We start from the raw sequence: 110,202 nt of genomic DNA, 5'->3' as shown, positions 1-110,202 counted from the left end.
CCTTCCTTCCTCCCTTCCTCCCTTCCTCCCTTCCTCCCTTCCTCCCTTCCTCCCTTCCTCCCTTCTTTCACAAGCTGGGAGCAATAAGACATCTTGCACCCACCTTTCAGCTCATTCATTTTAATCAGGAAAGCTAAATTTACTAGAGGGAACACAATTCCTGTAACACTTCTTCACTTAAAAAACAAACAAACAAACAAACAAACAAACAAACAAAAAAACTGCCCTCATCCATGAGATCCATGAGTACAGAGATGAAAGTGTGCATTTTTGTCCATGTGTACACATTAGCTGTTCTTTCAGAGTAAAAATCTAACTTTTATTCTGTCTTAGTTTTCCATTATTATTGCTTCCCCTCCCAAAGAGTCTCAAAGGTTAATAGAGCTTCTTCAAAATGATGACATTGTTCCCTCTTCCTAAATATCAGGAAAAAAACGATACAGTAATGATTTATTTGAAAAATCTTTCCACTCATCTACAGCTATGAATAATACTTAAACATACTGTAAGATCATCAATCTGGACATCTGAGGCCAAGTTCTTCTTTCTGCAGTATTTTTGGAGGCAGCTGGAGCTGATGGGGTTTAACAAAGACATTTATACAGAGTGAACACTGCCAGAGAAGAGTGTAGCAGCACTCCAGGTGCAAAAAGTCTCTCACCTGGGCACTCTCTCAGAAGATGAACCTGGATGGCTCTGGGGACAGACATGGTCATGAATCGGGATCTCTCACATCCTGAAGACTGGGAAAAAGTGGGTGTTCGTTGCCTTCCTCTCCAGTGTTTTGTTTTCTGCTGCTTGTTTCCTTTGCTTATCTTCTAAGTGCCTGAAATGAAACATTTAATCTGGAGTCAGAAAGAATGCTTCCTGAGTGGTTCTTCTTCACTGAAAGAGAAGTGAAACCTCCTTCTTTTTACTTTTTTTAATTCAATCCAAAGCCAACCATTTTTTTCCCCTCACCTAGCTGTTTAAATAAGAAGACTTGACATAGCCATATGAAGAACCACAAGAAGCACAGCCAGCCAGTGGCAGCTGGTGCCCACTTGACAAGAGTGGACTCGGTTTGTTCTGGTGCCCATACCTATGTCAGGTGCTGTTCCAAATGCTCCTTGTCTTGAACTAGATGGGATTCTCATCTTTACTTCAAGGACAAAAGTTTGCATGGTGTCAGCCATTTTAAGGGCACCTGGGATGAGACAATGAGGAGAAAACAGATCTGGAGGAACAACTTGCAAGACAGTCTCTTTCCAGATGTGCCACAGATCAGGACAGAACTGATCTGCTAAAATAAAGAGGATCTTGCTAGTAGTTGTTAAGTTTCTTACATCTCAATAGATGTCCTGCATCTAAAATTTATACATCTCAGAGCCTGGCATTTAACCTCATCAACAGACTCCTTTTCCTCATACAGTTGAAAGATAGCGATCGCTAACTAAAAGGATGTTTGCTGGATGCAGTGGTGAGGGAAGGGTCTACATCTCACAGAAACACATAGCACTGTTATTCAGTCGTATGTGTCCCAAGCTCCTCATGATCTCCTGTGCTGTATCCATCTGGGACCAGTTTTCATTAAATAAGCTGAATAAACAAGCTGTGCAAAAACCAACCAACAAAACAAAAGCCCCACAACCAACCAACAAACAAACAACTGACCAACCCAGCAATCAAATAACTAAATTAATAATCCTGGATGTTACAAGCTGAACAAGACAGTGCCATAGCACCCAAAGGAAATTAAAAGAAAAAAGGAAGGCCAATTTGGAATTTAAGCCACTGAAACTGGAATTCCCATTACCTCTTCTGGACTGCTTTCAAGCATATCTGGGCTGGGTGGAAGTATTTCTCAGCTGGTTAGATTACAGGTACGGGGACATTTAGAGATGCCAAGATGAATGATCTGTCTCTACTGTTCTGGTCTTCAAGGACTGGTTCGAGGCTGGTGGGCCTTGGCTATTGGCTGCTATAGGTTCCCCAAAACACGACTGAGCCTCAGAAAAAAACATGGTCATAAAATAGAAGTGCAGAATGTGGGGGTGAGGCCGCTGAGAGCAGCTTCTCCTGCCGGCCTGGACTGGCTGCCTGGCAGATTTTGGGTGCTGTTCAGGGCATCGGATGAGATCTACCAAGTTTTGCACTAAAGTTACTACAAAGACCTCCTGGGTAACTGTGTCATCTTTGCAATCAGCAGCATTACTGAGGAAAAGCTCCTACCTCTTGGTTTGTGGGTCTCTGGACAGAGGAAAAACCTGTCTATACTTATATTTGTATATTTGGAAAGAGGCTGGGGTAGTGGGTTCATTTCTTTCTTCTTGGCTTGTTCCAGACTGCTTGCTCAGGAAAACTGCTTTTCTAATGGCCAGCAACCCTTCAGACTGCCTATCTGATGGTTGTAAATGCTTTTTTCTTCCTTCTGAGCCTAGTCTTGTCCCCTTTGCAGGTCCCCCTAAACAAGCCTTTGCCACCATGCTCTGAGGATGTGAGTATTGGATACTAGCATGAGGAAATACCATTCCCTGAACTAACTAGCTTTATTCAGGCAGTGGTGCCTAGAGCTGTTTAACATTTAACATTAATGGCCATTGTTCTGCAGTTCAAGCCATAATGTCTCTTCCAGCTTTACCTCCCACCAACCTAGAAGACTGCTTTCAATTTCTGGAGGGAATTTCTAGGTGGTAATTCAATTAATACGCTGGCGGGTCAAATTTTGGTACGAGGTAAAACCTCATGTTAAATCCTGTAAAGCAATAAGAGTTTGCTGGTGGTGCTCTAAGATGTCCATCTGAAAAATAGTGTGGCACGAGGCTGCTAGGAATATCCCTTTTCAAGTGATGTGTCCCCCTGTGCACTCCCCACACAGCACCATCCTGCCTGGGGACCCAGCCATCAGCCTTGCCACGTGGTGGCTGGTGGGAAGCCACAGAAAATGACCAGCACCTGCCCACAGCCCTCAAGAGGAACATCACATACGTGTGACTGGCATGGGGTGTGCCACTGGAAACCTTTATCATAGACCAAAACTGTGGCCGTGTGCTTTTAGAGCATGTGCTTTTGGGGCAGATACCTTTTGTTATACAGGAATTATATACATATATAAAAATACATATAAACAGAACCATATACATGTGTATATAGACAACATCTCTCTATATGGCAAATCCATCAGTGAGCAGTCCTTATTCTTAAAGCACTTGCTGCCTCCCATGGGATGCTGTTTAAGGATGAGCATGCAAAGACTTTGTCTCGGATCACATTATCTATAAAGACGTTGAACGTTGTTTTTCCAGCCTGTAGGTTGAGGTGACTGGCTGGGTTTCCCTCCTTCAGTGGAAGAATACTGAACTATCCAGAGGTCCCACATGCAGTATAAATATGCCAATTCCATTAACTTCCTTAGTCATTACCATAGCTTCAGCCTGAAAACACATTTGTCTAGAGGTGAATTTTTCCCTAATGGAATAAACAGAAATATCTGTAAGAGGTGTCGTGCCTCTACCTCCTCCTGTGGAAGGGCTGCTTGGAGAGCCCAGCAAGGGCAGGAGTTTGATGTGTCCTCAAAGGAGCCCAAGTGACAAGCACAAGACCAGCCAAAAGCTGATAGCTGTTTTGGTTTACTTTCAGCGAGCACAAACCTGCCAGAGGTAAAAATGGAGAAACATTTTGGAAGCCATCACTTGGAGTTCATGTTTTCCCTTCGCCATGGTCTGGGCTCCTCTGTGTCACACTAATAGAGCTTTTGCCTCTTCCCACAAGCTGCCATGTGCTCAGTGGATATTAGATGACAGCCAACTCTTTGAATTCTACAACCGGCAGAGACTTCCAGCCGTGGTCCCGAATGCCCCGACTGCCGTGCAGTGACCTCAGTTTTTCTGATTAAGTTATCCATTCCCTGCAGCTAACCAACCAGCAGAATGCTTTCTGTCCTCTTGTGCTTTCTCTGCAAGCCAGGGAAGAGGTTGTTGTTGGTAACAGTGAAACATAACAAACTCACAATCTGTCTTAGGTAATTGGTGAAGGTACAGACCAGTTCATCAGCAATGGTTTTAACCTGTTCCATACTTATGTTCCCAATCTTCAGACACCACCCTCTTAAAAGGTGGGAACAAAACTCCGTCTAGAAAACATTTATCAATGTGGCATCTGCAGATGCTGGATGGAGACACAAAAACGCCCTGGTGGTCACTGCAGCACAAATCTTTAAGCAACTAAGGAGGTAGAGGAAACAAGTTGAAAAAACTTGCTGGGAACCAATGAACACCCTGTGAGATTTTACCAGAAAGGGCCTTACAAAGCACTAGTAGGCATGGCCATAAATACAGAGAAATATAGAGAACATGCTTTAGAGGCAGCAGATGTACAATAAAGGCACGTGTTGAATACAGTAAAATTGCAGGGTGGGCAGTGGTTGAAAAGCCTACACTTTGAAGAGCCACATGGGCACTTTTTTCTGAGGGGAGGCAGGTGGAACAGGCTCATAACAGGGCCTCAGAATTTCTGTGTCAGGATTTCTTGGTGTTCGTGCTGCTTTTGAATTCCCACTTCAGCCACTGAGGTTAGGTATAAGTCAAAAAATATGTCTCATCCCAACATTTTGGCACAAAGTTATAAAAAAGTTTGTTGTGCAACTGACATACATTTGTTTTCAAATCTTTTATTTACTTTTTTTTTTTCTTTTTTTCCTCAAACCAGGATTGAAGTGTAACCACTTTTAAAGATCTGTAATAAAATCTTTTCTTAATTCATAAGTCCAAGTGCCTGCCTGAACCTTTAGCCAGGCTTCTGACAACCCTATAAAAAAGTTGCTGGCCAAATGTTAATGATGAATCACATTCTGTTAATAGACAATGTTTTAGACAAAGCAGGACCTGTTCACTGCATTGCAATGAGAAAGCCCTAGAAGCTGCTTGTTGAAGTGTTCATATCCCCACACCACCATGTCTCTGGAGAGAATATCATCTGTTCAGAAGTGCCACGTTTTCAGCATTAGAGCTAAGAAACCACTTAGGCTTTTTTAAGGCTCTTATGTTTTTAAGTAACAGAAATAATTTTTTTTGGCAAGCATTCTCTCCAAAATGTGCAGATAGTTCCTATACAGTAAAAATGAACCATAAAATTGCACTGTACCAAGAGGAAAAGTAATAAAACAGATTTTGCTAAGAAGAGCCAAGCTAAACGTGTCTAGTACTCTTCGGGAACCTGCCCTGCTCCAGCTCCTGGTGTCCAAACCACAGGGCGGTGCTGGACTCAGCAAAACCCTAATGCTTACACGGACAGCCTGGTGATCCCAAGGGCTGCGTCCCTTCAGAAGCTCTTGGTAGCCAGCACCACTGCCTTTTCTGCGATGGGGACAGCCCCACTGCACAGCTATGTCTGCAGAACTCCACATCTACAGTCTAATATCCATTGTTTCTGAAATTGCTAATGTACATTCTCTGGCCAGTTTCTTCCCTTGTCTATTGTCTTTCTGCATCTTCATAACCCTTCAAACAAAAAATGTATCCTCAAGCTTAGCGTCTTCCCAACCCCTCCAGTGAGCCTGCACCTTCCCTCCTGGCTTCCTTCACAGAGCCCCCGTCTGCTCTCCTGGTGGCTGGATGATCTCAGACATCTGCCCTGGTCTCAGATGCTGCACTGAAATACTCCTTTGTGTATGTCCCAGCCCTTGTCGGGCCTCTGGCAAGCTTATGTCTTCCTGCTCTCTCTACAGGGTGGCGAATGTCAAAGCTGCCGAGATGCATCTGCTGCCACGAGCCAAGTCAAACTGCAAGTTTCTCTTCTCTTTCTCCTGCATCCAGAGCCAGGTTCTCTTGCAGACAGGCTTGAGTTTATCTTAAGGGATCAAAGCAGAGCTTATTGTAGAACTTAACACGGAAGGTGAAGAGTGTGAGGTCTGACCTCCCCTTTCCAGATGTTTCCACGGTTGTAAAGAGGATGGAGGGCCCAGGGCTTGCTGCACAGCTGCAGCTCTGCTGAGGCCTGACCCACCTGCTGCTGCACTTCGCCTTGCAGCTGTTGCCAAGTTAATCTGAACCATGTGGCTGCTGCCATCTCCTAACAGACACACATTTTCTGCATATTTTCTTGTCATTGCCAGTGCTTGGTTCCGGTGTCTTTGAGAAAACATCTGCCCTGAGGATTCCCCCTTCTATAACCTCTTTAAAATATGTCACCATCTGCTCCTTCTTAAAACCTCTTTCTTGATCCCATCACCACTGCCTGGCCCCCCAGTGACCTCTCCTTTCTTAGCAAGGAGCTCGAGGAGGGATGTTTGTTCCTTTGCTTCTCATAACACAGTATTGCGTATCATGTTTTGATCCAGTGGTTTATTCAGTCCATAGCAGAGAAACACCTCTGCTTTTGCAGAGAAATGCCTCTTCCCTGGGATGCTGAAGGGACTCTGCTTCTTGGCATTTGTACAGTGTCCAAAAGCAGACCTCCACCCCATCTCTCCCTGCACTAGCCCATCTCCATGCTTATGGTCTTTAAGTTCTTGCATCCTAACAAACCCTTTTCTCCTCTGCCCCAAAGCCTGCCTGCACCAAACACCCAGAAATAACCCCTCTTGGACCTTCACTGGTCGCTCCTCCCTTTTGTTACCTTTCTTTAACTCCTTTTCCATGGGGTATATGCCACACTATTTTGCTGATCCTCTTGAGTGACACCTCCCCATGTGCTGTCTCCATTTATTTTGCCTCTTTTCAGCATCATTTGGCTCAGTCAGTCCAAGCCAAAAGTACCTCTTTTCTGCAGGAGCAGGATCTACAAGAAGCTCCTCTTTCTCTACTGCATTTTCCAGTTAGACACCTAATGCACCTTTGTTCTCTAAAACCTTCGTGAGATTCTTGTATGGAGATTTCTTTCTCCTTCTGTGTGACACATTTACAGATAAAATTTGTATTTTGTCAGATCCACTTGACTGGACGGCAGAACTGAAACAGTTGTAAATGGAGGTCATCTGTGGTACATGGCATAGTGGTCATGTTTAAAGCCAGTGTGTGGATGATGTAGTATATGCCTCCAGAGTCACTTTGAAATGGATTTTACTTCTTTGCTTTCCTCCAGGCTAAGCAGCTTTCTCCCGATTGCCAAGCATGGCTTTGAACATACTGAGAATCTCTGACATGGATCAGTAGGACCTTGGTAGGCGCCCACTCTGGAGACTGTGCTCTCCTCTAGCTGTGCTTAGCATCAGTCTGGCCCAAAGAGATTGCTTATCCTCAAATGCCTTTCTAACAGCCTCCTTCCTAGTTATGGATGCACTGCTATGCAAGCACGTAGCATCTGGTTGTGCGGCTCTCACCTGTAGCAGATTTTGTGCTGCCTGAGCTTTTGGGGCAGGCAGCATCAGTTTGACTTTGCATAAAGCACAGAACTGCTTTGTGATTGCGCTGGGAGTTTGGCTAATTCAACAGACACAAGACCACATACGTGCACTGCATGACAATCTGCCTGGTACTACTGTTGGTTCTGACAGCTCACAGCAGCTCACAGCAGCAACGACAGTGTAACCGCAGCCTCCCCCCCACCAGAAGATATGTCTGTACCCACCTCTGCTGGGGGATCCTTGAGAGAAGCCAGCTTATGAGCGCTATCTTTCTAGCCTGACCTTAATACAAGTTTCAGCCTCTGGGATCTTCAGCTGATAGCTGAACAAAGCAGGCACAGTCTGTGCAAGTACTTTAACCATCAAAGGTAAGCACAGGAGATACTCAGTTTGTTTCTAGCACTTCACACTCTCAGGGAGCTTTGCAGGTGGTGACCCAGCATCCCTGAACTGCCATGTCCATCAGACCCCCTGCATATGCCACTATGTTAATATTCTGGCTGCAGGCTGCTATTGTATAGAAATACAACCTCTTTTCCAAAGGTCTGTGAGGAAGCTGGACCTGCCATGGCAGAGCATCTCTCCCAGGCCCTCCTCTAGCTCCCTGCAGCCAGCCCTTCCACCCGGATCCCCCCAGCCCCAGAGCCATGGCTGTCATCCCCCCCAGCCCCTGCCTTCGAGCAGCTTTTTGGCTTTGAATTAGAAACAGGGTGCCTTGCCTCCCTTCACCAGCCTCAGAAGGAGGCTGTGGGCTGGGCAGCGCTCAGACGGTGCAGAGGAGATGCTGTTTGAATGCAGCATCAGAGGGCATTACCTGTGGGGCTGTAGGGGCTGAAAATGGAATGTGTGTGATAAAACAAAGAAATTTGATTTTTTTTCCTTCATTTTTCCCCCTTCCCATTTGTCTTTAATTTATTAAAACCATTGTGAATCCTCCTGGAGATTCACCAGGAATAACTCCAGAGGGACTAATACTCATCATTTTTCTGGATCCAATTAAATATAGCACCACTGCCCTCATCACTAACATATGTTAAACAGAGCTAAATATATCATCTTATTGTAAATTGCATACAATTTGGCTTTTGTTTTTCTTCTGTGGGCACTGATATCTGTTTTCTGCTCTGAATTTGTCATTAGTAAAATAGAACTCACCCAGAGAGAGCTGTTAAGTGCTTGTATAAAATAATCCGTCAGAAAACGTTACCAAAGGATGTCAGCAGGTGGGTCCCATGGATATTACAGGGAGTTACAACCATTTCTAAAATGGGGAAAATTTTGCAATTGTTGCCACTGTTCACTGTACAATCTGGCTTCTAAAAATGCTGGCAAACAGAAATTTAGCGCTGCCAACTTTTGCAATTGTATCATGAGTTGCTGATAGTAAAGTTTTTAATGAAGTCCCCACTCCTGAAAGCATCTGGATTAGATGAAAATCTCAACTTTCATTTCATATAAAAGCCTTGTGATTCTAACCCACGTGGTTATAAAAGCCTGGCAAGGCACGGGTGCCATTTCATCCAGTTTTACTGCCTGTAATTTAGACATCTAGTTGAAGCAGGTCACCTGGCCCAGCAGTGGGGAGAATGACAAATCCAGGTGGCCATGTGGCCCGACCAGCACCCCAGCATTACCTCTCTGACCACCAGGTGATCCTGGGTGCTGGCCTAAACCACAGAAAGCATCAGCAGAAATCTGAGAGCTAGGAAGAAGTATGGAGCTATGAAGATGGTGATGCTGATCCCAGACAACAACTGCACACGGTGACTTGGGCGATTTCACTTAATGTTAGCACTGCATTAAGAGTGGGGCTGGAATAGGTGACCTGCAAAGGTCCCCTCCAACCTGGGTGTTGGACAACACCCTCACCAGCAGTGGATTCTCAGTGGATGGTTCTGTCTGCCCTACCCAGAGGGGACTTATGGCATGCTCCTGGAGTGATGATGGGAGTCAGGAGAGAGCCTCCCTTTTGAGAGGCATCAGTTGTGCCCCATGTGCTGGCACATGCTCCATTTTGGCCTTTAATGCTCTATTTTTGTTTGCACATTTTTATACCTGCTGTGAAATTAGTCATAATTCTTCAAAAGCTCCCTTCAAAAACTGGTGGTGGCTTTTTTATTTCCAAGATTCTTAAGTCCAACAACATCCTCCAGCTTGTCTCTCTTTCCTTCATCTCATTATGAGCATCTTCATTGTTTTTGCATCTCCTCTCCTCTCCTAAGCAGAGTCCAGTCATATCCTCAATTTATAACAGAATGATTTTTATTGCAAACAAAAGACTTAATGGGTCACAAGACCTGTCTCCCTGTATTTCAGCTTCCTTCCCTTCTGCTTCATGTTGTTCTTTCTCTTTTGGGGAGCTGGGGTGTAGGTTTTTGTCCTTTTTTTCCCCCACAGGGACTGCTACCTCACTGCTCCACTGCACAAGGCTAGAGGGAAAAGGCAGGCCAGCAAGAAGCAATGACTCACGGTGTCATATGCATTTAATTGTCCTTAATTTATCACTTGTGCATTTAATTGTCCTTAATTTATGAGCTGTAGGCAGACAGTGGCAGCAGCTAGCTGAAGTCTACTTACAAAAGAAGACAAAGTTTTTTGGCCTCCAGTGCCTGGACACTTCCCATTCTGAGTAACAGCATGACAGCACGGCCCAGCATCGCTGCTGGCGTGGCACCTGCCCCACAAGTGGTGAGTGATGGGTCCTGCCCTTCCTCGGGGTTTTTGCTGCCTGAAGGCAGCTGAGGACATGTACTGGAGCCCTGGTGAAATCAGAAAAGCTGATGACAGTGATTGCTTGCTCTGAAGGTGTGCACTCCCTCTCACGCTGTGCAACACCATCTCTGTGTCCATTCATCTTCCCTGAAGTGGTGAGAAACCTCAAAGGAAAAAGAACAAAGCAAAAAGAAAAAGGATCTTGGAAGAGAGGAGCTGCTGCTGTGAATAAAGGAGGCCAGATGGGAAAATCACCACACAGAAACATGCTGTGAATCACTACAACAGGAATTATGGCTCTTTGGGTATACTGGGACCTTAGGAGGCAGACATAGCTGCAGACACTGTGCATCAGAGGCCTGGCATATATTTTATCTACAATTACTAAATATTTCATCTCAGGTCATTTGGAACATCTGGTTATAAAAAATCTCTGCAAGAAGAATGAATAGTTCTGGGGGTCTCACTGCTGACGATGGTAAAAAGGCAGATAAAACCTTTAATTCTGCTCATGTCATGAGGAATCCAGCATTAGCATCTCTACACCCCAAATACGCTTGGCACAATATGCTGCAGGTGTAAAACTCTACTTGGGTTTGAGGGACAACTCTACACCTTTCTGAACCAGAAACACATCAAGAGCTAATAAATACAGAGGTGCTCCTGGCCCAGACAGAGTTGCCGGAGGATGGGGAAGCGTCCCTTCACATTTGCCCCCGTCTTGCACCATTCCCCAGCTTCCAGTATCAGCAAAGGCAGGGCACAGGTAGCTGGGCTGGGTGAACCTCTCTCCTGACCCACTCAGTGGCTTTTATATTCCTGTAAGTGCATTTTGTAGCAAGTTCAGCCAACGTAGCTATTTGTTGTTGGTATCCTCTCACCATTCACTGCCTTTTCTGTTTTTTTCTGTCTTTTTCAAAATGCAGCAGCACTCACCCAAAGGAAAACACACCAACCATGCTAACAGGGAGTTCAGGCTGCACAAAGCCACCCCACCATCTGAAAGGAGAGAGAAGGGAGGAGCGACAACCACACAGGCTGCCTCCAGCCCACCAGGACTTCCCAGCACCCTGCCCCCTTGTTCAGCATCAGCAGCCATCGGTGTTAAAAAAAAGTGGAGCCAGCTGGAGTTTTTGCACAAAACCCAGTATTGTCATACTTTATTTTAGCTTTGCTTAAACCATTTTTTCGTTTCAACAGATTTTAAAAAATCAGCGCTCAACCCACAGCCTAGACCTGCACTATCCAGTTACACCAGCTAAAACACAGGGTGTTAGTGCAGCTCCTTGGAGACGTTTTACTTGTCACTGTGAAATTACTGCTGCTGTGGACAGCAATTGCAATTACTTCTTGAGAGAATATATGCAAGTGGTGTATTGCTAGACCCTATGTGCCACTGGGGTGACAGCAAGCCCCTCTCTTGTCTTTGGGGGCAAAATACTGCGGCACTGACACTCAGCACCAATGCCTCAGATCCACGCTTTCGAGAGCTCTTTCGAGAGTCAGCTCTTCCCTGGAAAGCCTGCTGGAGTAACACGAATCCTTCGAGGCATCCGGGCCCAGTGTGGGATGACCACTTTGTTCCACTGCACTGAGAAGAGCAAGCTTCATCTTGGATTTTGGACTGTTTTGGGATACGAGTATAAATAGGAATTGTAACCAGCACATACTTTGCACCTTGCAGTGACAGAATGTGCTTGAAATTGTTCTTTCCATTTGTCTGTCCCTGCTTCCAGCATAATGATTCAACCTTGCACACAACTCAGAGCTTCTACCTTGCAGGGTTTATTTTACATCCACATGCTTGCAGAGATGAGAAAGCCTTTTGGCCATAAGGCCACAGTCAAGATTTAAAACAAAATCATATGGAAAATATATTGCAAAGAACATACTGGGAATTTCAAACCTTCAAAACACATTATTAGAGCAGCTGGCTTCTATTAAAGGAGAGTGCAGAAGTTGGTAAAGACCGATGGTATCCCAAATGGAGCTGCAAACTGAAGACAATCCTGTCCATTGTTTGATGTTCAGAAGCCTCCTGACCCTACGAGCAGTACATACCCCGAGGGCAAGGCCACCCCCCTTGTCCTCAAGAAAGGAGAGCACTAAAAGCCTTCTGGGCAGATCCCAAAGAACAAGGCCGTGCCAGTCCACATCGTTAAGGACGGGGCAGTGGAACAGCAGCAGGGTTTTTGTTGGCACAGCTTTGCCTAACTCATCCCTTGGTATTCGCTGCGCTGGGGCAGCTGCGGGGAGCAGTCACATCAGCCGTACCAAAGCCACCAGCCAGGGCACTGCTGTCACCCTCCACACGTGTCCTTGTCACCTGTGGGTGGGAGAGCTTCACCCACCCTGGACCCCCAGTGCTGTGGGTCAGGAGCTGGCAGAGCTGCAAGGGTCTCGGCCACAGCCAGAGCCCTCCCGGGCTGTGAATCCTGCTCTCCTCCTGCCCCACGGGCAGGGCTTTTGGGACCAGCGTGACCCGCTCCGTCAGCCCCCGCCAGCACCGATGTTTTCTCTCCGGGCTCCTCTTGGCTTCCTCCTCTGCAGCTGCGCTCTCCACATCAGAAGGGGCTTTTCAGGGAAAAGTGAAATTAGTAAAAGCTAAGATAATTGAACACATTTTGTTTTACCAGAGAGGCTGTTTGTGGTTTGCAAATAGACACGAGACGTTATAAAATATTTTATAACAGTACCCTATAGAGATGACTTGTCTGTAAAACATGAAATGCAACTGGCAGGAAACCACCACATTGACTCAATAAAATGTAACATAAACTGACAACAAAAAACAATCTTGTTAAGCAGCAGAAAACTTTATAACCTCAGTTATTTGAAAAATACAGAGGTAGCTCAGCTATTAAACTGGAAGGGATCGTTAGGGTAATTTGCACTACTTCCTTCACTGTTATTAGACACGATGCCATGAATCCATCGGGTTGGAATTTCTTTGACTCTGTTATTCTCCTGACTCTTCCTGCTCAAAAAATAGTAAGAGGCCAATGACCACTTTAAAAATCATACAGTGTTGTGCAACACTCATTTAGAAATATTTCTAGGGGAGCCAATCAAGGCTTCAGAGCTTATGGAGCATGCATCTCCTCAGTGCATAACGGTACACACATTCTTGGCATACTCCATGGATAAAATCGATCAAATCAATGTAACTAAAGATATTGCCTGGGTCTAACCTAGGCTTTGGAAACAGGTCAACATCTGTCCCATTAATCTTCTGTCTTTTAACTGGGATGTTGCAAGAACATCTGTGCACAGAAAAGCACGGCTTCTAGTATTGTGGAAGTAACACTTAAGAGGCTTAAGTAGAAGATGATATTTACTTGTTCATGCCCATATTTTTGTTCTGAGGTGGTGTGCCTTGATAATGAGCCAGGACACCAGCCTGGCTGGCACTACACAGATATGGGACAAATGCAGAGCCTGGAAACCATCCCCTTGGCATGCTGCACTGAGCACCTCCTTCAGGGGTACGACAAAGAAAGGAAAAACAGCTGAAGATGTTCTTCGTCATTTCTTAACCATTGTGTCCCTCTGAGCAATAGCTCTGGAGAGGCAATCCTAAAGCACCTCTCAACACAAACACCAAGAAGTCCACTCCCACCTGAGTCCTGGCTTAACCCTTTGCGCCATGGGCCCAGGGGAGCAATGTGGTCTCTGCAGTTCTGCACATCTTGAGCAGAAGATGGGAAGAGCATCCGCTCCCCCAAGAGAGTCGGTAACTTCCCACTCCCTTTCTAAAGACAAGTACAGCACATGTCTGGGTGCCGTGGATGCTTCCAGCCACCTCTTTGCCAGGCAGACACAACACCTGAAAGGCACCTCGTGTGCTGCAACATGTACAGCTGCGGCAAACATTTTTCCCAGTACCCAGATGGCCACAGAAAGAAAGCAAGATGTATTTCTTTGATGGTGGTATGTGTTTAAGACTGTCTAATACTGTGGACCATGGCAAGTGACTAAGGTTTCTGAGTGGTAAAATACTATGGGGAAAATAATTAATAGAACAAAGTAATTACACAGAGTAAATGTATAGGAGCAACTGATTCAGCCACCCCCTTATATTCTAAAATGGTGTGTCATTGTTCTGCAAAGACACAGAATGCCAACATGCGAAGACATAGTATGTTTTTTTCCCTTAGTTTAAACTAAATAAAAATTGGCTGCACTTTCCTAAAGTTAACAGCAAACAGGTTTATTTATCGTCTTGCCGCTTAAGCTCAAGAACTAGCAATTTAGCCATTCCTAAATGGGCTGGCTTGGCCCTCCTGAAACCGCAGATGGCAGGTTATATGCAAGCTTATCTGCTGAAAGTGACTGATATTAGCACAACATGGCACTGCAGCCCTGGCATTCTGGAAAGCTGGTGAGATCCTCGCCCCAAATTCAGCTTAAATGCTGCTGGTAGTTTCATCTGCGTCTATGTTATTACTGTGATTTATGGATATAGGTACCAGATAAGTTACCCACCAAGGCAAAAATAATCAACAGATTCTCTGCTAGCCTTCTGAGTTGTTTTTTCCCTTCCCTGGATCAAAATTTCTTTAGAAAAAGATGATTATTTTCTCTCCACTGCTATAAATTCTTCAGCCAGCTCCTCTGTTACCATGCAGTCTGCTGGGCACATTCCAGAATTATTTCTGAAGTTTCCTCAGACTTCCATATAAGTCCAAAAATTCCATAGTCCTGCTCCGTGGCAGCATGACAGCCGGCCCCTACTTCTTGGTAAAGAGTTTTGAAACACCCAGCTCCACTGATGCCGAGCAGTCTGTTGCACTGATCGGTAAATTAAGGACACAAAACCCGCATAGGGCTTTGGGCAAGTGCTGCCACAATCATCACACCATCTCTCCAGTAGCCACAGCGCTTCGTAGCAGCCCAGAAATAATGGGAACAGGAAACATCAAGCCATCCCCACAAGGTCTAGAGTTAATCATCTCCAGAGAAAGTGGTGTTGCGGGGCAGCTGCAAAAAAAAAAGACCTTATCTGTGCAAAAAAATACATGAATGGTATCAAACCAAATAACACTCCTCCACTGGAGGCAAAGAAGTTGAGTCCCAGGCTCCAAGTCAAGCATGACTGGAGGTGCCTTGAGAGAACAGGTGCGGTGTCCTCCACGTGGTGGTGTTCCTCCTGGCACCTGGTGTCACGGACGTGGGGTGAGAGCTGGAGGTGCAAGGCCAGTGTCTGCTCACGGCCGCTGTGTCTGTGCTCCCTGTGCAATGAGAGAAGGGGAATTAGCCAACAATAACAGTGTTTGTTTTGTTGCCATCTCAGTAGACATCCTAATAATGCTAATAGGAAAAAGAAAGCTCACCAGAGAAGGGAAAGGTCAGAAGGCTAATAAAATAAATGCAGCTATTGTGCGTTCACTTGGCAATTCGGATGGGAGTGTGATTTTATTTCCTTTTCATTTTGGATTCGTCAGTTGACTTTCTTGCTACTATAAAAAAAAAAAAAAAAAAAAAAAAAAAAAGAATTTCAGCTCTTCACACAATGCTTGTTACTGAAAACCATGCCATTGCAGAGATTTAGGTTTATACTTGCTAGCTTGCTACCTTTACACTTTATTTCTTTGATTTTTGCTTTTTTTTCCTGTTTATTGAAGAAAATCTGTGTAGTCCCTGAGAAAATGTTGGCCAAAAAGATAATTTAACAATGAGTATTATCCTTAAAGGACATAGTTGGCCAGGTCTATCCTGATTTAATGATTACCAAGTCAACAGAAGATGGGGGAGAAAGTAGCCTGAAAGGCTACAAAATGGATGGCACAGCCACACGTAAGAGGGCAAATTTACTCCCAGGGACCAGTGAGAAAAGTCACCTGCTACAAGGACTCCCTCCCAGGTCTGCAGATGTCTCTCAGGATGGAGCCCACCTTGCACGAGAGCAGGACTCTTCTCTTCCACGGACTTCTATGCAATCACCAGCTGGAACAGCAGAGCCTCTGACTTCCCTATAGGCCCAAAGAAAAGGCTTGGCTTAAAATCTGTACAGCACATGACAAGAGCTCCGCCCTGCCTCCTTGCAGAGCCGGCTCCATGCTCTGCAGTGAAAGGGGGGGCATGTTTTCATGGGATACACTTCCTCTCCGAGTAGAAATGCACTCAACTCACATGGAGAAGAAAAAACATGCCGCCCGTCCCTCTGCTGCTACGGGGCTTTTTCGTTGGCATTATGTCTGTAGTTTCAAAGGGTCCGCCTTTCACTTCATTCTTCTTATTGCAGCCTTTTCTGAAGTTATGCCATGATCACTTCTGTGCTCTCCCCATTCTTAATGTCCTTTCTCCAGAAAACAACCTGAGATTCTCTGGAGAGCTGATGGGATGCTATGGCAGGTAAACAGGGAAGTATGAAGCAATGCTAGTGGATGCTTTCACCCTCCACACGCAGTACTGGGGAAGGCAGGACAAGGAGAGCCCAAAGTACCGGGCTAAAAACCACAAAGACACGTCAGAGAACTGGAGCATGTTCATAGATCAGCATCAAGAAAAATCTCATCTTTAGTTGGTGTTCATGACCATGCAATGTGTAAGAGACCATACAGGACATGCCTTTGGCAGCTCAGTTAAATAAAGCAAAACATGGGAACATGAAACTGGCTCATGAAACATCTTAATTATTTTTTTTCCCAGAAAAATTCACTGCTCACAAAATATACAGCATCTTCTTGGCAACCTGAATCCCCTGCCCACATCACACCACAGCTCTTTTGTTTTCCCATGAGAGTTTCATATCCAAATGCCTTATTCAACTGGAAAATATATATATTACATCAGTGTGATTTAAGTGGGGATTCGTTTTTGCTGTTTTGAGAACAGAGCTTGAGTCTACTCTTTGAGGAGCTCGTGTATCTTATGGGATTAGTCGATCTTGCAATATCCAGTTGTTCCATCCACCTCGGCACAGAGGCTCCAACAAGCCACAGGCATCCTACTGCTCTGCGGGATTACACAAATTAGTAAAAGGGAGGCAAGGACTGGATCAAAGCCCTCAGCTTCAGAAGGGAGAGAGAACTCAAATTCTCATAAGGGAAAAAAGACAAGAAGCGTAAAGCCAATGAAGTGGGAATTGAGAAAGGAAATGAAAATATATGAAATTTACTGGTTTTAAAACACAAAGAGACACTGTGATCATCCATTTCATATTCATTGCTGCATAAACCTGGCCATGGCACGACTGATTACATCCAAACACGGTTAGCTTTTCTACAGCTGTAATTACAGATATCTTCAGAATAAGAGTATTTACTTGCATGCGATGTAGCAGTGTTTTGCCAGCATCACCCATTCACCTCTTGGGAATATATTCATATACAACTTTCTAGGCACTGGATCTGAATTTTTGTCCATATGTGCAAAAATATCTCAGACATAGCCAGTATGTTAGCTAGGCAATCTCAAAAGAGTAAGATGCACAAGATCTCATTAACAGAGAACTCAGTGCTATTCAAACCTCTTCTGCAGCAACATCCCTCAGAGCAAGAACTGAGATTTTTCTGTGAGCTCTCATTACTACAGTGGTATTTATGGATGTGCCTTAGGGAAAGCGAGCAAACAGACTTGTCTGTCCTATGCAAAGCCAAAGGTCTCTGGGTCCTGCTTAAACAGAGTCTTATTTTGATATAAATTTCATCTTAGGTCAAGGGTTCTGGCAGTGACCTTTTAGACACCACCATAGCCCCAGTGGTAATTGTTTAAGCAGTTTTTTTCTTTTTCCAAATTAACTTTCTTAATGTTAATCTGTTAAATTCTAGTGAAAGAAGAGCACACAGCCCATCTGCTCATAGCTGTTCTAATCCAGCATTATCCATCAGACATTCACAGACTGGAGTCGTGCTGGATGGGGCCCCCAAGGTCTCTTTCAGTTCCCAATGCAAAAATACAAAACATTTTGCAAGATGTTTATGCTTTCTCCAACTATATACAAATCAGACATGTTATTCAAAAGCGCTCATTCAGAATTTAGATCTCTACAAACTGATATCCCAAATTCACTTGTTTCCTGAACGTGTTTTATCAAAAATTCCTCTAGCTTGAGGAAATTTTCTTGGCCACCTTAACGTTGAATTGCAAGCAAACAAAACTAGCAATGTGTTGCTTGGATTAGTTCAAAACCAAACAAAGTTTATTGATTGTTCATTATAAATGGGATCCACACAAAGCTTGAAACTCAAAACCAAGTTCAGACAACAAAGATGACATGACAAATTTTAATAGAAAAATCATGTGGCCCTCAGCAAACCAAAACATTTTACAAAGACAAGACAATACATGAAGCAATGGTTTCATACAGCAGAATATACATTTTAGGGAAATCTTCTCATTGTTTCCTACATCACACTATTTTTTCATCTGTACCATGTGATTATTTGCCACCTGTATCAGGCACTACTTCCATTCTGTACCGTGTTGGAATACTTGCAGTGACAAACCTTGTCCTGCTGACAAGAACACTTTTACAGACAACTTTGTCTCTATTTTTGGCCACCTTGAATGATGGATGAAGCATGGTAATGTGAAATCACAGAGTGGCTGAGGTTGGCAGGAACCTCTGGAGGTCATCCGGTCCAACCCCCTGCTCAAGCAGGAACACCTGGAGCAGGCTGCCCTGGACCACATCCCGACGGCTTCTGAAGATCTCCAAGGGCTATACAACATTTCTGGGCAACCCTAAGCTTGACAGCACTTTTTTTTTTTTCCATGTATTTGAGTTGACAGCACACCATGAACAATAATAATGATTTCCTGGGGAAAAAGATGAAAAAAAAACTGCAAAACTTGATTTTTGAACTTGCACAGCATCATCCACACAGTTCTAGAGAGTGCAAGAAGCAGCCAGGGATTACCACTGTCTATTCCCTTCTCTATTCTGCCACATGGCAAAGAAAGTGACATAAAAAGGATGATTTTGTTATGGAAATAAATACTATCTCCTGCTGCAAGTGCTCCTCCCTATGTAGATAATTTATTTATAGCCACTGGCTTAGTAGATTCATCCAGCTGTGTTGCTCCACCTGATTCATGGTGATGTGAGATGCAAAACAGCTGTGAGACTGGAAAGGTGGCTGTTTGCATCTGGACTGCCGTATGTCAGACAACACAACCAACCAGACACCGAAATCCTGTACACCTTCAAGGAGGCTGCGATATGTAAATGGCAATCTGGACACCATTTATATTCAGAGGGAACATGCTAAAATTTCTACTTTAATTCCTGCACCCTTCCTATGGGAAGGCATTGGTTTGGGCATTGGTGTCATTTTTTATTTGCTGTGTCTTTCTTGGAGATTAATGCTAGTAAGGCTGAGGCGTTCTGGATAATTCTTGACCGTAAGCTGAAAACTTGACAGACACGGTGTCAAGGGGATGGTTGGTGGTGGAGGTGGATGGGTTGTTTTGGGTGGATGATGGTGATACTAGCTTCTGTGAGCAGCTTTGAATCTACTGCCAAATACTCTTAGTAATAGATGACCAAACAATTGCCTTTCTATGATTATTGTTATTTTCTTTTGTAGTTTCCCAGTAATATCATTTTTATCTGATTTCTTATATCATTGTTGTTGTTTTTTTTTCAGTAAATTTCTACAAGTTTCTCACCGCTGTCAAGAATAACATGCTAATTAGTATAAAAAACAAAACAGAGGATCTCTCTTTTCTCTGCCTCTTTCATTGCATTTGCTTTCCTGGTCAAGGTGAAGGACAAACCCCAGTCATTTCTCCAAGAGAAGATGAGGTTATTACTTTAAAAACAAACAAACAAACAAAAACTTATTTCATTTTTGGCCTGTAGTCTCTGTTTTTCCCTGCAAAAAAATTAACACCAAATATGGATGCTGTGACTTTCCAAGAGTTCTTTCTTTTTTGATCTGCAGTGTTACAGGGAGTTTCTTCTCCTTTTTCCTTTTTTTTTTCCACACTGCTGATTCCTACTCAGCGCTATATATAACTTTGCGCTCAAGTTAGCATAAACCTAATGGCGCTGCCAACTGCCACCAAGATAGCCATTCTGACATGAGATGAACTAATTCATTGTAAATTATTTGGGGGGGAGAGAAGAAAAAAAATCCACTCTGCAGCCTAAATATCTGTAGATGATGAAGCCTAAATTTGATCATGATGAAAATCAGTAAACCAGAGGTCTTGTTTAGCGGCTGCTAAACATCCTCTGACTGAGTCAACAAATGAACTTGATTCCTGCTCCTCTTTCAAGCCAATAGAAAATAGTTTCATGGAGCTGGAAAATGCTCTGGGCATGACCTGGGGAAGCAAACAACTTATTTACTGAATACAGGGTGCTGACTGATTTAAAACGTCTTACCAATTCATCCAGTGTCACCAAGCAATTGGAGATAGAAAGGACATATGGAGCTAAATTATTGGAATAAAACCATGGTGCATGTGGGCAGGTGGATCCCCTCAGGCAGTCAGGATACTGCCCATGCTATTTTTTGGAAATCCAGAGCCTCCTTTTTAGGTCAGTAGCTCAGGCATGGGCTGGAGAAGGTCATATCTCTGTGACTGCCTCTGCTAATGGACATTGCAGTAATTTTGTCTGCAGAAACTAAGAATTCATCACCTTCAGAATGCTCTTGGAATGGCCAGGCAGGGCACTCTGGTGGGAGATGGACGTTCCAGCCCACTTCAGCAGAGGAAGAATTCAGTGCTGCTCTCCTACGTTTTTGAGGACCATCCTAACAGCCTACCCAGAGAGCAGAGATGGAGCTGCAGCACCCACCTCCTCCCTTCTTGCATGAATGGTGCTGTCATCTCACCCTTCTTCATTCATCCCAAAATAACTCATGGGGAGAAGGCACAAAGTCTCGTTTCACTGAGGGAAGAGGAAAACAAAAACGCGTTTTTTAAAAAATTATTTTTCCTGAGATCAGTTCAGTGGCTAACAGGAAAACTATTTATAACCAGAGTCCCAGCTGAAAATGCCTCAAGTCAAGGGTGGAGATCTTGTCCTGCCCTGTAATATACCCACTGGCCTTCATTTTTTGTGACATTGATAGTGAGGGCCCATCAGTTCCCCTCTACTACACACATGGGTAATTTTCAGAGCAGTTCCAGCCCAAGCAATAGCTTCCTAAGGCCAAGGCTTTAGCGATGAAGCAATACAAGAACTGTACACACACACTGCCATTTGGATTAATCTGGCAGCACTTACATGTAAACGAGGTCCAGTGGTGGACACCTCCTGTCCTCCCAACACGCTGCCAGCTCGCACTCTGCCACAAGGGGTGAGATCCTCTCCAGCGCTCGGTCACAGCGGGGAACCAAAGCATGGAAAGCACACGAGCAGGGATTGCACAGCCTCCTGAGGCTGGCAGCCAGATGTTGGATTCCCTGACTGAGTGTAATCAGCAGATATTCCTGCCATTTTTTTCCCCAAACACCCAGAAGAGGTTAACATAACAGCACACACGGAGATAAGCTCATGATCACATTTGCATATTTAGGCACAAACACACGTCAGCCCCTTCAAACCTGTAATCCCCAAGGATCCATAATTGGATGGGATTTTTGGATGCTGGGTCCAGATCAGAGCCTGCAAGAAGTTCCAGGCAAGCAGCAGCCAGACAAGCACTTCTCTGCAGCGTTGCCTTCACACTGGGACCTGCCCTGGGATCCAGCCCACAGCATCTTCCTGCAGCTGGCTCCAAGAATTCGGGGTCAGATTCCCAGCTGGCCAAGGAGAGCTTTGTTCTCAAAACCTACAGTGAGCCCTGCATGGTTTGGAATAACACATACAGCAGGGAGTGCACTGCACTGTTGTGACGCTCCAGCTGCTGATGCAAAGGGCTCAGGCAAAGGAAAGAGGGCTATGGTGGGATGCTCCCACATCCCAACACAAGGTAGCTCCTGGGATACCTCACCACAGCCACGGAAGCACACTTCTTTCTAACACGGCTGACATCAGAGCTCACTGGAGAAAAATCCAGCTCACTGGGGCAAGCCAGCCCCAGGACCAGTAGAAGCAGATGTTACTTTCATGGACCAGATTCAGGACTGAAGCCTCATCACCAGCCCACGCCTCTATCTGTCCCACAGCACCTATGCCAGACAACCACATTCGGAACAAAAGCATTTAATTCCAATTAATAACCTATACTTTGCCCCATGAAAAGCATGGCTTCGCCAGCCACACACGCTGTACATCGCCTCACAACAGCTGGAGAGAATGCAGTGGACCAGCAAGGAGTACCAGCAGATGGACAACAACAGTCACGTAACTGCTGCAACTTACACTGAAGATAAAATCCAGGAAGAACTCCAATTCCCAGCTAGCTAATACAGAAAAGCAGCAGTTCTGGCTTTGAGCTGCTTTCAACTGACCTGGATCCCATGAAGGCAAGGGAAAAACTCCTGCTGGAGCTTTTTACACTCAGACAGGCTAATTCCAGTTTACTGTTCCTATCTCATTTAGTTATGCAAACAGACACCAAGCCACACTTAGATCTCAAAAATAATACTCCTCCATCCCCCCAGAAACCAAGGTGAGAGTTTCAGTTTTGTGAATCTTTATTCTTTTGTCAGAAAAGTAAATAGGCATAAATTCATGAACATTTCTTCCTCAAAAACACCAATATGGCTTACTGCAGTCAAACCCAAGGTCTTCTGAAATAGCCTGAAATCCAGAAGTAGAGGTGGGGGAACCCAGATGGAAGAAGAGCACACCATTTCTGACACATCTCAAGTTTCTGTTAGCAGCTTGGGAAATGAACTAAAACACTCAAAAGACCAAGGCATCAAGATCTGCTTAACCAGAGGGGCAGGCTGGCCATCTGTGTGCATCTCTTATGGGAGGATGAAGTCCAGCGAGGCACCCTTTGAAAGGCTGCATTTGCCCTCCTCCCCACGCCTCTTACTCGACAGAATTCTGCATGAGGGCTGAGCGTGGCTGGAAATACCCCAGTGAAGCATTTAGTCAAATGCAAATGCACAGAGATACGGTGGGAGAGGGAGAGCTTTCCTAGTCGCTGCCTTGGTGAGCCCCAAACGCTTTGTTCTGTTTGGATGACCCTTGGAGAAGGCTGAGGCTCGAAGCCCACGACAGCTGCTGCGACAGGCAGGAACGGCAGCCTTCCCCTGCAGCTGCGGGGCCTGGGGAGCTCCTGGGTTCCTGGAAACACTGACAACTTTCTGGTTCTGGCCAGTACTGACCACAGCCAAATCTCAAAATTCCTGCAGACTGGAAGCCCTTACTTTTCCCTGCCTCAGGTCAGAATTTCTGGAGGCGTAACAGAGGTTGCAATCTTACCCATTCCCGCCAAGGCCAAGTACTGGAATGGGACAAATTAACCTTTCTCAGAATTACAGTACTACCTTCAAAACCACGACACTGAAATTAACAGATGGTTCTTCTCCATACCTTCTGGTTTCCAGACCTCTGACACGTCTGCGTTCCACAGTTCCAATGACAAGCTTTGCAATAATCATGTGAAAACTTTTAACTTTCTCTAAAAACAAACAAACCAGCCAAACATGCAAACAAAAAACTGGAATTCCAGTGCAATACTGTCCTCCACTATTGCCAGTGTTGCAAACTTACTGATAAAAGTAACTGGCCAGATTGGATGAGCAACCTGCTCTAGCAGGAGGTGTCCCTGCCCATGGCAGGGGGGTTGGGATTCGATGGTCTTTAAGGTCCCTTCCAACCCAAGCCATTCTGTGATTCCAGGATCCCATGAATCCTATGATTTCTGTGAAATCCTCATGAATCCTGTGAACTCAGTTACCATGCTACTTGCTTCTAGCTCAGACTTTTATAGTTAAGCTCTGTTTCCAGTAGCCTAAGGGACAAGCCTTTAACACACAGGTGCTATGGAGCAGCAGGTGGGAACGAGCACAGCTACAAGGCACTGAAGCATGGCAGAGCTCACCCTAAAGGAGGCAGTGAGAAGCCAGGGAGGTAGAGGCTTGGCTCCTCCCCAGAAGAAAAAAAAAAAAAAAATGGGAAAAAAATAAAGAAATTGTAGTTCGACTGGGGCAGGCCTGGGCTTTTCAGTGTCCACTTTCTCTAATTCGCCCAGAGGAAATCAGTTCCTGGAAGCCTCCAACTTGTCTGCAAATACCTAGTGCAATAACCAGCAGTTTTTGCTCATTTCCCCAGAGTTTTGGAGAAATTAATGCCTTCCGATCCAACTTGAGAAAGCTGTCATTTCTTCTGGAAGTTTACATGCAAGAGGAGCCCACAACTAAGGGCCTGCCAGTCGTTCCACATGGCCCCTGTGACAAGACTTCCCAGGTGCTGTGCTGCAGGGAGCTCTGCCTGGCAGGGACTTGCCGTCAGTCCAGAGGGATGCTCGAAAATGCTGCAGCAGGACAGGTCTGTCTGAGCCCTGCTCCAGTGCTACTGCTACAGCCTTGCCTTAATTATAGCAATGTAACAGGCTTTGTCCCCTGCTGCTAAATGTCTGGGTTTGTAAAACTATTCAGGATGCCACGGACAATGCATGTCCCTACACAGACATAGCTAGAGCCTGATGAGGCTGCCAGAACATCTTTATTGTAACTAGGAGTACCCTCCGCTAGCCTCTGCACGCCTTAGTTACAGCAAGACACTTATTTGGCTATATTTATGAAAATAAATTGTCTTCTCTACAGCAGCATTGTCTCTTCCCACATAGTGCTTACTGCCAGGTAGCTTCAGTGACAGAGGTTACCCAATTATTTAGAAAGTGGAAGTAACAGCCCAGTTACCTTCTGTGCAGCCTGAGCGCACAAACTGCTTCTTCACCTGCCTCTTGGTAAGTCAGCTCAGGAACCCCACGGAGAACAAAGCAGACACATACCCCCCTCTAGCGGGAAAAGCACAGCTCTGGTTCTCCGGGACAGGAGTGGCTCCAGCTCTGCAAACATGCACACCTACCATGGATGCCCAAAGCAGCTTTGTTTTTCAGATCAAAGCGGCAACAGGAGCTATGATGAAATCTAAGGACGTTATTTTCCATCATTATGCAGAAAGCACTTCAAGGAAAAGGCAGCCTAAGCCTATAAACTTACCAGTATTTAGTCTGCTGAGCATCAGGCATGTATGCAAACAGAAGTCTTGCTTTGTACTAGCGTAACAGTTAACTTCTGAGAGGTCACTGCAATAGGAATGTACAATGTTAGCAGGAAGGCACAGCTGCGTTTTAAACCTATTTTGCTATAATAGAGAAAAAAAATACTGAATGAAAAACAAAAAGACAACTAAGTCTTCTGTACGCAGCTTTTAATACGTCTATTGTAGGAGCCTACCTGCTCGCAGGCTGAGTCACAGGTGGCATTTTCTGGAGTGGTTTGGCATTTACTTCTCTTTTTTTGAAAAAAATACTCGCTCTAGATGAAGGTGAAATAAATGTGAGGTGGAAAGCAGCTGGAAAAAAAAAAAAAATCTGTTTTCACGTTGTACTACTCGGCAAAGACATGTGCAGATCCCTCCTGTCCCAAGAGCAGGATGAAGGCGCCACCCGCCGGGATCTCCAGGGCTGGCCAACAGCATCAGCGAGCACTGCCCGCCTCGGGGAGCGACAGCGGAGGGACTGCAAGAGCCTGGTTTGGCTGGCCTTAACCTGCCTAAGCCTTTTCTAGCTCAGTGATAAGCATGTGCTTTGCAACCCACGTTAGGTGCCTTTTTACAAGAAATATACATATATATATATACATATAGATAGATATATATGTAAAATTAAGTGTCCACTTGCATGTCACAGCAGCATACTGCCCTTTGGGATCCCATTGCTGAAAAGACGTTCAGTCACTGAAATCCGTTCATAGTGTGCAAACCAAGCCTCCAGAGCAGCAGCTTTGCCACCTGTAAGCGCTTTCTATCGCATCACCCTGATGCACTTTGTTCTTCTACTCATAGTACATGAGCATTTCCAAGAGGGTTTGGGTTAGATACTGCAATATTTTTCCTGCTTTACAATGTTTCCAAGTTCTTCGTTTAACACACTGTGGGTATGCAGCTTTGTGATTCTGCTTGGCCCAGGTGAAGACTCCTAATTTCAGTGCTAACTGACTCAAATTCTTCCCGTGCTACAGATCAAGTCTGTAAATAACGTCATGTTCACTGATATGAGATCCCGCACAGTTCATGCTAGAGTCAATTTTACACACACAGATGCTATTTTCACCGTTAGGGCCATGAAGCTCTAGGCAGAACAAACTGCAAGTAGGTTAGACTTTGTGTAACGTGTCTTAGACTTGTCTGCTCAGACATGGCATTTGAGATCAGCTGTGTTTACCTTCCTGTTTCTTAGCCCATGTGGGGAGAGACAGACCTGCCCACCTCCAAAGCAATTTCTGCAATGCAAACTGCTGGTTCTGAACACCCACAGATCAGTAAGAGGTTTATGCACTTTCACTGCCCTGATAGTCACCAGCCTTGCTAGCACACTTAAAAATTACAAGCGTGTACTCCAGGTCCAGTGTCATAAACACTAAGACTTCTTCCAGATTTCACAGAAGTTTGGAGTTAAGATAGCTTAACCAAGCCTTTCCTTCTTTCAAAAGACACACACACCCTGAATGAAAAAAGTACTTTATAACTGTCCAGTGGTATATGCATTGAATCATTTTCATTGCTTCAGTGTTTTAATATCTGCCTCCATGTTTAGAAAACTTTCATTTTTGGATTGGACTTTCAGACTTGAAGGCATCAGGACAAGCTCACCAGCTGACTGTAAGCTAAAGAAGCTTCTTCTTAACTTGGTGCACAGCAGAAACCAAGCCTTACCAGCAAGCGTTGAGCTTCAGTTCTTGAGCAAGCACTGGGCCTGCTTGAGGAGACCTCCATGGCTTGCCTCCTCATGGTCAGCTATGTAGATTTCCTCCTCAGCTTAAGCATTCCCTCCCAGAGCACATTCATCTCTGTTCTTTAAGAGCAAGCATGATGCCCAATACATGCACTACAGCACTCATCAACAAGCTTCAACTCAGCATTCACTCATCTTTAGAGGATCTCTTTGCTACATGGTGTTTCAGCACATTGTGTAGTTTCAAATAAGGAAAGAAAAAAATAATGTGCTGTTTCCTCCATCTTCATGCAGACTCTATGGCAAACACAACATGCCTCCTATATACTTTGAAGATACTTCTGGGAAGTGAGAAAGAAAAGATTCTCATCTGAAGTCCCTTTTCTTCCTCTAGAAAAACACTGCTTCTCTCTCCTGCAGGGCCTCAATGAGCTGAACCCAACAACTGAAACTAAAGTATCGACCTTTAGTAATCCAGATGCAACCCAACAGCAGAAAAAAAATACAATCACAAATAGAACAGCACGAGCATAAAATTTATGCATCAATGCATTCAGCAACGAGCTTGCTTAATTAAGCTTTGTATCCATAGCTAGCTACCGATTAACACCTAGAACTACACAGGATTCACAAGCTAGGGTAAATACTGTTCCTTTCCCCCTAATAATTGTCAGCAGTATTAGTCAATTCTGTAACTAATTAATCCTTAACATGGATTTGCCTCAGTGGTTTTGCATCAGGAATATTATGGGCTACATGATGCATTTTATTAAGATTTTAAGCATTCTGAAATGCTTAGAAGGAAACAAAGAAGCTGCACCATTAAGGTAGCAAGATGGATCTCAAAATAAACTTCTCAGCCCTGTAAATAACTACAGCAAAGATTTTGCTTTGTTTAATTAGAAGTGTCCCCCAGGAAGTACAATTCCTTCTGCCAGAAGGGTCTACTGGAGGAAAAATGTATTTGATTCTAGTCTTTACTCATGGAGACCAAGGTTCCATACGAAAAGCTGAGCATACTTCACGATATAGACTTCCACACTGGCTATCCAGACTTTCAGATGTGGGACGGTAAAAGCACAGACCCTTTGTTAGTCTTTTCTTTTTTTTTTTAACTGAAGTCAAAGCTGCCAGACTGATGATCAGCAGAGGTACTTTTCTTCGTCGTTGCTCACCCACTATCAGAAGTAAACCAAGGGTGCAAGAGCTATGACAATGTATGTTTTAAACAAGATATGAGGTAATCCAGAGTTAAGCAGCAGCAGCTCAAGCTGCATATCTGAGATGAGAATTAGGTCGAAAGAAGAAAGACCCCCAAGTATGAAAAGAAAAAAAAAAAAATGAGATTTTAAATGTAAACTAAGCCATCCTGTGCAACGCACAGTATCTGACTAGTCACAGTTTTGGTTAAAGACTGTTCCTATGGTAGTGGTAATTTCTCTCCCTTCATCACCTAATAAAAGGCATTTCTTTTTTAAAAACACTTCTCCCCTTAATCGCACTCAATATTTCAAAACAGCAGCTTAGCACCACGGCAATGCAAGCCTCTTTCTTGTCTCTGAGAATCCATCCTGAACTTAAAGGAGCATTCTTGGAATCCTCAAAGAAAACTTACGCACAAGGTACTACTTATGTCCAGCACTGTCTGAAGGACGTGCAACAGAACCAGCAGAGCAACCAAAACCCACTAACCCTTCCTCGTGCCTCTCAAGACCTCTCAGGCATACACTCACATACCAGGCAGTACTTCATTCCTGTCTCAAGTGTGAAGTTTAACCTGTTACTACTGCTTCAGGAACACAGCTCTGGACTGTTTAGACTTGACAGTGGCACATAATCAGTCTCTAAAGCTGAAGGATGATTATATAGAATATACTTGAATAACCAGCATGAAATGAGTACCACACGCTGTCATTCAGTTCCTATATGAACAAATTAGTCTGTCCCAGTACTGCCATCTCTTGCCCAAGGTAATGAAACTTCAAGATCTCAGACAAGAAATCCAGGAAAGGCAGGGATAACTGAAGACCGTCAAGTCAGGCAGGCACAGCAATGCCTATTTTCTGTTCCACCTATCTTCCTGATCGCTCAGAAAGTTGCAGAGCCTGTAATACAATCAATTACAGAAGGTGCTTCTCTTCCCCAGCCCTTTTCAAAGCAAGTAACTGGACCAGCTGCTACCAAAAAAGAGTCTGTTATAGACAGTTAGAGAAGATTCTTTTGAGTTTTATTTGTTCATAACAACATAAAGTATGTGTCTCCACTTCGGTATTTAAGTGCAACAAAGAAATCCATTACTTCAGTAAGCTTCAGCAAGGCGAGCTATGTTTTTATATGCAATGGAGAAGATTATTTCAAGTGTCTCCCTTTGTTGCACAACAATTTAAAGCTTCAAAAATCTAAGGAACACCTTCCATAGGATTAGACAAGCAGACACTTTGCTTGATTATGAAATGTTTTTGTTGGATGAGCTAAGTGTTTTCTGCAGCAGAGCTATTCATTTGTAAGCCACAGATACTACTACAAGAGTGATACCAAAGTAGACGTGGTGCCATTTCAGTAGTCTGTGCAAGAATTCCACTCTACTTTTTGCAAGATGCATATCTTGAAGATACATTCTCCCAGTTGATCACATTCCAGATGGCTTTCAAATAATCAGGTCGAACATTTTTATACTGAAGATAATAGGCATGTTCCCATACATCGATTCCTAGCAAAGGAATAAGACCTGTAGAAAAGAAGGATAAAAACTTTAGGAAAAAATGCTTCACAAGTACAGTTTTATTTTGCTATTACCCAATTTCTTCAACTGTAGAAAGACAGAATTGAAACCAGATGAGGTCATTTTTTTTTTTTTAGAAGTTTACAGTTTATCTTTTGCACATGTAAGAACACGAGTATTTTCCTGAAATACACCACCACAAAAGAATCTCTTGCCATACCAGTATTTGTTTCCAGTGTTTTAATCACAAGTTATTGTTTCATTACTTTCCTTGCTTTTGTACTAAAACATCTTTCTACTGAGCTTTTTAGTGGGGACTCTTCATTGAGGCGAGGGGTGAAAATTGCCCACTTCACCACTGTTTGTCTCAACACTAAAACTATTTATTTTTTTACCAGTGATAAACAGCACACAGACGATTTTAAGTGTTGTTTTATTATAATAATTACTATAATAACTTAATTGACATTCATCACTATGTACCAACAGTAAGGAAGCACACTATAAGCATTCCATTTTAAACCTAGTAGCTTGTTTCAAGGCTGGAGTTGTTATATGCATTTTCACCTCTCCTGTTGTCTGGCCTACACCCAGGGTTCTGTAAATAGCTCCTGTCAGATAAAACAATCTAAATGTAACATAATTATTTTTCCCAATACTCTTACAGGCAAGCTACTCCAATTACTCAGAAACAGTCCAAAGGAGCCTAACTGTTTGAGAGACAGCACTTTCACAGTATGCGCTGTCTATTTCCCTGTAAATCTTATTGCTCTCCACAGAATTTCTAAGTCCTGGTATACAAATGCTGCTTTAAAAACAGCAACTGTTTTTCCCTTCTGCTAGAAGGGAATCGATTTATCCAGCTATTTCTTCTTCATGTCTAAAAAATCCCTTTCCCATCTCATACACTTGCTTCTAAAATCTACAAGAAGTGGAGGGGAAGGAGAGAAACCTGACCTGTTGTTCCTTGCAAAGGGTCTTGATTTGCACAAGCTGCTATCTGTAGGCGCCCTTGCTCTTTGTTATAGCCAAGCCACCCCCAGCCTGATCCTTGAACACCAACTGATACAGCTGTTAGCTTCTCCTTGAAGTTTGCGAAGGAACCAAAGTCGCGCTTGATGGCTTCCATCAATTCTCCTTAAAAAAAAAAAAAAAAACACAGAAACGTCACAATGTCAGGTCCTTCTTAACTTCCATATACCACCTAAAAATAGAAGGAAAAGAGAGGCAGAAGCACTTGGGATCTGAGGGAAGGAACTGTCTAGACAAAACAGATGCACTGTTAATTAACAATTCTGTCCCAACCAGCTTAAGAGAGCAAGCAGACAGAAAGAGACAAAGGTGAAGCTTTAAAGCATCATTCCTGAGAATGCCACCTGAAAAAAAAGCTCCATCAGAAATGGGCAGAACTGCTGAACTACTAGAGGAAATTTCAGCTTCAAAATTTTATGCACCTGAAGCCCACCAGACAGGCGTATATACTTGATTAAAAAGCTTTAAAGTTTATCACAACAGCGTTTGTGAGATCTTTATTATAGGGCCGTTACCTTTAATTGCAAATCCCTTGGAGATTATTATTCCTCTGTTCTCCCAAAGGAATTTCTTCCTTTAGGTTTTAACTGTTAAACTATCCCTACTTGAAAATGGAGCAGAAATCCAGTCACTAGGCTGAGTGATCTGTAGGACATTTCTTCCCTTTCTGTGAAAGCTGAGTACATGTACATTAACTTAATTACCACAGCTCTGCGTAACTACTTCCTCTTATGAAGATGGAAAGGACATATACAGCAATAGCCAAATATTTTGCGATGTACATGTAAACAGCTTTAGAAATTAAATACACTTAGCACAGAACTAGCTTTTTGAATTTTCACCTTGCTTTGAAAAGGCCCTGACTTCCTCAGAATTATGGTAATTGTCATATAGAAAGGCAAATTATTTCTGAAAAAAATAAAGATTTAGCCTCTTCCAAAGAGAGAAAAGATCACCAGTTCTGCTGGTCAATTAAAATTGACTCAATAAACCTTCATAACAAGCACTAACCTTTAGGCTCTCCTCCTCCATTAGGTGAAAGATTTGTCCAGAAGATGGTGTGATTGATATGACCCCCACCATTGAACTTCAGTGCAGGCTGAAGTGACACCTGAGCTGTAACATCACCTAAGGATGCAGAAGAAAATAAATAGACAAATGAAAACATCACCACCACAGGAGACACTAAATTGCCACTAGACCTCCACCAATACGCAACATCTTTCAAGTCACACTGGCCTATATAACACATCTATGGAAAAGATAAGGTTTGTGACTGTTACTCGTATTTTAGATTGTCACTGACAAACCGCATTAAATATTTCTTATCTTTTGCTTGTCCTATAACTATATGTGATCTGCCAATATTGCACCTCCCAGGCAGCTCACATTCCACATACAGTACCCAAGTATCTACTGCCATTCTACAGCTGAATAAAGCAGCCACTAGCGCCAGAATGTGTTAAGGACTTAGCACTTGTAAATTGCTCGGTATTACCAATACTAGACAAGAACACTATTCACCTATTCAAACTGTTTTAATTGATTGTTTTTGGAAGAGATATGATGACCCAGAACATTTTACTCAACATGAAGAACTGCATCTGAAACCTCCTCTCCAAATACCACTGTTTAGTACAGCTGAACTCCCCAGTCCAGGCAGGCTTTAACTTCAAGAGAAAAACAAAGACCAGAAGTCCTTCTAGAAGCACCCACAGCACATCTAAGCAGTGTACAGCTAATGCTAACCCTTGTTTCCAGCCCTGCACATAACACTCATACCACCCAAGGTCAGACAACCTTGTATATCCCTCCTCCCAATCCAAAACATGTCATATTCCTTAAAGAATTCAGTGGTGCCTTATGTCTTTGAATTGTGTTGCACCACTTTAAAACGAGTGTTTTGAATGCTATTTTAGCTTTTAAAATAACTGGAACATTGCAGAAGTTTTTGAAGCTTTTTCCACCACTCCAGTACATTCTCAAATAAGGCACCAGTGCAGGCAGCTGTTTCCCCCACTCACTTTCAGGAAGAGTGGTACAAGTCTTCCTATAGGAATAAATGAGTCATCTTAGGACGGACGTGAAGGCAAGTCACAAAGCAGCAGCACACCTGTTACTAAGGTTTGAATATAGGATTCCAAGTTCTCATCATTTCCTCATACCCTTAAGAAACCATAATGACCTTGGTAAGTCTCATACAAATAAAGTATCTGGATGAAGCTGTTAAGCTCCACTATGACTCACAAATCTCCCCAAAACACATAATTCAATGCTTTGTTAAAATAAATTACAGTAATGCTCAATCACACACCTTCAGCTTAATTTTTGCTAGAAATGATCACTGTTACTGTAAAGAGTTTCCTTAAGATGCAAAAACTAAACAGTTTTCTATAAACTTTTCTTAAGAATAATTTTATTCCTACAAGAATTCACTTTCAAGTGCCATACAGATTGATTTTTCTCTCATTCAGAAAAATATCTGTAAGTTAAAAAAGAGTGTGTAATTACTAGGTGGTCTCTGCAACTCCAGTCATGACGATACCCAGAGTAACAAAACCACACCGGGACAGGACTGGAACAAAGCATCCAATGCAGCCAGTACAAACACTATTTCTGCATTCAGGTATCAAGTTAAGAATGAGATACACCTGTCATATCCAGTCAAACAGCATCTTCTAGCCATTTTCCTTGAGTTCTGCATGCCTTTAAGACACTAAATTAATCCAGAACATATCCACGATATTGCAAGCTGGGAATCCAAAAATAACCCAGGACATTTTAAACTCCTTCATTATTGTTTATGATACCATGCCCTAGAAGAAGCCAGGACCACTATGAAGTTGAGACAGCATTTGATAGCTGTCCTTAAAACGCAGTGTTTGGGGTGCTGTCACAACTGTCCTGCTGAACTTGGCTCTGGAAAAGATGATGGACAAAAGTAACTTGCCCGTAAGCTACTGCAACATATCTTCAAACCTATTGGTATACAGGGCCCCCGCCAGCCTACCGCGCTCCTCAACACAGCCACACAGGACGACTCAGTGAACCAAGACAGACAGCTTAGAGGTGGTGCTCAAGAGGCGTGTCAGCTCAGTTCCTCGGTCTACTAAGAGTCATTCCTTTCCTTCGTAGAGCAGCTAAGTAAAGCACTGTAAGTCAACTGTCAGAAAAGAACTGGGGAAATTCTGGTAGGCGTAAGTTTTCAATGAAAATAAGTTTCAAGGTTATATCCTTCAATTGGCAAAATCCTGCATGTTTTGATGAACCAGTAATCGGAACCAGCTTATGCTGAAAGCTTTCTGGAATAAAGTTATTACTTCCCGTGCTGGATCCTGTCAGAGAGGTGCATACTCATTTTCAGAAGAACTAACAACACAAGCAAATGGACTGAAGAAAGTTTTAGAGTTGTCTAAACAGATATAGATAGGTTAAGAACATGTTAAAGATGATCTAAAGAGATTACTTGATTTCCTGTTGCTGAACAGAAGCCACAGCCAAGGTTCTGTTATCCAGAAGAGATAGTGAAGAGATGGGATAGAGATATGTGATATAGTGAATAGATGTGTTGCGTAACCTAACAGTGAAATGCTGTGCAGAAAGTTTTGGCCAGGTTCAATTTTTAAGTATGGGGAAAGAATGACAGTACTGACAGAATTAGGTGGCAGTTCAGACTCTGCCCTTTCCTAAAGCCTGGTCTTACTAGTCTTTCTAATGAGGGTCAAAATACCACACACTGCACACTGTGCTATCTGTGAAGTAACAAAGCCAACCCAAAACACACACACAAAAATGGCGTAAGCAAATATTTGTCTGGCTTTGATATGCATGACAACCATAATACATTGCAAAATACTGGCAGCAAAATCCTTATGGAAAGGTTAAGTTCTACCTGTAGAAACTATCACCCAGACCAAGCGATGAGAGCCTATCAACTGACAGTATTTTTTTAAAATACCTCAGAGGATCCACAACACTGCAGATGTTTCTGCCAACCAGAAATTCTGCCTTCACTAGTGGCTGAAGCCTTAGTCATTATACAGCACTAGTAACATCAGCAGTAGATATACTGATTTTTTTTATAGGTTTTTTTTTCCCTCCTCAGTTGCAATAAGTAATCTCTGCAAGGCAAGTTTCCCAGATCCACCACTGGTAGGACAAAGCAGCAATCCTGACTGCATGATTCTTAATCAAATCTCATTAGAATTTAACTGGCACAAGTTATTTTTAGGCTTACATAGCCACTTGAAAATCTCTAAACTTTCACAAGTAATCAACATCCCATATTCAAGCACACTGGTATTTCTCAGGGGCTACAGGGCTCAAGTTACCCAGACATGGCCAATTTTCACACTTTCATCCAAGCCCAAACAAAATTACACTGTGGAGCAACTCAGCAACAAGGCCTAAGTGAGTCTATAAGCTAATCACCTTTTAGACATAAACTGAAGCTCTTCAGAAAGATCACTACTAAAGAAAAAAAAAATCAGTCTCCTTAAAAAGATATATACACATATTTCACACACTCTCATCAGCCCAACTTAAAGACTGAAAGAAGCCTTTAAAAATGCATTTCATGTGTTTTTACTGTGGTTTGGCTAAAACAACTGTAAAGTTTTCACAAAAGTCTGTGTATCTCAAGATTCAATTTGAAATATTAACAAAAAAAAATCCATTACGTCTTGCTATGTATTTCAGTTCCTCACACTGGCAGATGAGCTAGATGACCCCTTAATTTGACCCAGTGGCATAATGACAACAAAAATCAACTCTCTTTGCTGGGTATCACATGGATGTTTGCCTTATATCCATTTGTACAGGACTAAGATTACTTCACAACAATCAGCAAAGCATCTGATGTGAGAACCATCAAAGCGCACAAATTCTGCTTTATGTAAGTTTATTGCTAACCTTTCATTACAAAGTATTTATTCAGTAAAATGACAGCAACTTCCTATTGACGCTGTCTTTGGTTCCAGTTACTAGTGTAAACATGGACTAAATCCACAAGTCAAGACAGTTTCTCCATATTTTACAGTTCTACAGAGAGCACAACTCAAGCTCTTGGCTAACCCTACTTCCCAGTTACTAGCAACACTGAAGCCCACCACACAAGCCTGCTTCTAGTAACGTTTCACTTTATTAAAAAAATAAAAGGAAAAAGGCAAGGTTGAAATATACAATCCAAAAAATTTAAGGAAACTATTTCCTGTAGAAATAAGGTGTCTGTTTTTTTTTGTTTTTTTTTTTTTTTCTCATATCATATTATCTACTTTAACTAGCTTCCATCTCATCTGTTGACTGTGGATGCACAAACCTTTTGCCAGTGCCTCTTTGTATTTCTCCTCCGCAACGTTCAGGTTGTTCACGTAGGTGGCGTGGTGCTTGCTGTGGTGCAGCTGCATGATCTCCGCGTTGATGTGAGGTTCCAGAGCGCCATAGTCATACGGCAGGTCAGGAAGAGTGTGCTTTTGCCTAGACACCAAGCACCCCAGAGGCGCTATCAGCTTGGCCCTGCTTCTAGGAGAGAAGAAACAGAAGGAGGACGTCTTACTGCTTGTGCTTTAGCACTTCGGCAGACCGAAGTGACCGTTACGATCGGCTGCTGTAAATACGCAAGGTGCTGTCTTCGATAAAGAAGCTGAATTCCCATTTTTCAAGAGCTCGGAGCAATAATGCTCTGTGGTTTAATTGCAAAGATGAACACACAAAGGTCACAGGGAGGGGGACTTCCCAGGGTAAAGCTGACACTTCTCAAACCACGTCCTGCAAGTCACTGCAAAGACAAGCTCCTGCAGGGGAAGGAAGGGAAAGCCGGCAGCAACACTGACACGCAAAGCTCCAACTAGTCCATATTGATCACGAGCAGAAGCCAGAACGTCCCTGTTAAGTCTCTCTCCCTCCCCATCTAGAAGATCCCTGCGTTAAAAAAATAATAAGGTTGCAAACGGAACCACGGGGTTCCCGAGGCAGAACGTGTCCTGTATTACCCCCTCCTCAGGGAGCCCCAGCACAAACACGCCCGCCTCACCGCCCCGCGGCGGGTACCAGAGGCTCAGGCTGCGTGGAAGGTGGGCAGGGGAAAGCGGCGATGCCCAAGGAAGACACCACGGGCTCCGCTTTCCTGCTTTACATCCGCGTTTTGACGAGACACGAAAAAACGCTCCCCCCACGGCAGGAACCACGCTGGGCCGGGAGGAAGGGCGGCTGCAAGGGCCCCTCCGCCGGTGACCTTGGCGTAAATAAGGGACAAAACCCCGCGACCGTGGCGAGGGACAGCGCCACGGCGATCCGGCAGCACCGAGCCAGGCGACAGAGCCCCCCGGCAAGGGTGCACGGGGGGCGGCAATGAAGGACGACCGCCCGCAGCCCCCCGAAATGGCGGGGGGAGAGGAGAGAGAAGGGGACGAGCCCTCCGCCGCCGCCTCCCCGCCCTCCCGCGGCTCGGCCACGGAAGCCGGGGGCTGCCCGGCCGCCTCCGACGGCGCAGCCGTGCGGCCGGCATGGCGCTGCCTCTCCCCCCGGCTCTCACCTGCCCGCCGAGGCGAGGCGGCACAACATGGCGGCGGGCTGGCAGCGCGGCACTACGCCCGTGGCGCAGCGCGACTGGGACCGCCCTCACGGCCGGGCGGGCGGCGCCGGGGGAGGCGGCTCAGGGGCCGCATGGCGCCGGGAGCCGGCCGCGGGGTGGGGTCGGGGGCGTGAGGAGAGCCTGGGCTCGGCAGATACGGAGGGGGAGAGGGGGAGAAGGGGCTGGCAGGCCCGCGGGGCTACGGTACTCGTGCCCCTGGCTTGGTAAGGGTGTGAGAAATACCTCACGGGAGGGGAGGGGCGGCAAGACGGAGGAAGGGGGTGAGAAAAGAGGATGAGGAGATGGAAGAATGACGTCTGGTGCCTTGTAGGGTACCCACCAGGCAGACCTGCCCTCGACAATAAACCACCTCAGGTGCCTGTGCTTCTGCTGCAGAAACTGCTGTAATACCCTTGTGATACACAGCAGGCCTGGGAGCAAGGATATCCAGCTTCGCCCAGCAAACCAGTGTCCTAAGCCTGGGATAAGCAAACCTGTGGATGCTGTCAGTGCCCTGCTTGTTGCCCTGCCTTCACCTCACAGGCAGGACTGTGGAGCTGGGCACAGACAGCAGTGCCACCCATGGGAGCTAACAGGTTAAATCTCGCTGCAGATCTGGTGCAGTGGTGCTCCTGACATGGGTAACTATTTCTGGCTCACAACACAAGGCTTGTCATCACTTAGCTCCTAGGCAAACTCACTCTGCTTTTGCAGTTAAAAATAGAGGATTATTAAAGTACATATTAGGAGTGAAATATGCATACAGAGAGCAGAATAGATTGCAAAACCACAAACAGGGATAGAGAAGAGTTAGATGTGTTCAAGAAAGTGTTATCTTTTTGGAAGAAAGCAGGATGAATCAGATATTAAAATTTCGCAGCCATAATGAAGAAAAATGTAAGGTTTCATTAGCTAAAGTTAAACTAAATTAACTACAAAATTTCCAGAAAAAAAAAAGGTCCTTACCACTTTCTTCTAGAATAGTAAGGAACTGAATTATCTGAAGTACTGGTAACAGTCCTCTCTCGGAAAACAAAAGTGCCGAAGTGTTGATCAACCTTTTATGAATCGTAGAAAAAACAAGGGATTAAGGTAAGAAATTCTGCCCAAGAAATAAAAGCAAAGGAAAATTGTCAGTGTGTTGTCATGGTAAGATGGTGTTTTCTAAGACATATTACTTCTCTGTAATGAGGCTGCAATTCTAATTAGCAAAAGCAACTGTAGGAGACATTTAGATTCATCTCCAAGCAACTGACTTAGTACGCTCTAACTTGGATTTAAAGGACTTAGTTATACGCAGCATTAACAGTGCACATGGTAGAAGGGATTAAAGATTAACTCACTAACTCAGTTACCAGACTAGTAGCTCACTAGTGTTTCCTAACAGGGCCGGGACTAACAGGATCCCATCCCACTGGGTCAAGTCTTGGCCCAGTGTTCCTACTGGTAGCCATAACCTTAGGACTTTATTTTTGAAGTCAGCGGTTAACAAAGACTAACAGGACAGTAAAAAGAATACACTACTTCTGAATTGCACTGGTGATGAGTTGAAAACCATTAAGACTGATCAAGACAAATTGTTCATGTATTACCTTTTATGTACGGTGTGCTTCAAACTGATTCACAGAGGGGAAAAAACATTTATGTAATATGTCAATGTGAACACAGTAAAACAAGTAGATCAGTCACTAGAAGTTTCTAAGGTTAATATTAAGCAGGAATAGGAAAGCAAGATCACCTTTCCAAACAACACTGGTGAGACCACTAGGCGTAATGCTCCAGGAGGAAGTACAAATTCTAGAAAGGGGTGAAAAAAGGTGCCATAAAATAAGTCTAGAGAGCTGACCTTCTTCTCTTAAAAAAAAGGAGCCTGAACATTGACTGTGTGTAAACTTTAGTTGTGGAGAAGAGCTATGATGCACACAGTACTGTCTGGGAGTCACCAACAGACAATTCAGCCTTGAAGAACCAGCTGTGGTACGGCTTAGCGGCAGACTAACAGGCCCACTCAACACGAGGCCAGACTACACCCCAGCAGTTCCTTCTTACCTCAGGAGTCTCTACATGTATTTTCCCCATTTAAAATCATATTTTGTCCACCTTGCAAACTGCATAAATCTCTGACAATTTAACACATGCATAGTCAGATATTCTTAGTGCTGCATCATTCAGAGAAGGCGGGCTAAATAAATACCCGTTAAACAGACATGCCCTCTCTGCTTTTAAAGGAAACCCATAGAGATGAGACAAAGGATTTCCTGAAAGTATTTCTTTAAAGTATTTGCCTTCATTTGTCACTTGATCCCAGCTATGTCTATGCATACAGTGGAGGACATTAACACCTTAAAACCCCAGGGCTCAGTACTGCAAGCAGAGGCAGGGTAGCAACCTGTACCAGAGCTTGCAAGCAGCCCCACACTCCCATGAAAGGCTGGTTGCCATTAGGATCTACCCGTCCCAGCCTCTGGGAACAAGGAAGGCACTTACAAACACCTTTTCAGCTATTTCATCTACTTACCATTCTTGATCCATTCATTTTATTTTCTCACTTTTCTGAGTTTCTTGTTTCCTAACACCTGTTTTTCTCCCAGCATCAGTTCAGCAGCCCTTAACACATATCAGAATGCTTCATTTGTGTACCTTAACTCCATCAGCTAAAATAATCAGTATTGAACAGTTAGTGCAAAAGAGTTCAAAGAAACATGAAAAAATAGTTTTCCTGTAAGGCCAGCGTGGAAAGCCCTTTGTTATAAAGCATTCTACAAGATAAAGACAAATACTAGATTAAGTGTAAACTATATGGGAAAACATCTTTGCTACCACAAAACCCTCAATCTTTTGAGTTTTGTCTTTTTAAACAAGCACATGTATCCAAAGATCTTAAAGAACCCAAATTTATTAGACTAAAAAAAACAGTGAGGTTAGGCATGGACAACCTTGGTTAAAATAACTTACCTCATGTTGGAATTTTCCAGTAAATCCACAGAGATCCATACTGTGAATCAAAATATTGTGATGCAAAGCACAGTAGTTGCCCCTCCACACCCTTTTAAAGGACCCCAGAAAAGCATGCAAATTTCCTTTTTCACCTATCCGCCAGCTGTACTCTAGACATCCGAGCAGAAAAAGCAATTACTTTATCAATACGTATGAGAAAAGATGAATTGTTTGAAGTCTGCAGTTCTGTAAACAAAACTTTCCTGAATATTGAAATAAATCCATGAACTACCATCTTCAGGATGATTAAATGGGGTAATAGAGGCTGTATGAATTTTTTGACAGCCAAGAACATGAACATTACTGTGGTTTAGCATTCTATGTGCATTATTATACTGTATTTCACTACTGCTTTGCAGCAACTATTGCAAGAAAATAAGCCAATCATAAGATGCATTTTGTTATTAACTGATGCAATTGCTGAGCTGCTTTCATTTAGAAAAAAAATCAAACACCCCAGTCCACTTATTTAGAAGATACCCCGTAAGTAGAGAATGACAAAGGAAATGGCTTACAATTATTTTCTTAAAAGTGAAGCCAACCTTTGGTCTGTACACACATTTTGTATTTTTAAGCTATTTAGCTAAAATTCACTTAGCTATTTAAAAATAAAGTATCACTCACCCTTGAGAAAATTCCAACTTCATGAGGTTTTAAGACATGCTCTTTAGTGACTGACAGCATTAAGTGGCAAGTTGTCCTTGCCTGAAATACATACTTTTAATAAAAGCCTTAACAGCACAATTAATAGCAGTTACTGCAACTCCAAAGATTTTGCATCTTTCTAATGCCTTATACTAGATGCCATCTTCTTAACATGAGATGCTTTCACATTTCAGATTTGAACCACCAACACTGATTTCACCATAAGGCTTTCTACCATTTGTATTATCAAATAAAGTCATTGTTATTGTCCATTACCATCATTTTAAACTTGGAAAAAAAGTTTAATATTAAAAAAATTATACTCCACCACAAGTAACTGGAGTATACACACACACACTACAGATACTCACATAAGGCACTAAAACTAAATATGAAATCACAAGCAAATAAAAATTTAGGATTTTTTCTAAACCAGAAATTACTTTGGGCACCAGATGCTAGTAGGTGTTTTTTTTTTTTTGGTATAGATGTTGCCACTTCCCTTCTGCACGCCCAACTGTCCATTAAGTACTATTTTTCAGGCAATAAGAGCTAAAGTAACGTTCCCCAAAAGCACCATGTATTGCAAATGGAATTTATGCTTCCAGTGAGACTAAGTTATTTCAGCATCTTTAACTGAGCCCCATGAATTTAGAGTAGCAGCAGTACATAGACTACTATGTTTCCAGTACACGTGACAGCAACTAACAGTGTTTTAATTATAACCTTGGACAATAGGGTTGCTGATGCTAGTTCTCATATAATAACATGGGAACCCTTCTACAATCTAGGAATGTATTTAAACTACAGTTATAACATTTCCAAGTATCTCCTGTAACTTTGAAGATACACTACTTTCAATCAAGTTTCTCTGTTCCCACAGTGCATTGCAAGGCTATAAGCTATTTACTATTATTTTAGTAGTTATATGAGAGGACTGCATTAGTTGTCTGGTAGTGGCACAATTCTCAGGTAGGGAAATGTTGAAACTGAGTTAAGTCTGCCTAGAAGTATGCTGTTGAATACTTTCATTGTCCCTTTAACAGTGCTTAAAGCCAGTACTTTTCCCTTCCCTTTTATTGCTACCATCACAAAACTAGTAGACAAAACAATCACCTGAAGGTCAGGTTCCAAGCAATTCATAATTCACTGCTAATGAACAAGTATATTATTTTTAATTTTCTGAACTTCATGTCAGCTCACTGAACTTTCCCTCACAAAGGCTATTTAAAAATAGGAGTTATCTTTTTAAAATGCTGAATCACTAACTTCTTAAAGTCTCATAATTTGTGTATTTACCCATAGCATATCTCTTAGTCTTTTTTTTTTTTTTTAAGAGCCAGGTTCCAACTCAGATTTGCTTTCATTAACTTTTTTTTTTCCTAATCTGTCAATAAGAAAACATGTAGAATAAGTACTGAAAGGCTGGCCTGAAATATGATAGCACACACATCTACAAGCACAGCTACTTGGTATAAACTGTGTCAACGGGGGTTGGCACGGGAACAAATTCAATAAAAAGCAAGTACTGTAAACACACTCCATACAAGTAAGTCAGGTAAGCCAATGCAGAACAATGAGGAAATTACATTATTAAAAGTTTTTATTTAGGTTTGGTCAGTACAGGTAAGATAATATTGGAGTCACAGAGCAATATGCATAAACAGGATACAACAGTTCTTAAAAACTGAGTAACTATGCACACAATCCATAAACATTCGGTCACCTAAGGAGAAAATGCACAGATGTATGGTGGGAAAAACTGTAATTAACACTGGAACTACTACAGGACTCCTTCAGTAAGTCCATCTTTTAGTGATAAAACTACTGTACTGGGCAAACTTGGCAGTCATAAACCCACAGCTATTATGACAAATCTTGAAGGTGGTGTGAGTATAACAGTATGAGTAAGAATGCCCTTACACAGCACAGGTTCTAGATATACACAGATTTGTACAGACATCATTTATGTTATACTTTATGGAAATAATTTCCATTTCAACTTCACATTAACTCATATAAAAATAACTTGAGCTACACAAACGTCTTTTTAGCAACATTCAACGTAATTAACTGTTAAAATTTCCAAAGTGGCAGAGGTATTGAAGCAAAAAGAAACCCACAAAAAGGCAAAAATTGTGACAAGTATGCACTAATTTAAACGGCTTCTGGACAGTATCCTCTCCCAATTTAAATGACACTGTATAAAAATGTTGCAGAAAAATGTTACAAAACTGAACCCTGCACATTTACACTGGAGTCCAAACCATTCTGGACATGACGAGAACCCACAGTTCTGTTACCTTTCATGCTCACTGTTTTCTCCTCTTGAGGATCATGATTGGAGTCTGTGTCATTTGAGTGGTGAGTGAGAGAGTTTTCACTGCCAGTGGGAGAGTCTACACTTTCATACCCAGTACTGAGTTGGTTTATGTAGCTACCACCTCCTCTACCAGTTCTATCTTCAGAGTGGTTGGACAGCTTATTACCATTCCCTGGAGAAGCCGGGAAGTCATCTTCCGTGCTGCTACCCTCCCTATAAAATCCAGGCCCAGACGTCCGCTGATGGGAGGAGCTACCATTGCTTGGTCCGTTTGCCAGGCGGCTGCAGTCTTTACCCACAGCCTCTCCCTGGTCTGTAGGCTCAGAAGATGGAGTCCTGCTGGTACCTGGGTTGGAGGCCTGGGACTGCTGCTGCTGGTACTGCGCCAACTGCTGGCGAGTCTCCTTCAACTGCTGCTGAAGAACTAGAATGGTACTCTGCATACCCTCTACCTCCTCATCAAGCTGGATGATGAAGTCATTCAACTCTATATAAAGAAAACACATTTGTTGCAAATACTTAATAACCCATATGCAGCTTGAATCTCAGTCAAAACAATTCAGTAACAACATGTTATGCTGAAGTTTTTCAACTAACTTTTTCAGCCATCAGATATGCACCATTTTTGATACTCTGCCTCTGAAGGAGGAAATGCGGAATTGTTACCTACTTACTTTTTATACTACAACTTAGAATATATGAGAAGAAATTAACTTCTGGACAAGAGAAGAGGATATCTGGAAAGCAGCTCAATTCCAACAATTAATACTTTGCAACTGAATTCTAACATACCTACTTTCCTCAAGTGTAAAATCTTAGCAAAAATACTGTAAAAGTGACCACAAACTGAATCTGTATGTAATAGGTCTGAAAGATTTCAAAAGCCCATACGGTGACAGAAGATGGTAGTCACATTTCAAGGAAAACTGAAATTTACGTACAAAGAAAAATCTTTCACAATTGGGACTGCATGTTGGAGCAGAACAAATTTGACCTGAAAAAGGAACATGGAATCCTGAATTCAACTGCATCACTGACAAGATAGCACAAATAATATGCAAATTGATTATTGTTAGAAAAATTATAAACCTGAAGTGTTCTCACTGCTATAGGCAAAAAATCACTAGGAAAAGTTGTACTGTAAGATTGCCATAGCCTTCATTCATATAGGGAAGAAGCACTAGAGACTAGGAACATCTCATTTCTGAAGTTTACTTTACTATGCTACACCCAAGAGCAAAAATCCTTAAAGAATGCCTGTATTTGTTCCAGTGATTAATTTGACAAGCTTAGTGCATTAAAACAAAAGAATTACCTAAAGAGTAGTTGAAAAGCAAAAGGATAACTACTCCTTAGAGAAGAGAATCATTAAAAGAATGAGTAAAAGAATCATTTACCCTAAGAATTTTCATTACTATGTATCACTTCATACTATTATTTTCTCACAAAAATAAGATCTACAGAAAAATGTTTATCCTTAAACGTATAGAATGTTACTTAGACAAACGCCAGATTAAGTCAATGCTATCTCTTAGGCATCAGTTGTGAAATAAACATCTCCAGGTTAACATGGTAACATCTAAATAACTTGTCTCAAGATTTAGTGTAATAATCAGGTAACTTACTGTGTAACCTTCAACCAAAAAATCAAGTATTTCCATCAGGCACCTCAAAGAACACTGGTTCTATGCTGAACTCTGAACTGAAGATTTTTTATTATTATTTGCATTTTCCCCTCCATTTAAGTTATGCAAGAGGTCAGAGTTTATAGATAATTTCAATTTAGGTTCATAGTGCTGTAAAATTTGGACAGTGAACAGTGAACGCAATGGGACATTTAGGTCATCTTGTTACCTCATCAAAAAGTGCATTTCTATTATTCTCACATATAGTTAAAGTGTTTGTTAAAGTGTTTTTTTTTCTTCTTCACATAATTCCAAAATGTGTCAGAGTTAACAAGAAGCATTCTGTTTTCATTGCATGCTTACCTTAACATTCCCTATTAAACAACAAGACCTAAAGAACAAAACCCAGCAGCTTCATATTCAAAACCTGAATTATTGGAGCTGCAAATCCCACCAGTACCCCAAAGTTAAGTTTGTATTGTCTTCCTTTTTAAAAAAAAAAAAAAAATTAGCTACCAGTGAAGACTTGCAATGCTCTTATTTTACTTGATACTGCCCTTTAATTCTTGCAAAAAATATTACAGTATCCATATAATTAGAACATTAAGCTAGCAGAAGTGCAAGGCAACTTCCATTTTCTTAAAAAAATCCCTTACCATCCTGACTGCTTTTAAGTTCCTCACTATATTTCTTCTGTAAAGCCAACTCTGCCTCAAGCTGTGCAATACGTCCTTGGGACAGCTGCCTTCCAAGCTCTTGATTCTCCTGGATAAGCATTCGACACTTCGCCATTAACTTTTTGCCTGTTTGGCTGCAAAGGAAAGAGCCATCTATCACAAAATGAATATAAAACCTTCAGTAATCTTCCTCAATCACAATTACAGACAAGAAGGAGATGCAATTTCTGCATGTCACAATTCAAGGAACATTATGCCTCAACATAATTGTCATAGCAGAAAGTCTCCCTATAGTTACCACATGCTGTTCCAATGTCAGTTGATCTTCTGTCGCTGTCCCATAAAGTGGAAGGCAAGTTTTATTACTGCAAATACGAATAAGCATATGTTCTTTTTTTGATACCAACATCTGGATTATCAGTTGCAAAATCTTGCATGTGCTAATTCTTAATGGAGTTAGATATTTGATTAAAGATGTGCCTTGTAATTGAAAAGATGAAGTACTGCATAAAAACATGTCAATTGAATTATGAACAAAAACCTTGTTCCTTTATCATACTAACAGAACTTACTAAAAAGAAGAAAGTTGTCTGGGGGCAAATAAAAACCTCATGTTCATTTTTTACAGTGACATCCATTTCTTCTTTGTGAGGCTAAGACATTCTTTTGAATGTTGTCCAGGTGCTCTTGTTTAAAGAATCAGATCATTACTTTTCAACTCCGTTTATGTATTTGACAGCAGTGTACAGAGTTCGTTTCAAGATTCCTATAGTCAGCTTTTGCTAAGCACATCTTGCATGATGGAGACAAAGTAAAATGCAGTTATAAATTGGCAGGAAATTAAGAAATAAGTGAAACTCTATTCAGGATGACAGATTCAGATCACGGGTAATGTTTTAGAATATCCAGTTTCTGAAACAAATGGGCTGAAAAAAAGTATTTTGAACTGGCAAGATTTTTTCTGCTAAATAGGTAATATCACATCTTTAATCTTCACTAATAAATTTGCATTTTTAAGCATTATAGGAAGTAATATGCAAATTAATATATAGGCAATAAGGCTGACTCCATAATATAGTTAAGAATTTAAGTTCTTCAGGACTGTCTGCCAAAGTCAGAATAGCAACCACAATCAGTTCTTTTATAAGGCTGAGCAATATAAAGAAGCTGTCTTTCTACAGAAGCGTAGGCTCTGTCAAAAAAAAAAAGACAAGAACTTAAACAGGTTTGTTGTGAATTCAATGGCAGGACTTGCACTATTTTTTAAGACCAAGGTAGTCACTTAATTTTTAAGTGACAAAAAATGGACAGAAATTGAGGATTAAAAAAAGTAGAGTAGGAAACTTCTGCTACTGTGATTCACAGCCATGGTTCTCTCCTGCAACCAATACACCCAAGCAACAAAGAATTTAAAACAATTTCCCTTATTGACTACCTTTTAAGCATTCAAGCCTTAAACAATTTTTAAGCTCTGCCAACACTGCCTCAGTAAGCATTTTCCAATTGGCTCTCCCAAATCTTTCAGATGGGCTGCTCCAGAAGGAATCTGGCTGTGTAAAGTCCTGGAAGCCTGTAACTCTGCTAAAGGCAGCAACCTGTTTTCTTTCTTGATGTGATGTCCAGTGCCAGGTCCTTGAAGTTTAAATTGTGTTGACTTAATACAATCCAAGTAACACACTTGAGATGCAAGTTTTCTTACAGATGTTCACTCTGTGTAAAGCAGGACCACTTTGGAGATGACCAATGTGACATAATCCAAAAGCTTTTAGGCAGACATGCAATGATTTCCAGGCATTTACAAACTCCTGTTACTATATTCATCACTACAAGTTAAAGAAGTTCAAAGTACTGAAGACATGTAATGTTTCTCTCCTTCACAAAACAACATCAACTGCAGAGTTATGAAGTACCAGGTACTTGGAAATGGGACAATTTTAAAATCCCATTAATTCCTTCATGTTAGCTCCTGCCAAAACGTAAAATATTTATTACCTGTATATAAATTTGCATAGTTACCTATAATGCTGTTTCTTTCCATCATTTTTCCAGATGTTCTCAACTAGTCTTGCACCAAATAAATTCCCCTTGCAATTTACATAAAATACAACACATGCAAGAATATCAAATCCAGTAGCTATTAAAGTAATTTCTATTAACTTTAAAACTAAATTTGGCATTGTTTTCACAAATCCATTTGAACATACATGCAGCAAAACCTGTAAGAATTAAGGGGTTAGGTTTCAGAAGACTATTGTTTGTTGTACTAGGCTTTTTGCAAATTGCATTTCTACTAATTCTTAATCCAAGCATATGTTCTATAAATAAAGATGGTTAAAATGGCTTATAGCCATTCCTTTCATTATATGCCCTTTTATTTCTCCCTCCACGCATTACCAAGGATTATATTGTACACCCTTATCTACGGACAAGGTCCAGAACTAACACTGCTTAGGGCTGCAATCAAAATATTACCCCAAGAACATCAGTTAGGGATTTGAATAGGAGCATCAGCTCTTTCAAAAACTTTGTCAGGTGACATGAAATAAGACTTGTTGCATACAAGGATGGACAATTAAAATAAAGTTTGAGGGTAAGGAGGACAAAGAATGGAAAATACTGTAAGTACTTTGAGCCATCATTTCTTTACCTTTCCAGAAAAAATAAGATAAAAATCAGAACCAGTTACGAAAACAGCCTCAATTCTTTACCAGGAAATAAAACAGTTTTCTCTATTTCAGCTATTGCATGTATGAATTCTCCACATTCACACCACTGTGACTTAAAATTATATGATGCATATTAAAGTATATTGTAGCTACAAAAGTGACAAAGTCCTTTTGATACTTTTTCTTGAAAGAAATTGGTAGTAACTTGCATCTCAGTTGTATACACTCAATTTAAGCCTGAGAACTTGAGGAAATCAGCCTCTATCTAGATGTATTTAAATAATTTTTGAACTCCAAGTTAAACAAGCAATCCTGCATGGCATGCCTCTATCCGCACATTATAGTGAGCTTTACAAATGGCTTGGCAACACAATTAACAATTTATTAATGCAAGTCTTACCTCCGTTTTGTTGCTAGATCATTAAAACCTTAGATACTGCTATAGCAAAATCACTCCAGATGTATCACTTTTAAAAAGTTCTTTTCTGAAGGCTTTTTCTTTTGCTGTTAAATCGTTACTCATGCAAAAAAATCTGCATAAGTACACTACTCTTCAATCCCATGTTAATCATCTAAAGCACAAACAGTTGAGATACTTCTAAGTTAAAAATATGTAGTGCCATCTTAGTAGAAATCATTCAAACAGAATACATCACCTTCTGTGACAGCTGGATCTTTCATTTAAAACTGAATTTTCTAGAATTAGACGGAGTCATAAAATATTGCCCAACTGATTAGAAAAACCAAAACCTTAGTTTAGTAGAACTCAATTTGCTAAAATAAAAAAAAAAATACACAAATGCTATACCAAATCTGCATTTCACTTTACACACCTCAGACATGCACTCCCAGCTGTCCCCAATTGCTACTCTTACAAGTAACTTGGGACAAAAGAACAGAGGCATCAATAGAGTAGCAAAAGTTCCTTCACTGATTCCACCAAGGAAAATGCATGCATTTAGGTTTTTGTGGCTTGTTAAAATAGTGTCTTTTTTCTTCAGAGAACGAGACAATGCAGAAATAACAATCTGTTCGATTCTCGTTCATCCCAGAAGTTTCACAATACAACAGTATAACCAGTAGTGTTCCTTGAACTATATATTACAACTATTTCAAGGCACATTTTATATAGAAGTGCAATACAAAAAACAGGTGTACAAAGTAATAAAAACACCCCACCAACACTGAAGACAGTTGCCATTGTGTGCCTTCTGTATTGAGCATTTGAGATCAGTTCTTAATATAGAAGATAAAAAATCTCATTTCTGCATGAAAACATGCAGTGAAATACTTATCACAACTAGTTTTTCTTATACACGCTAGTTGTGATCAAATATATACTGTTTCCAACAACTTTAAACCTGTAATTAGATGGAACGTACATTCTTGTACAGTCCTAATTTTGAGGCGTCCACAGTATTACCAACCATCCAGAGAACAGTTTATTATTTAGCAACATTGACTTAAGGCTCCATCAAGTGCTACAGAGCCCAAATGCTTAACAGTCAAATGTATACACTACCACTGATGTGATATCAAATACCACTTGTGGCTATTCAGAACTGTTTAGCAAGTAAACTCTTTAACGCAAAATTCACCTCATCGAGTTTTGACCCAGCAGTTCAGTGAACAAGCAGGAAGTCCACGGTCTTATTGGCAAAACTGACTTACAGTGTCTCTAAGTCACTAGGCTCAAGGTTAAGAGCGAAGCATATTCCACTTCTACATTTTACGGGAATTTTACATGTTCAATTCATGATTTATAATCTCTAGGTTCTCTCTCCTCCAAACTGTCTGTAGACACAGTGTGCCACAGACTTAAGACTTCTGTTTTTCCCTCTATTTTCTTCAAATAGAGCAATTTTGCAAATGTCTACATGTTCTAGAAAATATATTTTTTTTTCGGAGATGGCCATTTCTTCAGAATAGTCCGACGCCGTCAGGCCTCTGAAGCAAAGGGGGAGAAAAAAGCTGAAACACAAGGTTCATCTGGTAAGTTTTACATTAAGCATTACAAGCTGGACAGTATAAGAATGTGGCTTTTGCCTCAAAACGTCTGAGTCTTGGTGTGGAAACGAGTACTTGGCTGTCCCACCATAGCATTCTCGTAGTGGGACTGTCAGGGAAGTCTTGACTGGGGAGTATTTGTTTTGTTTACCTATCAGGCGTAAATTTCCAGGCACTCAGTTCATTTTGGGCTTGTTCCAGTTTGTCTTTAGTCTGTTCCAGTTCACCTTTCATTTTTAGGAAAAACAAGTTGATGGCTGGGTCTACCATTGTTGATCGCAGTTGGGCAACACTAGGCTGCTGGACTTGCTTGAGGTACTGAATCTGATTCTGCACAAAATAAGAAAAAAAGATTTATTTATGAATCATTCAGTACAACTTTATAGTCATTTAGCTACAATTACAAATAGTTATTACAAAGGTGACATGAAGGAAGCTTGCTTTCTTACAACGTTCTAACTTGAGAAGGGCAGGATAAAAATCACTTTTGTCTGTTTGTGCTTTCACCCAGTCTCCCCATACCACCCTGTCAAGGCTACTTTCAAGACTGTTTATTGTTATTTTTTAAATATATGCTTTGATTTGTTTTGTACACGTAAGCTTACGTTCACCCAATATGTTGGAACATTGCAATTCGCCCTCCCTTTCAAAACTGCCTGCAGTCTTTTGAAGAAAAAAAATATACAAACAGTTTTCTGCTTAAAACAGATGACTAATTCCCATATAACTGTAATGAAAATTTATTCTGAAACATTACAGTAACTCTTACTAGCATTTTTAAGCAGCTATAAAAATGTTTTTACCACATTTACAAAAATAGGAATTTCTTATGATGCAAGTTTACATCCTTTTTCTTAAAAAAGATCAAGAAATACATCAATTAAACACATTTTGGTTGATTTCATTCACTTGCAATAAGTGCAATCTTGCAAATCATCATAGAAGTTTCAGAAGGAGTAACTATGAGACAGACTGTCTTTTAAAAACAACATTCATTAGTAAAATTTTAAATGTACTTAAACAGGACTTTTCTGAAAGCACCTCAAATTTTAATCTCATCACAACAGGTGGTATTAAAACTGACTACTACACAGTAGTACACAGACTACTAGTATGTGCTTAGAACCCAGCTAGTAAGTAAAAATCACAACAGCCTGTCCTGACAGTGTTCATTCTGAAGTTCAATTTATTATGCTCCTTATATTACACATTTCTTGGTCACCAAAAGGTAAACAAAATTACACAAGATAAAAAAGAAACATTAATTCAAGGTCAGTGGTTTGCCTTCTGCTGCAAACAATCTTGTGATCAGACTGACAGCAACAAATTCAATGAATAGTACAAGCCATGACCAGCAAAATTAAGGGAGTCTCCCCCAGCACTTTACTTCAAACAAGCAGCACAGTCAAGAGCAGTCAGTTTAACCATTTCTCTGTATATACAGCTAGTGTTTATCAAATCTTTCACACAGCAATAGTGAAAAGAAAATGTAAGCACAAACATTTTTATTTATTTTAAAAAATGTGCAGTAGCAATCTCAGCCACTTGTTGATTTAGGAAGAACTTGTGTTAATGTAGCTACCAAATAGTGACAATTCTTGAATTTTATTTCAAATACGTGATCTTCACAGTTATTGAAATGTCTAATGTATTTCAAATTTACTTTCAAATTTACCAGCTAATTCCATACAATGTGAATGATTTAACCATTTGATTTGGGTAGCTCTAGCTCATGTACCCAGGCCAAGCAGTGATTGTTTTCATGGGCTCCATGTAATACCTCAATTGTCATTCCTGAAACAGTAGTGTAGGAGGAATTTACTTGCGCTGACCAACCCTTGCCATTCCCTCCCCAAACTTAGAGATAACTTATTCCTCCAGTTTTTTCAACTCTGGAGTTCCTTTCTCCAGTCAGAACTCCAGACTTCTCACTTGTCAGACTTCTCATCCATCCAGGCCTAGCAGCCTCCTCCAAACTCAACCCATAACAAGCCCATACAACATACATACAACCCAAAACAAGCCGATGCCTTCCAATCTTTCTGCCTACTTCCTTATTTCATTCACCTTCCTGCTTTGCCAGTCCAAGCCTCCCACTCTTGCTCCCACTAACCACTTCCTGACATGCCTCTCCTCCCTTCTGTACTCCTGGGAGTATGAGGTGGGGAGCAGAAGAGTTTGCCTGCCTTCACACCCAGCAGCTCAACCTCAGGCTACAGCTACATATACAGGAATAGTCAGGTCCACTGCCAGACTCCAAGACACACTTGCTCTAACACTCAAAATACCTATTGGCTGTTCATATTTCCAAACATAAAAGCAGACACTGTTACTTTTCAAAAGCCTGTAACCTTGGTATTATCTTTGTTTGCCCTAAACCCAAGGCAAGAAAGTAATGAGGTATTCTAGATAGGACAGCACACTGGCAGGTTTTTGTTTGGGTGGATTTTTTGTTGTTGTTAAGACAGGCAAGTGCTTTCAACACCTCTGCTTCTCACACTCTTGAAAACAGCTGATGCCTTTCAGCCAAGGTTGTCCAAAGACATTTACATAGAACAGACCCTCTGAAATCAAGAACTTAAACAGAAAACAGGTGCTTAAAAAGTGCAAGCAATCTAAATAAGCACAAATATAAATCCTTCTTATAAGGAAGGAATAGAAAGAAAGAAACCCAATAATGAAGAAAAAAAACACAGAGCTGTAACCTAAACCAAGAGAAGTTATGGAGAATAATTACTATCTCAGTACCACAGTCCAAATGCATCCAAGGGAAGCTTCCATTCATTACTGGTATCAGTTCCATGGAAAAGCTTTGAGTATCAAGTATTTCCAAATACCTGTCCACTACAGTAGCTAAGCAGTAGCTTCACGGGGGGGGGGAGGGGTCAAAGCCTGTCCTTGAAGTAGCAATCACCACCCCTGCTAGAAGCAAAGCTCCATGTAGAGACAGCACTCAACACCTTACCTGTGCATCCTTAAGGACAGCAGCCATTCTTGGGCAGGGTTTGGGGGAAGAGGATCAGAGGGGGAGTTGTTCTTGCTATGAGGAAGGTAGAATAAGGCTGTTGCTGACAATGAGGCACCTGAGGTATTAAACTCAAACTGCAAATGAGCCCTTTAGCTAGCCACCATGAACTACGCAAAGTAACTTTGCAACACCAGACTCTGTAAGCTCCTAGCTCAAAAGAAACCCAGGTATGCTGCAGCTAGACTTGGCAGAGCCCAACAGAGGATGCAAGTATGTACTCAACTATCATCTTGTTTCTGCAAAAGAATGGAACAGGATCAGGACTACTCTGATATACATATCTTCAGAGCTTCAAGAACAAGAAGACTGGTAACTTGTATGAGCTAAGTGGGTTTTGCTGTGTTTTAAAAAGGGCACAAATTAGAGCAGCAACCAAGACAGTCCATTATACCCTATTTAAAACAGGACTAGTATATTTTAACTAGTGAAGTGTTTTACACACTGGTAATCAGAAAAAGCACCTGCATCTGTCAACTACTGTTATTTGAATAAGGTATTGTATTTTGGGGTTTTCATCCATTTAAAGTCACAAGGCTTGTTTTATACTTACAAGCTTGCCACATTCATGTTCCACCAATGCATTAGGAATATAAAATGTATTATAAAGTATTACATGTATTTTATTATATGCATTTTTAAAGCAACTTTACACCATAGAAGCTGCCTTTTTTATTAAGATATGATAGAAAACAAGACTTATGTAAATAACTCAGTGTCACTGGTATATCTAACATGTAAATACTGATCTTAAAACATGGGTAACTATGCTAAAAATTAAGTTATCTTATGGGCATGTTATTTGACATACCAGATTTACCATATGGTGACTAGTTTTTGTTCATTTACAAAAAGTCATTTAGCAACTTTTAGTTTAGCTTTGCAGTTCCCACAACAGGATTTATTTTCTGCTGTTATTTTACTGGTGCAATACTATCTAACAATACAAGCCAAGAGTCCCCCAAAACATCTTTCCACTGGGTGCATGTTTACCCTGGGCTGCATTAAGAAGAGTGCTGATAGCAGGTGGATGGAGGTGATTCTTCCTCTCTACTCAGCACTGGTGAGACACACCTGGAGTACTTGGTCCAGTTCTGGGCTCCCCAGTACAAGAGAGACATGGACATATTAGGGTGAGGCCAATGAAGAAGGGTCATGAAAACAATTAAGGGCTTAGAGCATCTGACAAAGAAGCAGAGGCTGACAGAGCTGGGACTGTTCAGCCTGGAGAAGAAAAGGCTGAGGGGGATCTTACCAATGTGCATAAATACCTGATGGGGGGGGTAAAGAAGGCGGAGCCAGGCTCTTCTCAGTGGTGCCCACTGAAAGGACAGAAGGCAATGGGCACAAATTGAAATACAAGAAATTCCATTTTAACATAAGAAAAGGCTTTATACTGTGAGGGCGGTTGAACAATGGCACAGATTGCCCAGAGAGACTGTAGTCTCCATTCTAGGAGACACTGAAAACATGGCTGGGCATGCCTTTGTAACCTACTCCTGCTGACCCTGTTCAGAGCAGGTAGCTTGGTCTAGACAACATCTGCAAGCCCCTTCTGACCTCAATGATTCTGTGATTTTTACATTTAAACCACTGCAAAGCACATTTTCTTTTCATACCAGTACTTACTATGGACTAATGTCATCTTACAGTAGTCTTAGGAGCAGTGAAAACAGCGTGTACAGATTTAAATCTTACACTGCTATACCTGACAGCTCTAGACACCTAAAGCAAAAAAGAAAGGAAGGCTAAAAGAATAAAACAATAGAAGAAAGCAACAAAACTAATTACCACTTTTGCACAGTGCCTATATTCTTCATAAGAAAAGCTCTCAAGAGTATGTTTCACAAACCATCAGTAAGAAACTTACTAAAATCTTCTCTGAGAAAGTGCCAGTTAAAGAAGCAGGTGAAAATGATGTTAAGAAGGTAATCCAAAAACAGAAGCCCCAGATTGGCAACAGGCTGTTTCAAGAAACCAAAATGAACAGAAAGCAGCCTCAGAAAACCCACAGAAATAAAGGAGAGAGAAACAACAAAGACATTCACAGGGCAAAGAACATCAGAAACCCTACAAAGCAGACTGACAAAGCTCAAAAGGACGCCCTCCAAAAAAAGTCAGGAATTCTTTTCCCTGCCAAGCCAGTAGCTTTTTTCCCTACCTAGCCAAATGGATGCAGAAGCTAGTTATCCAAGTACAGCATGTAGATCAGTATAAAAACTCCTAAATAAAATTCAGTATATCAAATCTTATCCTTAGGTTTCGGTATGTTCCTGCACTCAGTGATAGTGCAGATAGATAGCAAGCATTGCAATACCTTTCCGAGTACAACTGCTGCTGAAAAATCAACCAAAATAACCATTATTAAAGAAAAAAAACTTTAAGAAATTATCTTTACTAATTCAGTGAAAGCTTAAGTGTCCTACCATTTTTAAAGCACAGGAACTGGAATGCTGTAGATGTATGAAAAATGTAGCACACAGTTACTCTTAAGAGCAAATATTCTTAGAACAGTCTAAGCTAACCCTTATACTCTCCAAATACTTACAGTACACTCTTGCATCTCCTGTTCTTTAGTTGCCAGCCTCATGACCAGAATATTTTCTCTTCGGGCAGATTCTTGCTGTTGCTGTTTCAACTTCTCTTCAGATTCTCTCAATCCCGTCACATCATTAGCTAATAGAATTAATAAAACAAAAACTATTTTTGACAGCATCCTTCCATCAACATCTTAAGCTTAAAGACACCTAAAAAAAAAAAAAACTAAAAACCAAATTCAAAACAACAAAAGAGCTAAATAAGCATGACTGTAATTAGCACAGATTACAAAGATATAAACATCAAGTATTAGAAAAGCTTGACAAAGGTTGATTTTGACTACGTCTTTCTAATCCTTAAGACTTAGAACTAAACTTTTGAAAAAGTTTCTATGCTCATACAGGAATTAACGTTTCAAGTGCTTATTTAACTAACTACTCTGTCCTTCACCACTACTACTTGCAGTCTGAAACTGAGGTAAGATGGAAATGTCTTGTTATCTACAACACATTCAGTGTGTAAAACAGTGCCATTTGTGGTCAATTTTCAAAGTGATCTCAGCACTCAGTAAACAGTAAGGAGGACACTGGAAACTTCAGAAATGACAGTTCAGTCACAACTAGAAGAGTTCTTCTAATCCATGAACATTTATAAAAGTTCATATATGAAATATGAAAGAAGGCCAAATTACTCTATTGGGAATATGTGCAAACAGCCTGATACAAACAACACATTCACTTGATCACAAATAAAATGACAGGAAGTTGGACTAATTGATTTTTTTTTTTTTGACAACTACTCAAGAATTATGTACTTTAAGTATAAAGTAAGGACATTGCAACTCCTTTCAGGACAATTCTGTTTCTTTGCTGTTGTTTCAGATAATTCAATAACACTGATTACTAAAGTACATATTAGAGTTCCTAAAATTGAGAAGCTGTGAATGTTTAAAAAAAGCATTTATCTACATTAGGACATTTTGACCCTAAAATTAAATCAATTGCTTACATTTGCTGTACTTAAGTCTCTCCAAAACTCAGATAAGAGATGGCAGTAGCTGAAGGAAGTAACACAGGTAAGAAGGAACATCTGCCTGGACTTACAGAAAAAACCTTCAAAAGCAGTGCTATTACTGTTACCAAGACTCTGGGTATTTAGATTGACAAGGTGAATGGAAAACAGGAGAGCTTCTAGCTGCTGATGCAACTTTTACATGACTTGGGACTGGTGATCCAGTCACTTCCAGAAAGTATTCTGGCTTTCTCATTTGAGAGTAGGATGACATTTTCCCATATTCTCTTTTTGAAATATTGAAGTAGACTGAGGCTTTAAGACTACCTAAAATTGACATTCAAAAAGCTAATTCAACTTTCCAAATGAGATAAAAAAAAATCACTTGGTTATTCATTTTACACCTTTACCTCTACCAACTATCTCCCCTCCCACACGATTTACAATCCCATAAAAATACTTAAAGGACAAACATTCCCAGTATTTTGGTAGAGGGAAATTTTTCTTTCCCATTGCACAAATCCTAAAAATACATATATTTGTGGGGTTGTGTTCTGGATCTTTTTTTCCTAGCAGTCCAGGTACACATGGTCCCACAGATGCAATAACAGAATTTTTAGAAGCCACATGAGATCTGCAAAGAAAACAAGTGGCTCGGAAAACTGGAAAGGATGAAAGCTTACACCAGAAGAAATTGGGATTTTTCTGACAAATAACATAAGTCTATTCCTGAGGAATATTACTTTTATTTTTAATAATAATGTGACAATAGATTATCTCTTTCTAAAGCTGTTAGAAATTACAAACACTACTTGACCACTGTGCTTTATACAAACATTCAGGTAACTCATACCATTTTGAAACTTTTCAAACTTACAATTAAGATCTGTGTACTTGCCCTCCAAAGCTTGCACGTATGCTTCATACTGTTTCCACCTATTGCAGAAAAAAAAAAGATTTTTCTGAAGATTAGTTTATTAAACCAAGACATTTCATTTGTAAACAGAGTATATTTGTATCACAATCAGAAAACATTAACAGATACATAACTTGATAAAAAAAACAGTTCTACAGAGAAAAATTAATTCCACTTTGCAACTCAAAAGGATAAAAATACAGCTGTCCATTACCACCTAAAATTTATAACTTAAAAAATTATTGTAATATTTGTCAAACATTAGAATCCAAGACTTAGTTATCTGTGCTAAGTACCTAAGATGCCTCTCATTCTCAAAGCAGATCAAAACACAACTCTGTAACAGAAACCATAACACTAGGACAACACATCTGTTACCAAGTGAACAGCAACACAAGCAGAAGCATATTACAACAATATAACTTGCAGTCTGCTAGTTATTCCAGCTCATTTAAACCAAGACCATGCTGGTAATATTTACTGACCAGCTGTCCAGTTTAGTAACTCTTTGAAGGCATGCTATTTAAATGATCCATCCAGAAAAACCTCACACTTAAAAACAGCATTGCATTTGATACAAACCATCAAATCAGTAGCAAAGAAAGTCCTGAGTAAAGCTAACCATGACATGCCTTGCCAACAAAGTTCACAGGATGGGTTGTGGGTTGTTTTTATTATTTTATTTTGGGGGGGAGGAGGGGATTGATGGTGGTGTTGATGGTGGCTTTTCGCTTCTGTTTTGGAGGTGGTGTTTTAAAAGAAGTACTCCTAACTGCGTATACCTCACTACAGTACAATTCCACAAGATGAAAAAAAATCATCTAATAACTTTTTGACTACAGAAAGGGATGGTTTCTGCTCCCTACCTCCCAACTTATTCTTTCCCTCCCCACCTATTCCATGCCAGACCCATCATAACCACTCTACGTTAACCTCCCTACAGCAATACAAACTCAGACAAAACTGTAACATCCAGATTACTTTTGATGTTATAGTGAACTCAAGCAGCCCAATAAAGGCCCCTGCAAAACGTCTGGTCTGTAACAGCAAGTGAGGTCACATCAGTGGGAAAAACAAAAGCAAGGACAAGGTCTCTTCCTTCTGGCAGCAACAAAATGTCAACCCTCAAAAAGTGCAACTGAAACAGTCTACTAAATAGCAAATCTGAAAAGAATCTCTATTTGTCTTGAAAGAATTACATGAGAGAGTAAAAAAGTTGGTCTTCAAATATAGTTGCGTGATTAACTTCTGAGTTATGTCCCCCAGCTTGAAAATAATAGTTCTCTGAGAATTGTGACCTCTTGATTGATAACAGAAGCTATACAAAGAGAGAGTGAACTGAAACACAAGTTACACAGATGTAACAGACCACCCTCAGAATGAAAACACATGGCCTGTGGTGACCAAGTAAGTCAGAGGTAATAACTCTAGGTCACCTTTCAGTGAGTCCTAGTATTTAAGCAAGGACTGAATTCCTGGAAGAGAAAACAGAGACATTAGACAAAATCCATGACATTAGACCATGTCATGGATTTACAAGTCATGTGCCTACCTACTCCTCTAGAAAGGTGACTCTTCAGACAAGACTACTTATCTTGTTTTGTAAAAATGCACAAAACCTTGAAGATTGTAGTTCATTTCCAAGCACATTTAAGAAACTGTACAGAATAAACTTGTGATCACCATACTGACACACTCTTCCAACAATCAAACCATCAATTTTAAAAATTGAAGTTTTTCTATCACATCAGCTTCAATTTCATATACAAGCATGGTCTCAATAACTTTGGTATAACTACAAAAAGTCTCAGGAATAATTTTCTCTTCTAGCAATCGCTCAGTTTTTGACTCACTGCAGGCAAACCAGATAGCTAGCAACAAAGACAAAAATCAGAAGCAGGCTTATTTCACACTAGATTTAAAATATATATATATATATATATTAAAACAATCTATGAGGCTAAAAGCATTAAAAATAGAAAGTTAAAAATATCCACATAAATCAAGTAGGTAATTCTTATAAATAACTTAAGCTCAGAAAAATAAGCAGATATCTAGATAGCCCCTTACTGAAGAGGGACCGATTCCCTTTCAACCCAACTCGTAGCTGTGATTCTTTGACTACAAAAATACCTGATGTATGCGCATCTCAGTAATCACAAAGATTTTTTTAAGCCAAAATATTTAGAAAATACATTGAAAAGTGTAGTGGTTTAAGTGGTCCTGAAACCAAGTGTTGTGGTCCTGAAAGCAGGACAAGAAGACAGTTTCTTGAGAACATTCCTGAAGGCAAGTTCAAAGAAGAAACAGCATTGTAGCTCAGCCATTCCAAAAGTGATTGGCTGGTTGAAAGTCAGTAAAAGCACTGTATTTCATCAGAACCGCTTGTGTAAACAGAAGTATTTCAATACTTTACATACTAACCACTAGGATAAACCATCAGGGGAAACACTGAAACAGTTTTTTAGCTATGGGTCCTTGGCTCCTCCTCCTCCACAAACTGACAGCATAGCTTCTAACTGCCTATTGCATTAATGAGAAGGGGAAGAAAGCAGATGAGTCCATAGCTGCAAGCAAGACAACAAAGTCCCCAGAAGGCTAGACTGAAAGGCTTCCTGTTCATCCTGCTCACTTTCAGTCAATGGAAGCAAAAATGAACAAACTTGAACTATGTGCTTTGTGGAAAAGAACAGTGAAGTTCTGACTCAACGCACAGGAACTGACAGAAACAGTACCTTGCACACCTAAGTATTTTACCACTGCAAACTGCACAGGGATGACGATGCATGTAAGACAAAACCAAAGATGACATACACCAGTATCTTAGAAGGATTTGTCCTTCCAACACACAGACCAAAACCAAATTCCAAATCTAATTTTAAGATGATATAGTGGTGGTCAACACTTTTTTTCTCCTATGTCTGAAAGTAGTAGAGGTGCCTTTGATTAAAATAATATACACAATGATGTAACATTTTATTCCAACCTACAAAAGAAGTGAGCAGTTAGCGCAGTAATTACTAGTTTCACATGAAGTCATAATCGAAAGCAAACTTAGTATATACATCCTTTATATATGTACTCAAATGAAAGAGAAAGAAGTGTTCATAGAACTGCTGAACACTAACAAATGAAACAGACATGGCCAAAGTGGCATTTAAGTACAGACCATTACTGTCCTTAAACCAATAAGGAGACCTTCTTAAGAACAGAAGTTGCTTTGTCTACTTTAAGAGGGAGACAATAGCAACACAGCTGTCACCAGCAAATTCCCTCCTGTCTCTTCATTATCTCAGTTTATCTGCTGCTGTACTTCACCTCCTTGGGCAGATTCTGCCACATTCTCCCTTTATTAAACCCAGGAAATCTCTCTCTTCTATGGCAGAAAATAACCAGTGCAATACACAGAAACTGATTACAGTTGGAAGCTTTTTTTTTCCAAACAATCAGGATTCAAGCTGCACAGAAGCTACACTTTTTTTGAGCATAGCTTTGGAGACTTAGGAGTCTGCTACTCCCCCAGGACAATCTTGAGTATGAAAATTTCTGTAAAACGTTCGCAAGACCAAAATCACCTAACATCAAAGAAGCATTTTCCTACTATTTAAAAACCCTATTCTTTACTACCCCCCAAAAAAAAACAGATACTTGAGTAGATGAAGCCAGAGACCAGTTAGAAACATATGGAGAATGACTATATTGACCCCACTGGAAAAAGTCACTCCAATAGTAGCTACAAGAGTTTCCCCATAAGAGGGACTAGCTGACCAGAGAGTGTTACGCTCCCTGTATCCTCATGTTTCTACAGTTTAAGTCTTTAACTCATTTATAAGATGTCAGTATTTAACCAACTGGAGAGACTGTAATAATGCAAATAATTTACAACGTACAAAAAGCCACAAGCTAAGGTCTACCAAAACACACAAACTATTTTAAGTAAATAAACAAATGACCCACAGATGCCTAGTTTACTTAGTTCCTTCTTTATCAGTCATGAAATTCAGGTATATAAAGCCTGTATAACTGAAGCTTTGGTCCTTTTTTTTTTTTTCAAGCAAGTGGTATGATCACAGAATCACTTATTTCATTTTCCCTGGTGGCCCTTAACTTTCTGTAAGGTAAAAATTATAACCAGGCTCTTCTTTAAATAAGTTCTAGGTGATCATCTCATTTTTAACATTTTACTGTTAGTATCTGAACATGCTGAAAAGATAATTAAATGGACCAAGAGAACCTAAAACACTGTAGGAGTAAGCAGTTGACATTTTTGTGATGTTTAAAAGTAACTTGCTATCTAGCAAGGAATGTAAGCAACCCTGTCTTTTGAAGTCGCAAATAAAGAAGAAAACTCCTACTCATGGATTAGAAAATACTGCTCAGGATTTTCGTCCTTCAGAAAATGCTTCCCCCCAAACTATAAAAGTAAATATTTCAGACTATGAAAATCTTACAGAAAAATGTATCATGAGAAGGCTAAAGGGGCCTTCAGAATAAGAGTGCTAAAAAAAAATGGCAGTGATAGGTTACATCTTCAATTAGGAGTTTGTTAAAGCATTGCAAAACAAGAACTTTGTCACTATACCTTAGGATAAGCTCATCTCTAGGCAAAACCTTAAAATCTGCTTCACTAAGGCGAACCTGTGGAGCAAAAGGAGAAGCACAATTTATCAAGCTGTCCTAAGTACTTGGGGGGTGGGGGGAAAAGGAGTGTCACACAAGTATTTTTAAACATACCTTCTTCGGGAGAGGTTCTTCATTCGTCATTGTGAACTCTGAAGGGAGGGAAAGAAAAGGAGTTTCATTTACTGTAGTTACTGCTGTTACGTGAAATACTCAGCAAGTAAGACATATGTATTTCTAGTCTTAATTTCATCTACTGGGGTTATTAGACTAGTAAAATACTGGTTCCACACAATGCATGGTCAGAGTACAAGCCAATACTATGACAAGTTTACCTTTGTAATCTAGATACAAAGTCAATAGACAACTTTTTTCCCCAAAAAAGAGTTAACCCAGACTTTCTTTAGTGTCTAAAAAGCCTATCAGTAATCAATTTTTCTATTTAATTAAGGGAAAACCAACCAACTTTGCCCATATGTGTTTAGATTAACAAACTACATTTCCTATTGGCCCATAACTATTGATCATTACCTTTTACAAGGCAGATCATAAAACAGAAATTATAAAAGCAATTTATACTACTACTTTAATACATCTTTGGAATAAAGGTTATGATTTGAGAATGCTCCCACTAATATTTGGACTATGCCAAACTAATGAGTTCTTTTAAGTACTCATTTTTAAGATTCTGATAAATAGAAAGTAATAAGCAGTTAACTTAAAACCCTTTACCTTCTCAGTGAAGGTGATGTGGCAAACAACTTGGGTACGTCATCAAATTCAACTCCTCTTGTGTGTATGTACTATAAGAGGATTGTATTGTGCTATGCTAAATATTCACGCTTCCTTGACTTACTGGACATACTTCCTTACCTCTAATGGATACATACTTTCTATTAATGATAACGTTAAAAAAAATGAGCCCACAAAGATTATGGACACACAGCATTACAAGCGCATATTTAACAACGAAGTCAAGCTTTGCTAGAGGCATGCACCTTTGCAACATGCCAACAGAAAGTTGTTAATATTGAGTATTTGACAGGCTTGTAAAATTGCTACAATAGATATGTACCAGAAAAGGGGCATGGCCAATGCCTTGTAGTGAACACTTACCTTCAGAAAAAAAAAAATGCACCTTAGTCAAAAGAAAACAAAAGCTTTTCTCAAAGACTTGCACAAAATATCTTAGGTATATTCAAAAAGGCAGCCAATGAACCAATTTAACTTTGGCAAGTGCTAAGAGTCCTGTCACTACCCATAAGACAAGTACATGCCAGATGAAGCATACTCCCTTTAACCTATGCTAACCATTGACAAATACACACAGTGTTCCACCAAGTAGGAATATTGTTAAAAAAAACAAAAAACACCACACCATGTACAGCACATAGATGACACAGATTCCAAGCCCTCCATAAAATAAAAACTGACATCAGAATACATGGAAAAGTTTCTAAAAACATGCAGCAGAAGCATCTCACTGATGAATGGCAGCTTCCTGTTCCTGTACTTCAGCAGGCACTTAAGTGATTCCCTAGAGTAGAAAGTCCTCTCCTCCCACAGTAGCTGCTCAGCCATTTTGCTTTAACTTCTGGGTGCAGCTCCTGTTTCACCTCTGTATGCACAAGAGGCTACTAATACAAACTTGCTTGTGCTGAACTCAGTCATTCACACTAAGACAGAATAGCTCAAGGAGAATGCTAGGGTCCCCTGTAGTTAGCTTGCCTACCTCTCCCATTATAATTTGCTTAAAAACTTTTAGAATCTCTTAGTCCTTTAGTGTTTGGAAGTAGTCTTGAAGACTTCAGTTGGAATTAAGTCCTTTGCAGAGAAACATTCTTTTTGTATGTTCCCCAGAACTACAGTTAGCATGAACTAAATCATGCACAGCTGATGCCATTATTTGCATGTTCCTTCAAAAAGGAACAGAAGCATACAAATACCAAAAAAGGTGAGTTCGCCCAATCGCTTGGCTCGTGAACCCTGCTGCAGCATATAACTATAAACAGTTGAGCGTTGCCACAATTGTGACTGAAAAAAATTTAAGTCTCACATGCTCCATCTAAGGCTGGGCTACCTTGCATCTCCATACCCAGCACGTGATTCCAGCACTCAATCCTCTACAACAGCGCCAGATCAGGCTACACAAACACCTCTTTACAAAAGCCATCTCTTGCTTTCAGATAAGATCCTTTAACAGAAATGATGAAGACAGAAGCTACAGACCACAGTATTACAGAAGTTAGTCTTACTGTCACTTGTCTTCCCTCGTAGCAATAGAACTAGAAAATAAAAATACCACCACTAAAAAGCTTACTATAAACATTTGACAAGTTACTTTAGAAAATGTAGGCTGATCACATCTATGGATGAATAATAGTAGCCTTCCTGTACGTGTGAATTTCACCTCACTACTCCCATGCAACAGTTTGAGGACACACAGAAACTTACAAAAAGCTTAGGGATTTATTACTGCTCTAGGTTATGTTTCCACCATTGTGCTCAGTGTTCTCTGGAAGCATTACAAGCATCAGGCTGATTGTATCACTCAGCTGTCAGTGATTTGCCTTAGTTCTTTCTGTTCTTTAGCAGACACATTTAGAAGCCACAGACAATAACAAGACTACTAAAGTGGTCGCTCTTTGAATTTAATACCGTAACTTTTCAAGTGCTGTGCACTGAGATGCTTTTCATCATTCACCTGCCCTCTGAAAGAGAGATGATCCGTCTGCTACACAGTTCAGAAAGATTTTGCAAGAACATGACAAAGTGCTCTTTTCTACAGTAAGAGGAACCAATGAAAAAAAAACAGGTCGTGTGGGAACGGTGTTATGATTTATATATAATGAGCAGCTTAACCATACTATTCTAACTAAGCACTTGATTTTGGGTAAATGTTTGCTGTTACACACCACTCCTACACCTGCTCCTAGCAACGAACAACATGAAACTATATTCCATGCTTGATGTTGTCATGGGTACTAACACGTCTTTTACTGAGTTTCCTTGGGTCTTGGATTTTTATTGCAATTCAAATATGGAGATTAAATACAGAAAGCACATTCTAGTTTTGTAAGCTCTGGTAGCGTATGGCTTTCACTGAAATGTTTAGGAAATACGGGATTTAAATAGGAAGAGGTAAGAATTTAAGTTCTAAATATTAAGTGTATGCAAACTGTTGATTTACTAATTACACCTGAACCAACTGCGAGATAGTTTAACGATATATATAAAAAAAAGTTCTGCGGGGAAACCCCAGCGAAGGTTGCAGGCTCCCAGAAATTATAAAACCAAACCACACACCTCCGCCCCACTTCGCCCTAACGCCCCGACCCGAGCTGACTTCACCCCCCAGCAGCCGCTGTGCAGCGCTGGCCCCGCCTTCTGCGCCCCGGCCCCGCCGGCCCCGAGCCAGGAGCAGCTGCAGGCCTCGGCCAGGCCCGGCCGTCCCCCCAGCCCCAGCGGGCCGTCCTCGCTCCCCTTCCCCCGGGGAAGGCAGCGGCGCGTCCCCCGCGGCCGGGCGTGGCGGCGCCGAGGGAGGAGGACCGCGGCGGAGCGGCCGGGCCTGGCACAAAATGGCTCTACGGCCTTCCGCTCCTCCCCCCTCGTGAGGCGACGGACGGAACCGCCGGCGCCCCGGGACGGCGACGGGCTCACCCCGGGGCGAGCGAAGATGCGGGGCCGGGCGCAGGGGTCTCGGCGGCGGGGGTTGCTGTCCCGGCCACTCACCTGCGGCCCGCGGCGCGGAGGCGCCGCTCTCCCAGCACGCTAGCTGCCCGGGCCGCGCCCGTCACATCGAGGGCGAAACGCCGCCGCGCCTCGCAGCCGGCTCCAGCGGGGCTCCGCCGCTCCGGAGGCCGGGGATCGCCGCCGTTGCGGGTGGCTGTGGTCGTAGCCGCCGCCGCGCCGCGTCCCGTTCCCCCCTCCCCGTCCTCCTGCCGGCCGCGCGTCCCCGCGCGCCGCTCCCGCCCGCTCTTTATTCGCGGGGGCTCTGCGCTACAAAATGGCGGCCGGGGAGGAAATGAGCGCCCGGCCGCCCCGCCCCGCCCCGCGCGGGGCTGCGCGCGCAGCCGGCACCACACGGCCCCGCACGGCACAGAAAGGGCGCAGGCCCTGAGCGCTGCGGGGCTGTCCCCGGGGAGCCCGCGAGCCTGCCCGCCGCCGCCGCCCCGCCGCTGCCGGGCCCTCGCCCCTTGCGGCGCTGGTTTGAAAGCTGACGGTTAAACGGACGCCCGGCCGCGGGGCATCATGGGCCGGGCGGAAGGATACGGCGGCGGCGCGGGAGGCGGGAGCGGCTCCCTCAGCGCTGAGGGAGCCCCGGGAGGGCGCGGGGAGGCGGGGCCCCCGCTGCTCCTAGAGCTCGCTGGCGTCCTCGGTCTGCCGCGGGAGAAAGCGAGCTAGACGCCGCTGCTGCCACATAAATTCCAGAGCTGCAGAAAGATGAAGACACGTCGTTCGTCCTTAGTAGCACGGAACCGCTGCTTTAAATCTGCATTCGTGATTCTGATTTGCAATGCCATTACACCAAGTAAACACGCTCGCTCATTGCCAGCAAGGTATTCGAGTTTCTGTTCTCTGACAGCTGGGTTGCACAGGTGTGGCTGGTTATAACTCATGGTTTTCTGTTGAAGATGCTCTCAGAATCTGCCTTCTTGGCTGTGTTACTGGTAGCAAAAATAATATATTCACCCCAGAAAATATTCCAACGTACATATCCCCACATCTACAGCTATATAAACATGTTTTTTTCAGTAAACAACTGAAACATCTTGAAGCCCAGAGCGCACATAAAGGGATTTGTCATAGCTACTCAAAAAGGGTACAGATCATGTGAATAGTGACCACAACACCAGAAGGCTTGAGTTAATTCTTTCAAAGCCTTATCTCATTGTTTAAACTGAAAAATATAAACTGTGATTGCTCTTTGGGATTTTCTGCTCCTGCCCCCGGTTTCCTCCACAAATCCCTTGCAGGTGTTTGTTTTAAACGTTCCAGGTATTGATTCACAGCTAAAGCAATCACAAGACATTGCAGCTTGGGAGAGGTCTTAAAGTTCTATAATAGTCCTTAACATGAACATTAACATAGCAAATTGACTCGTCCTCATGCACAAATCTAAACGCTACAATGCCAAAAATGTATGTAAAGCATTTTGGGACCTTGTTTAGTGCTACTGGGATAAACATGCTAACACCTGCACTGGCTTGCATTTATGTTACGGTAACTGGAGTAATTTTTTATGGTACCAAGATAACTCCTAGCGGCATTGTTTGTCCTCAGATGAAAACATCAATGAGAAAGGATCTGGGCAAACACCAATGAAAAAGCAAAACCCAGAAAGCAGCTCAATATAATTTTAAGATTAAATAGGAACAAATATCAGCGTATACAGTACAGCTTTCTGTAATTAAACACAGGAAATGTTTCAGGTGAAATTAACCATTTCATGAAGCGTATTGTGTTTGCATCTCTTCCGTATGGCCTACGAAGTCACTTGAATTGTGTTTTAAAATTAATGCTGACTCTCCTCCATTTGGCTTTGACGGAAAAGTTTTTTAAAATAAGGGGAAAAAAGATTGGACAAGAACATAATTTGGCGTTATACTGACCCCCTTGTACTGGCTCATAACATACCACCTTCTTTCTGGCCCACTCTTACCTACCAGGCCTGCTCAGTGGATATTAATAAAAGTAGAACCCAATTTCGTTTTAAATCTGCTCATATTGGCTCCTCTAGTTTCATTCTGGGATCCTTGAATGCCAGCATGAAGTTCATTCACTTAATTATTTTCCTGCTGAAAGGCTAGTGGCTTGTCATTGTTTTCACCTGCTCAAGTCTGGATTCCTTTTTCACCTTTTGCTTTGACAATGGCACCAAGTGGAACAAAGCAACTATTAAGACACTTCTAAACTTAGAAGGAAGCAATTTGTTGCATATTCATGGCTAAGTTTTCTGTCTGTTCTCTGCATGCCCTCACCTGGGCTGCCTCACCCTCTCCTGTGCTTGCGTGGGTACAGCCCTGCACGGCGGTGGTCAGGGGAGCTCTGGAGCTGCAGGCACGGTGTGACCTCCAGTGCTGCACCCTGCCTGGGCAGACTAATGGATGGATGGACAGACAGATGGATGCAGGGCAACTGGCCCAGCTGAGATCAAGGCAGAGCACTCGAGTATTCCTGCATCTCACCGCTGAATATACAAGACTCATCAAATAAACTGCAAGAGATTGCAGCAATAGTCTGCAGGTCAGCAAAGCTAGGAAATGGGAGGGGGAAAAATGTGGGGTGGGGGGGGGGGGAAGGGATGAAGAAAAAATAGTTTGGAATACTGTTACATATATTTCTTAGCATTTTAAACAACCTTAAAATAACAAACTAAAGGAATGCTAATCAGCTCTTCAAAGGTTTGTCCTTGACTTGTAAGGACATAAGATGGAGGAAGTCAAAACAGTGGCATGCCTTGTGTAGGAGTACAGAATGAGCTCTTAACGGGCACTAGAAAATGCTGCTGTAGCCTACAGGTGTGGTGGAAAAATAAAATATGGATTGCTGCACTGTGAAAAAAGTGATACGGAGAGGTACTTCAGGTAATTATCACGTAGAGATTTAGTCACCAAAAAGCCCAATTTTGAATTCCATGAACTCTCCCTCCTTTGCAAAAGCTTTCTGAATCCTAGAATAAAGCCTTAATACTTTCTTTATATCCCCTGATAAGAGAGTTCTAAGGATCTTACTGGAATTGCAATGTATTTTTCTTCCATTTCTATAGCAAGAGGTAGTAAGAATTTCTTTAGAAAGCCTTTTTTTTAATTAATGGTAATTTTTTTTATAACTTACATATAAGATCTCACGAAAGCATGTACATTATTATACAGCTGCTTTTAAAACTCTACTGTCTATGGAGCCAATTTGACAGCAACAGTCTCCAGAACTGCAGCACTTGTGATGCCACTGCACACCTGCGAGTTCCTGAATGCAATACAGTGATCAGAATTTGGGGGGGGGGAAGGGGACTGACCACACTGGTAAGTAAATTGCAGAGGGTCTCCCCTAAAAGGCAATGAATCATTTAAGCTACAACCAAATGGTGACTCAAATTAAATTTGGGTTTGTGATGCTTGATAAATACTGCAAGCTTGCATATGAAGCACTAATTTGTATGTAGTTACTAAGGATATAAAGCCAGGTATCTACTATAGCCACGTTTAAGCCATATAAAAGTCACAATGGTTTTAATATCACAAAGTTTTTTTCTGTCTGACAGGAAGAGAACATTTTTATTATTATTAAATACTGATTAGATTAAGGGCTTTCCCTGACAAACTCAGTTTCAAGGTAAACACAGATGGCTCTTAACAGCCAAAAACTTTTTTTTTTTTACTTATCAGGAGCTTGACTTCCAAGGACACAATTAATCAGGATGGAATTTGAGGTTTAGGAATGGTAGATAATGTAAATCTCATCTTTATTAGGAAAACAGCCTTTGTTTTCCTAACAGAAAAACACCCTTCTTTGAAGTGTATTTTATATGCTGATCCTATCTGTAGTCAACTGAACATCAGTAGTTTAGTGAGAAAACCTGAGAAAAGAATGAATGCTCTTCCTGGACGCAAGAAAGGCTCTTGAGGTGCTAAAGGTGTTCAGCAAGCCTGAGTGTCCTGTATTATCCTAGCACAATGTCAAAGTACGTGGAGAGAAGAAAAAGCTTTCTCAGATCTCCCCCAAATGAAAAAGGCTCTAATTTTCATGAAATGATACTAATTATCAAACTAACTTGTTTTGGTACATGAGGTAACTTCTTAAGGAGTGAAAAATATGACTTTGCTGTCCCTTTGTCAAAGAACAAAAACATTGATTTTTGCTTAAACCAACCAAAGAACAATTCATATTCCCTAGCAAGAATGAAAGTAATTTCAAATACAGACTAAGCACAGAAAATATGTATCTGAAGTGTGAATGCCTCTTAAAAGCATTCAGGTGAGAACTATGGACCCCAAAATTACCAAGTATTACGGGGTGTCAAAATTATTGAGGCAGAGTTCACTCTTACCTTTGAAGGTGTTGGTTTTAATGCACATTGTGCACAAGTATTAAAATGTGTTTCATGCTGCTGACAATTAGGAAAAAAAAAAAAAAGAGAGAAATGCAGAAAACCAGGATGCTCCTATCACTGTTAGTAAGAGAAGTCCTGAATGTTGGCCAATTATTTTGCATTAAATTTAAATACTAGAAGTATCATAACCCTACAGCAAAGAGCCAGTTCCATAAAATATGAAGATGGATCATTTCTGATTCAAACTTAGGTATTGATCTTGGAAACACATTTGCATCTGCTTATTTCACTGCCATGAATGTCCCTGTGCATCTGCAGATAAACTGTCAGCATCAATGAGGATGTCAATAGCGTAACATCTCCGCGGGTGACCAGAGCAGCACACCGGTTTCTTATCACTGCATAATGCAGAATGATGCAAGACAATATGCATGGGGAAAGAGAGGAGACACATCTTCCCCGAGGAATCTCATATAGGTAAATAGACATATTTTTTTTTTCCTGTAAGGAACACAGCAAAGTTAATATTAGCACCATTACTTGGGTGGGAGATTTTAAAGACTAGAGATCTTCATATAACAGTAAGGTTGTAAAATTATTATTTTTTTAATTATGGAATTTCCTATCTTCCTATCAAGATTTATGGAATTAAAGTTGCATTTCTCTCCTGTAAAATACATGGCTTAATTTTTTTTAAACTCACATCACCAACGAAAGTATTGCTGTAAATATTCACCAACCAAGTGTCAGACTTATGGTAGAAAGCAAAGGTTTCATATTTTGTTAACAACACTGATATCTGTACAGGCTAAATTTAGTAAACATTTTTTAACAGAAGAGTAAGTCAGTGAACACTGAACTGCTCTAAGTTTTAGCCTATTCCTAAAAAAAACGAGCAACCACTACCAAATGAAAATGCTAAATTCTTTGTGTATTTTACATAAGGCACAAGTCTATTTCATTGTGTTCATGGGAAGGTAACATGTAAACGTTTTGCAACATAGCCTTACTTTTTGAATGTTAGTGGGTTAAGTTCATTGTTCCAAAGTGATGTCCTAATTTTTACTGACCGAATTTCCCAGAGCCTAGATTTCTGAGAAATGTGAAAACGTACTGGCATTGGGCAGTAGTTTGTTATTGGTTATTATGCTGCTCATTAACTACACTGAATTTCAAAGCACAGCTGCCTACTAATGTTTAGTCATTTTTTGGTATGTTTAAATAACTTAACTTTGATCTGTACCATACAAGTTTCCTCATTATTTGTCTTGTGCAATTGCTGTTGTTTTGTTCCTTTACACATTCCTGTTATACATTTGGATCTAATCCTGGACACTGTCCAAGCAGAATTAAACAGTATAACGAAAGTCAGACAAAAATACCTGGATATACTTGTTTGATTCTGTCATTTTGGGCTGGCCCAACATTACAGGCTGGTCTCTCACTCTTCTTGAGCTGGAAAACAGTTCAGCTGTATGTGGTTGAGAACAAAATAGCAGCAAGTCTGCTCATTGGCTTGAGCAGTCATTAATTCACTAGGCCCCCTTCAAATTCAAACTCTTTCCATCTGTTAGCAGATTAAAGATCAAGTGTGGAGAGAACAGGGGCAGAATCCTCGGATTTATGCTGATATTTGTAAAGCTTTAAATAAAATGAAATCCCATCTGTAAGACTTACTTCAGCTGTATTATCATTTTTGGACTTTGCACACCTGCTGACATTTAACGTTTTCTGGGCTCTTCTTACATAACTGATTTTGTATTTGCATTAATGACTTCAAATTGTAATCGGTCAAATATTGCATTAAGAGTGACGTACTGGCTTACAGACAGTTGATAAACTAGGTTACTCGGTGCTGCCTCCGTACATCTGTGTGAGTCATTCCCTACTGAATTTTGAAAAGATGCAGAGCACTTCAGTCGTAGAGGGTTGCCCAGGAACTGTATGATGTTCTAAAACAACCACTTTTTATAGCTTAAAATCACGTATTTGTGACTTTTGCTCATATGGTAGATGTAGTAATTGCTTACTGATAAGTCTTTTGAAAAGACTAGACGTGGTTTTGTCACCCAGATTTAATCTGAGGTCTCCATTAGCATTACCAGCTGCTCTGGCCGCACAGACAAGCAGAGGTGCATGCCTGTTGCTGTTCAATGCATCCTGAGGCAACTGGTAGATTAGTCCACCTAAGGATCTGGGTGTCCACAGGATTAACCAGAGATTTCTGCTCCTGAAGACACCTGAGATAATTATTTTTTTCTGTTTCACTTATGCCAATGATGTTGTTTTAATGGTGAAATCTAGGTTAATGGTCTTGCTTTCCCAAACTGTGTTACTTTCCTTTGTAGTAATGCTGTAGGCTTTTACATTATAAAGCAAGATTAGAGTCTGTTGTGGCTCCAGCTTGGGAATTGCATCGCTTGTCACTCGGTGTTCCCACGCAGAGGGCTCAAATGCACTGTATGCATGCAGATGTAACGCCAACAGCTTCAGATCAGTCAGAACATGCGGTATGTGACTACAGGCGCGCTGTTGCTGCATACACCGTCACGTACATTCGTCATCACACAGTATTTGCTTTCTGAGGATGTAATTTGCCCCTTGTTTTTTCTAAAAACCCTGCCAAGCCACGCCGCTGGCACTCGAGCCAAGGTAAGGCTGCACCCTCGGGCACGGCCCGGGCTGGCGGGTCCCTTAGGCCGCGGCTCAGCAGAGGAGGAGCAGGCTGCAGGGCAGCCCTCAGCCCACCGCCGCCGGTTCCCCCCCTTCGCCCCCCCGTCCCCCCGTCAGCGGGTCCCGCCCAGCCCGCGGCCCGGCCCCGCCCGGCACCACGCGAGGGGCGGCGCCGGCACCACGCGAGGGGCGGTCCCGGCCCCGCTCCCGGCCCGGTTCCCGGCCCCGTGCCGTGCAAGCTCCGGCTCCGCTCCCGGACTCGGCTCGGCTCGGCTCGGCCATGAGCGCAGACCCCGTGGTGTTCGTGTCGGCCGTCAGGACCGCCGTCGGTGAGGAGGCGGGCGGCAGGCGGCGGGCGGCCCCCAGCCCCAGGCGCGGTGTCGCCGGGGCTGCGGGCCGGCGGGCGGTGACCGCTCTCCTTCCTCTCTTTCCCTCCCTGTCTCCTGCAGGCTCATTCAACGGCGCCCTGTCCGCGCTGCCGGCACACGAGCTGGGCGCCGCCGCCATCCGTGAGGCGCTGCGGCGGGCCGGGCTGGCCCCCGAAGAGGTGTCGGAGGTGGTCCTGGGCCAGGTGCTGGCCGCAGGTAGGGCCCCGAGTCGCGGGGCGGCGGGGGGAGACACCCCGGCTGGGTCCCCGCAGCCCTGTGTGTGCCGGGGGCGGCTTCCGAGGGCGTCTTGGGACGGAGCGGGGCGCGGGCGGGCGGTGCTGGAGGTCCGGGGGCTGGCGGCATTCCCTTTGTCACAGCGCTTCTCTAACTGCGGGGACAGCGATGGGCTCCACGGCTTGGATGGAGACAGCCCGCTGCTCCGTTCGGCTGGGAGACCCGCCTGCAGGATCTGCCCTGCTGCTGGCTTACGCACAAACGGCTCGGTTTCGTGGAAATGCGGACACAGGGAATTGTTTGCTTTGACACGGCCATGTGCTTTCTCCAGGGTAATGTTTGATCAGCAGAGTCACAGGGCAGACCCTCTTCTAGAGAGGGAGGAAGAAAATAAAGGAAATATTTTCATATTTAAGGCTGATTCAGATTTATGTGAGTCTAGCTCATGGTGAGAGAGCATAGTGTGCTCTCCTCATCTCTGCCTTTACATACAAAAGAGCTGGCCTTGCTTTGGCCTGGGGAGATGTAGATGAAGAATATTGCCTTTGAATATAGTGCTACCATTCTTTCTACAGCAGATTGCAAGCAAGAATGAATGGAAGCTTTCATTCGCACAAATGTGCTTTTGGTTTCCAGGGGAATTTGGGGGGAAAGTTGTCTATTCACAGTGTACAGACATCAAAAATAAACCCTTCAGCTAGCAGCAATTTAAATCAACTCATACATGTGCAACAGGTTAGTACCAATTTGAAACTGAATAAAGGGTGTTTCATCTCAGCAGCAGTCAAAAGCAGAGTTGCAAATAAAAAATTATCAGTAGCGAGTGGCTGAAGTCACTGATCTTACTGTTGATCAATAAACCATCTGTATAAATGAGAGAGGTAACTGAGCTGCTGGGAACTTTGTCTACCAACTAAAAACAGGAACAAGCTCTAAATGTTGGTGGAATTGGGGTACCTGTCATGGAAAGTGACACGCCTGTGTTCGCTTTTGGAGGGTGGACAAGGAAAACCCCTGTGTGTTCTTTCAGGTGCTGGGCAGAACCCTGTTCGGCAGGCGAGTGTTGGCGCAGGCATCCCTTACTCCGTGCCTGCATGGAGCTGCCAGATGATCTGTGGGTCTGGCTTGAAAGCAGTATGTCTGGGTGCCCAGTCCATAATGACGGAAGAGTCCAGCATTGTGGTCGCAGGAGGCATGGAAAGTATGAGCAAGGTAAAGCAAAACATTGCACTCTCATTTTCTGGCGTACGGGGATCAAATAGCAATTAAGTTATATTAAACCCATGTATTTCAAGGCTAATGCTTTGGAGGCAGTTTCTGCACTCGGTAATGAATTTATACATGCAAAAAGGTCTTTTGTAGCTTTTTTTAATGATACTGTAGCTACTTAAAAGGTGCCATTGCAAACACACATCACATTTAAGATTCCATTTTAATGCCCATCCAGCCCTCTAGTGATGAATGAGACAGCTGGCAATAGCGGGGGTTGCTTTTGTACTGCAAGAGGCCTGAAGAATGAATAACGGGAAATATTATTCTCTTGCAGACTAATTGTTCGGTAATTAGAGCCTGGAAAGGAAGCAAAGCACTTTCATTTCAAGGTCTTCAGCCCAAGGCTGTGTCATGGGTTGGCACTGGGCGAATGAATGGTCTGATGCCTGGCAAGGGTGGGGTCTTCTGCCAGGGCTCACCGGCTGTCAGTGCCGAGGGTGATGTTGGCGTTCCTGGAAGTGCAGTGGGAACTGTTTGGAGGGACCCACGGGCTGTATCGCCCCACAGAACCATTTGATTCAATCCACACAGAGAAAGCATTTGCTGCTTGGTGATCCTTGCCTAGGAAATTCAGAGGCCAAACAGCATGCCAGCTATCAGACCCTGGAGGGAGAGACAGGTCAGACAGATGGAGAAACTCATGTTTTGACTGGCCAAGGACCCTAATTTTCCCCTTACCATGATGCTCATTCTGTCCTGCAGTGTGAAAAAAGGAATCAGGGTGGTTGGTGCAGGCAAGGTATGTGTGTGAGCAGGGCTGCAAGAAAGAAAGGTGAGCTGGGATCTGGGGTAGCTACCTGCAGCCCCAAGGTGGAGATCTGTCTCTAGCTGTGTAGCTGTCTTGGCTGTATTGTGTACCACGGATAGAAAAGGCATAACTCCTTTTGAAATACTTCTTGTAGGCTCCTCATGTAATTCACATGCGAGCTGGGGTAAAAATGGGAGAGGCTTCCTTGCAAGACAGCATAATCCGCGATGGCCTCACAGATGCTTTTTATCAGTATCACATGGGTATAACAGGTAAGTGGGGACAGTCCTGAAAATGACATGTTAACGTGAAGAGGGGAAATAAGTCACTATGGGTAATTTCAGAAATCTGAAGTTTCAAATAAGATGTTTCAAGCCATCCATCCTTAAGTTGTAGTCATGAAAAAGAGAGCAAACCCTAATACTGAAAGGTGTTGAAGACATTTTCTGCTTTGTGTGTAAAACTTTTTTTTTCTCCCCTAATTGAGCTAATGAAGCGTTGACCTGGAAAAATAGGTTTTTGAACTCCCTGGCTTGGGCCTCTTTGTACATTGTCTCACTGCATCTCTTGCATCTGAGCAATTTAAATTAATTTCAGGAAAAGTAACCAAAATAATTCCATCTGTAACTGAAGCATTCAGCAGCACAGATTTATGATGGGAAGAAGTTAGGTAAAGTGTAGTGTAGATGCCCATGGTTTTGTGACTTCAGGTTATTTCATCCTAGATGGCATAGGCACACAACTGCTTTTTCAGTTCTTGCTTATGAAACAGGGTAATTTCAGAATTGTTCTCTCCTCTGAAATAGCTGATGGGAGATCTGAGTATCATGATCCAGAAAAGCAAATAGAAAAACTTGTTGACATTTGTATTTAACTTGATATATCATCTGGAAGGAGATTGTACACAGAAATGTTTTACCCTCAAAACAAAATCTACTGGAGGATCACGAACAAATGAAATGAGAAATCAGAATGGAAACTGTTCAATGAGCCTAGCTGCTTGCTACAGCAAACATGAATGACTACCCTTGTACTTAGAATTTTTGCAGTTATTTTGGTTAATTTGTATTTTGTTCTTGTTTCAGCTGAAAATGTGGCCAATCAGTGGCAAATTAGCAGAGGGGAACAGGACCAGTTTGCTGTACAGTCACAAAACAGGGCAGAGGCAGCACAGAAAGCTGGCTATTTTACAAAAGAAATTGTTCCTGTTCTTGTACCTTCTAAAAAAGGTAGGTGTGAATGGATAATGAGCCAGTTCTAAACAGAAATGTTTGCTGCTACGACTCCGATGATCAGTGCTTTCCCAGTTATGCAGCCGGTTAGGTAAGAGGTTCTGTAAGTCTGTAACCTGTTGCTCTCTTTTTCAATTTCCAGTGGTTATTTTTTGAAATGAGAGAACCACTGCAAACCTGGAATACCTAAGTGCAGCCCTGTGCAAATACTACTACTGTATATTGTACTGAAGACGGAATTACTGTCCAGGCCAAACACTGACTGAACGTAGATTCTTTGGCTACTGTACCAAAACCAGTATTTTGTCTTTATTAGACTCTTCCAGCGCAAGACTTAAGACAGTGATGTTGACCTGGCAAACCTTGCCCACTTAGTAAAATACCCAGTAATGATAATTAGGGTTATTAGTTAATTAACTAGGTACTACATACATGTTTCTCTTCGTATCTGCTTAGGATGTTAATGGGCTCTTCCGGCACTTGAGCCCAAGGGCTGTTTCTAGAACAGGGCAGTTTCTCCAGCCCTCTTGTGATGTGGATGCAAAACCTGACTTTTTCAAGAAACCACACATCAGATGTTCAGTGCTTGCATTGAATAGATCCTGTGGGAAGAGTTCTGGCATTAGGCCTTTGTTGAACTGTTGGCTTTCCTGAAACCAGTTTAGGTACTATTTCATGTCACTTGACTACCAATTCCAACGGTACTCCTACAATTATCATTTGGAAGGTAGCATTCTGCTTAGACAAGAAGCTGTTTTATTCTGAACAGCAACAACAAGATCTGCTTTAGTACAACCAGACAGTATTTTATTTGTTAGTGTTTCAGAAAACCCAGCTGTCTGTTCTGCCAGAAGCTGCTGGAGGGAGCATTAATTCACACTGATTTGGCTCAGTCGGAATGGCTTGTTGGTGAAAGGAATATGTCATAAATTCCCAATCAGCCTGTTGGTTGTGCTGGCTTTCTGTTCTAGACAAGCGTGTGATTAGACACTCGGTGAGTTTAACACTCCATTTTGCAGGTCCCATAGAAGTTACAACAGACGAACACCCTCGGCATGGGAGCAACTTGGAAACAATGGCCAAGTTAAAGCCCTGTTTTCTGACAGATGGGACTGGGACGGTAACAGCAGCTAATGCTTCAGGTAATGCTAAAACCAGAATGGAAAAGCTGAATGTTACTGGTGAATACACTTTACAGGAAACAACAGCATGCCTGACAACATAGGTGTAACTCATAAAATATAGCTGTGGAGGAGGAGTTTTTTCCAGATGAGATGTCTTTGCTTTCTGTGAAGCAATACAACTATTTGGACGATAATAGCAGTATTTGATTGCAGCTACCCAGCAAACACATAGCAGTTGTTTGTCATTCCACAGGTATAAACGATGGAGCTGCAGTTGTAATTCTAATGAAGAAATCAGAAGCTGCTAGGAGAGGTCTTATGCCTTTGGCTCGGATCGTGTCCTGGGCTCAGACAGGTATAGATCCATCTATAATGGGAGTAGGGCCCATTTCAGCAATAAGGAAAGCTGTAAGTAATTGTTTTTCTGTCTATGTATTTATTTTTTTTTTTAAAAAAAAACCTTTTGTCGTCTCTCTTCATTTTCTGGCCATATCTTTTTTTTTTTTTTCTAGATTATAGGGAAAACTTAGATAAAAGGAAGTAAGTGAAAACAAGACTTAAAGTAATGGAGAGTATATTAGATGTAGATTTCTTGTCCTAGCAGGCCCGTACCTACTCAACTGGAAAAGATTTTACAGGTGTAAGAATAGAGTTCAGAAAATACACTAGTCAAGTTTATAGAAAGCCTCACAGGCTTTATAGAAAGCCTAACGCAGGGGGCTAAAGATCAAATTTAATGGAAGTGTATACTAACCAACTTGGGGGATGATTTGGTCCTGCCACCATGTGATTCTGAGTCTGGCACAGTTAATTTTCATTTCACGAACTGCATTTGCAATAGTACACCAGTGAGAGAAGGGTCAGCACGTGGATCTGTGGTGGTGCCCTTTGTGTTGTGGTTTGTCACGCAAAACGGTTGGTGTGTACAAGCCTGATTCCTTTTAGTTGAAAAAGAACAAGAAGGTGCGCTCCAGAACCACAACCAGCGTGCTCATACTGACATCACATGCACTGATGCAGTGTCCAGTCCACGGGACAAGACTTCCAACTAAAATGCCCTGAGGGCAAGTACTGTGAGCAGCTCCTATGGTACCTCATTGCTTGCTAATATAGAAGTAGCCCATGGCAACCCCAGGTGACTTGCTAAAACTGCTGTGTTCAAAAGAGCTCTTTGACAGGGATAGATTTGCTTTAGTATTCCTTTGGGGTTTTATTTGTACCACATAGACTTCATACTTTGCTGGGACATATCAGAGATGAACAATGTAGAAACCGAACGTGGTCACCCAACCTGTGGCTTTTAACGTGAAAACTGGAATCATAAAGCTGAAGCTTTTCCTAATCTGACCTCAAACTGTTCTCCTACATCAATACCAGAAATGTTCATTTTTGTACATAAAACACACAGTTCTAGTTTAAATTGTGGAATAAACAAGCAATATCTAGCACTACCTAAAATGTTATAGGTACTCTGAAAAAGTTCACTTAATATGAACTTAATATCACATACTTCACACCCTCCAGATCAGTTAATTGCTTCAGAATTTCATAACAACAGTTTCTAGAGAGACTGATTAGGCCACGCATTTTACTGTTGCAACATAATAAATCTTAGATGCTTTTTCATAGTTGTTAGAAATTGAATGGAAGCAAAAACATGCCTGAGCCTGTCCGTAAGCAGGCAACTGTGCAAGTTTCTCCTGTGAAAGCATTAGCCAGATTGTCTTCTAAAATAACACTATGGAAAAGCTTTGTGACAACTTTCAAATAAATGTGGGAGAGACTGGAGCAATTCCACTCCACCTGTGACTACTGGTCACTTCACTACTTCCTGTACTAAAAACCTGTACTAAGCATTCAGAATCTTTAACGGAATCTGATTTATATCCCAACAAACTTCCTTTTAATCAGTTAAAACCTAGTTTTGAAAACTTTACTTGTTAAGGGCACCACATACAGTTCGACTCTCTGGAATTTTAGCAGTACCAATAGGTGTAAAAAATTAATCTTGATATTATAAAAGCAGCCTGCACGTTTTAGCATCTTGTACTTACTTTTGCTGACACCATGAAATTACGTTTGTTGTCAAAAATTATCAACCATGGTTATGGGGAAAAAAAATCCATTAACTTCTTAGAAATGGTGGGGTTGTATCGTGATCTCTTATGAACAGCTGCCTTGGGTGCTGAGGAAAATGTAAAAGCTAATAAAGCCTCTGTTTTGTTCCATTAGATTGACAAAGCTGGATGGACTCTGGACCAAGTTGACTTGTTTGAAATTAATGAAGCCTTTGCATCACTATCTGTTGCAATAGCAAAAGAATTGAAAGTAAACCCAGAAAAGGTAATGAATATATTTAAAATAGTTCTGTGCAGCTGGATTGCACTCAAGAGGCAGCAGCAATGATGGGAACCACATTAGGCATTTCCTTAAGCGTTTCAGCTGTGGGCTTGCTTTGCTAGCAGGCAAATTGTTTCTTAACAGAACAAGCCGTAGCTTTATTATAGCAGATTTTTATGCAAATGTAAATAACTGCTTGAACAGTTATAATTAGCTTGTTTGAACTTGTTCCTGGAAGCGGATTTGCCATTTTCTTCTATAGATGGCAAAAAAGTGTAGGTATTACTCTCCACTCCCTAACTTGACCTCAACTACTGCTTTTGACAACTGCAGTGAGTAAAGGTAGATGACTAGATAGGCCCCTTTGGGAAAGAATGCCACTTCTAACATCTTTTACAGACCCCTATCTAGTTTTCCTTAGTGTTTGTAAAGGATGCAGGCTTATTCACATGCAGGGACTATACCCAGTAGTCATTCACATTGAAATTTAAAGTTAAATGACTTGATCTTCTGTATTGTCTCTTTTTTCCCCTCAGGTCAACATCCAAGGGGGAGCCATTGCTCTTGGCCACCCTCTTGGGGCCTCGGGCTGTCGCATCCTTGTTACTCTTCTACATGCACTGGAAAGAACAGGTGGAAAGCGTGGTATTGCTGCTCTCTGTATAGGAGGAGGAATGGGAATAGCTATGTGTGTTGAGAGATGAATATAAGCTGTAGTGTGCTCTGTAGTGTGCTGACAGGCTTTGAAAGGGTTCACTAATAACCTTGTCCTGCAGCTTACTTTAAGTTTTCCTTTAAAATTAAAGAAACTTACTTCTACTGGTTTTTGCTGCTCATTAATATCATAGCCTCGACAACTCGTATTAATGGCAACTACAGCTGCTCTAGTTTTTAAACAGCCCCAAAGGATCAACCTCCCTCTCACTTCTGAAAATTAATTTGTTCACAAAAAAAATAGCAGCATTCAACCACTTGTTTTATTAACATTGTACGTACAAGAGTGGGAAGTGTAATTTAGACAAACATAAATAAAACCTAAGCTATTCTTCAAGTGCTCCAGAATGAACTGCATCCTCATAGCACCCTCTGTCTTCTTTAGTTTCAGGGTGCAGTTTGATAAGATCATCAATACGAAGAATAGTAATTGCAGCTTCTGTTGCAAACTTCAAGCTCTTAGTTTTGACCATGGTTGGCTCAAAAACACCAGCTTGTTTGTTATCACGAGGTTTTCCATTGACCAAGTCGAGACCAATCCTAGAAAGAAGAATTATCATCAGAAGGAGAGGTCGAAAAAGTAAAAATAAGTTTGAATTTAATTCTAGGTCTCAATGACACATACATAATACTGAAGGTCAGAGGGGGAAGGGTTCAGAGTTAACACACACCTTTTTCAGATGCAAATCATGCCTCAGTAAGCCAGCACAACAATTTTACATCCAAGTCACCAACACATTTCACTTTGAAACCTTCTGATACTTACCATTTCAGATTTTTGCGATCAGGGTTAACTTGAGCCTCGTTATGGAATGCTCTTAACTTTGCCACAAGGTCTGTTGCATCTTGAGCGGCATTTACTGCCAATGTATTTGGAATTATTAAGAGGGATCTTGCAAATTCTGCTATTGCAAGTTGTTCACGTGACCCCTATAAAGAGAAGGAAGTTTAAAAACCAACTGCTGCACCACTAGATAAAGAAAAACTGGTTTCAATAGTATGTAGGAATTTTCACAAGCAGAACATATTTAGGCTGAAAAACAGATGTAGTCTAATTATCGGGGAGAGTAATTTATTAATAATTTTATTATTAAATTAAACCCTCCCCTTAAAAACAGCATCTTACAGTTCTGTAAGATCATTACATCTCTGTGAATCATGAAACTGACTTCTGGTAGAAGAAAAATACTTGAGAATTCACACTGTCCTCGTGAAACTGTTACTTCTCTGTGCAAGACTTACCATACTGGTTGCGTAATTTTCAAGGTATATGGAAAGTGCTGCCTCTACAGCACCACCACCTGGAACAACAGACTTGGATTCCAACACCCTCTTAACCACGCAGAGGGCATCATGTATAGACCGTTCCATTTCATCACACATGAAGTCATTAGCACCTCGCAAAATAATTGATGCTGAAGTACGAGCCTTTGTACTATAGAAAAAAGGAATCAGAAGTCAGTTCTGTTGAATAGAATACGAATTAAAACTCTTCTTGCTAAAAACTTTAAGAAAAGTTCAGCGGAGCCACACATTTCCAACATTTGAAAGAAGTATCTTAACATCACACTTCCTCAGAGGACACATACATTGTGACATCTGATATGTAAGAATCTGAGTGTTAGCCTTTTAGAGAAAGATACTTGAGAAAAGCATGACAGACAAGATTTTTTTTACATCGTATTAGGGGGAGAATATATTTAAATACCAGGAAAAACTTAGTGCTTTTAGTCTGACAGTTGTGGAATGGGAGGAAGAGCACAAGAGACAGCAAAGTTCCCTTTCACAGCGCCATTAAGCAAACTCATGGCTGCTAGCAGTGCAGTAAGAGCAATCATGTAAGGGATACCAGAAGCACTGGAGAAGTTAATATGCAAGTATGTTCTTCTGTAAGAAGCTACAATTCTCAAGTCTTCTGGTAGTTGACAGCAGCAGTGTGCTAAAACTAGCAGGGAGAATACCCTGTGGACCAGGACTTTGCTCAGGTTTTTAACAGTTTTTGCTCCTCCTACCCTTAGAACAACCCTAAGTAACAGCCATTTAACTGTTCTCGATTTAACTGTTCTCAACCTGGATGACTGAATAAATGAAACCAGTGCAAATAATCAGTCTTCTATTATAAAGGAGGAAATTCAGCTTGTACCTCCTTAATCAGATGAAATGACTCAGCCAGTACCTACTTCCCTTCACTGCCTGTAAAGGGTGACCACACTGCTAAAAGCTAGCTAAAGGAACATGATGCAAATGCTGTAATGTCCCCAGGAATTTCATTAGATTTTAGCATAAATTTTAGAGGATTTGTTTTAAACTTACCAGCAGAATTTTCAATAAAGCCTATCTAGCAGTCTGGCTGTCTGATACATTATGGTTGATGAGACAGTTGTCCAGCCCCAGCAGGCAAGATGAAATAATAGTACTTTCACCTCTAATTTGCAGTGGACTTGTATTCTCTTTCCCATACGTATAACTACTCATACCACTGACTTAGCATGGAAGCAAGTATTTGGGATTTTATCTCAAATATATGCAAAACTGAGTATTTAAAAAGGCGTCCTTACTTCTTGATTAAGATCAGCTCATCATCACAGATTCGCTCTTGAATCACCTCTTCTGCCTGTCCCAGCATTAATGCCTCAAAACTCTCCTCACCTTCAAGGTTTGCAAGCGTTGAACATACAGTTGCTTTAACAGAAACAAAAAGTGAAATTAGCATTCAGTTCCAATGCGTTCTTTGCAAGCTTCCCAGAAGAGACATACAGTAAAAAGAACAACAAACAAAAAAGCAGAATACACAGATTAATTCTCAGTTATCAAATTCAATATTCTCCAATTTATAATCAACATTACTGTTTTTACTCCATTTTCGTAACACTCTTCCACAACTAGTACTACTTCCTGTGCTTTACCACAATGAAAATGCTTTCTTGCAAATTTCAAGCTTGACAGATAAAAACCGTGTGGGAACAGATTTTATTTTCAGCATGTATTTAGAACGTTTAAGACAAATGAAGAATTCCTATCCATGCTAAGTACATAATAACTCTTAACAGTGGCTTTTGAAGGTATGCTTAACAAAGACCTCTAAATACTCATTCTGGTTCCCACTCGCAGAAGAAAATCCTTCCAGTGCCAGGCAACATTTTTTCCACCCACTGTAAATTTTCGGTCAACTCCTACAGTACTCAAATACTCTGACAGTGTGCTCACTTAAAAGCAACAGTTGAGTTAAAATCTAACAAGAGTGGCTCGGCTCTACTCATCCTCTATTTGCATGGCCTGCAGGTTAACAAGCTGTATTTTCAAAATCAGTTCCTAATATCCTAACAGCCGTTTTTATGTAAAAAAAAAAATCCATATACACGTACCTCCTGATGCCTTAGCAATCCGCTTAAGATCCTTTTTTACAACTCTTCGTACTGCCATGGCACCAGCATCAACGAAGTATTTCAGACACATGTCATCAATACCTCCAGTGGTGAGAATAACATTGGCACCAGTGGCCAAAATCTTCTGGATCCTTTCTTTTGTAATATCCGATTCTCTACAAGGAAAGAAGATATAGAAGACTTTTACAATTACTATTTGGTATATCTGGGAGATGTTAACATTTAAAATATTTTTGGCTCTTGCCTTCAGTTAGAATTACTTAAAGCCACCCCAACTTAAGAGACCAAACAAGCCTATGAAACCCCACACTGGCTCAGTTAATCAAGCTTCCACAAACCTCTGTCTTATCTGGTCCAGCTTCTCAGGGTCTGAGATAACAACCTGCACACCGAGCTTCATTTTGGCTTTCTGCAGGCTGAAGTCAAGGCACGCAATCTTTGCATTAACTATTCTCTTTGTCATACCTGAGGAGAGGGAATACACACACACAAAAAAAGATGTCGAACCAGGCTAGCAGATCCTCAAGTTAGCATTAGAGAATAGAATTTCATGCTTTCGTTTCTGAGATGCCTGTTTTTCAATACCAGTTTGTTTCTGTCTCCAGTTCTGCCCTGGTATTGGAAAATACCAATAAAGACTTTCAAAGAAAGAAATACATTTTTAAGTCTCTACTATAACCCTTTTTATGGGCTCACATCCCCAAAACGTTAATGACTGTGAGAAGCTGACCTATCAGTCTCACATCCTTCAAGTTACCTAATCACAGCACAGCTCTACCAAACAGAACAGTTCACCATAAAACTGACACTGGCTCCCTGTAAGGGAGGTGCTTATGGCCCAAAAGACTGCAGTGTCACCGCACCAATACTGAGACAGGTAAGCTACAGTTACTTACATTTTTGGGATCTCTACTAGCAAACAAACTCCAGTCTAAGAACCGCTGGTGAAATGTTAAGTTTTTGTTGTTGTTCTTGCTTAATCGTCCCACAGCTGGCAATCCCAATTTTTACAATTTACACACTTACTTACATCCATGCAAAAAGTCTAAGAGATGTGAGTTCACACAAGAACTTTATGAAACGTAGTTATGTTCTTACCCTGTGAGCCCACCACGCAGTTCAGAGCATAACCATTCACGAGAATACTCTCTTTTTGGCTGCGGCCGTGTGCCTTCAAAACATTAACCGAGTTGATTGGATACCGAGCCTGACCCTTCTGGTCTGTGTATTTAACTGCCAGCGCAGCATCCACCACCATATTGGCAAAGAAATCACTATCACTGAAGTGCTAAGTTAAGGTCAAAACTGAAGATGAAAACTAGTATTATGCTTAAGGAAAGGAGGGAGAAAAAACAAACACACCATGAAAGTGCTACCTTTCTTCTATATAATAGCTTACTATTCCTTTAAAGGAATTTGTAACTCTTAAAACTGAAATATCCGTAAGATAACTAGGACAGGGTAGCATGACATTTGTATTTTACCCACCTTTTGAACAAAAACACCTACTGTATAGCCAGTCTGCATACCCTTACAAGCACAAAGGATAAGAACACTTTTTTCCCCCTGTGGCTACCAAACAAAATGCAACCTTCTTTCCTATAGCTCCACTCCCCTGGGTACTAGTCTGTAATGCATTCTTCCATTCACACAATTCCTTTGCCTGTATCACTACCATGCATTATCGGTAAGGAAAAAACTAATACACTGATAAACCTGTTCTGGTGTTCCTATCCAGGTTCAGATATTTTGTAAAGGTCTGAACAGATTTCCCATGCTAGGTAACAATACCAATGAAATGCTTTTCACGCCCTCATTATGAATGGGAGAACAGTATTCAGTCTGTCATTTTATAGGAGCTGCTGCAAAAGGAAGCCAGCCTAGCTGTCCAAGCTCTGGAAAAAACACTCTGATTTAAGTAACTTAGCCAAGTGAAAGGATACATTCCTATAATCTTAGAGGACATTGATGTTTTAGCAGCATTAATTAGGCATTCCCTGCCCAATTCGTCCGTGTTAATAGTAAGATTTTCATTGATGTAGCGAACTGCTTCCCTGTAGAAAAGACAAACCCTGGTAAAGAATGCCCCTCCCACAGAAAAGTAAAGTCTCACATTTCTCAGCCTCCTAAATGTGAACATATGAGCTAGGTAAATTCATCTTTTAGGACTTTAAGATGACATTTTTATATAACACTATAGGAGTCCCAAATTAAACTACAACGAAAACAATGGACATATCTACTTGACACCTAAGAAATCTTTATTAATGCAGTCGTAAATACAGAAAAAAAAGCATGCAGTTATTGTACCTTGACAATGCAAAATACTTCAATTGTATCAGTTTCTTACTTGCAAGCAAGTCGGTATCCACCAATAATGGAGGTGGGATGAATTTTCTGTTTGACTAGTTCATCTGCATTTTTTAGAAGTTCTGCAGCAATGATTACCTGTTTGAAAACACAAACATCAAATACGGTATCCCATATGAGCAAGACAACTACTTATTGTATTTGAAAGCAGAATCACTGGCTTTCAAGAAAGGAAAAAAAGAAAAAAGATGAAAGAACTCCAGCGAGTGACTTCCACTACAGAGCAGCAGATGTGTATGGACACTGGTATCTTGTAGCACAAACAAACAGACCCACCCCACATCTAATTTCTTTATTATGTAACCTACTGTAAGAAAATTCTATTCAGACAACTGCAGGTTTTTTCATTCTGCATACTTAACCCACACTGCATCAAGATTCCTAACAGATAAATCAAAAGCTGCATTGTCACCACAAAACACTGCCTTTTGGTGTATCTGACTGTAAAAGTTTTTGCATACCACTGAGGTTGTCCCATCACCAACTTCTTTGTCTTGTAGGTCTGCCAGCTCACAAAGAACTTTTGCAGCAGGATGTTCCACTTCCAGCAGTTTCAGAATGGTTGCACCATCATTAGTAATGGTCACGTCCTAGTTTTAAGAAAGCAAATATTAATATAAAGTACGTATATGGCTTTTACTGTTGTCTTTCATTGACTTTATGAAAAAGAAGGGTAATTATTCCTCGCAACTATCCATAAAATAATTATTTATATAAAAAAAATACTGCTTCTTGGTTAAAAAGACTGCCAGTGTCACCACAGCAATATATGCACTTTATTTTCACCAGTAAATTATTTGTTAAAGAAACTCATTAAATGTTTTGCACACACCACACTCACAGTAGGGTAGTGAATAGCTTCTAATATAATAGTTGATTACAGCAGTGTGTAATTAAACTTTCCTTTATTTGCTGTAAGTGCAAAGTATGGATTACTGTTTTAGAACTGCTACAATTTTTGATTTGTTTTTATGTTGTCATAACATAGAGATCAGGAGAAACAAGTCAACACCATCATGAGGCCTGACTTTAATGGTGTCATTCATCCCCTTTTCTCAACCAATGCTTAAATGGTGACAAAAATTTACCTGGAGAGAGCAGACAACTGTGCTAGATAAACTGTGACAAAAGCAATATTGTATGAAACACCTGATAGCTACCGTGCTTGATTCTCCCCAAGTTCTGCTCCCACTCCCTCTCAGCATCACACAAAACCCAAACAGGCACATGCATTATCAATGAGACCAGTAAAACACACTAGCTGGCAACATTTAATACAAATCGTCCTGGCACTTTACCATTCAAGAAAGCTCACTTACCCCAATGTCATCCACCAGCATCTTATCCAGACCAACTGGCCCAAGAGAACTTTTCACAATGTTGGCAATAGCAGATGCAGCAGTAACTGTACAAGTGAAAGAAATAAACAGAAGCCTTTCTGATGACTGAGGTTTACAGAAGATGTGCCAAGAACCTGTGTTTCAAAGACTTTTTTAAAACTAAAGTAACCTTATTTGGAATTATGTTTTAACCTAGCTAAGCTAGGGAATGGCTTCCTGCTATTATCACGAGCCTTTTTGCCTCAATTAGGTTTGTGACTAGAACAAAGTCCTTAGTCTTTAACTAAATTTTGTAAGTTAAAAGTGAGTGGTCTTTAGTCACCAGAACATGTCCTGCTAACATAGTGCCATATTTAAATTATGTTCTGCCAGCTTCATATAGGAAAAAGATACCATCAACCTTTTCCTTCAGACCGTGGCATTTTTTTCTCTATCCCACAAGCATAGCCACTTCATCTGGAAATTGAAAAAGTGGTAGTATAATGGGAAGCGTTAGCACGTAGACCCTCACTTTGAGCTTCAGACGATGCAACCATTTCTTTCCTTTTCGGATAGCATCAACTTTCTGAAAGGAACCACCCTTGTACCGCCAAAATCACCATTATCATCAACTATACATTAAGGTAACCCTAATTTTAAGCATCCTGCGTATAGCATCAGAATTGAATACCTATCGCTTTCACCAGTTTTTTTGATTTTATTGTAGAAAACCAAAACGGCCTCGGAACGCGCAGCCCTCCCCCCAGATTTAGGATGGAGCACTGAAACGTGCGATGCCTTCAAGAACCGGACCTGGGGCCGGTCCCCTCTCCCCAAAGCAGCCCCCTCCCCTGCGCTGCGGACCCCGAGCTGCCCCCGCCCCATCCCCAGCCAGGCCCACCGGCCACGAAGCCGCAGCTGGGCCCAGCCCGCCCTGAGGGCCAGCAGAGGGCGGCGAAGCACATGGCGGCCGTACCATGCCGCCTCCCCGCGGCCCCCGGGCCCTGAGCTCGCTGTGCCGAGCAGACGGCGGCCGTTACCGTTCTGCGTGCGGATGGTGTCGCCGCTGGTCCGCTCCCCGAAGACCGCCAGGGGCCCGTCCATGGCCGCCATGTTCGCGCCGTGCCGCGGCGCCAGACGCACAGCCTGCACGGGGCGCGCCCAGCCGCGGAATGGCCGCCGGGCCGCGGGGCACGCCGGGTACCCCCCCCGCGGCGGGCAGTGGCGGGGAAGGGAGACGCCAGAGGGACGGCGCCGCGCGCCGCCTGCCCAATCGCAGGGCGCGGCGCGACGCAGCCTCGAGCCGCGATTGGGCCGCGCGAGGGAACAAAGGCGGCGGGCCGAGGGCGGAGCGGAGCGGCTTCCAGGACCTTCTAGAAGGTGAGGGGAGGGGCGGGGTGCTCGCGCATGCGCGCTGGCTCCCCGCAGCGGCTGCCGGCAGGGGCAGGTTTACAGCCGCCGAGGAGGTGCAGCCCTGCGTGACGTCACCAAGCGCGGGCGGAAGTGCTCCCGGTGGGCTTCCGGGGCAGGTGCCGGCCTCAACCAAGATGGCGGCGCCCAGGCGCCCCTAAGCGGAGGGGAGGGGGGCGCTGCGCTGCCCGAGGGGGGCACCGTTTCCCCATGGCGCTGAGCGGCCGCTGCACGCTGCTGGCGGCCGGCAGGCTCCAGGCACGCGGAGCGGGTAAGCTCGGCCCTTCTGCGGCACGTCAAACCGGGCTTTCCCCACGGAGAGCGCTCCTGGGGCGGCGCGGAGGGTGCCCCGGGCTGTGGGCGCTGCGATCCTAATGCTAAATCGGTGGTAGCGTAACTGGCAATTAGCTAGGCAGGATCAACGCTTATAACGTACTTGGGAGTGCTGTTGCTGGTTTCTTGTGCAGTTCACTTTCAGTGTTCTGTAAAGCCTTAACAGCAGGGATCTTATAGCTGTACTTGAGTTTGTATTATAATGCATGGGTCTTAAAACACGGCTGAAATGTCATGTACCTTTAATTCTTAGTTTACAAGCCACTGCACAAGTCAGAGAACGAGGCTGAGCTCCGATTGTCATTTTGTGTTGTATGTGTTCTACTGTTTGTGCTATAGCTATATATATTTTTTTTTAATTTGCTTCAAGGTTTTCGTTTTGCATCAACTACGGCAAGTCTCAAACCAGAGAGCGAAGTGGACACGAGGGAAAATGAGGTTGTTGCCTCAGACTTTACTAACAGGAACCCTCGGAACCTGGAGCAGTTGGCACTCGCTAGGAAGGAGCGCGGCTGGAAGACAACATGGCCAAAGCGTGAATTCTGGCACAGGTGAGTCAGAAGGTCACTAGCAGAAATTAAGACTCCAGCAGAAATAATAATTTAAAAAGTACCATGTGAAATTTATATAAAATGTACTTTTTGGGTTATTGAATCAGTTGACCCCGGTTAACAGATCTTTTATGTTCAGCGATTTACATGATAGCATCACATGAAAGTTAGTGTATGTTTAAGGATCTTTCCATCTGTTGTTAAGATAGGAACATTGCTTGAGCAACTGCTGTGTAATTTAGGATTCTGCTAGTCTTCTGCTGGCCGTGCATTACTTTTTACTTGTGATACTTGACTCTGTTGTGTGGGGGAGGATTTTTTGTAGTTGTTGTTTTAAGAAAATGGTGTACTTGTCTTCTGGAAAATAATTACACTTGGTGCTGGGGATTCAAAATCAGAGCATTAGACTTTAAGAGACTATGTGACAAACCTAACGTTATTTTTTGACTGTTGCAGTTTGCCTGCACCACCACCAGTACTACCCTGTACAGGAACACAGTGCTTGCTTTTGGTGTGAGTGCTGGTGGTGTGAAGGAGTGTCAGGCTGTGCGTTTAATTGCTCAAAAGTCACTCTTGGATTTTCCCTCTGTTTAACTGGTAGAATGGTTCCTATTTTAAGTCTTTATGATGTAAGAAAAAAAAAGAGATAAAAGCAATATTAAGATATCATTATTAATAGTTCCATTGCATTCAATTTTATTTCATAAAGTGAGTAACTTAAGAATTTCAGTGTGTTCTCTTTCTAGACCTGGAAAAGACGTCATATCCCATGTCGGTTCTTTCCTTCACCCAGATTACGGCTGGAGCGGACGCAGCATTACGTAGAGGCCTTTGTTGAGCGCTGTAACGGAGATGTTGTAGTATCTGCCTCTACTCGAGAGTGGGCAATAAAGAGACACCTCTACAGCCCCAGGGGGGTAACAGCGTGCAGAAACCTTGGCCGTGTAATGGCGCAGCGCTGCTTGGAAGCGGGAATCAACTTTGTGAACTTTAAAGCTGTTATTCCCTGGGAACGTCGTTGTGACTCGGCAAGTACCCATCTCCTTATACTTGTTTTGCCTTTTTAACCTTTTTAAACATTAATTTACTCACTATTAGTTTTCTTATGTGGCTTGACTGTCCCTTCTTGCAACGGTCAGAACGGTAACCCTGACGAGCTGTAATGATGGCATTATGCTTCAGTGGGGCTGTTAGCCTCCGACCCACCATGGATATTTGGTGCTGACTGCTTTTCTCTGTATTTATTCACGTCTCTCTCTCTTTTCAACAAGATTCAAGAATTTGAAAAAGCTATGAAAGAGGGTGGTGTTGTTCTGCAAGAGCCACGAAGAATTTATCTGTAAAATGGAGATCATCGGGAAAACTTTCCAAGGAAAGTGGAGAACCACTTCTTTAGGTGTGTGTACAGGCAAAATGAAGGTCCAGGAATGGAAAAATCTGGAGTACAGCATCTACTAATAAAACATTTTTAAATGGGTATAAGCGTGTCATACTCTTGATTCCAAAACTAACAATACCGTTCTTCTAAGGCTAGGATAAACTGTTCTCAGAGTTTAGCCTTACTGCTGGCCACTCAAATGCCAGGTTTTATTTCAGAATCCATTAATTTTTGAACAAATTTTCAACATTTTTTTGTTGTTTTTACCTGAACACTAGAAATAAAAGTATTTGATCCTTGTATGCCATCAGTCTAATTTAGCAGATGATCATCAAGCGAGCATTTAGTATGGTCACAAAGTTACATGCTAAACTCGGTTAAACAAACAAAAACACGTAAATTGGCCGTCCCCTAACTCATCTTTGCAGCCTTCTTGCAACCCTTAGTGGGTCCAGGTGCGAAGGTGCACGCTGTAGGTGTAAGATGCCCCTTGCTCCTCGTCCCGTCCACCCCCTGGCCCCAGCTGTGTCGGGTGTCGCGGCCCGCCCCCGCTATCGCAGCCCATTTCCCCTTTCCTGCTCAGCCCCGGGGCCGGCGCGCAGGCGCTGGGTGCAGCGGGGTGGAGCGGGGCCGTGTCCCGGTGCCTCGGTGCCGGCGTCCCGGAGCGTCCCGGGGGCGATGGACGTGGGGGCTGCGGCCTTCGGGCGGCTCCTGCCCAGCCTGCGGGACCGTGTCCGCCGCGCCGCCTTCCTGGGTGAGCGCCGGGGCTGGGGGGGGGCCCGGCCTGCCCCGCTGGGCGCAGCCCTCTCGAAGCTTGCCTTTGTGGTTTCACTGCGGTGTGGAAGAGGAGCCGTGGCCGCTGTCGTAGAGCAGCGTGAGAGGGGAGCTAGGTGCAGCAAGCGTGTTGGTGCTTGCTGAGAGCGAGCCCCATAGGGATGTGGGGGTGCTTTTCAGAATGAGAGCCTTGGGAGACTATTGGAAGGAAAATGGGGACATGCAGAGGGAGGCATTAAAACAGCCTTTGCTTTGTAATGACCCCTGAGGAAAGAGGAGAGTGAAAGATGCTGCTTTCGTTCACTGTGTTACATACCAGTGGTGAGGCAGGCTTCTCCCAGAAAAGGTGCTTCCCTTCACTCATCTTGAGAAATCGCTCAGGGAGGGAGAGGGTTCAGTCTTGGAGCAGTTGATCACTTTTTTTCTGAACCTGCTGTTGGGTTTAACAAAGAGGTTGGGGTGAAGAGAGGTCCTTCGGAGACCCTCAGCCAGGTGCTGGTGAAATGTGTGCCTCATATTTTGTTTTGTTTTGGTATTTTTCTTCTCTCAACAGGCCTGGATATGGAGTTCACTGGCTTATACTCGACTTTCCCACAAAATAACCAGCCCAGGTAAAGCTGCTGGACTTTAAACGTGAGGAAGAATTGCTGTTCAAGCTTTGTGAAAGCCAACTTGTGCGTTGCCACAGTTCTCACTTTCGTTCCCCTTCCCCCACCCCGTGCTTTGGGTTTTATTTTAATAGCCTGTTTGATTCCCCCGCCGAGCGGTACCTGAAGGTCAGGCAGAGCGTTCAGCGCTTCACGGTCACCCAGCTCGGTAAGTGCTGCTCGACAGAGAGCACAGTCTCACGAGGTCCCCCTTGAAACCAGCCTCCTGCTGGCTGGTGAGCCCTTGAAGCCCTGTGTTTGAATTCTGTTCACAGAGCCATTTGCTTGCAATGGTAATTTGGTTGGTTTGTTTTTCTCTGATGTTTCTACTATCAGCTTTTTAATACTGTAAATAATTTAAAGTCAGGTGGGCCATATGCTTCTTACTGGTCTAAAGTTACCATATTTAAAGATTATAGATAAAATACAGAGCTATAAAAAGCAAGGGTGCAAGCAAGGAGTGATAGCAGCTCCTATTCAAGGCTGTCATTGATACGGTGTATGTGTAAGGGGACTATGAGACAGACAAAGGGTGGTGTTTCTGATGTTCCTAAAATGGAGAAAAAAGTCAACAAGAGAAGGGGATGGTGGTGGAGGGCTATTAGCAGTTTTCTTAAGAACCAGTTAAAGGTCAAGAGCCAAACTCCAGATTTGTTTTACATACTCTTCAAGCCCTTAATGTTCTTTTTAGGGATTAATAGGAAAATGAGGACCTAAATACCCAGCTCCTTCCATATGCTTTTGTAGTGTAGCTGGACCCACTGGCCTACGTGTGCATAGTTGGAGACTTTTGTCACTGACTCCCCTCTTCTCACCCCTTGCTCAGTCTATTTACTGCTTAACCAGACCTGGCTTCTTGCTTAACTGAACACTGAGGAGCCTTTAGGGCTGTCAGGGAGCTGGAGAGTGGCCTGGCAGTTTCTGTAAAGATTGCAGTGTGGTGTTAGTGAAGGAGAAACACTCACTCCTTCAGGGATCCCCACATCACTTACTTAATTTTCACGGTATTTGTAGACATCAGCCCAACATCACCATTTCAGTTCAGATCTCTCTTTCTTGCAGGGCTGGCAATATTCTCAAAAGAAAATTCAAACAAGTAAGTAAAAAGCATCCTTTCCATGTAGACTTGTGCTTTTCTGTTAAAATGAAGGCGGCGCAGTTGAGCTTTTATGCAGATATCTCTTGGGAAGGGCTGTCTCATTTCTTGTAATCATCTTCTAGAGAGATTTTTCTCTTTGTTGTAGGTATGTGGTGCATTCATACAACTTTTTTCTCTTTCCCTCAACGCTGGGAGTTACGGATGTTGAATTCACCCTCTCTGCATCTAGTATTCAATTCCTGTCTCATTACGGCTTTGACTTTAATAAGGTATGTAGTCTATATGCCAGGAATCTACAGCAGAGGAGGTCTGTGCAATTCTAGGAAAAACTATGATTAATATCCCTAAATGATACATTCTTGGGGTAGGTAGCTTCTTCCTAATGTGTGAATCCATTGTGTGGTTCATTATCAACAGGGAGTGTGAGCACTGGATTTTTGAAGTGCCTGAGAGGCAATAACCACATCTTTGTCAGCCTAAGACAGATTCCCCTATCTCCAAAGATGAAAACACAACCCTGCTGAGCCTAGAAGTTGCTAAACAGACCCCAGTGGGAGTCTTTAACTTGCCATGAAGGTGGGGAAGTCTCAGTTTACCTGTATCTTATGTATTGCCACACTTCCCATAAACTGAGGCTGTTCTTAAATAAGAGCACTGTTTAGCAATTTTGGGTAGGTCGCATCATATGTTGGTATCTTCACATTTGAAGTATCTCAGTAAAGGAAAGATAAAAGCAGAGCAAAAAAAAAAAAGTGTCTTCCTTTATGTACAAGTACATCTTGGATTACCTACAGTTGGTGTTTTTGGAGAAGATACTGTGAGAATGAGAAACACCAGCATTTCCCAAATACATGCCAGTTTTGGAACTGACTGACCTGCTATTCTTTAATTTGGTGCAAAAAAGTCCATGGGACAGTAACTAAGCAATTTTTTCCCCTTCAGTTCCTGAAAGATGGAATCCCATACATGAATGAGCTACAGGAGAAGAGCCTGAACCAGCGTCTCTCAGAAGGTAGCTGGAGAATCTGCAGGTGAGCCTTATTCAGAGAGGTGGCTCCTGTACCGATGCTGTTAAGAGCTCACCTGCACCCAGATCACGTTTTGTAAATTAGTAAAACGTGTTGATCTGAATGCCTCGCTGCCAGCTCTTCCCGCATGCTGTGGTCTGCCCAGAGGAGGACTGAGATCACAGAACCACAGACTGGCTGAGGTTGGCAGGGGCCTCTGGAGGCCACCTGGTCCAACTCCCTCCTCACGCAGGGCCACCCAGAGCTGGTTGCCCAGGCCCATGTCTAGATGGCTTCTGGAGATCTCCAAGGAGGCAGACCCCACAGCCTCTCTGGGCAACCTGTGCTCAGTCACCCACACGGTACAGAAGCACACTTCCTGATGTTGAGATAGAAAAGATCACGGGGCACATTTTGGAGAGCTGGGTGCATATTTGGGAAATGCTTCCGCGTTCCCACAGCAAGGCATGAGTCTCATCTATAAAACGAACAAATAAAAAATAATTTCTCTCACTCTCCCTCTTTCTCTCTGATCCTGCTTTAGTGCTCTGGACAGGGATGTGATGAGGAAGGCTACTGATGAAGTGACCAGTTGGATAGTAGCAGCAGAGGAAGGGGAGACTATGATTCTGAAGGATCTGAGCGGTACGAAACAGGGCGCCTCCCTTAGGTCCCGGTGGGCTCTGAGTGGCTTCATCACTTCTCCTGAACATCTGGGGCTGCTTGTGGCCTTTGCTGCCTGTTCTCTTAAACAAGTCTGTTGAGACTGAAAGCACACATGCCCATCCTGTGTTTACAGCCCTTTGCTGCTGTCTGTGCCTCCATTCTTGTCAGGAATTCATCTCTGAGCTCCGCTTTTCTGCGCTGTTGTGGCATTGGGTCTCCCTGTGGTGGAGGTGATGTCTAGGTGCTGGGATGAGGAGAGCTTGTTTTGTGGTAATTGGCTTCTGTTTTGTGCTTCTTCAGAGTAGCAACTGGAGAATTTGTAGTTGGTCTGAATCAGGAGAACTTTGGACTTGTTTGCAATGGACTTGTTTTCAGCCCTGGGTCATCTTTGTTTGTTTGTTTTGCGGTGTTTCTCCTTCCCATCACAGAAGAGGAAGGTGGATCTCCTTCCAGAGTTTGGTGCTTCCCTTGTGCAGCAGCAAGAAGGCACGTGGAGCCACAGGAAGAAATAATGCCAGCGGTGATGAGAGGCCAGGTGCAGCCTGGGTTAGCCTTTAGGAGGCACAGCAGCAGAGCTGAGAAGTCTCTGTGCTATTCTGGGGGAGCAGAAGTACATGGAATTGTAGCAGGGGCCAATTTGTAGGTTTGTTCATGGAGACCAAACCTTAATCCTCTTGGTCAGGGGGTGAAACACAGGAAAAGGTTAGGAAGGACTGAAAGTATTTAAGACTTTGTCTTTTGATACTTTTGTTATTTTTCCCCTCAGTCGAAGAGTGTGAAATACAGAGGGTAGAGAGTGTGCTCAGTTTCATATCTACTACAACTGCTGTAGGAGATATAATGAAACTTAATAGGATCTGGCAGTGACCACCTGTGACTGGAAAAAAACAAAAAACATTTATTTAAGCAATGAGACTTATTAAAGGATCTTTTAGCATGACAGAGGTTAATTCATTATCAGCTATTTCTCCTCTGTGCTTGGTTTCTGCGTGTTTTGCTCTGACACCTTTCAGAAAAACAGCCAGTCTTTTTCGGAGCATTCATGGTTACCTTCCTCCCTCTTCTTGTTTTCAGTGGTCTTTTGCTTTCCTCTATGTCCTCACAAAGACTTATTTGATTGAAATTCTCACTGTGACTTTTTTTGCTGTCATGTGAGTAGGAATGTACTAAAATCATTTATTCAGGCCTCTTTTTTTGTACACTGGAGGAGAAAAATCTGGTCAGTCCTTCTGTCTAGAAAAAAAAGTGTTTTCCAAATAGGCTTCTCTGCACCTATGAAATTTTTACTATTTCTTTTCTGCCTTAGGCTCTCAGATGCTTGAAGTTCAGCTGGTTCTGAGACAAGCTCTCCAAAATGTTTGGACACAGCCTCTTGAAGACGGTGAGGTGAGCTGGAAACTTGGACCTTTTGAAAAGAGGGTTTCTATCTAGATAGATACAACTGGCGTTCTCATAGAGGCACCAAAATGTTGCTTGTACTTTTCATGATAAGGGTCCAGGAGGAGTAGACAACAACAACAACAACAAAAAAAACAATCAAACAAAAGAATGAAAGAATGTTCTGGGCAATGTTGATTCTGAATCCCTTTCCTTGGGATATTTCAAAATTGAGGAACTTTGGTTTTTGTTTCACCTGTAGCAACAAAATGCAGTCAGCTGGAAGTGCTTGTCCCTGGAGGGGTTCTGCAGGGACTTTCTTCCTGTCTTTAGACTTCGATAGATAGCTCTTTGAATACCTTCACAAGAAAGTGCAGTTTTTAGCCTTTTATAGTGGTGTTTTTTTTTTTCCTTTGCTGACCTTTTGCCATATAGTTGCTTTGAATATTTTCACTCTTAATATGGCTTGTTATAGAGGGGTATGCCTTTTTCATCCTTTTTTTTCTAATATTTGGTGCAGTATTTTCTGAATTAAACTTAAGGCTGTGGACTTCTCAAAACATGGCACGAGTCTTAACAGTCAGTTGCTTAGACATAGATTACAGAAGTATTTTTTTTAACATTAGTACTCTTTTGGCTTGATAACAAGTGTCAGCGGAGTGACAGATTTCCTCATCCCACTCACCTGAAACAGAGCCTTTGAGGATTCAGTTTGTGTAATTGCTCTTTTTTTTCTGTTTTTCAGTGCCAAAAACTTATAATATTGGCATAAAGTTAAATTGAATTATGTTTATTTGTGGTCCAGAATATCTGTGGTAGGAACCACCCTGTTAAAAAGAGAAGTGTTAGTAAGACAGCATTAGAACAGGACTTTTTATTACTGGAGCACTGATGTCAGTAGGGAAGAGAAGTGAGGCTGTTTTGAGGTCCCAGGAACGTGCTATTTCTCTCTCCCTCATAGCCTAGAAGCTAGACACGAGTCCTCAGCATTACTGAGCTCCAGTAAGCAATGCACATGCAGCTAGTGTGGGAGGCTGAGGTATCTAATATATATTCTTTTCAGGTAGTGGTGAAAAAAGTGAGTCCGCAACAGCGTCGGCTTCTGGAAAACTCTTCACTTGACTACTGCCGGAAGGAGCTGATTCTCATGTCTGCCCGGGGCTTTACCAACCTTTTCCAGATACTTGTTAAAGCTAAAAAGGTAAAAAGCCTCATCTCTACTTTTATTTTTCATCTCTCTTTAATTTGCTACACTGGATGTAGAGGTAAAAGATAAAGAAGTAGTTTGTGTTGAGTGACTCAGCTCATTCAGTGTGATCATCCTGTTTAGCTGTCAGGAAAACTGAGATGAATTCTTAGACTGCAGTCATGGTTAGAAAAAATGCGTGTTAAACATAACATGGTCTTACTGACCATGTTCCTGTCCCAAAGCATACTCAGAAAAAACATTCTGTGATGTGTTTCTTAAACTACTTGAGAAAAGGCAGAGTCTGCAACGCTGAAAATCCTTGTGTTACACAACATGAGTCACCATCTAAGAAAGCTGAGGAGATGCTTGCCTTTGGGGCAAGATACTGTGCTTTTCAGCATGTAGCAGACCATTTATTGGGCCACGTAGGCTGTCAGTGTGACTGTATGTCGCAATTCTTATGTTCTATATGCAGATCATTGAATGAATTTCAGTTTCAGAAGAGTTTAGGCCTGAAAACTGTCCTTCCCCTTCTGGGTGGGCCTACAAATGTGATCACTGAAAGATGCTAGCACTGTTCAGCTGAACTGAGAATCTAGCCCATAGTTTCTTAAATCTATCCAAAATAGGATAGTACTGAAAAATACCCCGTTCAGAAAGTCCACAAGTCTGATTTCCTGACAGCACTAGTCCTGCTGTGACCTTTGCGTCCTGAATGACTTCTGTGTGAGTGCGTGTGGATGCTGTCCACGGGAGGAAAGAGCTACAGCTGTTGAGCAGGTCTAAGGTGGGTTACTGAGTCCTTACGCAGAAATGTGCTCCAACAGGCTGTTATGTTCATCTTCTTCCAACAGCCACTGGTGGGACATAACATGTTCGTGGACCTCTGTCATCTTCATGACAAGTTCTACAAACCCCTTCCAGGTAATGCTGTACGTATCGGCTGTCCCTATGTCTGTGCCCCAGGCAGCTGCCTTAGCAGCAGGGATGGGAGGGTAAGCACGGGGTGGGCATTCACCGCCCCAGCCACCTGCAGTGCTTGGTGCTAGTCACCTCTTCTGCACTCCAACTGCTGGAGCAGGGCATCATTCCTCAGGTGAAATACCGTTGGCGTTTCCTCGGTTTCGTAATGTTTTTATCCATGCATTTTGCTTTCAGAAAGCTATGAGGAGTTTAAAAGGAATATTCACAACCTGTTCCCTGTCCTCATAGACACCAAGACTGTCTCAAAATCCATCTGGAAGGTAAGATGCAATGGTGCTTCTGTGTGGCGTTAAAGCTTGTCTTTGACCCGGAAGAGAAAACACCTTTCCTGAGTACACTGTGGTTACAGAGCCGTGACCAGTCCTAAGTGTTGCCATGGGACACTCTATCTGAGATCTCATTTAATGAATCAGCAGTACCAGTAAATGAGCTCATGCGGTTTTCTGACGCAATCCTATTTTACAGAATTACCAGTTTCCTCGAGCATCTACTCTTTCGGAGGTGTATGAGGCTTTGTGCAGGTCAGTGGTGGGCTATAGAAGCTTCTGCAATGGCTTTGTTTTCTTGCGAAAGATACTTTGTATGTTCATTATTTCCCTTCTCCCAGGTATTTTCCAAATGGTTTATTGTCTTTCTAATTTTAAGAGCAAAAGATTTTCCCATCTCTCTTACAAAGTAATTGTGGAGTAAAGTATTTATTCTAAAAGGCACTTCTCCTATCACAGCATTACAGGCCTGGAGTCCATAAAATACATTCTAGTCTATATCGCGTAGCTGACATGTTTCATGTTAGTTGTGTGGTTGTAGTGACCCCTACGTTCCTGAATACCAAGCAGGGCTTCAGAGCTTTGTAGTAGCTTTCCACCCTCATTTTATTGGTCTCAGGGTTAGCTCGCAGTTAGCCTTATACAGAATTTTACTTTTGTGTGTTGCTTTTGGCATGTTATGAAATGAACAAGTTTAAGTTCTCAGTGAAAACATGCCCTAATTTCAAATGGTAGCTCCCAGGAAAGAGCTGTTCTTAGCACTGAGCCCAAAGCAGTCATTAAACACAGTGATCAAGTGGAGCACTGGTAGATACCCTATTTCACAAGCTTAACCATGACATGGTAGAAGACTTCTCTTTCACACTTGTTCTTCCGATAAATTGTTTGTGCATGTGTATTAAATGCTTAGTAAGAATAGCAAAATTTCTTCTTTTCCCTCACCCCTACTCCCAAGTAAATGCCAAATTAAGAGCATATAAAAACAGTACTCTTCCTTGTTCTGTAGCGTTTTCAGACTGCAGATTCTCAGAGTTTTGGTGCTTTTGTTCTTTTATTTCAGTCACTCCATGGGTATCTGTTTAATCTATTTCCCAGAGTCCCGCATTCAAACAGAGCCATCTAAACAACCTCTCTCCTTGAACCTATCCATTGATTTTTAGTTTAATTCATATTTTTATTTGCAATTAGAGCAGATCTGCTGCTTAGAAGTTTTGGCTGTGGAAGGAGACTGAGGTAGTATTTAGGAGATAGTTTTCAGGAAAACTGTTAGTGTTTAGCAAAGGATCTCACCCCTTAATAGGATAGTAACAAAGTTCCTTTTAAAGTCTTCAATAGCTTTTTCTAAAATGAAGCCACAGCACACTAGAGAACAGGAAAGCCTGGCATATAACTTGTCCTTCGTCACTACGTTAGAGACAAGACAAAAATCTGACGCATCCATTTGTCTTCAGCAGCACCCTAAACCCCACGGATCCAACGGGCCCAGTGATTGCTCTTGCAAGTGACTGTTCACGATACGGTATGTTTTTAAGCACGTCTTCAAAGTTGGGTAGCTAAAGGGGTTGGTTGTATCATCTTCAGCTGTTGGTGTAATTGCTGCCCTTTTGTTGGCTGCGTTTTAAAATGCCTTGTAGAATTGTAGACATGTTGTCGGGTGTAAAGGCTTTAAGGGAAGGAAAGAAACTGCTGGGGGATGGAAAAAAAAAATAGGATTCTGTGGCCAAGCAGATTCCACAGTGTGTTGCAGGTTTTTACTTTTGATTTTGTTGGACACTTACAGCTGAGAAGAAATCTCCTCATGAGGCAGGCTATGATGCATTTCTCTGTGGTTCAGGTAAAATACTTCTCAAGCACTTCTTGAACATCTTTCTTGGGACTTGGCAATTCATTTCCTGCTCTGTAGCTCTGTTTACTTCATGCTAAGTAATATTTGTTTATATGCAGTCTTGTTCTTAGTAAATTACCTGCACTTTGAGTTTTTTACTTTCCATAGTTCTATTTATTTAGTTACGTTTCTGTGTCCTTGTTCTAAAGTATCACTGTTACTCCTCCTAGTTCTTCTGAAGTCTGCTCATTTGCTACTACGCAGAGTGACAAAGTGAGTGGTGTTTAAATGTTTATCAAAAATCTTGTTACACAGATGAGTCTTACAGAAAACAGTCCTGAGTTTGCTCTGGCTGACTTCTTGTTTTTCAGTCTGACCTTCCTTTTGGATAAGAGAAAGTGGTATTGAAAATGTCACTGTTCTAATTAGATTGTTATTTTATAAATCTGAAAGTAGTAGATTTATGTCAACGCTGACATTTTGAAAATGTAATCAGGGGCCATGAGATGGCTCAGAGGTTGGAAAATGGCATAGTGAATCCCTTATCCTTGAACAAGCTCTCTCAAGTTCAGTTCACTTGGGTAAGGGTCAAATCATTTTCCATTACTTTCCATTTTTGAAATCTGTGTGATTCAGTGACTTCAGCCAGTTAAGTTCCTGTTCAAATCCCTTCCCCCAGCTTGCAGCTTTTTGGTATCTTCTGCAGAAGCCAAGCCTTGATACACCTATTCCCTCACTAGTCTGGGGGCTCTGTGTTCCAGAGACCATGTGTGGCTCTGCAGTATTGGAGAGACAAAACATTGTCCCTTTTTGTTTTCAGATGTGGTGATACGGTGGAGGCCGATCCTTCTTTCTCTCAGTATCTCACTGTGTTAGCCGAGTACCTGAACAAGGTGAATTTCATCCGAGGTGGTGCCTCAAGCATTGTGCGTATGAATTGCAGGTCTGTAACCACTCTGTGGGGTACGTAGGTCAGTAGCCTAGCTGATGGCTTCATTAGAGGACAAAAATCCACCAGTGCCTCGGCCCATCTTGACAGAAGCTGTCTCTGTGCAAGTGACACAAGTGACCTTTCAAAATGGCAAATGAGTTGAAATTCTGCCTTATGAAATAGAATCATAGAACCATTTAGGTTGGAAAAGACCACCAAGACCATCAAGTCCAACCATTAACCTAGCGCTGCCAAGTCTGCCACTAGACCATGTCCGTAAGCACCACATCTATGCATCTTTTAAATACTTCCAGGGATGCTGACTCAACCACTTCCCTGGGCAGCCTGTTCCAGTGCCTCACAATGTTTTCAGTGAAGAAGTTTTTCCTAATATCCAACCTAAACCTTCCCTGGTGCAACTTGAGGCCATTTCCTCTTGTTCCATCACTTCTTGCCTTGGAGAAGAGACTGACCTCCACCTTGCTACAACTACTTTGAGGTAGTTGTGAAGCATTATAAGGTTTCCCTGAGCCTCCTTTTCTGCAAGCTAAATAAGCCCAGCTCCCTCAGCTGCTCCTTGTGAGCCTTGTTCTCTAGATCCTACATCAGCTTTGTTGTGCTTCTTTGGATGTGATCCTCGATGACCTTCTTGTAGTGAGGGACTCAAAACTGAACACAGTACTCAAGGTTTGGCCTCACCAGAGCTGAGTACAGGGGGACAATCACTTCCTTAGCCCTGCTGCCCATGCTACATACAAGCCAGGATGCTGTTGGCCTTTTTGGCTACCTGAGCGCACTGCTGGCTCATGTTCAGATGGCTGTCAACCAATACCCCCAGGTCCCTTCCCACCAGGCAGTTTTCCCACCACAATATATTAATACTGTTATCTTACAGGATGGTATTAATCACTTTACACTGTCCTAACTCTCTGTGCTCTGTAAGAGAGCTTGCTGTTTCTCTGTTTTTTCTGTGACAATAGTGAGTTTGCTTTTACGACTCATGTTAAGAAAAATCCTGGGGCAAAAGAACAATAACCTTGCACCAACAGTTGTGCAGTACGCTGTCCTATTTTTTGTCATGTTTTGCATATTTTCTGATTCTGTTGTCATTCTATATTTCTGTACTATTTCTGAACTCAGATATGTCTCAATATTGCATATTTTCCAGAATTTTTCTGGGGAAGATGTTCCCAGCCAACATCCCCCTCTCTTGGTTGTACGTGTCCAAGGCTGGCCACAGATGAATGAAAGGCAGATTTACCAGGAGTTAAAAGCTCTTTGTCGCTTTGATGTCAGAAGGCTATCAGAGAACCAGTTCATTTTGCTCTCCAATAAATTTAAGCAGTAAGTGACTGGAAAATCCTATCTTTCTGTCCCTTGATCCTCTTTGATCCAAGTTTTCATCCTCCTCTCTCTCTGTTATGACAGCTGTTAGATAAAGAGATTTCTGTCCTGATCTGCGGCATGCTGTAAGCAGCCTGCAAGTCATGGTTAATGACATCTGCTTTCATTACAGTGTCCGGCTTGTTCTACGCGATTATAAACACCACCCTAACCTGCAGATCTCCGTCTATCGCCACTGGAGGCACTCTCCGCATGTGAACTGCTTGTTGCAGTGAGTTACGAAAATCACATGAATGGGGAGGAGGGAGGGAAAGACATCCTGTTCATAGTGCCCAGGCCCTGTCCCATAAGCAGTGTGCTGCTCTTTCTCAGTGTCCTTCTAGAGATCAAGAAGTTGAGGAGGAGGTTCCCATGCTGACTGCTGGTTTGCTGCTTGTGATCTTTCATCCCTGGGCAGCAGGACTTTAAACTTGATCTCAGTTAACCCGAGAACGTTTCCCCACGGAGAGCACAAAACCATGTGCTATCATAACAGACAGGATTACCTTAATGAGCTGCAGTTCTAGCTCCAATAAGCTCGAGGAGAGAGGCGCAGAGTCTCCCAGGTGTGGGAGGGCTGTGGGTTTTTCTGGAGCAGAGTTGAAAGCTCAGTAGCAGGAGAGGATTCCGGATTCAAAATGCATCCCTCTGGAAGGAGAGGCAGCAGTGCTCATGAATGGCGAATTTCTGGCCTGACACAGTTAGAAAAATAATCTCAGTTTTTAATAAGAACAAAATTATGCCTTAAATATAAGTAGCCTTAACAATGTTTTATCATTCTTGTCCTTTAGAGCCTCTGGTATTGTGGCACTGTGGTCTCTGTTGGCCTTTGTACTCGGAGGACCTCCTTTCTGTTCACTGTAAACGACTCTCTCTCAGATGAGACGTGAGGAACACTGATTTTTTTTTAATGTTTATGTTCTGTTTTGTTTCATTTTTCACTTCATTCAATAAAGTATGAAAAAAAAAAAAAGAATAGTGATTTAAATTTATTTCTTGGAAATGAGTTTTTGAAGAGGATGCGTTGGTTTCTGGTTTGTGTTATTTTGTAATCTGTTCAAAGCATAGCCCCCTCCTGAAGAGGTAGAGGTGGTTCTTTTGATGACTAATTTACTTTGATCTTCTTTTGGTTCTTCACAGCTATTCATAACCCCAGTTTGTTCTCAGTGCTTATGTTGCTGCATAAAACACATTTGTGCTGCAGTTCTGGAGGTTATGAAATGAAAGATTATTTTTAACTTCAATTGTAAAGCAGGGGAAATGTCACTATTTACCAAACGAAAAGGGGCAGAGCTGATGGAGAAACCACTCTTGAGGCTCATGAAGGATTATGGGGAATGGAAAATAACTTGCAGTGCTGTGAGTGCTGTGCATTTCAGTGGTAGTGGTGCTGAAGATAGTCGCAGATAAGTGGAATTTGTCAGCTTGCAGTTTGTAGAATATACACAGGGCAGGTGAGTTGTCATATATTTCTGTTTGCTTCTAATGCACAGCACAAGTGCTCCTTTATCCAAAAATATGATGAGACGTGGACTCTGAGAAACTGAGATCAGTTCATATGATATACCTAGAGTATTTGTCAGTCCAGGGACTGCCGTCTTCAGAAATCTTTCTTACAACTGTTCTTCTTAAAAACAATCTACCCATCCATGATTTCCAAATAGTGGTCCCTAGATTTCATCAGTCAGTGTATAATTTAATGGGGCTCACGGTAATGTACCATGTAGAATCTGCCTTTATTTTACTCTAAAATGGGAATTGCTGTAGAGGACCGTAAAGCAACAACACAGCATTGCAGTGTGCGTGAAGATCACGTGCGCTCTGCTGCTAACGGTTAGCTGCGTTGCTGGTCTGTAGGGCATTGTATCTTCAGATGTGGTTCTTGAGTTCTGCACCGCTTGTGGTTTGCACCTCTCATTTCATAAGATAAGTCAGTTATTTTTCTGTGTAGAGGCTGAGTTTTTTTCCTTTTTTTTGTAACCCCTTCAGTGATGGCATTTTCTGTCACAATGTTCCTTTAAATACCCGTGCAAGTAAGGTGTGTTTTTGTCTTCTAGCATCACTACAAACATCACTTGCATCAAGCAGAGCACAGACACTGTATTGTGTAGAGTAGAGAAAGTTTTTAAATTTTTGCTCTCTTTCCCCCATTTTCTTTTCCAAATGACAAACAGACAAAAAATGAATTGGCTCATGGTGGTAGTAGTATGGCAGTAGTTTATCCTCTAAAGAAACATGCTTCTCTTTAGAAGAAAGCAGAGGTCCTTTCACCCCTTTTTCAGGAACAGCCCATAGGTCTGACTGTGCCTTCTCCTTTTCCAAGGCACAGGCATGCCTCACAAAGCCAAATACAGTAGTGAATCAAGACTTGGGTTTCCTTCATTAGATCTGGGATAACTTACAAATAATAGTTGCTCTAGACCTACTAGATAATCCTTTACATTGGTTAAGTTTGCATTCAAACTGTATACGTGAAGAGGAAATAAGAGCAGGTTTCTGATCTTCCTCGGGAGAATTTTCAGACATGAGTTGCCAGTGTGTAATAACCTAGGGTCTATCACTTCTGAGAGCATTTTAAAGATATAAATCAGGTGTGCTATCAGTCAATTCCCATGAAATGGGTTAGCTGGGGGCTAGTCTGACAAATCAGAGCAGCAGCTCTTACCTGTGGGAACAGGTTTACAAATTCTGAGCAGCTTTAGATCAAGACAACATCTCCCTGAACATGCCAATATGGCAATTCTGACCTCAGCTGTTGATTTTGCTCCAGACTAGGGAATTGTTACTAATCCAAGCTGGAAGTATTAAAAGTAGTTCTGGTTACACCCATTCCTACATGCCTTCTGCAAGGAGGGGGAGGTACTTCAGAGTCTTGCGAAACCAGCCCAAGGTGGTGCAACCTGCCTCGTAACTCTAGCTTTGAGGATGTGCATGCCAAAGTTGCTGGGTGGCTCTGAGGGCTGGCAGCTCAGAAATCAAGCCTATGTCCCAAAGTCAGTGACAAAATCACGGCCAAGGAGGAGGAAAGGATTTACTTCTTGGTTTAAGCCAATGTATAATTTTCATATAGAAGAAAGCTTTATATAGCCCTCTGTTTCACAGCAGTGTGAATTAATGTTTCTTAGTAATGTTATGCATTCAATCAAAATACATCATAGCTTGATGCATATTGGAAGGGCAAGGTTACAGATGCCTTGCTGGAAGAATCAAGAGGAACAGCACCGTCCTAAGTGCCGGTGTCACTCACCCTCTTGATGCTACATAGCCCAACAAGCCAGGGTTGCTCTGGCTGTGCTGCAGTGTCATGGCTGAGTCTGAACTTTGTATGCTGATCAAGCAACTGAGGAAATTTCTATATGCCTTTGAGCTTGACAATATGGGAAAGCCCTTCTGTGCAACTGCTCTGTTAACGTGTTTGTGTTGTTCTCCATATAGAGTGCCAGGTCTGACTCTGATGTTCTCATTTTATCTTCCCTTTTCCTGATAGCCCACCATCTCCTGCAGTCTCCATTCTTCAGAAGACTTATTGAGGGGGCAGTGGATCAAATGTTGTGGACGTGCTTGTTCCAGCATCCCTTCTGCTTAACTAAAGGACATGACAGAAGGGAGCGCTCCTTTCTCGTAAGGGAAGCGTTGTGTTGGTCAGGTCCCCTGTAAGGCAGGTGTCCAAAGGAGAAAACAGACCAGCCACTCTGGGGAGAGCACAACTCTGTATCTCTTGGTTTGCCCTGCAATAGCAATAATTACTCCTGAGTAATGCTGAGCCAGCTGTAGGTGCTGTGTGCCCTGTGGTGGGAGGTGGGTTCCAGCGTCTGGCAGCAGAGGTGGCTGCCATCAGAGCCCCCACCAGGGCCAGGCCACATGTCCCCATTGAGCGCTAGCGGAGAGCTGTCCTGGTGAGGATGTCTGAGCCCTACATATTCGATTAAAATGACTGGCTGAGCAGCAAGGGGGGAGGGAGGTTGCTGCCTGCTGCCTCAGAGACCTGGGGATCAGTGGGGCAGAAGGTGAATGAGGGTGGCTGTGGGACGCAGGCCAGGGCAGGCAGAAAGGGGCCTCAGCAAGGATGAAGCCTGGAAGGAGAACATGAGCAGGCAGGGGTGAGAGAAAGAAAGATTTTCTTCTGTAGGGGCTGTGAGTTTGTTTCAAGGCAGGAAGCCATGAAAAGTGATGAAGAATCGTACTGCAGAGAAGCCTGGGGGAGGAGGGAGAGCTTATGCTAAGTGTCTCACAGAGCTCATGCCTGTTTTCTCTTGCTGCAAAACCTGCCTTGTTCTGGCTTGTGGTTTAAACTGGTTTTAACAAAACCAGTGCTCCAGGTGCCCTGTGAGCACTTCCAGGCTCACCTTCGGGTACAGAGCATGGGGCAGCCTAACCCCGAGGGGTACCTGGACAGAGGCTGCTGGCCTTCAGGTAGGGGCACCACACACAGGAGTGCCCCTGGCTGCCGTTCAAGCACCTGCCCTGCAGCTCAGGCAGGGGAACGAGAGACCTGGATTCTCAGCATGGGGGCACTGAAGCATGCCTTCCCATCAGCGTCCTACCAAACAGTCTTCTTGCGGCTCCTCGGCCAGGTGAGCATATGGAGATGAACAGAGCAATGTTTCCCCAGCAGTGCATTTTCAGGGGCAAGATGGAGAATGGGTCCTGTGCACTCCCTCTCCATGTCGGACAGCTGAGGTCCTCTTCTAGACACAAGACCAATCAATGGTGGACTTGCTATTTCTGGAGCATGTATATACAGGTATCATACAGAGACCTGTATAAGGTCCTCTCCAGACAGCTTTTAAAAGAAAATAGCAGCAGCAGCGCTGTAAAAACAAAACAAAACAAACAAACAAACAAACATAACAACCAACCAAAACAAACAAACAAACAAAAAAACCCACCATAATTCCAGTGCTATAAGTTAGGCTTGCTTTTAAAACATCTATGGGATTAAAGTCTACAAAGGGTAATGGTTACTGCACAGGCAAAATGCATGATGTCCCGCAAAACACATCCAGGTTAAAAAAAAAGGGGGGGGGGGGGGGGAAACAAGTTATTTAAAACATGAAAATAAGTTGTTTGACACCATATGAGACATACATAAATTGAGGAAATCCTAAAGTAATTCTAAGTCTGGATCTGGTCCCACCCACTGACACCCTTGAGGTTCATCTGGGTTTTTAAGCAGTGAAAACTGTGGAAGAATAATCAGCAACTCTCATTCTGTACTTTGAACTAATACAGAATATTTTATTTGTTCCGTAAGACTTGGAACAAAGTGATACTAGTGATCAGACGCAGCTGTGGCACGTTCTCTCTAAAAGATGCTGCTAGAAGCTTCTGCTTTGCCTCCAGCTTTCAATTACCAAAGGATGTGCTGGCTATAAAATTTCTCATTATTTAACAAACTGCTTGCAGCCAGCATAACCAAACAGGCTATGTTCATTTGCCCACTGGAACTGATCTGTCCTGTGCATGAAACACACACAACAGACTTGGCTGTTCCTACACAAAGAAGAGGTTTGCAAACCCACAAGCTCCCACAGCCGCCTGCAGTGCTCGAAATTTGCCCCCTCCCCTGGGATGCGGTAGTGGAGCAGCTTGATGTAATTGTTCCATAGGGCCGCTGGGTCATGGGAACTGGTGCCACAGGAGACCTGCTGGGCTCCAGGGGCTGGGCTGGGGCTGGCGGCTGAGCCAGGGGTGCCTGGGGGCTGTCTGCAGCCGGAGGCATCCCCATGGAGGGGGGATGCTCATGCTTCACAGCCTGCGTGTACCATGACTTAGCACGACAGAAGAGCGTGGTGATGGGGGACAGAAAGGCAGCGGGAGCTCTTCCCTAATCCCATAGGCACCTGTCACCATCTTTAAACTCTTAGTCTTTACCTTTGTGCTTCCAGTGGTGTCACTGCTGGAAGAGGCGCCCGGAGGAACAAATCTCTTCTGTCAGTGGCTGCTGGGTCACTGTGCTGAGGGACACCGCACAGAGCAGGAGGCAGGGCTGCTGCAGCGCAAGGCCCTGCTCCATCCCCTTGCTGCAGGCAGTTCCCAGGCAGGACAAACTTGCCTGTGGACTATTTTTATTAATAGTATTTGTGCTGCAGCAATGGTCACAAATTGGTGGCACGCATGCCAGGGCACGTGCCTTGCTGCAGGCAAAGACAAGCATACTGGAGGACTCTGGTCCCATTCCTTCCTCCCAGTTTTGGTTCCCACCAGCTGCCAGGGTCAGCGAGCGCAGGAGAGAGATTGGATTTGCCTCTTCTCAGTGGGGGAGAGGGGCTGGGAGAAGAAGGATTTGGAGAGGAAGGCAGCAACCTGAGGTGATGTGAAGGGGTTAGCTACTGCTGACCTTTGGGGTGAAACTGGGCAGCCTCACCTGCACATCACTTC

The 110,202-nt window shown here is 42.4% G+C and overlaps 6 protein-coding genes and 1 non-coding gene across 13 annotated transcripts; 3 read left to right on the top strand and 4 right to left on the bottom strand.

Annotated features, from left to right (window-relative positions):
• Window positions 1-28,998: 28,998 nt before the first annotated feature.
• Window positions 28,999-37,158, bottom strand: SOD2 (superoxide dismutase 2). The gene is made up of 5 exons (XM_035322776.1): window positions 37,080-37,158; window positions 35,865-36,067; window positions 31,559-31,675; window positions 30,473-30,652; window positions 28,999-29,521 (listed from the first exon to the last, which is right to left on the bottom strand). The coding sequence occupies exons 1-5, from the start codon at window positions 37,106-37,108 to the stop codon at window positions 29,376-29,378; spliced, it is 675 nt and encodes a 224-aa protein (XP_035178667.1). The 5' UTR covers window positions 37,109-37,158; the 3' UTR covers window positions 28,999-29,375.
• A 5,187-nt stretch (window positions 37,159-42,345) lies between these two features.
• Window positions 42,346-66,185, bottom strand: WTAP (WT1 associated protein). Of its 2 annotated transcripts, XM_035322773.1 has the most exons (9): window positions 65,901-66,185; window positions 62,283-62,320; window positions 62,131-62,186; window positions 57,510-57,568; window positions 55,632-55,759; window positions 54,355-54,405; window positions 50,210-50,388; window positions 45,365-45,519; window positions 42,346-43,570 (listed from the first exon to the last, which is right to left on the bottom strand). In XM_035322773.1, exons 2-9 carry the CDS (start codon window positions 62,310-62,312, stop codon window positions 42,987-42,989), a joined length of 1,242 nt encoding a protein of 413 aa, XP_035178664.1. In that variant the 5' UTR covers window positions 62,313-62,320; window positions 65,901-66,185; the 3' UTR covers window positions 42,346-42,986. The 2 variants fall into 2 exon arrangements, with proteins under 2 accessions (XP_035178664.1, XP_035178665.1); XM_035322774.1 differs by lacking the exon at window positions 54,355-54,405 and having other exon boundaries at window positions 65,901-66,178.
• Window positions 66,186-73,093: 6,908 nt separating this feature from the next.
• Window positions 73,094-81,031, top strand: ACAT2 (acetyl-CoA acetyltransferase 2). Its single transcript, XM_035322775.1, has 9 exons — window positions 73,094-73,223; window positions 73,344-73,478; window positions 74,527-74,708; window positions 75,671-75,788; window positions 76,602-76,745; window positions 77,768-77,890; window positions 78,126-78,280; window positions 80,105-80,215; window positions 80,749-81,031. Exons 1-9 carry the CDS (start codon window positions 73,175-73,177, stop codon window positions 80,914-80,916), a joined length of 1,185 nt encoding a protein of 394 aa, XP_035178666.1. The 5' UTR covers window positions 73,094-73,174; the 3' UTR covers window positions 80,917-81,031.
• Window positions 81,032-81,167: 136 nt separating this feature from the next.
• On the bottom strand, window positions 81,168-109,359 carry TCP1 (t-complex 1). 2 transcript variants are annotated; one of them, XM_035322768.1, is made up of 14 exons: window positions 109,354-109,359; window positions 108,379-108,383; window positions 89,042-89,134; window positions 88,002-88,087; window positions 87,144-87,272; window positions 86,663-86,760; window positions 86,256-86,366; window positions 85,411-85,592; window positions 84,651-84,777; window positions 84,292-84,467; window positions 83,485-83,608; window positions 82,169-82,361; window positions 81,693-81,856; window positions 81,168-81,466 (listed from the first exon to the last, which is right to left on the bottom strand). In XM_035322768.1, exons 3-14 carry the CDS (start codon window positions 89,112-89,114, stop codon window positions 81,253-81,255), a joined length of 1,677 nt encoding a protein of 558 aa, XP_035178659.1. In that variant the 5' UTR covers window positions 89,115-89,134; window positions 108,379-108,383; window positions 109,354-109,359; the 3' UTR covers window positions 81,168-81,252. The 2 variants fall into 2 exon arrangements, with proteins under 2 accessions (XP_035178659.1, XP_035178658.1); XM_035322767.1 differs by lacking the exons at window positions 108,379-108,383; window positions 109,354-109,359 and having other exon boundaries at window positions 89,042-89,193.
• On the bottom strand, window positions 88,377-88,512 carry LOC118165379. The gene has a single exon (XR_004750025.1). It is a non-coding gene; the product is annotated as a small nucleolar RNA SNORA29 (small nucleolar RNA).
• Window positions 89,519-91,772, top strand: MRPL18 (mitochondrial ribosomal protein L18). Its single transcript, XM_035322777.1, has 4 exons — window positions 89,519-89,682; window positions 90,115-90,295; window positions 91,089-91,323; window positions 91,567-91,772. Exons 1-4 carry the CDS (start codon window positions 89,622-89,624, stop codon window positions 91,636-91,638), a joined length of 549 nt encoding a protein of 182 aa, XP_035178668.1. The 5' UTR covers window positions 89,519-89,621; the 3' UTR covers window positions 91,639-91,772.
• Window positions 92,346-105,299, top strand: PNLDC1 (PARN like, ribonuclease domain containing 1). 5 transcript variants are annotated; one of them, XM_035322772.1, is made up of 19 exons: window positions 92,346-92,427; window positions 93,001-93,058; window positions 93,190-93,263; window positions 94,157-94,190; window positions 94,339-94,462; window positions 95,136-95,224; window positions 95,745-95,845; window positions 97,173-97,252; window positions 98,307-98,444; window positions 99,287-99,356; window positions 99,591-99,676; window positions 99,882-99,937; window positions 101,134-101,201; window positions 101,463-101,516; window positions 101,738-101,780; window positions 102,328-102,400; window positions 103,607-103,782; window positions 103,934-104,053; window positions 104,613-105,299. In XM_035322772.1, the coding sequence occupies exons 1-19, from the start codon at window positions 92,352-92,354 to the stop codon at window positions 104,683-104,685; spliced, it is 1,593 nt and encodes a 530-aa protein (XP_035178663.1). In that variant the 5' UTR covers window positions 92,346-92,351; the 3' UTR covers window positions 104,686-105,299. The 5 variants fall into 5 exon arrangements, 3 of the variants coding, with proteins under 3 accessions (XP_035178663.1, XP_035178662.1, XP_035178660.1); XM_035322771.1 differs by having other exon boundaries at window positions 102,328-102,433; window positions 103,955-104,053; XM_035322769.1 differs by having other exon boundaries at window positions 102,328-102,433.
• Window positions 109,360-110,202: the final 843 nt, after the last annotated feature.

This window comes from Oxyura jamaicensis, chromosome 3, assembly GCF_011077185.1.
Source record: "Oxyura jamaicensis isolate SHBP4307 breed ruddy duck chromosome 3, BPBGC_Ojam_1.0, whole genome shotgun sequence".
Lineage (NCBI taxonomy): Eukaryota > Metazoa > Chordata > Aves > Anseriformes > Anatidae > Oxyura > Oxyura jamaicensis.
This window is presented reverse-complemented; position numbering and strand designations above follow the sequence as displayed.

Coding starts and splice junctions, on each gene's coding strand:
- PNLDC1 (XM_035322769.1), top strand. CDS start 92,352: ATGGACGTGGGGGCTGCGGCCTTCGGGCGGCTCCTGCCCAGCCTGCGG. Junction 92,428..93,000: donor CCGCCGCGCCGCCTTCCTGG/GTGAGCGCCGGG, acceptor TTCTCTCAACAG/GCCTGGATATGGAGTTCACT. Junction 95,846..97,172: donor GATTCTGAAGGATCTGAGCG/GTACGAAACAGG, acceptor TTTCTGCCTTAG/GCTCTCAGATGCTTGAAGTT.
- TCP1 (XM_035322768.1), bottom strand. CDS start 89,114: ATGGCGGCCATGGACGGGCCCCTGGCGGTCTTCGGGGAGCGGACCAGC. Junction 86,761..87,143: donor GTGATGGGACAACCTCAGTG/GTATGCAAAAAC, acceptor GTTTTCAAACAG/GTAATCATTGCTGCAGAACT. Junction 84,468..84,650: donor CTGGACCAGATAAGACAGAG/GTTTGTGGAAGC, acceptor CTTTCCTTGTAG/AGAATCGGATATTACAAAAG.
- MRPL18 (XM_035322777.1), top strand. CDS start 89,622: ATGGCGCTGAGCGGCCGCTGCACGCTGCTGGCGGCCGGCAGGCTCCAG. Junction 89,683..90,114: donor GCTCCAGGCACGCGGAGCGG/GTAAGCTCGGCC, acceptor ATTTGCTTCAAG/GTTTTCGTTTTGCATCAACT. Junction 91,324..91,566: donor GGGAACGTCGTTGTGACTCG/GCAAGTACCCAT, acceptor CTTTTCAACAAG/ATTCAAGAATTTGAAAAAGC.
- ACAT2 (XM_035322775.1), top strand. CDS start 73,175: ATGAGCGCAGACCCCGTGGTGTTCGTGTCGGCCGTCAGGACCGCCGTC. Junction 73,224..73,343: donor GGCCGTCAGGACCGCCGTCG/GTGAGGAGGCGG, acceptor TGTCTCCTGCAG/GCTCATTCAACGGCGCCCTG. Junction 80,216..80,748: donor TGAAAGTAAACCCAGAAAAG/GTAATGAATATA, acceptor TTTTCCCCTCAG/GTCAACATCCAAGGGGGAGC.
- WTAP (XM_035322773.1), bottom strand. CDS start 62,312: ATGACGAATGAAGAACCTCTCCCGAAGAAG. Junction 62,187..62,282: donor AAGAACCTCTCCCGAAGAAG/GTATGTTTAAAA, acceptor TTTGCTCCACAG/GTTCGCCTTAGTGAAGCAGA. Junction 50,389..54,354: donor TTCTTTACCCCCCCCATCAG/GTATTTATGCAC, acceptor TATTTTGTGCAG/AATCAGATTCAGTACCTCAA.
- SOD2 (XM_035322776.1), bottom strand. CDS start 37,108: ATGTTGTGCCGCCTCGCCTCGGCGGGCAG. Junction 36,068..37,079: donor CGCCTCGCCTCGGCGGGCAG/GTGAGAGCCGGG, acceptor CTTCTCTCCTAG/AAGCAGGGCCAAGCTGATAG. Junction 29,522..30,472: donor CCCTTTGCAAGGAACAACAG/GTCAGGTTTCTC, acceptor TCTTTTCTACAG/GTCTTATTCCTTTGCTAGGA.